Source organism: Xenopus tropicalis, chromosome 6 (genome assembly GCF_000004195.4).
Source record: "Xenopus tropicalis strain Nigerian chromosome 6, UCB_Xtro_10.0, whole genome shotgun sequence".
In the NCBI taxonomy this organism is placed as follows: Eukaryota; Metazoa; Chordata; class Amphibia; order Anura; family Pipidae; genus Xenopus; species Xenopus tropicalis.
The window spans coordinates 121,651,309-121,795,487 of record NC_030682.2 but is presented as its reverse complement, the minus strand read 5'-3'; the positions used below and the strand labels follow the sequence as shown (position 1 = coordinate 121,795,487).

The following is a 144,179-nucleotide window of genomic DNA, read 5'->3' as shown; positions in this document are numbered from 1 at the left end:
TCCCAAAGTTGCATCTGTTTTGGAAAATCATGCCCAAGTTACAGTGTATACTGTATTTAGACTGAAATAGTATCACTTCTGGCAAGCACCTTTTATAACACCATTAACACTCAATTGACCTGGAACAAGTCATTTATGACCATTGACACAAGCCAAAAGGGGAACCCTGGAATTACAACCACATCTGGGTCAGTGGAAAATTCAGGTTTCCCTAGGGTCTATGCATGCACTGTCATGCTTTCTCAAAGCATTCAGTATGGAAGAATTTGGCTCCCTGAATGCAATTGTTGTATTCATGGGGGGACACACTGGTCTCCCTCTACCCATCCCCTAAATTACACTCAAGTTAGGGAGCTAACCAGAATTTTTAACTGTTGTAAGGTACAAAGCACAGCAAGCTTGAAGGGCCATGCTTGTGCACCTCTTGCACTCTTGCATTTGGGGTGTCAGTAAATGACCCCTAATATTTGTTGTGTGAATCAAACATTGTTACAGAACCAGTGAGCAATTAAAGCTCCTCCAATCAGAAATGTATTTCTCCTGATGAAAATTCTGTTTTTACAATGAACTGATCACTGACACATAAACCATATGGAACTAAAGTGTATGCTTATGGGGCCAGTGTTTTTCAGCTGGTGTAGAAAAGCCCCCAAACTGCCCCTGTGGTTTCTTACTCACTTGAATTGAAAATGCCTGATAGCACCAGTACTGGTTCAGTTCAGCCCGAAAACAAGAGCCATCTGGATAGTATCAGGGGTATCTCTCATCAGCCTACAGTTTACATTACATCCTACTGCATATAAATTTACAGAAAGTAAAATCTGTCAAATAACATTTTATTGCACGAAAATAAAAACCTGACTAAGCTTATTATTTGTTTTTAAATGCAAATGCTAGTGTCAGTAGCCATATTTTACCTAGTTCATCTTATTTTTGGGTCCTACAAGCTCGACCCTACGAAAGCCCCACCATGAATAAGCCCTATGGTTGTGCAGATGTTTAATGAATACTGTGTTTAACCACCACATTAACATTAAAAAAATTCAAAGTGCACTCAGGTGAATCATATTCTCTTCTATATTAAAACACAGTGTCAGAACGGGGAAGGTCCGTTGACAGGATGGAACAAGCTTTTCTAGGAAGTATAATATAATACCAATAAAGACACCGTATAGAGTATATTTTTCTTTGCATTAAAAAATCAGTCACCACATTTCGCAAAGCAGCATAAGGCTTTTGATTAAGCAATGCAGGAAAAAAAAAAATCTGTGTTCCCATAGGAGGAAAGTACGGTGTGTTTTCAAGATGATATCTTATATGTTCTACTTCCAAAGTTTATTTAGCAATAGTTCCTGCTGCACTGGTGCAGAATACTGTATAAGTGATTCACTGAGCAAAAGCGTTTCTGTTACTTACTATATTTTTGGATATATGGGATAAGGTAGATAAAAATAATTCTTTATCTGTTATTGTATCAAATCTGTCTGTTATTATTATATCAAAAGTCAAGCTGCACTAATAACTTTTATTGGATTCATTTGTAAAACATCCTAACTTATGCGATTTAGAAGGCTTTGCACAAGGCCAGTGTTATGGGAGGGCAAGTAATGCAGAAAGGGCATTTGTCCTGGGGTCCCAAGAATCTCAATTCTCTATCCTCACTTACTCTCATGCTAATCAATATAGTGCCTTGGTTTGGTTGTACAGCTACAAAATCTGTAATCTGCCAGTTTCAGCAATGGCAGTGGAGAACATGAGCAATGGTTTCCACACTACTCATCCCTTGCCTATGTATTAGGAACTGTATTCTTTTATAAATGATGATAGTTGTAGCGAATTCCATGGCTAAATCTGATTTATTATTACTTGGGGGGGGGGGGGGGGTGATAGGCAGTTATTACATTGGTGGGGTCACGGTGCAAAGTTTCAAAAATTAGGTGTAACATGTATTCAGGGAAATAGGGAAGAGTAAAAGAGGGCTGCAGTACTTTCCAATTGTGAAATATTTTACACGCCTATGTTTTCATTTTCCAACAGTGATATAAAAGCCAAGTAGCATTTACCTCAAGGCAATTCTACTTGACCCCCAGTGTCCTGCCTGTTTCACTGCCCAATGCTGCTTGGTCCCCAGAAGGCACCACCACTTAGCCCACATGGCCTCCACCACACACTCCCCTGCCTGCTCCTTTCAGCTCACTCTTTCCCCCTATTGGTCACTCCCTTTCCTATTGAGCCCTACTAATTGCACTTCTGCCTCCCCCTAGTACCTGATTATGCTGCCTCAGAGCATAAAGGTGAATTTCATATATGTCCTAATTATGTAGAGTGATAATACAGATAATCTGCACAGCTCCCCGTGCTCCATAAACCCTGAATGCATTTGGTTGCATTTGGTTGCATTTGCTTCTCCTATTTAGAGGCAAATCTGATGATCTTGGGTCCTTTGTATCCTCATGCTTTGCCTGGTAGGGACTAACCCAGGCCCATAAACTCTGTTACAGGAACTGTATTGTGCTATATCAAAATATTTTTATTAATTGTATTTATGTAGCACGATATGGTAAATTAATCTCAAACTAGTCTGGTCAGAAAAATGTTGTGACCCTGCAGGCTGCAGTTTATTATTTTGTACACTTTTTAAAGAACATATAATAACTACCAGTGTAGCGTACATTCATTTAATCCTGAAGAACGTGATTTTGTATTTGAGTTGCTATGGATATGTTTCTACGTAAAGCAAAGTGCTGCCTTTATATATGTTTCACTAAGGCTTGTTTGCGTAATATGTCCAACATATGGTGCCCATCTGACATGTGTTTGCTGAAGCATCACCTACTAGCGTGATTGTGCTTCAGAAGCCGTAAATCTTTATTGACTTGTGTGGCATAAAGGTAGTGCCTTTTAGAATGAAGTGAATGAATGAAAGATGAATTTGTTCGTTAGACAGCAAATTGCCTAAAAAATATATAATTGTTTTCTGTGTCACAGCACTATAAGTTCAAATTCATCAATGGAAAATATCTGAAAAATGATTGTCTTGTTTGATATATTTATATATACATATAAACATTTGTTTATATATATATATACATTATATACAAATTATCACATATAAAAGTACTCAGCACAAAAGGGCCACCTCTTCAGACCTAAGGACCATAATTTTAACCTAAAGCATTAGAAATAGTGATGAGCAATTTTTTTCATCAGGCATGGATTCACAGCGAATTTCCGCATTTCGCCATTGGCGAATTATTTCGCGAAACTTCTGTGAAAATTTGCAGCGGAAAAATTTGGCGCGTGTCAATTTTTTGTTGCGCATCAAATTGGGCATGGTCGCGTCAAAAATTTGCCGCGGTCACGTCAAAAAACCCTGCGGGAGACAAAATATAGCCGCAGGCATAAAAAAAACCCGCAGGAGACAAAATATAGCCGCGGGCATAAAAAAAAAAGCAGCAGGTGACAAAACAGACGTGGGCGACCAAAAAAATTGCGCGACAAATGCGTTTCACGAATTTCATGGCAAAGCAAAACGGGACAGATTCGCTCATCACTAATTACAAGTAATTCTTCACCATGAGGACAAGAAGTATTCCCTGCATGCAGACAGTATTAGGCTAAAATGCCCCCTGAGGGGTTTCCTAATAACTGGTCTATTAAAAACACCATGCTTAAAGAACAATTAAAAAGTACAGCATCTCTATAGAAGTAATGATTCAGGCCCAAAAGTTGTTACATGAAATCTCTATTTTGGATTTTGTTGGAAGTGTCAGTGACACTGCACATGCTCAGTGAGCTCTGGGCAGCTGTTGAGAAAAGGTTGTGGTTGCCTTGGGCTTATACAGAAGCCCCCAAAATATGTACAACATATCTGCCCCACTTTTTTAGTTAAGCTCTAGTTCTCTTTTAAGGATTCCAAGAAGTCACTGAAATGCCCAAAACCCCAGTAGAATTGTTATATTCTCAAAATGAAATAATGATTAGTAAAGTGCATGGTACTGTATTATTATAGAGAACAATCAAATTGGCAAAAAATTAAAAATCACTCTGTGGGAAATTGGATAGCCCTGTTCCAGAGCTTTCTGGATAACTGGTTAAAAGATTAGGTCTCAAAACTTTATTATACAGTTGAAAATATTTCTATTCTGATAGTTATACTGAAGAGAAGACAACAACACTTATCCAATATTTATTTCCTTAAATATGTTGCACTTCATGGAATGATGTGTAGTGCTTTAAAGAGTTAAAATCTATATAGAGATAATGACCAACTTGAAACATGGAATGCTCATTTCTATGCAGGGTCAGTTTGAGTTATTGCTATACATTTCCACAACAAGGGTTAATTATCCACTAGACCCAGTTGTTTGCATGAATAGAAACGTAGACTGCAGAATGTTACAAACACAGTGTAGGAGTGAAATGCCCTGGATTAATTCCTGTATTGACCAGTATTAGCCTTGATATAATTAAAATAAAATGAGCTGGATCTCCCCACCAAAGCTAAACTAGTCAGGATATTCACTTATTTCTGGAACTTGAAGTTCTCTTGATAATGCTACCTAGCCAAGTGCCTCTGCTATACTATTTGTAACCTGAGAGAGAATATGTTTTTGTACATCTTATGACAATATCTAGTCAACTCTCAGGAGTACCTGGCAGCTTAGGGGCCTTGAGACCTTTCATGGACAACCAAAAGATTTTCACATGTTGAGTTAGATGGTTAAAATGTTGCTGGTGTTAGGATTGCTGCAAAGTCTTACCTACTTACCTTGTGAGTGTGGAACAAAGCTGGAGTTGGAGGACTGCTAGGTACACTTTACTAGACAACATTTTCAGGCAAATAAAGTACTGTGGGAATCTGGTATAGGTTTATAAAGAGGAATGGGGTTAGTACTTGTGGCTAAGGTATAAGGCATAAAAGGAAAGTCACAGAGAGGGATGTTTAAGGGCCCTGTACTTACCATTAGGCAAAGGGCAGAAATGTATGATCTGGTGCTCAGTGCAGAGACCAGCAGCCTCAGGAACACAAGTGCCAGTGCTCTGTGAGAGCTAAAGGGTGCCCCTTTGTTCCCTCTAACACTCTTGCACTTGCTTCCCCTGGGTATTATCCTTAGTGTAGTACTAGGCCTTCTTCCTTTTACCAGCCACAGCCCCATAAAATATAGTCCAAAGAGAAAGAAGCTCCATGAGCTCCTTCTCCATGTGCAGTAGATTAGTGAACAGGAATTACAATCACTACCCCTCGGCTTATGGGAGCACATCCCTCCCCCAGAGTATAGGTACACATCCTCCCAGAAATGAACGTCTTCACATCACCTATTCAAAAATATCACCCTAGAAGTTTCTACACCTAGAAGTTTCTACCTTTATTATCATTATTAGGTTTAATTGTATCTTCCATGCAAGCAAATGACACTAGGGGGAATAGCCAGTTTCCTTTCATATTTTGTTTCCTATTCTGTTTTTTACTTTTCTGTTTTATACTTGCCTCTTTGGGCCAGGATTAATTCCAGGAGAAAATGTTTCACCCAACATTTCTCCATAGAATTCAATGGTGTTTTCATTAGATAAATCAGGCATAAAGTTGTTTTCACTTTCTGGTATACTGTAAACTCCTGACTATTTCTGAATTGAAATGCATTTTGCTAAATGTTTTGCTGAAAAGTACAAAACTTGAGATTTTCATTGTAACATAGTAGCATACTTTAGTGTCGCTATATTCATCATATTTTAAGGATTGTGCTGAAGATACTTTAAAGTCACCAGGGTGCCGGGACCCTAAACTCAACAAATGCAAGAAATGTCAGAACCTGCCAAGCCACACTAATTCTGATGAGCTGCAAGGAACCTAAATATTGACAGTGTTCTTCTCTTTCTTGCCATTTTAACCTAGCTGGATTCTGCAATGTCTGCAACTCATTTAAACCTGGCATATTTCCACCACTAGTGATGTGGTAAATCATTTTTCCATTCATTAAATCTGAGAATAAAGATTGTCCCCTAACTCACATTTTAAAATGCAGGTTTGGCCCCACGGAACAATTGCATGTGGTTCTTAGTCAGCATTCCAAAAACGCAAAATGAAAATAAAAAGTCTTCTCAGTTACTTGAAATTTCGACGAGTATTGGAGAGAAGCCAGCGCTTGGACTTGCCCCCGGGAACGCCATTAAAGCTTACGGTACTTCAGGATTATTAATTGGTGGATGAACAGTGACTTTATCTACCTCACTCTGTAGGTATTTAGGCAGCACCAAGTTATCACATTACGTGCGGTGTTGTTACTGGGTTTGATGTTTTCATTCGTAATAACATTAAGCAATATAAATTAGAATAACTGTGGGCACATTAAATGCAGTTGAGGTAGATATTTTAACTTGTGGATCCCAATCATTTAAGAATAATGAGTGAATGCACATGTACTGTCTATAGGATGTATGATTACAAACCTACCGTGTTTTGCCAAATCTAATGTTGCTTTTTTTCAAAAGACATAATTATTAACTAGAAAGGGAAGTTTGAGAACAAACTCCATTTTGGGTTGCAAAATGTGAAGTCACTAAATGAAATCTGATCTGTTGTTGGCTCCGCTCACTTTTTCTAACCTTGGACCACAGTTATATAGTAAAAACCCCTGTGCAAAGTTTGGGGACCCTGGTTTTAATAGTGTCTGAATGGCAGCAATTTAAATTTCCCCACTGAAAGTCAACGAGTGACATCTGATTGGCGGTTGGTGGCTCCGCCCACTTTTTCTAACCTGGAACTGCAGTTACCCAGTAACTAACTGCAAAGTTTAGGGACTCTAGGATTAATAGTTAAATAATGGCAGCAGTTAAATTTAAACCAATAAAATTTAATGGATGAAAGCTGTTAGTGGCCCAGCCCACTTTTCCTATTTTTGAACTGCAGTCCCCCAGTGACCAACTTTGCAAAGTTTGGGGACTCAGGCATAAAAATTGTGGGACTGACAGCATTTTACACTTTACCGTTGAAAGTAAATAGGTGAAATGTGATTGGCTGTGATTGGCTGTTGGTGGCTCCACCCACTTCTTCTAACTTTGAACGGCAAATACCCAGTGACTAACTTTGGAAAGTTTAACAACCCTGGAATTAATACTTAAATTATGGCATCAGTTTAAATATAAACTAATTAAATTTAATGGGTGGAAATGGATTGGCTGTTGGTGTCTCTACCCACTTTTTCTAACCCTGAATACGTAGTCAGCCAGTGACTCTTTAAAACCTAAAAATGCAGTCCCCTAGTGACCCTGGTGTTAATACTGTGAGAAAGGAAAGCCCTGGAGATATAAGCACAGGGGCTGCATGACAAGGGATCCGAATAACCAGCAGCCAGATTACACTGGTTTATGTTTAGAGCTTGGCAGAACCAGGTGCAACTGTGATTAGGTGAGAAGGAATGAGTTAAGGCAGGAGAAGGCTGGCCTGGGGAGGGGCGGAGAAAGAGAGGGATGTGATGTCAGAAAAGCACTCACTTCCTTATCTTCTGAGCAGGTAGAAACATCCCACCCTCCCTCTTTTTGCATATTTTGCGAAATGTCAGGAGTTTCTCTTCTTTTGGTTTTCATATTATCTATTAATAACTGAATGTGGAATTTTACCTGTTATATTGTGCTTTCTGTATCTTTATATGGTATAAACTTGAGAGTCAGCTTCGTGTTTAATTCATGTTAACAACGATTTCTTGATCCAGGGAATGTTTCCGATCGCCCAGGGGGTCAGGAAGGAATTTTTTCCCTCTTGAGGCATAATTGGCACTAGCTTCAGGTTGGGTTTTTTGCCTTCCTCTTGATCAAAATAGTGGATATATGATAATATATTTTAAGTTTTATTTGTCACAGCAGCGGTAGGACCTTGCCAGAGTACTGCACAGGTCATTTTAGCAGAGGGAGAAAGGAGGTTCTCTCCAGTGACTGCACGGTGGATTGATAGATACAGACGCTACTACTGCTTGTGCTAGGTGACAGCCTGCTTGGATTTCCTATCATCGAGACACTGCAGATCCAGGACCGGCAGCAGGGCTGCTGAACTTCTCTCATGGTTGGTTGCAGCTCCTGCTGGTGGCAGAGTTTGGGGCCATCCTCTCTGTAGGGAGAGGCAGTCTAATACTCATTCAAGTCTTCAGCGAGGAACAGCAGAGCATAGTAGCAACCTCTTATGGAATTATGGCTTTAGAATATTGCCTTTGGTTAGGCTGGCAAGGTCCTATTTATTTGATAAAATGTGAATAAATGCTGTGGCCATTTTCTCCATCTCTGTCTCCTGGTGTTTCATTAAGATATGTAACAAGGGGGTTCAGTGGGGTGCCTCAAGGCGAAGGGTCAATTGAGGAGTCCCCTTGTCATGGCAACAGAATGAATTTCCCCATTAAAAGTCAATAGTTAAAATCTGATTGGCTGTTGGTGGCTCCCCCCACTCCTTCTAACTCTGAACCACAGTAACCTGGTGACTAACTCTGCAAAGTATTAATATTTAAAGAATGGCAGCAGTTTAAATTTAAACGTATGAAGTCTATTGGTAAAATCTGATTGGCTGTTATTGGCCCCGTCCACTTTTCTAGACTTGGAATGTATTCACCCAGTGACAAACTGTGCAAAGTTTGGGGACCCTGACATTAAACATGTGAGAATGGCAGCAGTTAAAATTTCCCCACTGAAAACAAGGAAAGAAATGTGATTTTTGGCGGCCCCATCCACTTTTTCTAACCTTAAATATGTAGTTACCCAGTGACTGACTGTGCAAAGTTTGGGAACTCTGGCATCAAACCAATAAAATTTAATAGCTGAAATCTGATTGGCTGTTGGTGGCTCCGTCCACTTTTTCAAAACTAAAACTGCAGTCCTCTAGTGACCAACTGTGAAAAGTTTGGGGACCCTGGTGTTAATTCTGTGAGAATGGCAGCAGGTTGGATTTCCTCATTGAAAGTCAATAGGTAAAATCTGATTGGCTGTTGGTGGCTCTGCCCACTTTTTCCAACCTTGAACTGCAGTTACCTGGTGCCTAACTCTGTAAAGTTTGGGGACCCCGGCGTTATTAACGTGAGACTGGCAGCAGGTTGAATTTCCGCCAAGTCAATAGGTAAAATCCCATTGGCTGTTCACAGCTCCACCCACTTTTGGGCATCCAACAATCATCATATTTTCATTCAGGCTGACCCCATGACTATGTGATTTAAGTTTGTGGAGTGCAGCCTCAAAGCTGTAAGAATGGCAACAGTTCAAAAGTCAATTGGTAAAATTTGATTGGCTGTTGTTGGCCCCTCCCACTTTGGGTCATCCAACAAATGTCGCTGTTTCATTTGGGGTGACCCCATAATTATGTTATTCAAGTTTGGGGAGTGTAGTTTCAAAGCTGTAAGTGTGGCAGCAGTTTGAAAATCTTCCCTGTCAAAGTCAGTGGAAAAATTGGGGTGTTCGGAGCGGTGCCACAAAAAGGCGGGGGGCGGGATCACTTAGAAAAGCACAAGCAACCTGCTCCGCTATAGGGCGAAGGAGTGTGGAGAGTTGGGGTGTTGTACCCCTAAAACTGTAGGAGAAGTAGCATTTAGAAAATGGGGGGCGCTAAGAATAATAAGAAGAAAAAACGGAAGAATTATCTGAAGTCGAAGAACAGTCTGTTGGGTTTTTAAACCCAACATAATTATATAAAGTGTGGTCATAGATTTTCCTCCATATTAATAGACACATAATTGTAATAGGTTAAGATGCTTAAATGTCATACATAGTTTCTGATGCTGAAAAAGTGGGGTTTTTTTCACACTTTGCACCCTGTAACACCATTAGCTCCCAAAGGTGCATCAGTGGCATAACAATGGAAGCCTGAGGAACGGGGGGATCCAGAATGCAAGGTCCCTTCCTCTATTGTTGCATATAAATCCCCCCTCCCCTCTGGCTCTCAGGCAGGAAAGCAGGTGGGGAGTGGGAATTAATAAGCAAGTGGGCAGGGCAACATGTGCAGGAGGGAATGGACTGGGTAGGGTTGGGTGCTGGGCCCCTCTGAAGTTTTTTTGTAGGGGGGCCCAGCATAGAGTCTACTGGTGCAGACCCTTGCAACCCATTTAGTGTTTATTTAAATTTTAATTGGAAAGGGAGCCTTCAATGAATACAGTGTTGCCTGCACTCGACAGAGGGTCCACATAGGCCTCTCCTTCCACTCCCCTAACTCTCCCCTAACGTGCGCATGATTCAAATACACTACTTAGTAAGGTCTAGGGCTGTCCTGCAGCTGCACTCTGCACCTTTTGCCTGATGTTTAATCTGGCGCGAGGTGCAGAGTGCAGCAAGACCCTGGATGCAAGTGTTTATTGGATGAGCACGAAGGGTGGAATTTTTACCTCTAAGGCTGATGCCACACGTGGCATTTTTACGCTGTGTATTTTCTCAGCCTAAAAACGTTCCACAAGCCATACAGCCCCTGACTATGGCGTTTTTCAGCCTAGTACTGGTGACATAGCAAATCCCGTTTCCATGGTGCTAATAGTGCGAAATAGTAAAAAACGCTGCATATTTCCGCTAGGTCTGGCAGCTGCCTTTGTGTATACATAGGAATAGCTTGCTGTGCTAATACTGGCGTATTTCGGCAAACGCTTGAAAAATCCGTGGTAAGGCGTTTTCTAGCCTATTTACGCATTGTGTGGTTTGCTTCGAGTCTTTTCAAGTTATTTCTATGGATGATGATATTGTGCGTTCTTCTCCGCCGAGAGAATTAGAAAATACGCAGCGTAAAAACGCCACGTGTGGCATCAGCCTTAGTGCTCTAGCAGCTGATCCAGGATTTTACTCTTGACTTGATTAGTTTTTTCTTGTCTTGATGTGTTTCTCTAACTATTAAAAATAAGAACAATGAGGGGAACATTAAAACCAAAGCTGATATTTCATAGGAAAAGCCTTTAAAATAGCAGTAAATAGCCATTTTTATACAATCAGGCCCTTAATTGTTACCATAAGCCAACTTTGCACCAAAGAAGTATCCAAATCAATTAAATTGGTTAAGCTAAAAACAAGCTGAATTTAATTCAGAGCCCATGGCATAGTCTGCATGGCAGAAGTGTACATTTGTCCGTTGTTCATTGTGACAGATTATGTTTTAAAAATTTCCAGTTTAAAAGGTTTCTTTTGCCTTTAACTTGTCTTATTGAGTATTCCTTTAATGCTATACTGTACATTCTCCTGACCTTGAAAGGAGAAGAAAATCCAGAGGCGGATTAAGAGAACCTTTGGACCTGGGCGTCTCTCCACCCCATGTGTTATGGTCACAAGTATTTTATGCAATACTATTTTGGTGGTGAAGGTATGTTAAATCACTGATGAAAATAGTAGTAATAAGCGTTAATTGAAGCAAATAAGCTAATTTTCCATGCTACTCATCAATTGTCCCATATGTGCTGCATGCTTCTACTGTCAATATTATGTTGAGCTGCCTCGTGTCTTTGTTCAACTGTTCCTGGATTTTACATTCTTTACAAAAATCGGTAACCACATCCTGTTTGTCTGTTAAAGGCCTTGCCCGGGAATACACCCTCTTCCATTGAATTGGTGTTTAACCCTTTCCCTTCTACTACCGGGCAATGTTTACTCATTACCCAATCTTCATTGTTTCCCAGTGGTTATATTGCTGTTTTCATTGTTTCCCTCTCCTCTAGAACAATTCCATCCAAGACTCTCCTTTTCTTTAATATTTAATATTGTCCCTCCATGTATAACACTTCTACTCACCAAAAGAAGAGTTTAAGTGTGTTTGTGTTCCCATTGAAGGACTGAAATAAAATTGCAAACATATTTTCTAGTTAGATAATGATGTTGTACCTGTCAAGCTACAATCAGCTGTACCTGATTGTAGTAAGGATAGTAGAGAGAACAAGAGATTCATAGATTTGTAGAGGGATATTACTTAGTCAAGCATATAGCATAATTTGCATCAAGTTTAAAGTGGTGGCTTTTGGTTTACTGATCTTTTCCAAGGAAAAAAAGATCCTCACTATCTATAATGTACTGTATTGTAGTGTACTATTGAAAAGTAATCATACCATTTCACAAGGGCCTTTTCTTCTGAGAAAACATCCCCAACCTTGGCTGTCTTTTCCTCATAGATAATTCTTCCATCCCAGTCTACATATCTGCACTCTCTCTAGCTTATTAATATCCTTCTTAAGGACTGGAGCCCAAACTGCACTGCAAACTCAAGGTCAGGAACCTATAAAAAAACAAAATTATGTTTTTATTCATTGAGTTAATTCCCTTTTTTTGTGCAAATCAGTATTTTATTTGCTTTAGTGGTGACTGAGTGACAATGCCTAGTTATACATCCTGTTATCAGAAAAATTCCCAAATCCTTCTCAGCTGAGGAGGCCCCAACATACTACCATTTATTGTATCACTTGCATTTATGTTATGTATTTATACCAAAGTGCATAACCTTGCAATTAACAACCATATGAACCTCATTTGCCAGCTTGCTGACCAGCTCAAGTCAATTGGCAGCATCCTGCATGAAACTTGTAGTTCTAGGCAATTTAGGATTTATTATAAGCAAAATAGAAACAGAACTTGCAATGCCCAAGCTGATTAATAAACAAGACTAAAGGGCCCTGTGGTATTCTAATAACGACACTAGTCCAATAAGAAAATTTTCCATTTTTTGTAATCTATTCTTCTCTGAATACAGATATTGTGTTCCAGGCAAATAGTTTTAATTGAATCAATAACCTTCTGCATGATACTTTATCAAATGCTTAAGCAAAGTCTAAGTAGATCACATCCTCTGCCACCCTAGAGTCTAGGTTTTTGCTCAACTCCTCACAGAAACCAATTACATTAGTCTGGCAAAAATTAGTATGCATAAAACCATGCTAGCACAAAATTATAGTATTCTCATTTGCAATGTATTCATGTATCATATCCCATATTACCCCTTCCAAAGTGTTGTTACCACAGATGTTATACTTAGGCCTATAGTTTCCAGGCTGAGAACAGGATCCCTTTTTGAATAGTGGCATTATGTTAGCAATTCACCAATATCTTGGCACCGTGCCAGACCTCAAGAAATCCTGAAAAATTAAGTAAAGTGGCTTAGTAATCACAGAGCTAAGCTCTTTTGGTACCCTGGGATGAATACCATCTGGTCCTGGGACTTTGTTTACCATTATATATTGTAGTCTCTTTTGTATCTCCTCCTGAGTTACTGTACGTATATATATAATTTCACATTTCGTGAAATTTTCCTAACAGGCTCTATGCATTTGCAAGCAGTAGAAGCTACTATTTTCTCCTCTGATGTTTACATAAATGGAGAGTAAAGGTGCCCATACACCTTCAGATCTGCTCGCTTGGTGATGTCACCACGGGTAGGCGATATCAGGAGAATCCAGTAGTGCCCATACACGGCCCTAGAATCGGCCTGTGTATGGGGACCTTAAGGGCTATAATTATTGTTAGACAGCTCTCTTTGTAACAGTGGGAACTTCTTTTTTTTTTTAAAGGTGCATTTTATTAATTTTCATACAAACAAAAACATAAAGTAACACATTTAATAATGCAATGAGGAAAACGTATTGGACTTTTCCAGGTCTATCTCATCTAACATTTGTTACCAAAATCAAAGGAATAGTTTTAACATTACAGAGTGAGAATGTGAGTCTGGCAGCAGTTCCAACATATTGGGTCCATCACCTTACTGAGTTAGATATTCAGGGTATGGCAGAAAAAGGTGGGAAGGCACTGGGGGACTTACTATGCAGCTAGGAGCGGGATCGTTCAGTTTCCCTCTAGGTCACACCAAGGGCCCCAAACTTTGTCAAATTTATCAGGTGCGCCTCTAGTCTCGTATGTAAGTTTATATAGAGGGGCTACTGCATTCACTAGATTCTTCCGGGCTGCAACGGTGGGCAGGGTAGAGCCCATCCAATGCATTGCGACTGTTTTTTTTGCATAGAACAGGAGTATTCTGTAGCGTATCCGGGAGTTATACTGTCTAGGACTCCTAGCAAGCAAGTTTCGGGAGCAGTCACAGTAGGGAAGGCTAAGTTATTCGATAAGTATTTAGTGACTGCTGACCAGAACTTAGCAATACGGGGACATGCCCAGATCATATGAAAAAAGTTAGCAGGGCTAGCTGCACATCTCGGGCACTTATCTGTTGGGGTACGGCCCATCTGGTGCAACCTTAATGGTGTGATATACAGGTGATGAACAGTGGGAACTTCTTAGCTTGTTTACTATGTGCTCCCCTCACATCTCCCCCTTGAGCCCTTTCTAATCCTGCTACCTGTCTACACTAGCTTAACTATAATGCTCTAACTCACTCACCCCTATTATATAGTTTAAACACTATTCCAGCCTCTAAGATATTCCTATCCCTAGCACAACAGACCCCCTGTAGCTATATGTAACATTGGGAGCAACATATAGCTCTTATCCCATATACCAACCAAACAGCAGGTAACACTGATTGGTCACCTATTTAAAAGCAAACATCTCATTGGTTGTTGTGATTACCACACCTGAAAAAACATTCTTTCTTTTGTTACATATGAGGGTCTGTTTAGCTCAAAATCCTGTAACTGGTGAAGAAAATCCATTTATGTTCATAGTGCACCTTTATACAATAAAAGATAACAAAAGCTGTCAACTCAACTCTATGAGCACAATATAGAATTTGTGTATCCTGCATACAAGTAGCTTGATGCAATAAACATGACTTGGGTCACCAGATCAAAGACAGCAAAGTTTAAAATCTTTAAACATTAGTTTAGTGTTACTTTAAATGCATGTGTGGTCTTTTCCATCTTGTAGCCTCAGGTTCATGTTGGTACAGTGCAATAATTCATCTGGTACACTTCCACACTAAGGGGCACATTTACTTACCCACGAACGGGCCGAATGTGTCCGATTGCGTTTTTTTCGTAATGATCGGTATTTGGCAATTTTTCAGAAAATTGTCGCGACTTTTTCGTTGGCATTCTGAATGGCATTCTGCAAAATTTGGTGATTTTTTCGTAGTGTTACGACTTTTTCGTAGCCTTCGCGCCGAGTACGAAAGATTCGGATTCATTCAAGCTTCAGTATGGTGACTTTTCTTGGGCCAGGTTGGAGCTGCAGGGTGCCATTGAGCCCTATGGGAGGCTTCCAAAATCATGCTAAGTCTGAAAGTTTCGGCCGCCACTTACGAGCGCTCAATACGAAAAAGTCGCGACAAGATACGAGCGCATCGTAATGGCTACGAAAAACTCGTTTTCGCGTTTTTTCGCGCAAATCGTATTGGTAACGAAAAAGTTGCGACAATTTCCGAAAAGTCGTAAAGGCGACGAAAAAATCGTAAAAAATACGAAAAAGTCGCAAAATGTTCGTTTCCCAATCGGAATTTTAGTAGATAAGAGTCTTGTGCTTAGTTTAATGTTGACTATTATGGAGCAATCAAAATCAACAATTTGGCCATTACATCTATCCTTTTAGAAGGAAATAAGCATCAGCAAACCAAATGTACATTATATACCTGTAACTGTGTGACCTAGTTATTTGACTGTCTGTTTTTTTTTTGTTTGTTTTTGACCCATTGTTTGCGTTCTTGTTGGCTAATGCTCATACTGTGTATAGAAACAGTCTGCGCATGGTTTGTGCTGCCATATTTAATCATAATTATCAAAAGAGTTTTGCTAGGTGCATAACTTGTATTATGCAAATAGAGGGTAGAAAAATATATAAATATGTAAAATTTTATGACATTTGTCAGAGTATATTGGAGGGACTGTCAAATGTTACAGCAAGAATTTCACTTGCCCAAAGCCCTCTGAAGACTGGAAGATTGCCATAGCTGACAGCGATAATTATTTTTATTCTTTGGGTGTAATACACTAAAAAGTGCAATGTAACAGTTATTGGTCAGCTGCTTGAAAGCAAATATCTGACTGACCAGCTAATTATTATTGCTTCAGTATCGTATTCCTCTGCTTACCTCAAGCCAATAAGCATCCTTGCTGTCCCTCCCAATAAAATGTACCCTGACAAATCCAAAGCTCTTAAATGGTCCATTCATTTTTTTAAGCAAAATAAATTATTTTCCTGACAATCAGATGTTATGCATTAGTTCATAGTATGGTAAAGATTTTCATGTTTGAATGGAAATTGTTATCCCTTCCAAAATTCACTCATCAGCTTTAAGAATATGCAATGGGGCTGAGTAGCTGCAGTTATAAAAATAAATTACCATGATGTTGATTAGACTGGAGCTACATTTGCTTCTGTTTAAAGCAGGTTAGTGAGTTTTTATAATTACAAGTATATTTCATTTGTTCCTTTACTGAAACATAAAGTAGACTACTACTAGGCTTCAAAGATCCTAAGTTAATTGTTCTCAACCTAGAGAATGAAGGCAAATAAGCTGGACTTCGACGGGTCTTTCTTTGGAAATAAATACTGAATATAATCTTAAATTTGAGTTCTACAGGGTATTGTACAGGCAGTGTATTCAGGTGGATAAAATATTTATCCAACTTTTTTTGACCTACTGTATGCAGGAATGGTCTTATAAGTGCAGCCAGTAGCCAATGACAGTAGAACAGTCCAACATTTACTTGAACCTCACTTATAAAATGCTCTCTGACACCTCCCTTCTTAAGGATTTTCAACCTTCCTTAAAAGAGAACTAAATTCTGAAAAAGAACATGGCTACAAAGTCTGTATTTTATATACTGAACCTTCTGTACCAGCTCAGAGGTTCAACAGTCCTATAACAGTAATGATCCGTGCTATTTTGGGTTTTGTTAGACCATCTTTTGAGTGTGTGTGGCACAGCGCATTCTCAGTGTGCTCTGGGCTTTTATTGAGAAGTCAAGCTTAGGGATTGTTGGAAAACAAATATTAGGAATGCATAATCAGGATTCAAAAGAGAGTGGATTGATCAATGCACATTCCCTGGTCCTGTTTCACTATTCATTAGTATCATGGGAGTGCATGTATTTACAAAAACTGGGGTATTTAGTTACAAAGATATGATCATAAAATTGACCATACCGTACCGTGTCAATGTAAACCCCATATGGTGGCCCTAAGTATTTACCTTTGGTCATTTTTTATAGGTTGGCACCTCCCTGCTTGGTTGCATTTCTTGGCATACGTGTCTATTGGTTTCAGTACGGGACTTCATTCTCCTCCTTAATTAGAAAGATTGCCAAGACCAAAACACTGGTTTCACAGGTTTATTCCTTCCCCCACTTGTGGCTTTTAATAGAAAGAGAGATTGGCCAGACCAAAAATACCAAATATTGTTTAAATTATTAATATACTAAAAACAGATTATTAATTTAAGAAACCATTGTTGTAAACTCATTTTCAGGTTTCAGTGTTTCAGATTGTCCCTGAGAAAGAGGGACAAAATGATCAAAATGACCAAATTTTTGGTGACACCCATTATGTGGCCACACCCCCAGATGTCCCATTTTTGCACACCGTCCCGTTGTCCCAGATATTTACCAAAATGTCCCATGGTGCCTTTAAGTGTCCTGCTTGTCTTCGCATTTTCTTGGCTTCCTTCGGGTTTTCTCTGCTCCTTCTGTCACCCCTGTCTTTGGATCTTCGTGGCTCCTTCCTGCGTGTTTGTCTTCTGGCTCCTTCAAACCCTTCGGGTCATCTTGGTTCTTTTCGTCAAGCTTGGTGAGTCCCTGACTGCAACAAAGCTGTTTATTAATTATTAATGAATAAATAATAAATGGTAATTATTAATAAAATGTTACAATGAGGGACTCACCAAGCTTGGTTATTTTAAAAATGTAGCAGTAAGTAGAGCTTGTTGAGTAGTAGTAAAGGCACAGCAGCACCAGCGTAACTTTTGTGACCCACAGCCTGAGCAGCACCAGCACCCACCATGTTCGTTCATATCTGAATTTGAATTTAAATGGCTTGCTATCATGTTAGAAAAACTTGAGATGCAAAGTAAGAACACACGTAATAAACTTTGGTATCCACTGGCCTTACAATAGATATTTTTAGAAATCATCAGTTATTTGGCACTTAGTAATAATGTGTACAGTATCTTGCATGTTTTTGTATTTGCTTTGTTATTAACACAGATTATTTTGGCAGGTTAGTGACTGATTTGTATCAACATTTTCATAGAGGCGGGCATTAATCTTTTCCCTATAGTTGGTAGCACCACAGTGATTTATTAATTACCTAATTTGGCACCTGTATATTATTAATGTGGAAATGTACAGGCCTGACCTGATGGCCTATTTGATTAACTAGTGATCCAATGATCCATCAGTGTAGTTTAATGGTGTAGCCAATGTACACTAATATTTAAACCATTTGTCTTACACCGAAACATAGAACATGTGTGGCTAGCATTACTAATACAGCTTCTTTCTGTTTAGACTGGCAGCTCAGTGTTTTTCCAGTTATCCCTCAGTATCATTGAAAATGCTAGTACTGTACTCATGAATGGGGGCTTGAGTACATAACTATTGCCATAGGGGCCAATTAATTATTTTGGAACCCTTGTGGCTACATTAGGCAGTCTGGATAAGATGAGGATATGTCTCTGGTCTTAGGGCTGCCATACACAGGCCAACAAGATATGCTATCTAACCTCTCCTGTAACATTGAACATCGGTTTGCCTTATCTTTAGTGATTTTAGCTTTTGAAACATCTGTTTTAGTTTTGTTTCACAAGTGAAAACTTTGAAATGACTGATTTGTGGGCAGCATACAGTAGGCCTTTTCCCAGTAATTATTGGTAGAATTAAGGGAAAATGTAAATAAATTTTCAAGTGAAACTCAGTGCCTCTTGTATAATGTATATAGACTTAATGATGATTAGCAACCCAAGGTGGGAAGAGAAAAACTTTTTCAGATAATGTATCTGAGATATAGATATAACAACATGGGCTCCAAAGACATGTTATAATGGTATCGTTATTTTTCTGTTTTCTGCATAATCTGGCTCCTAAACAGGAGTTATATATGGATTTAATAATGCCACCAGGAAAACACTGACATTTACTGAATTTTAAATTCTACCAAATATACAAATAGCATTTTGGCCATGAAAGTAGTGTCAGTGGAACCATAAATCCTCCCTTATTTTTATGTTTTGCCAGTTCTCCGCCAACACAGGTCCATTAATAATATTATAATAGAGGGGTTTGAACAATCAGATTTTGGCACATCTTAAAGTACTACAAAAACATATCAAGGACCATCCTCTCAAGTGCTGTTTTCTGTTGACATAAGAATCCCCTGGCTACAATGCAACCGCCCTGCTATTTTACGAAGGGCATTGCTTCCATTTTTTTTATATCAGAGAACAATACTTAGGGGCGTATTTATTATGCTGTGTTAAACAAATCAGCTGAAAAAACGGCGTGAAAAGCTGTGTAAAATAAACAGAGAACATCGCCTTCTGAACGCCAGATTGTACGCCATTATTTTACAGAAGTTCCACCAGAAGAAAAAACACAAACTGTAAAAAAATTACGCCGATTTTACGCCGTTTTTACGCGGCATAGTCTGGCGATGTGTGACGAATTTTCTCGCTGTTTTTTACACAGCATAATAAATATGCCCCTTAGTAAGTAGGGCATTTTTTAAGATACTGAGCTTCAATCTGCGTTCAGTAAGGCTGCACATTCCATAGTACTAGTATTTCAGCCTCTGTGAAGCTAAATGTGTAAATTAGCTATAAAAAAAAAGTTAAATTTGCCTTCTGTAAGATCCTTAGGTGTAGAAAAGAAGCCCAAATACATTTCAAGGCACTCTACTTTCAAAATTAGACACAAATTGAATTAGATATGTTTGTCATCTTTGTTTTATTCCACAAATTAATAAGCTCCTGGACTTCTGTGAAGGCCATATTTGTTGCAAAACAATGCACATTGTAGTAGCAACAAATACTACTTTAACTCACTTTTTCTGCCTTTTTATAAAGTTTTTTTTTTTTGGTTTCAGGGATTTGGTAAAAAAGTTGTCAATGCAGTTTATCCCATAAATTGTTCTTTAATCTCTGTTACAACAATAGCATTTCAACCAAGTTGCCAGCATTATAAATGAGTAGTGCAATATAAATGTATGTTCTACATGACTGAATGAAACTAAAATGTGTGTTTGTTTTGTTTTTGTTTTTTTAAACTAAATTAACCAGTATCCTAGAATATTAAAAGCAAATACAGAATGCAGTAATTATGTTTGTGGCATACTGGCAAACCAGCGCTGTTGCTCTATGCGCCTAGTGTTCAGTGTTTGAAGCTAATGTTCAGTGATTCTGGAAGGCATCCTAAATTATATATCTTCTCATCCAAACTGGATAATAAATAGACTCACTGGAATCATCCACTACATTTAAGAAAGCCTCTTTGTTGAAAGTTCAGAATGTGTACACTGTATATATATTGCATTTTCTAAATGGCAAACCAAATATCCAGTTATCAAAGGCATTTTTTATATATGATATATACAAGCAGTGTAAATGAAAGAAAGTTGTTTGTAATTAAACCATGGGGTTTGTCTTAAGGAACAGAAAAATAAGAATCGCATACATTCATTTGTCATTTTATAAAGCAAAAAGTATCATGTTTATAACATCTAGAAGGTTTAACTGTAACAATCATTCTAAAAAATAAATACATTTCTCCCACTGAAGCCTTAACATTATCAAAATAATTAATTCTGCTTTCCTGTCAGATCACTCTTTTGGTCACTGGATAAATAAGCTTTTTTGTAGACGTATAGTATAGTTTTTCCACCTGCTGAATTTTAATCAAACTTGGATATTTACTTTTGTTCACAATTTCAGTCTATACTCCTGGCTAATTTTCATTTTTCTTATTGTTTTTGGCTCAATATGAGGGCCTAGAGCTTTGCCAGACTGTATAATAGAAAATAAATTAAGGAATGTAAAAACTAATAATCATATTTTTTTTTCTTAAATGTTCTACTATTTTCTATTTTTAACAGGATTTCAATAGAAATTGAAGTAGCGATTGAGTTTGAGGTTCTAGTAAGGACCAGGATCAATAGTCCCATGGCATTTAAATATGAAACTTTTTACCCCTTTTAGCAATCAGATGGTCTGTCTAAAGTCTAAATGACACTTTTAAAATAAAGAAATGTGTATGGTAGTTAGTAGATTCAAAAGTCTAAGGGGCATATTTATAAAAATATATAAATTTACCCATAAAGTGTAAAATTAGACCTAAAAGCAAATAAATAAAGCTTTGGCATACATTCTGTATGTAAAGTTTCTGGGTGTGCTATTTATAATACCATGTATGCAATAATTATTCTGGAATTTTCACCAAAGAAAGTGATTTTGAGGACTTCCTCCTTCCATTACCATTGTCATTATTTACTACAACCACAGACTTTTCCCTAGCCCCTCTCAATAATATGTACACTAAGGGGCAGATTTACTAATCCACGAATTCGAATCCCGAATGGGAAAAATTCGGATTGGAAACGAAAATTTCTGAACATCGCAAATATCCCGAAAATGCTGTATTAGTCACCATAATATCGTATTGGCAATCCGAAAGTCACGAAATTTTCGTACCGAACCATTGTAAACAGCGGTAAAACCTTCCCGATTTTTTTGCGCAAGCGTAGGAAAAAGTCGTGTGGCGTAGGAAAAAGTCGGCAAAAATACACTTGGATCGTTCGAATGAACACTCCGAGCGTTTGTGCTTTTGTAAATATGCCCCTAAGAAGCATATTTATTATAGTGTGTAAACCAACATCACCAATTATGTTGCCCATAGCAACCAATAAGCAATTAGAGTTACCTACAAGTTAGAAAACAAAAGCAAAGATGGTTGCTATGGGCAACATCACCGGTGACGTTGGCTTACACACTATAATAAATATGCAGCAGATTCAATGACAAAATCTGTGGACAGACCATTCTGCCCTTCCATCCCCTACGTCCCTTTGCAACTATAACAAATAAGCCTGCCATGTTTTACATCAACAGCCCAATCTTCACCTGTACTTTATTGGCCCTGCCAGTTCATGCTCAGTGAGCAGTTTATCCTTTCCAAGTAATACAGTAGCCAATCAGGTCAGAACTGAGATTCAAAATAGGCCCTAGAATTTCAAATACATAGAGACCCAAACAGCACCCCACCAACCCAATAAATAGTGACTGTCTATGTGGCATCTTACACCAGCCCACAAATTGCCAGTCCAGGCCTGCAGCCAATAAATGAATTTCACTTCCACATTACACCCAGCAGTCCTATTCTGTGCAATAAATCACTAATCACTGTTTTACATCCATGTACAACACTTAGGGCCCTTTTACTAACAGTCTTTTTTTTTTTTGTTTTCACAAATTGTGGTTTTTAGCACTAAAAAGACTTTACAAAAATCGAATAATTTGCGTAAAAAAACCACAAAAAAACGACACCATCTAAAAGCTGTTGAAGTCATGTAGAAGTCAATGGGAGCTGTCCTAGGCAAATTGTAACTATGTTTATTTTATTTGTGGTTTTAGAAGCTTTCGGGGGTTTTTTCAATTCTGTTCCACATTTTAATTTGTTTGTGCTTTTTTCAATTCAGATCGTTTGTGCTTTTTCATTAACAAATGACTAGATATTTGTGGTTTTCTTGTGATTCCAAAAAACTCTAAAACCATGATCAGAATGTTGTTAAATCTGCCTCAGTAAGTAAAGGCAATACTTGCACCACAACTTGCACACCCACTGGGCAGCCTTATAACTCTGGTGAGGTACACACAAAGTGAAAGTCTTCAGGTTAATTTAATAAGCATTTGTGCAAAATAATTGCTTTGTCAGCAGTACTTTTTTTTCTGCTGGAGCCGTTGCATTCTTAGCATTCCTGGTTCATGGTTTAACCTTTGTCTTGGCTTGACTTCATCATCTTCATCCTTTATATAGGATTACTGCCGACCCTGACCTCGAACTGTCCAAAATTGTTTAAAGTTTCTGCTTCTGGTATGATTATGTAATTCACTTTGAGCCCAACCTCTAGTCCAACAAACAGACTTACAGTATTTTGCCTGTTGCTAGGCTTGACCACTGCCCATTTATATGGACCTTTCTCTGCTTGTCGCTTGTATCTCACCTGTTATTCATCCTCATTCAGTTCATTAAAGCATTGTACTTAATCAGTCCTATATGTGGGATTTCAATGTTCTCTAGTTGCAAGTTTCCCATAAGAGTATTCTAACATCCAAGAATTCAATGCTAGTGAAAATTCAAGGAAAATGTAAAGGTGTTATATAATCTGTGTATATATTCCCTAAATTATTTTAACCTAGTTAATGGCCTTTTCCAAACAAAGATGTATCCAGGAAAAATGGTTGTAATTAAATAAAACTTGCCCTGAAAGATTAGTTTATCTTCTAGTTGCATCTGGCATAAACAGGTTGGTATATTATAGTGTCATATTATCACCCATATTTTTTGGAAACAAAATTCTTCTTGAAACTTCAGTTCTCGCTGGGCACTTTATCCAAGGCTGTACATTAAAAGGTAGCTGCATTTGCATCAACAACAACTTAGTACACGTTGATCCAAGGAACTGGTCTGTTTGCCCTCTTGGATTTAGAAAGACTTTTTACCTTCACTCTCTTCTGCATAAATTAGCAGTTGAGCAGGTTTCATTTAGATAAAAAGGTTGAATTTGATGGACATGTGGGTTTATTTTCTACCTAAGTTACTATGTAAAAAAGTGAAAGTATAGAAATATTTAGCTGACAAACTAAAAAAACATTAGATTTAGGGGCTCATTTATCAAAGTACGATCCCTTCCGAATACAAAAAATCTTATTTTTTTTAAGTTTTCGTGCTGTGCGTATTTTTTGCGACTTTTTAATTTAATTGTGATACTTTTTCATTCTTTGCATCAAAAAGCGCAACAATTTGTGTGACAAAATCGTATTGACGTGCCGAGTACGAAAGTTTCGGATTTATTCAAGCTTCGGTATCGTGACTTTCCTTGGGCCAGGTTGGAGCTGCAGAGTGCCATTGAGCCTTATGGGAGACTTTCCTTGGGCCGGGTTGGAGCTGCAGAGTGCCATTGAGCCTTATGGGAGACTTTCCTTGGGCCAGGTGGAGGCTGCAGAGTGCCATTGAGCCCTATGGGAGACTTTCCTTGGGCCAGGTTGGAGCTGCAGAGTGCCATTGAGCCTTATGGGAGACTTTCCTTGGGCCGGTTGGAGCTGCAGAGTGCCATTGAGCCGAATGGGAGACTTTCCTTGGGCCGGGTGGAGCTGCAGAGTGCCATTGAGCCCTATGGGGAAACTTTCCTTGGGCCAGGTTGGAGCTGCAGAGTGCCATTGAGCCCTATGGGAAACTTTCCTTGGGCCAGGTTGGAGCTGCAGAGTGCCATTGAGCCCTATGGGAGACTTTCCTTGGGCCAGGTTGGAGCTGCAGAGTGCCATTGAGCCCTATGGGGAGACTTCCCTTGGGCCAGGTTGGAGCTGGCAGAGTGCCATTGAGCCCTATGGGAGGCCTTTCCTTGGCCGGGTTGGAGCTGCAGAGTGCATTGAGCCCTATGGGAGACTTTCCTTGGGCGCGGGTTTGGAGCTGCAGAGTGCCATTGAGCCCTATGGGAGAACTTTTCCTTGGGCCGGGTTGGAAGCTGCAAGAGTGCCATTGAAGCCCTATGCGGAGGACTTTCCATTGGGCCGGGTTGGAGCTGCAGAGTGCTTCATTGAGCCCTATGGGAGGACTTTCCTTGGGCGGCCGGGTTAGGAGGCTGCAGAGTGCCATGAGCCCTATTGGGAGACTTTCCTTGGGCCGGGTTGGAGCTGCAGGCAGTGCCTATTGAGCCCTATGGGAGGCTTTCCTTGGGCCAGCGTTGGAGGTGCAGAAGTGCCATTGAGCCCTATGGGAGACTTTCCTTGGGCCAGGTTGGAGCTGCATGAGTGCCATTGAGCCCTATGGGAGGCTTTCCTTGGCCGGGTTTGGACGCTTGCAGAGTGGCCATTGAGCCCTATGGGAGGCTTTCCTTGGGCCGGGTTGGAGCTGCAGAGTGCCATTGAGCCCTATGGGAGACTTTCCTTGGGCCGGGTTGGAGCTGCAGAGTGCCATTGAGCCCTATGGGAGACTTTCCTTGGGCCAGGTTGGAGCTGCAGAGTGCCACTGAGCCCTATGGGAGACTTTCCTTGGGCCGGGTTGGAGCTGCAGAGTGCCATTGAGCCCTATGGAAGGCTTACCTTGGGCCAGGTTGGAGCTGCAGAGTGCCATTGAGCCCTATGGGAGACTTTCCTTGGGCCGGGTTGGAGCTGCAGAGTGCCATTGAGCCCTATGGGAGACTTTTCTTGGGCCGGGTTGGAGCTGCAGAGTGCCATTGAGCCCTATGGGAGACTTTCCTTGGGCCGGGTTGGAGCTGCAGAGTGCCATTGAGCCCTATGGGAGACTTTCCTTGGGCCAGGTTGGAGATGCAGAGTGCCATTGAGCCCTATGGGAGACTTTCCTTGGGCCAGGTTGGAGCTGCAGAGTGCCATTGAGCCCTATGGGAGACTTTCCTTGGGCCAGGTTGGAGCTGCAGAGTGCCATTGAGCCCTATGGGAGGCATCCAAAAACATGCATAGAAGGATCAAAGTTAGAAAGGTTTTTCCGCCGTTAACAATCGTTCGGATACGAAAATTACGTGACTTTTGGATCGCCAATATGATATTATTGTGACTAATATGATTTTTTCGTAAGCATTTTTGTGTTATTTGCGATCATAAGAAATTATCATATCTAATCCGAATTTTACCCATTCCGGGATTAGAACTCTGAATTTGTACTTTGAACCAGCCCCTTAATGTTATCTAAACTAATCACCAAAATAATTTTTTTGGAGTAGTAAATAAAACAATCAGTCAACAATCTGGAAATGGGTGTACCAAAGTCATAATTTTTTTCACTCTGCACTTTACAGGTCTTCACCCCATTGGGCCTCACTTCCAGCTTAACATCTTGCCAGGTGACAATCAAGCCCAGTCTTTCTGTGTGAAATCCCAGAATTTTTAAATTCATTTCCTTAAAGGAGAAGGAAAGGTAAAAACTAAGTAAGCTTTATCAGAAAGGTCTATGTAAATACAGCCATAAGCACTCACAGAAACGCTGCACTGAGTACTGGGGCCAGAAACTACACAGCTCTCTCCCCACTCCTGCTCCCCCCTCCCATAAGAATTCATAAAACTCACTCCCCCCATTCTTAGGAATGTGTAATCTGAGCTATAACGGCTAGACTGCAAGCAGGAAGCTATGAAGACCAAGATAAAATGGCAGCTGCAATCTTAAACAAACAGAGAAAGCTTCTAGGGCTCTTTACTCAGGTATGGTAAAGTTTCCTGCTAAATAAATATAGTGTTCTAGGTGGCACTAATGTGGCAAATCTATTGGCAGTAAAATGCCAAAATGACTTCCTTTTCTTTTAAAGAACCAGTTTTTCCCTTTGTATTTGTCTATTGATATTAAAAGAGGAATGTTTTATAATTACCTTTTGGTAGGGCATAGCCTATCTAAACCTTTATGGCTGAATAAAAGTGTTATTGTCGAGGTTGGTAATAAAAAACGTGCTTTTAAAGCATTCAAGTTAGCTGGGACAGCGGAAACTTTCATCAGGTGCAAGGAAGCAAATAAAGCATGCAAAAAAGCTATCAAGCAAGCTAAAATAGAGATGGAAAGGGATATTGCTGCTAGGAGTAAAAAGAATCCTAAATTATTTTTTAATTATGTGAATAGTAAAAAAATGAAGCAAGAAGGGGTGGGAACTTTATTATCACGGGGGGGTAAGTTGGTTGATGAAATTTTGAACTCTTATTTTTCATCTGTCTATACATCTGAGGAGCCAGATAATGAAGGCTTCCCTTGTAATATGCCCAGTTCTAGTAATTTAGCTACAGGCGCGTGGGTCACTCGGGAGGGAATTCAAAAGAGACATGAACATGTAAAGATAAACAAAGGTCCAGGGCCGGATGGGATTCATCCCAGGGTATTAAATGAGCTGAGCGCTGTGATTGCCAAACCTCTTCACTTAATTTTTCAGGATTCATTGAGGTCTGGCATGGTGCCAAGAGACTGGCGGATTGCTAATGTGGTGCCGTTATTTAAAAAGGGATCCCGTTCTCAGCCTGAAAACTATAGGCCTGTTAGTCTGACATCAGTAGTAGGAAAACTTTTGGAAGGGGTAATAAGGGATAGGGTACTTGAATACATTGCAGTTCACAATACTATTAGTTTGTGCCAGCATGGTTTTATGCGTAACAGATCTTGCCAGACTAATTTAGTTGCCTTTTATGAGGAGGTGAGCAGGAACCTTGATGCTGGAATGGCAGTTGATGTCATCTACTTGGACTTTGCTAAAGCGTTTGATACAGTACCTCACAGAAGGTTAATGATCAAATTAAGGAATATTGGTTTAGAACATAATATTTGTAATTGGATAGAGAACTGGCTGAAGGATAGAGTACAAAGAGTGGTGGTAAATGGAACATTTTCTAATTGGACCAGTGTGGTTAGTGGAGTACCGCAGGGGTCAGTCCTTGGGCCTTTGCTTTTTAACTTGTTTATTAATGACCTGGAGGTGGGCATAGACAGTACTGTTTCTATTTTTGCTGATGACACTAAATTGTGCAAAACTATAAGTTCCATGCAGGATGCTGCCGCTTTGCAGAGCGATTTGACAAAATTAGATAACTGGGCAGCAAACTGGAAAATGAGGTTCAATGTTGATAAGTGCAAAGTTATGCACTTTGGTAGAAATAATATAAACGCGAACTATCTACTGAATGGTAGTGTGTTGGGGGTATCCTTAATGGAGAAGGATCTAGGGGTTTTTGTTGATAACAAGTTGTCTAATGCCAGGCAGTGTCATTCTGTGGCTACTAAAGCAAATAAAGTGCTGTCTTGTATAAAAAAGGGCATTGACTCAAGGGATGAGAACATAATTTTGCCCCTTTATAGGTCCCTGGTAAGGCCTCACCTTGAGTATGCAGTGCAGTTTTGGGCTCCAGTCCTTAAGAAGGATATTAATGAGCTGGAGAGAGTGCAGAGACGTGCAACTAAACTGGTTAAGGGGATGGAAGATTTAAACTATGAGGTGAGACTGTCGAGGTTGGGGTTGTTTTCTCTGGAAAAGAGGCGCTTGCGAGGGGACATGATTACTCTGTACAAGTACATTAGAGGGGATTATAGGCAGATGGGGGATGTTCTTTTTTCCCATAAAAACAATCAGCGCACCAGAGGTCACCCCTTTAGATTAGAGGAAAGGAGCTTCCATTTGAAGCAGCGTAGGTGGTTTTTCACGGTGAGGGCAGTGAGGTTGTGGAATGCCCTTCCTAGTGATGTGGTAATGGCAGATTCTTTTAATGCCTTTAAGAGGGGCCTGGATGAGTTCTTGATCAATCAGAATATCCAAGGCTATTGTGATACTAATATCTACAGTTAGTACTAGTGGTTGTATTTATAGTTTATGTATGTGAGTGTATAGATTGGTAGGTGTGGGTTAGGTGTGCTGGTTTTACTTGGATGGGTTGAACTTGATGGACACTGGTCTTTTTTCAACCCTATGTAACTATGTAACTATGTAAATATATTTATCATGCCGTTTGCAGATTCCTTTTACATTTTACTATTGGGTACTATTGTTTTTCGGATCTATCACTTCATTCTTTTCATTTCCTCTATTTTTCTTTTGTTATTGTGATAACCTACGTACAATTATCTATAAGGGGTCAATGTACAATCTCAGCTGGACCATGGCCAGTAGCCATATGGAATCTATCATCCTGAATGCTTGGGAAAAGGGGTTTTCAGATAACAATCTGATTGTTTTGGCATTATATCATGATCTTTTTTACCATGATATTATTAAAGGGAAAAAGCAGATCAGGAAAAAAATACAAACTGATTTAACGTGACAATGTGGGAAATGTCATAGCTGCACTTTGGAGTTATTGGCAAAGCAAGAGCAAAGCTGGTCACACATGGACAGATCTTGTTGAGAAGTTTTCTGATGTTGACCATATTGCCCAAACATCTAGGTACTGTATGTATGGCTGGTTGGGGTCTGTATTAATGGATAATTTTGTGATCCTGGTGGATCAAGGATTTTCAGTCTAGACAGCTCTGCAAATTCTCTTTATTTTCTGCTTTTCCAATTGTTTGTATGGACTACGCTATTTTCTTTCTCTCTTGTCTTTCTCATAACTTAAGGAATCAGTACATACTACAATCAAACATTTGATCCTGTTTCATTTGGCACAGTTGCTTTGTGAGCATATATATTTACCATATTGAGGAGGTGGTGGCACACCGCATAACATCACTGTTTCATTTTGTTGGTTTTTGGACTCTATTAATGCCTTGGATGATTTCTTAAACAAGCATAATAACAAAGGCCATTGTGATACCAAAACTCTAGTGAGTATAGGTTTTCGTATACATAGTTATATATGTGAGTGTATATAGTGTAGATCGGTATAAGTGTGTGTAAAGTTACACATGAAGAAATATATGAAAGGCTCAGCCTCTTAATCAGGTCTTTGCTGTATTTTCATAATTCACACACCAGGGAGTCCATGCATAATCTTGCACTACCGAAGACCGCTGCTATCACTAATACTAACCAGAATGGCCACCCTACTTCCACTTCTACTTCCGCTTTCCTTTATCCCCTTTTGTTTCTGTAACACTATTTTGGGCTATATTGGACCAAAACCAGGCTAGTAGTAGAGCAGGGGTTACATTGGACTCTCATACATCAGGATGGGCCTCCACTAAATGGGAGAAACTACTGGAGGATGTTGTTGAACTATACCTCCCACTGCCACAGTGTATTGTATTAGATTTAAATGCAGAAGTAAGAATAGATAATGGACTCCAGGAGCTCTTGCAAAACAAAGGAACAGTTTATTTGTCCAAGACCAAATTGTGAATACAGGGATATCAATACTCACTCAGATGAGGTAACAGGTATTCAATAGCACAAATAATGTTAAAGCAGATTCAGCAGATGAAGCATGGTGCCTTCCAGTTTATCCCTTCTCATAAAGAGGTATGGGCAGGGTAAGACAGCCAACAGAGTGGTAGGAGGCAGCTCACCGGTTAATCCCTTCTCTTGGTAGAGGTAAGGGCAGGGTTAATTGCTGGCCTATGTCCCTAGCACTTCTGTGTCCCTAAACTAAGGCAAGTAGGCCTGTTAGGAGTCTACTCCTTTACTCTCTCTCCTGGATTAAACTTTTCTTACTGTACCTCATTCACGGGGCACTGTCCCCGACTTTAATTTGGATGAAATTGCTACTGGGGCCTGTGTCTGCACCCAGGCTCAATGGAGTGGTGCATCAGGTAGCAGACCGGCAGCCAAAGAGGAAGTCACACCCTCCTGCCAGACACTTTATCAGTCTGCAGGGGGCGTGTACAACCAGGCTAAACCTATAAGGGATAGCTTTACAACTGTAACTGAAGTACAAGGGCTTCTGCCCAATAATGAGAAAGATGTGAATAGGTAGGGAATAAAGCCATAGGGAGCTTAACCCTATGGGTCCTTACATTTTAATCAACTTTATTGCTATACACTTCTGTAAGAAAGCCTTCTCCACAAGTTAACCTAGAGACTTAATTTTTCAGGATTCGTTGAGGTCTGGCATGGTGCCGAGAGACTGGCGGATTGCTAATGTGGTGCCGTTATTTAAAAAGGGATCCCGTTCTCAGCCTGAAAACTATAGGCCTGTTAGTCTGACATCAGTAGTAGGAAAACCTTTGGAAGGGGTAATAAGGGATAGGGTACTTGAATACATTGCAGCTCACAATACTATTAGTTTGTGCCAGCATGGTTTTATGCGTAACAGATCTTGCCAGACTAATTTAGTCGCCTTTTATGAGGAGGTGAGTAGGAAGCTCGATGCTGGAATGGCAGTTGATGTCATCTACTTGGACTTTGCTAAAGCATTTGATACAGTACCTCACAGAAGGTTAATGATCAAATTGAGGAATATTGGCCTAGAACGTAATATTTGTAATTGGATAGAGAACTGGCTGAAGGATAGATTACAAAGAGTGGTGGTAAATGGAACATTTTCTAATTGGACCAGTGTGGTTAGTGGAGTACCGCAGGGGTCAGTCCTTGGTCCTTTGCTTTTTAACTTGTTTATTAATGACCTGGAGGTGGGCATAGACAGTACTGTTTCTATTTTTGCTGATGACACTAAATTGTGCAAAACTATAAGTTCCATGCAGGATGCTGCCGCTTTGCAGAAAGATTTGACAAAATTGGAAAACTGGGCAGCAAACTGGAAAATGAGGTTCAATGTTGATAAGTGCAAAGTTATGCATTTTGGTAGAAATAATATAAACGCGAACTATCTACTGAATGGTAGTGTGTTGGGGGTATCCTTAATGGAGAAGGATCTAGGGGTTTTTGTTGATAACAAGTTGTCTAATTCCAGGCAGTGTCATTCTGTGGCTACTAAAGCAAATAAAGTGCTGTCTTGTATAAAAAAGGGCATTGACTCAAGGGATGAGAACATAATTTTGCCCCTTTATAGGTCCCTGGTAAGGCCTCACCTTGAGTATGCAGTGCAGTTTTGGGCTCCAGTGCTTAAGAAGGATATTAATGAGCTGGAGAGAGTGCTGAGACTGCAACTAAACTGGTTAAGGGGATGGAAGATTTAAACTATGAGGTGAGACTGTCGAGGTTGGGGTTGTTTTCTCTGGAAAAGAGGCGCTTGCGAGGGGACATGATTACTCTGTACAAGTACATTAGAGGGGATTATAGGCAGATGGGGGATGTTTTTTTTTCCCATAAAAACAATCAACGCACCAGAGGTCACCCCTATAGATTAGAGGAACAGAGCTTCCATTTGAAGCAGCGTAGGTGGTTTTTCACGGTGAGGGCAGTGAGGTTGTGGAATGCCCTTCCTAGTGATGGGGTAAAGGCAGATTCTGTTAATGCCTTTAAGAGGGGCCTGGATGAGTTCTTGAACAATCAGAATATCCAAGGCTATTGTGATACTAATATCTACAGTTAGTACTAGTGGTTGTATTTATAGTTTATGTATGTGAGTGTATAGATTGGTAGGTGGGGGTTAGGTGTGCTGGGTTTACTTGGATGGGTTGAACTTGATGGACACTGGTCTTTTTTCAACCCTATGTAACTATGTAACTATGTAGAGACTGTTGCCACCTACTGGGCAAACTAATTATAACTTAACTATTAACAGTGGCATAATTATATTTTACCTCCTTACATGTGTATGTGTATACTGTATATATATACTGAGGTTCATTTGGAGGAGTTGAACTTGAGGGACTTTGATATTTTTTCAACCCAACTTAAATATGTAACTGTAGCACACTCGTGAGTGTTGGCTATAACTATCTTTGAGCGTGTGTGCTATTTGAGCTGTGTTGGTTTGTGTAGGCCTCAACTTAGAAAACTCCCTACAAATCCCGGGACCTTGCTGCCCCTTGGGTGAGTGCTTATCCAGTTGCTGTTGATCTGCCTGGGGATGAATTGACCAGGAGACTTGAGATTGCTGATTAACCAAACAAACTTCTTTCTTTCAAATAGCGTTCAGTGGTATTATATGCAGATTCAGGTATCTCTACCCAATATTCAAACCAGCAGCTTCTCTTTCTCCAGATAATCTCCCCTCTTTGGGAATATGTTGTGACTTGAGCTAGCCACTGAATTTACCTGAACTACGGCCAGTAATGCTGGGAGGTGATAACCTCACTGATCTCCTCAGAGGGGCCTCAAGCTGCCCAACTAAATAAAACTATCTATCTTTTCACTCCTAGAGTGACTATAAAATGTCCCAGGAAGAAAGACCTCATGGTTTGAGAGTCATTCCATTTTTATACTGTAGAACACCACCACCAAGTGGTTACTGCTGAATTACAGAGGAAACTCTCTTTTAACCTGAAAAGAATAATTCTAGTACACACACAATTAGGACCACCCTTAGGTGTCCATATCCCACAAGGCAACCCACTGGTATGCCTGTCTAAAGGGGAACCCAGGCTAAGGGGCCCAAATCTTGGGGTCCCTACATAACTATGAAGATTAACCCCCACAGAATGGTCAACAGAAAACCAGATTGAATATACAGTATATGACTGTATTCAGTATAAATTGAGAATCTCTATTTTTGGTTTTTCTTTGTTCACACATTAGGACATTCCTTATAGCTGCAAACATACACAAGGCTATTGTATCAGATGCTGAAATCTGAAGAAGATTGTGACCTGTATATTCAAACCTTACCATTACCTTTATGAGTGTTTTTAAAACTTGCTTACATTGAATAATGTGTGGAATTTACAGCACAGTGGTCCGTACACTCGGTGTCTCTGGGCTTTGGTTAACAAATGCTCCATTGTAGAAAAAAAGCTTTGCAGCTTGAAACATGTGATTTTAATTATTGAACTGCGGAGCTGCCGACAAAATTACACACAAACCTAAGTGATGCAAAGAATGCCAGCCATTGTAGGTAACATTCCATAATACAAATGGTTTATATTAGCAAATAACATTTCTAGGACAATTCTACAGTAGAGTAAGCAATATTTTAAACAAGCTCGTCGTATTGTTTCAATATTTTTGATGTTTTATATACTATACGCACACATAATATAGGGAATAAATTGTGTGTAAGTGTCTGTAGGGGATAAAGATATTTTACAAGGACATATATATATATATATATATATATATATATATATATATATATAAATAAACCAACTTTACAGCAAATGTATTAAGTGTAGAGAACAAAATTGCACTAAAAGGGCAGAATTTTTTGTTCAAAGTCACCAAGTGTTGCATGGTGTCTGTGCCACCGGAGGCAAGTGTCAGCCTCGGCAGGTATGAGCCTGAATGGAACTTCACCCACTAAATGTGAGATAATTGGCTGTCCAGGTTTTGAAGCAGAGCAGTATATTACATGACAGGAGCATCGTTGGGACTTGCCCTGCCCCTTAGCAACCAATCCCCAAAAACACACGGACACCAGTCATGGGATGAAAAGGCCGCAGAACATTTATTATCAACTGAAGTTTTAATTAAAAATTTTTTTAAATCATAAATAACGAATGGCATATCATAAACATATCATAAACATGAATGTTTGTATAACAAACAATAAACTCTTGAACCACCATTTACCATAACAACCCAGCTGCCATTCTAGCCTGGAACCACCTACTCCCCAACAAAATTTACTTCCTGAAACTCTTTCTTACCCCTGAGGTGCCAGGCGTGCCAGCCACCAATTAACCTTGCAACTCCCTTCCTTACATAACCATTGCTTCCCAGACTCAACTACCCCGCTATCAAGACTCGGAAGTGGGAAAATTCTTAACTCACATTTTATACCCCTAATGATGCCTTGTCCCTGCGACTTCAAAAACCACCAATCTGCACAAAAATGGGGGTGGCTTCACAACTCCCACCACTATGTCGTGCCCCTGCTTCCCTACATTCTGCTATGGGTCATCGGGTTATTGTATATTAGTAGTGTTGAGAGAATCTGTCCCGCGAAAACTTCACGAAACATTTGCCATTTTTTTTTTTTTTGTCGCTCCCGTCTTTTTTTGTCTCAACTGTGCCCTTTTTTGACGTGACTGTGCCCAAGTTGACGCGACTAAATGTTTTTACACGTGGTGAATTCTTCTGCGGCAAATTTTCACAGAAGTTTTGCGAAACAATTCGCCAATGGTGAAATGCGGAAATTCACTGCAAATCCATGTCAGATGAAAAAATGTGCTCATCACTAGTTATTAGCAGTATAGTTATATTAGTTATTAGCAGTATATTACACAAACCCCACCAGATTAAAAAAGTCTGTATTGTGTATTTAAAGGAGCCAATTCCTTGTGCAAGTCAGAAGCCTTCAGGCTTAGTCTTTGATTCCTCTCCAATACATGCTGTGCTTCATAGGGGCTGTGAAGGGAAGAGAATGCAACTGTATAGATGCAGAGCGGGCAATCTTCTGTAACACTATTTTGGCAAAATAGGGACCAAAACCAGGCTAGTTGTAGCGCACAGGTTGCATGAGACTCTCATACATCAGGATGGGCATCCGCTAAGTTGGATAACTACTGGAGGGTTATCGTTGAACTATACCTCCCACTGCCACTGTGTAGTGTAATTGATAATAATTCAGATTAAAGGATAGATATATGCCAGGAGCTCTTGCAAACAAAGGAACTGTTTATTTGTCCAATACAAAGGTATCAATGGAGGGATATTAATACTCACTTATATGAGGTAAACAAGCATGCAGCAATGAAATTGATGTTAAAGCAGATTAACCACTAGAAGTATGGTGCCTTCCGGTTTATTCCTTCTCATCAAGAGGTTGGGCAGGGTAAGACAGCCAACAGAGGGACAGGAGGCAAGCTCACCGTTTTATCCCTTCTCATAAAGAAGTTGGGCAGGGTTAATTGCTGGCCCATGTCCCTGGCACTTCTGTGTCCCTAACCTAAGGCAAGTAAGCCTGTTAGGAGACTACTCCTTCTTCTGGATGGAGCAAATGAGCTGCTATTTCTATATAAGTTGACTTTGACTCACTTTCCTAGAAAGTGCTATGATGTTATTTAACCTGTTCTTACTTCCCTGATTCCCTGACTTTTTTTAGATGGTATGGCTTTCCTGGGGCCTGTTCCTGCTCCCAGGCTCAATGGAGAGGTGCATCAGGTAGCAGACCGGCAGCCAAAGAGGAAGTCACACCCTCCTGCCAGACACTTTATCAGTCTGCAGAGGGCGTGTACTACCTTATTAGCCAATAAAGTATAAGGCATAGTGCCAACTAAATACATGGGATTCTACCCAGTAACAATAATATCAAAGGATAGTAGGGGATTAAAGCCATAGGAGTGCTAAACCCTATGGGTCCCTACACTTCCATAACAGGCATTTGAGTACACATATGACCTCTTAGGTGGATGCTTGTTTTACCTGATTGGAGTTTTGTACCGACACTTGATTTGTGGAATTAACCGTGATCATGATTAGTGTATTTTAAATATCTTGTGCTAAGAATATATGACTAGCCTATGAGGTTGCTCATTGAGTGCCTGCTCTACATCTATATGATTGGATCTGCTCCCCTGGCTGAGGGCTCAGGTCGGTAGGTTTTTTATTTACTCGGGGACACTCCCTTTGTGTATTCTCTGCTGTGAAGGGAAGAAGCAGATACCTATATCACATCATCACTATCTATTATGGCCAATAGGGCCATTGTACTGTTTCATTTATTCAAACCTAATTAGCCTAATTGTGCAGTTCCAGCAAGCTCTGTGAAACAGATTTTTTTTTTTTTTTAATATCCATTACAGCGCCTATATCTAAATTACTGCCTATTTTATGCAAAAGCATTAGACCATGGCACCCAAATTGCTGTTATCAAAAAACAATGTCAACACATACTCAAATGGTTGCCAGTTCACATGTAATGCATGAGGGGTATATTGTACCACTGGTACACAGTGAATTAGCCTTTGAGTATGGCAAAAATCCAGGGACACTGTTGAAATGTGTTTCTATATAAGACACAGTTTACACAATCATCATCTTGTATTTGTTAATGTTTAGTTATTACAGTGATTATTATTATCATCAAGTGCTGTCAAGTCAGATTTGACTCCTGGCAACCATATGGATTTTATTTCTCTGGAATGTCCAAATGGAAGATTAATTAGTACCACAAATAACTGTTGCAAATACAGACGACTCGTGTATTATTGCCATATACTTTTGTTGTTCCAGTATCTGCAAATGGCTGTACCTTTCATTTGTTTCATTTTTTTTTATTTGGTAAACTGCCAGGCCCAGACTGGCAATCTGTGGATTCTGGCAAATGCCAGAGGGGCTGCTGTAAGATGCCATACATCACTTTTTATTGGGCCTGTGGGGGGGGGGGGGCTGCTAGGGCCTCTATGTACGTGAAGTGCCAGGGCCTATTTTGAATCTGAGTCCGGTTCCTAAAACCCACTTTTATTGCAATACTCTTTTCCATTGCTGCCCTTTTTTGCCAGGCAGGGGTCAGGCAGTGATGTCATAGGGCCGGAGAAAAGGCAGGGCAGTGACATCACTGGATAGGTGGTCGGCGATTGCCCGATTGTCGCATCAATCTCAGTGAGTCCTGCCTGGTTTTCCTAATTTGGAAAACCGGGCAGGTGGTTTTGACCCGGACAGCCCTTTCGAAAACAAGGCTGTTCAGGTGCTGCACTTATAAATTAGCACATTTTATTTGGGGCTATTTGAAGCAATCAAGGGTATACAACACTCACCCTTTAAAGAAGCCAAATCATAACTTCCAAACAATTCCCAGATCTGTCTCTCTTCTGCAACACTCTTTCTATGCATTAGGGGCTGATATAGCAACATTTAGGTTCAAATTTTTGCTGTGGTTCGACATTTTTTGCACTAAAACTCGTGAATTTGAATAAGGACTTCCAAAACTGAAATGTTTGATGTTTATTTGTGTTTGATATATTAAGTGCCAACATTTTTAAAAACTCAAATGCAAAGATTCAGCATCCAAAAGCTTGCAAATTCATGTACAAGTCAATGGGAGATGTCTACTGACTGCTTTAAGATTCCAATAAAATGTAATATTAGTCAACTGTCCACAGCCTGCCTTCAGCCTGCAACCTCTCAATCCCACAATTCCCTGCACATGTGATGTCGATAAAGAAAATGAACATCACAGTGCAATGCATTGTGGGTTATGTAGTTCCTGCATGCTGTCTGTAAGCTGTACAGAAGTTGTTACAATTTGTAACATCAGTGTTTTAGTCCCGTCTCGCCTGCCAGGATTTCAAATGATGCAGAAAGAGAAGAACTGTTTTGCAGCTGGATTTCAGCATATAAAAATGGTATTTATTCATACTTTTTGAAGGAACAGATTACAGTGACAGGTATATTATAAAAACAAAAACCTTTTTGCATTACAGCATAGTATAAGTAAAGATTCTCAACCAAAGATCATTGTAGTCTACATATGAAATGTCTTAATCAAACAAAATTATATTATATGCAAAAAAATAAGCTTGGGTACACACATTTTAGCAAGATTTAGCCAGTCGTTTTTACTGTAGGTGAGACTGATACAGAGGACAGACAGGCTGCACTCACATTTTTTCTGTTATTACAATTGATTTCAATTTGATTACAGTTTCAGCTCACAGAGTTGTAGCTGGATGCAGCATTCATAACTTGTGCTCCTCAGTTTACAAGTTCATTCTGTTTTTCTTGGCCTTAGGGAGAGTAGAAGCCGTTCTTCTTCCTTTAAAGACAGCCATCTGCTGTGCTGTGTGCTATATGCTTCCAAGCAGCTCTGCTCTCCCCATTCTATCACATACAGGAAACTTTAACATTTTTTATGTACAAAACAACTATTCTACCTTTCATTTTAGCAGAATTACTGAGACAATAAAAATGTTCTTTGTAGAGATTATTGCACGGCTTGAGCGGACATCGGTGAGATAAGGCTCCTGGGATCAGGCATTTATATTGCTTTGAAGATAATGCTTAAGCTGAGTCAATATTTTTATACCAAGATATATTTTTTTTTTTCACCCTACAGATGCAATTGCCCTGTGAGTTATTGTGACCAACCCCTGGAGTAATAACAGGTGGCAACATTTTCTTATATTCTGGTAGCATAAAACTATAGTAGATCAGGTGTTTTTTTTATTTTGTAAAAAGATTTGTAGCAGATTTAGAGATGCTCAATGAGATAATGAGACGGATGACAATATCAGTTGGATATGCTGAAACAAAGTCATACCCTACAAGAACAGTTGAAGGAGAACTAAACCCTAATAACAAATATATAGCTAAAGATACACCATTTATATACTGAACTTTCTGCATCAGTCTGTAGCATCTGTAATGATCCAGGTCTCAGAGTTGTCATGGAGCTCTCCATCTTGGATTTTGTTGGAAGCGTCAGTGGCACTGCATATGTTTAGTGTGATCTGGGCAGCTGTTGAGAAGCCAAGCTTAGAGGTTGTCACATATCAGCAAGGGTTACATGAGGTTATATCTGGCATATGAGCTGATGCTCCAGGGGTGATTGCTACATTCTGACTTTTATATTCTACAGTGGCTTGCAAAAAGTATTCGGCCCCCTTGAACTTTTCCACATTTTGTCACATTACAGCCACAAACATGAATCAATTTTATTGGAATTCCACGTGAAAGACCAATACAAAGTGGTGTACACGTGAGAAGTGGAATGAAAATCATACATGATTCCAAACATTTTTTTACAAATAAATAACTGCAAAGTGGGGTGTGCGTAATTATTCAGCCCCCTTTGGTCTGAGTGCAGTCAGTTGCCCATAGACATTGCCTGATGAGTGCTAATGACTAAATAGAGTGCACCTGTGTGTAATCTAATGTCAGTACAAATACAGCTGCTCTGTGACGGCCTCAGAGGTTGTCTAAGAGAATATTGGGAGCAACAACACCATGAAGTCCAAAGAACACACCAGACAGGTCAGGGATAAAGTTATTGAGAAATTTAAAGCAGGCTTAGGCTACAAAAAGATTTCCAAAGCCTTGAACATCCCACGGAGCACTGTTCCACCGATCATTCAGAAATGGAAGGGGTATGGCACAACTGTAAACCTACCAAGACAAGGCCGTCCACCTAAACTCACAGGCCAAACAAGGAGAGCGCTGATCAGAAATGCAGCCAAGAGGCCCATGGTGACTCTGGATGAGCTGCAGAGATCTACAGCTCAGGTGGGGGAATCTGTCCATAGGACAACTATTAGTCGTGCACTGCACAAAGTTGGCCTTTATGGAAGAGTGGCTAGAAGAAAGCCATTGTTAACAGAAAACCATAAGAAGTCCCGTTTGCAGTTTGCCACAAGCCATGTGGGGGACACAGCAAACATGTGGAAGAAGGTGCTCTGGTCAGATGAGACCAAAATGGAACTTTTTGGCCAAAATGCAAAACGTTATGTGTGGCGGAAAACTAACACTGCACATCACTCTGAACACACCATCCCCACTGTCACATATGGGGGGGCAGCATCATGCTCTGGGGGGGCTTCTCTTCAGCAGGGACAGGGAAGCTGGTCAGAGTTGATGGGAGGATGGATGGAGCCAAATACAGGGCAATCTTGGAAGAAAACCTCTTGGAGTCTGCAAAAGACATGAGACTGGGGCGGAGGTTCACCTTCCAGCAGGACAACGACCCTAAACATAAAGCCAGGGTAACAATGGAATGGTTTAAAACAAAACATATCCATGTGTTAGAATTGCCCAGTCAAAGTCCAGATCTAAATCCATTTGAGAATCTGTGGCAAGATCTGAAAACTGCTGTTCACAAACGCTGTCCATCTAATCTGACTGAGCTGGAGCTGTTTTGCAAAGAAGAATAGGCAAGGATTTCAGTCTGTAGATGTGCAAAGCTGGTAGAGACATACCCTAAAAGACTGGCAGCTGTAATTGCAGCAAAAGGTGCTTCTACAAAGTACAGTATATATACAATATAGTGTGAGTGGGTCCCTAAGCTCAGGTAAGTGACAGCATCACAGAGTATGTGCAGGGAATCAGCAGACAAGAAGATGGGGGGTTTCTGGGGTATCTTTGGGATTGTCTTAGGCTGTTAAAGAACCCCAAAAATAAAATGCAGTGCCTCTAGCTTATTTGTTTGTTTAGCTATAGTACTCCTGTAAACACAAACTCATACATACTCAGACAGACTGGTTGCTATGCTTTCCAGGTGCAAATTTGCCCAGTGTTTATAAATAAGCTCCTATGTATAGAAGGATATTTATTAGGGACCATTAGGACAACAATCAGAGGTATATGAAGTGGGGAACCACAATATGCCACAGCTCATCATGGCAATAATTATGCATTACAGTAAGGTTGTGTATTTGTATGAGCATGTAGTGTCTGTGTCTGTGCATGTATAGCTGTGTTTAATTACTGACACTGGTAATGGTAGTGAGTCTCAGTGCAGTGGCTACAGGTAAATATTTGTAGAAATGATTATGATTCAGTTTGCAACTTGATCCAAATCAGATTACATTAACAGTTAAAATGAACTCTGATCTAAACTAATGAGATCCGGCCTTCAAACTGGCACCTAAAATCAAACTGGTTTTTCTACCAACAGTAGGAATTTTATGCTGTCAAAATTAAGAAAGTTATTGAGAAACCCCATATTTGTCCTCCTTCTCTTGGGTTCAGTGCCATGTGACCCTATATAGGAATGACCAAATTGTACAATTTCTGACAGGCCGACTGGCCATATAACCTGAAAGCTGATTTCATGTGGCCAACTTTTCATACGTCTAGTGAATCTTGGTCATTATTTTTCACAATTAATGCTTAGTGTTTTCTTACAGGAAAAGCAATATATACTGTTTACCCAATTTAATATATGTGGTTTCTATATTCTATTGGACTGGACGGAGGGAGTTGATATAATATTCACTGTGACATTTGAAAGTGCATCTAGTCTGTTTTAAAAGCAACCACTAACACTTTCCTAAAAAAACACATACTAAAGCTAATCATCAATGGTTATTTTTTGCAATTTAGTGACATTAAGTATACTCATTAATGCTTAATAAGCGTAGTGCAGAAAACCTGCCAGTAGCTGAAAAATAACAAAAATTAGCCCTACTCAGGAGCCCAAAATATTGAGCTTGATATGGAAATACTCTGTTTTTCTAGAAAACACGAAGCTTGATGTGAAAAGGAGTATTCTTTCTAGAGCATCTAAGTAAAAGGGCAAATGAAATACAGATGCTTTGTTTATTCAGAAAATAATGAAAACAGAGGGGAAAAAGCAATTTGCACATTCATGACAAGGAAGAGGGGAACCAGGTACACAGAGAGCATGGATAGGAGCCATGACCTGGACTCATTACGTCAAAGCTTTTTTAATCCAAAGAGACCTTGAGAAAGGAAACTCTTTATGGATACAGAAGGAGGGCTGTGCAGTTCAGGCTTCCGTGTAACAGATATTCGCCACAAATATTTATATTTTGCATGGATGTAGCTGAGGTTATTGCTATGATAGTAATACTGATATGCTTAATAAATTTGTCCTACTGGATAGGACACACGTAGAATCACACTTTTTCTTTTTGTTTTCTATGCTAAATTCCAGCTTATATTGTCACTGTCAATATTAAATTCCAGTCCAGGGTTTTGGTTGTCTATTTGGAAATTATTCTGTTCAGGCACTACCAGGGTCGGACTGGGGGGTGAAGGGCCCACCGGGGCTCCCGCCCCAGGGACCCTGCAGGTGCCCGCACCACCCCCCACAGGGACCCCCTAACCCCCCTTGCAGGGCCCCCCACCCGACGTCCTTCCCCGAGCATGTAAATTTAACACATCAGGGGAGGAACAGTCGGGCAGGGGGAGCGCCGGCAAGGGTCGGGTCTGGGCTGCCAGGGCCCACTAGAGCTGAGGCCAACCGGGATTTTTCCCGGTGTCCCGGCGGCCCAGTCTGACCCTGAGCACTACTAGGGGTTGTGGGAGCACTCCAAAGCTTAGTAACATATATATGTGCAATGGAAATACTGAGCTGGCCAAGATAGCTACAAACATATAAAGGAGACGGGTTTGATCAATGCACATTCCTTGGTCCCCTGTTTCATAAGTAATTTAGGGGACTGATTATGAAAGTAAACCTAGCATGGGTTACCTCTGGTCATTTTTCATAGGTTGGCACCTGCCTGCTTGGTTGGGGGGATAAGTGTCTCCTGACCTGGGCACTGGTTTCAGTACTGGGCTTAATCATTTTCCGCCTTTAGAGATTTCCAAAACACTGCTTCCATAGGCTTATTTTTCCTCTGCCATTAGCTTTTATAGGAGAGACATTGCCAAGACCAAAACACTGGTTTCACAGGCTGATTTCTCCACCCACTTGTGGCTTTTAAGAGAAAGAGAGATTGACCAGACCACCATCTATTTTTTAGAGGCAAATGACCACCATTAAAGGGAAAAGAAAGTCAAAGTCACTTGGGGGTGCCAAAATGTTAGGCACCCCCAAGTGACTTTGACCGCCTGCCGGCGCTTCCTTCCTCTCGTTTCGCTGCGCGCGCATGCGCAGTAAAGAGAAAAGCCGAACTTAAACATTAAAGTCGGCTTTTCACTCTACTGCGCATGCGCCCACCGCTGGCATTCAGGAAGAGGAAGCCAGAACACGGAAGCGCTGCGCTCCAGGTGCCCCGGGCTGGTGCTGTTTTCTTGGGGGTGCCTAACATTTTGGCACCCCCAAGTGACTTTACCTTTCGTTTCCCTTTAAAGGGATTGGTGTGTGGTGCTACAACCACATGGAACTTTGGCTATTCTTCCGGCAACTCTCCTAAAGTAAAAAAATACACAAACACAGGGGTTGTGGGAGCACTCCAAAGCTAAGTAAAATATATAAATACAGTGGAAGTGCATGTACCTAATAATTGGCTGTTATAGGATCCATTTATACAAAGTTGTACTGTACCTTTAAAGAGGAAAGCTAAACAGAATGAAAACCCTTATACAGAGAAACAAGTAGTTTACAGTATGTGAATTCATTATGTCTATATATTCATACAAAACTGTGGCAATAAATGGACTGTCATTGTCAACGGATCAACCAGCCCACTGGCAGAGTGATATGGAAGAATAAATTCAAAATAAGCAAGTTATCACTATGGCAGGGTTTAGTTGCAGAAAGCTTTTTTGAGTGATGATGATTCTTTTCATTGATAGGATCATGTCAATACCATTTTAACTCAGTACTATGATGAGTTCAATATGGAAAAATGCATTGGATTCAGTAGTGTTTTTCAGTGCTTTTTTTGTGGGGGGTTTTTTTACATGTTCCCAAAACAAAATGCATTATTTTTCAAGTGAAACAAAACTCATGCCAAAATTCTAGCACATATTCACCAAGCAAAAAAGCTTGCTTATCCTTAATTAGCAATCAGTAAACTTCTAACCAAGCGATATTGTCAATTAACGTAGGTTTTTGAGCTGTTCTTGCTCATCCATCTATTTTGTGAACAAAAAAAGCATTTATTAGACCATAGTAGAAGTGCTTATATGGAATACTGGGAATAGTTTTAGGACTCTGAAATATATGGAGTGATTGTGGCCTTAAGGCAGAACATACAACCAAGCTGTGACAAGTGAAGAGACACAGGAAACCCTCTGTGTCACACCTTATAATGATTGCCGGTCTTTGCTTGTAGGGGTGCGGGGGGAATAAATGCATGCATTTGTATATTATTAGCAAGAATAGTAACTGAAGAGGTGATACTTCATGTGTAAAAATGTGGTTAGTTTTTTGGGGGGAGATTAAACAGGGAGAAGAAGAAAACACTGAATAGATATATTGTAGAACTATTAACTGTGTAGGAGAGTATTTTGGCTTAGCACAACTATTGCTTATTTTCATTGGCTCCCACTGTACCCTTGCAAGTTTGCCTACGATTGCCATGTAACATTAGATATTTACATCACTAAACACTAAATGATTGCCCAGAATATCAAGCCAAATTCTGGAAATATATTCCTATTTGTAACCTTAACTTTTTATACCTAATATAGTACATTTCATTGACACCCAGCTCTCCTAGGACTAAAGCAAATGGATTAAATCAGCTAAAGAGTAACATTAAATACTAATACACTAAATACTGTATTTATCATCATATTTTAGCTATGTTTTTATTTGTTCTTTTATTTGGCCAGTTATTTTACAGCAGTAGTAGATGGAAATCAAATATTAAACACTGTAATTTCAAACTCCATAGTGATATATTTACAAAATTTGCTGGAGTGGATAGATTAATTATTGGATTCTGGCATCAAATTAAACCAGTGTAGGTGTTTCTATAAATAATATATAATACTGAGTCAATTATTGTAATTTGTTTGTCATTGTGGTCAGTATTATCCTGTATAGAGAAATCTACAGAGCAATGTCTTGACAATTTGGTGTCAAAGATACAAATAAACGGATTAAATTAAGGTAAATTAACACATAATGAGTACCTTCAGCTCTTTTACAATGTGCTTTTGAGAAAAAGGGCTATAAAAATTGCCCATCTGACAACGCTAATGATTAGAGAGTTCTGTACTGTAAATGGCCAGGGGTGTCCAATGAGAATCTCTAGACTAGAGCATGTGTTAATTTGGAATACTTAGCAGGGCAGCTTTAATGAATGGCCAAAAAGGGCATTTGCCCATGGACCACAAGGACAGGGGAGCCATCACCAGACTTTTCATCTGGTTTAAACTTTTAACTGTAGTGTCCCCTTGAGATTGCAGACCTCATTTTAATCCACTGAGATGGCATTACAATACAGCATTTAAAAGAAATTCCGGATTTTCCCTTCTTTTTGTTTTGTTTTTTGTTTTATTTTGTAATTATGGTTCATTTGTTACCATGACTGTTGGTCAAGGGCGGTGCATACTTCTACTTTGATAAACACAGACCATTTCTATATTGCTTGCCTTATTATATTTAAGTTCATCTGCTTGAGAGTAGTACTACCACAAATGTATTGGTGCAGGGAGGCCACAAACAAGCTTTTTGCCTGGTGTCTTCTGGTTTCTTGAATTAGACCTGATACCTAGTGATATTTAGTGCTTCAACAGAAGAAAAGCAGAGACAATCTGCATTCAGCTATATAGTTGTTGCAGAACTGAAAGTCCAATAATTGCTGCAACAGTACAACTGATGTGAGGATATTGGAAATGTAGTTATCCCACAGGTTTCTTATTCCTGATATAAAAATCTAGACACTGTGAATTAATGTGTAGGTGTGTAGCACGGTGGATTTTCTATTGATTTTATGATTTACAATATATATACATCTACTTTGACATATGAATCAAATCTTAGGTTTGAGTCAAGTAAAAGCAGCAGATTTTGGGACAGCTATTGTCCAGTGTTCAAGGTACAATGTCTTTGTTTTTTTGTATATTGCTGGGTAAACAGTAAACACAGGTATTGTTACCCAGCAAATATCCTTGGAATAAACAAACAGACAGCATATAGACAATACACTTTATGTACAACTTATTTGAGCAACAAATAAGGCCTTCTACAAAGTCTAGTTAATAGATTTTGTTCATGACAAAAGTTTGTACACAAGTCAGCACTTGGTGTTGGGGGTTTTGCTAAGAACTCTAGTATAAAAAGGAGCCTCCACCATGGGTCAGTAGCTTCGCCTAGGACTCCTGAACGAGTGCCGGGACAATTGGATCATCGATTGGTTATCGGGAACCTGAAGGTCTTGCGCCAAAGGTTGTGGGGCTCCCCGATTGTGCTGAATTGGGCAGAACTGGCTATACTTGTAACTAATCATACTAAGATAAGTAAATCTATTTAATTCTATTATTACTTGTGTGTGTGTAAGTTATTGCTCACTAACAGTCTATCAGAAGGCTTAATCATTGATCCTGCATATTTATTAATATTTGTCATTAATGTCAATTAATACAAATTATTAATATTAATAAAGGTTCACCCCTTTATTACAAGGTGGGACTGAGTTCTTTACCTTTCATTTGGAAGCTATGATTATCGACTCTTCTATAAACGATAACTACTAAATAACTACTTTTCTTAATTCTGTAAAGTACAAGACTATAGCCCAATGGCAGACCAGGTAAGTAGACCTGATACATTGTCTATGGACTGTCCCTGCAAAGCTCTGCAACACTTGCTAAACCCTTTGAGTCCTGAACTTGGAGATAGTAAGAAAGACGTTATACTCCGTCTTTCACAAGGACGAGTCAAACAAGGACTGCAGTTAATATTTCTAGACATGGTGCCTGGTTTGAGATAGAATGCTGTGAAAAAGCAGATTACTTTCCTTTACTATATCAGGTAACAGACAGGGAGGTGGATACATATTTTGGTATCTCTTGATTCTAAATAATTTTAGAATTTTCTTTCTGTGATCTTGTACATTCTTCAAGCGGACAATATCATCAATGTTAGTTGGTTTATATAAATAAAAGCTCCTACGATAAAAAAAAAGAGGTTCAGGTTTAGGGCATGTCATTTTAGTACAAATACTTCACTCACATATTAAAGGAAGATTTTTTTTTCTTTTCGAATGAATACATTTGGTATGATTTACAACACTTACGTTTATTTTGACTGGTGCGAGAGTAAAAGGGGAGGGAAGCAATTTATTATATCCATCAATGTAATTGTCTAGCAAGGTATGCCTCAGAACAGAAACAAGTAGAGAAAAATAAAGCCTCTCTAATTGTAAAACATTCCTAATACATGGCTAACATTCTTGACAAAATCCGCGTGGCTAATTTACCGAATAAAATACCTGCAAATACTGTAAGTAGGTTGTGTTTCTCTGTCCAGAAAAGACCATATAGCACTCAAGTAGAGAAATATCAACTACACAGAACAGTCCAACTGACACAGGCATCTGGTTTGTAAAATTTGTACACTTGTTAAAAAAGTTTCTGACTGTCAGTACAATGTTCTTGACAGCCAGGAAAGTTTAAAAGAATATTGAGCTGCTGGGAATTATCCCTGGTTCAGTCTGACAAATCAGTGCCTGAGTCTCTCTACAGACCTCCCTTATCATTAAGGATCCAGCCAGGCACCAGTCACCTAACCAAACTCTGCTGCTTGTTACCCTGACTGGTACAATGTGGTTACTGACTGAGCCTTTTAACACTAATAACCAATCTGACTGGACTAGAACTCCAGAACTTGAACTCTAGCTTCTATATATGAATTATACAGCTTCTCTCTGTAACAAATTATATGGTAAAATAAAAGTGTCCCACAGACCATCTACAACCACACTCTGCTTCTTAAAGGCACCATCTGAAACTGGAATAAATACTACAACTTAAACCAGGGGTCCCCAACCTTTCTTACTCGTGAGCCACAGTCAAATGTAAAAAGACTTGGAGAACAACACAAGCACCATAAAAGTTCATGGAGGTGTCAGATTGGCTATTAGGTAGCCTTTTTGAATACAGGAGGCTTTATTTGGTAGTAAATCTTGTTTTTATTCAACCAAAACTTGCCATCAAGTCAGGAATTCAAAAATAACTACCTGGCTTGGGGGCACTGAGAGCAACATCCAAGGGGTTGGTGAGCAACATGTTGCCCCTGAGCCACTGGTTGGGGATCACTGACCATATCCCACCTCACTTAGGGGCACATTTACTTATTCACGAACGATCCGACTGTCCACTCAATCGGTCCAATCGTATGTTCTGCAACTTTTTCGACGCTTGCATGACTTTTTCAACACTTGCGCAACTTTTTCGTATTTTTTGCACAAAAAAATCGGATCGGTTTTGTCGCTGTTTACAATCGTACGGTGTGAAAATGTCTTGACTTTCGGATCACCAATACGATATTAACGTGACTAATACGATTTTTTTTTCGGTAGCATTTTCGGGATATTTGCGATCTTCAGAAATTTTCGTTTCCAATCTGAATTTTACCCATTCGGGATTCGAACTCGTGTTTTGATAAATCTGCCCCTTAGACTTTATTGCTGACCTGGCAAGCATTTAATTTGGCAAGTCTATAAAGTGTTACAATAATATGGGATTCATGGTTATGATTCTTAATCTTACTTATTCCTCTTTAACAGGTTCTTTTTTCTAAACATCTTTTTATGTTTTTCTTTCTTTCTCTTGGATAATATCTACCTGGAAAGGTATAACTGGAAAGTGATTTGAATTGCCTCTTTCTCCTTAGACAAACAGCACGGCCTTATTTTTCTTCATGTATTTTATTTCCCTTCAGCTGCTACTCTTTAAACTTCTGTTTTGCAGATCAGCCTATTGACACATCCAGAAAAGCAATTAAGCAATTCTATAATTGTTCCTATGTTTTCCATTGACATTTTTCTTCCATTTGAGTATTGTGTTTGATGTTATTAAATTTAGTTTTATTGCTTTTGCTATGTTATTTTTGAGTAAAACGAAGAATTTTTTTTGGCATCTGAGCTAAACTAAAGTTTTCAACATTTGCATGTTAAAATAAAGCCAGACTCAAGGAGAGTGGAAAAATATAGCAATTATAAAGTCAACCGTGGCACCACAAAATGATAGAGGTTTTAAAACAATGTTGTTTTAATGATCACATATTAATTAATTAGAGGCCCTAGCAAACATAGCTAATATTAAACTTAATAAACACTAATATGTCTACTTGTAAGACTTTACAATTACTCTTATTGTATTTTAGCCAGATGGAAAAATCTATGGTTAGTCTTACATAAGAGTTTGTTAATTGAAGCCCAGTGTTTGAAGTGGTACTCATATGTTAATGTCAACTAGTATTTTCCAAGATTATCTAATATGGCACATATATAGGCTGTTCAGAACTAACTGCTGATTGGTTGGGCAACTGCACTGATGAAATATAGCACCTATTTTAGTAAATGATTTCTAATATTTCCTTCTCTTCTTCTCTATTTCTCTCCTGCCCCAAGAAAATCAGGGTAACTACTAGAGTAATCCCCTAACCCATTAAATATAAATGTAGTTCAACTTCTGTCAGTATTTTCCTTCTTTTATGCCGCTCCTTGTTGGCTGAACTAGCTGGGAGAGAATAAGGATTCCATGGAATGGAGAGGAATACTCATTCCTTATGTAGAAAGTGTAATAGATAACAGGCCTTCTGACCTTTGCTACCAATGTGTACTTCTGTGCAATCACAGGCCCATTCTCTCAGGTCTTTCAGGGAGTTCTAGAAGTCTTGGTACAGTGTTATACTAATGTTTTTTTTTTTTAATTTTACAGGTATAGACTTCAGTTCAGGTCTCGGAACTGTGAGGGGCAGATTCATCGAAGTACGAGTTTGAATCCTGAAATGGGTAAAATTCGGATTCGATACGATAATTTCTGATGATCGGAAATGTCACGAAAATGCTTACAGTAATAGTCCCAGTAATATCGTACTGGTGATCCGAAAGTCACAAAATGTTCTTATCCGAACGATCGTAAAGGCGGGAAAACCTTTCTGACTTTGATCCTTCTGTGCATGTTTTTGGAAGTCTCCCATACGACTCAATGGCACTCTGCAGCTCCAACCCGGCCCAAGGAAAGTCTCCCATAGGGCTCAATGGCACTCTGCAGCTCCAACCTGGCCCAAGGAAAGTCTCCCATAGGGCTCAATGGCACTCTGCAGCTCCAACCTGGCCCAAGGAAAGTCTCCCATAGGGCTCAATGGCACTCTGCAGCTCCAACCCGGCCCAAGGAAAGTCTCCCATAGGGCTCAATGGCACTCTGCAGCTCCAACCCGGCCCAAGGAAAGTCTCCCATAGGGCTCAATGGCACTCTGCAGCTCCAACCTGGCCCAAGGAAAGTCTCCCATAGGGCTCAATGGCACTCTGCAGCTCCAACCTGGCCCAAGGAAAGTCTCCCATAGGGCTCAATGGCACTCTGCAGCTCCAAACCTGGCCCAAGGAAAGTCTCCCATAGGGCTCAATGGCACTCTGCAGCTCCAACCCGGCCCAAGAAAGTCTCCCATAGGGCTCAATGGCACTCTGCAGCTCCAACCTGGCCCAAGGAAAGTCTCCCATAGGGCTCAATGGCACTCTGCAGCTCCAACCCGGCCCAAGGAAAGTCTCCCATAGGGCTCAATGGCACTCTGCAGCTCTAACCCGGCCCAAGGAAAGTCTCCCATAGGGCTCAATGGCACTCTGCAGCTCCAACCCGGCCCAAGGAAAGTCTCCCATAGGCTCAATGGCACTCTGCGCTCCACCCGCCCAAGGAAAGTCTCCCATAGGGCTCAATGGCACTCTGCAGCTCCAACCGGCCAAGGAAAGTCTCCCATAGGGCTCAATGGCACTCTGCAGCTCCAACCCGGCCCAAGGAAAGTCTCCCATAGGGCTCAATGGCACTCTGCAGCCCAACCGGCCCAAGGAAAGTCTCCCATAGGGCTCAATGGCACTCTGCAGCTCCAACCGGGCCCAAGGAAAGTCTCCCATAGGGCTCAATGGCACTCTGCAGCTCCAACCGGCCAGGAAAGTCTCCCATAGGGCTCAATGGCACTCTGCAGCTCCAACCCGGCCCAAGGAAGTCTCCCATAGGGCTCAATGGCACTCTGCAGCTCCAACCCGGCCCAAGGAAAGTCTCCCATAGGGCTCAATGGCACTCTGCAGCTCAACCCGGCCCAAGGAAAGTCTCCCATAGGGCTCAATGGCCACTCTGCAGCTCCACCCGGCCCAAGGAAAGTCTCCCATAGGGCTCAATGGCACTCTGCAGCCTCCAACCTGGCCCAAGGAAAGTCTCCCATAGGGCTCAATGGCACTCTGCAGCTCCAACCTGGCCCAAGGAAAGTCTCCCATAGGGCTCAATGGCACTCTGCAGCTCCAACCCGGCCCAAGGAAAGTCTCCCATAGGGCTCAATGGCACTCTGCAGCTCCAACCCGGCCCAAGGAAAGTCTCCCATAGGGCTCAATGGCACTCTGCAGCTCCAACCCGGCCCAAGGAAAGTCTCCCATAGGGCTCAATGGCACTCTGCAGCTCCAACCTGGCCCAAGGAAAGTCTCCCATAGGGCTCAATGGCACTCTGCAGCTCCAACCTGGCCCAAGGAAAGTCTCCCATAGGGCTCAATGGCACTCTGCAGCTCCAACCCGGCCCAAGGAAAGTCTCCCATAGGGGCTCAATGGCACTCTGCAGCTCCAACCCGGCCCAAGGAAAGTCTCCCATAGGGCTCAATGGCACTCTGCAGCTCCAACCCGGCCCAAGGAAAGTCTCCCATAGGGCTCAATGGCACTCTGCAGCTCCAACCGGCCCAAGGAAAGTCTCCCATAGGGCTCAATGGCACTCTACAGCTCCAACCTGGCCCAAGGAAAGTCTCCCACAGGGCTCAATGGCACTCTGCAGCTCCAACCCGGCCCAAGGAAAGTCTCCCATAGGGCTCAATGGCACTCTACAGCTCCAACCCGGCCCAAGGAAAGTCTCCCATAGGGCTCAATGGCACTCTGCAGCTCCAACCTGGCCCAAGGAAAGTCTCCCACAGGGCTCAATGGCACTCTGCAGCTCCAACCTGGCCCAAGGAAAGTCTCCCATAGGGCTCAATGGCACTCTACAGCTCCAACCTGGCCCAAGGAAAGTCTCCCATAGGGCTCAATGGCACTCTACAGCTCCAACCTGGCCCAAGGAAAGTCTCCCACAGGGCTCAATGGCACTCTGCAGCTCCAACCCGGCCCAAGGAAAGTCTCCCATAGGACTCAATGGCACTCTGCAGCTCCAACCTGGCCCAAGGAAAGTCTCCCATAGGGCTCAATGGCACTCTGCAGCTCCAACCTGGCCCAAGGAAAATCACGATAACGAAGTTTTACTGAATGAAACTTTCGTACTCGTTGCGACAAATATGATTTTGTCACGTAAAATTGGTCACAAAGTACGAAAAAGTCACCCAAATTAACTAAAAAAAAACACAGAAAATACGCACAGTTCTATAAATTAGAAAAAATACAAATTTTTTGTATTCGGAAGCAATCGTACTTTGATAAATGTGCCCCTTTGTGTTATGTTTAGATGTTTCTTGATAGCTCTGAAGCCTTTTAAATGTTTCCATTAATTCATAGCTACATGTTCCTCCACATAGTAACACATGCATCTAGGAAGTTTAGACCACTTATCTGCATACAGAGCAAATGATACCACTATAGGTGGTCTGTAACATCCAGTGCCCACATTAGTAGTGTTGAAATGTGTTCACCTCCACTGAGCATACTAGGTTTAGTACTTACTTTCCCAAGCAAATACATAAGGAGGCATTATCTAAAGTGAGATTTTTTTCAGGTCTGACCTTTTGTTGCCGAAAACTTGAATTTGTTGCGGAAAAAAAATACGACTTTTCCACAATTTATTATGCGACAAACACTCAACAATTCCGAATGCTAAAGTACACCATCTAAAACCTGTCGAGATCATGTAGAAGTCAATGGCAGATGTCCCTTTTACTACTGGAGGATCTTCCTTTGCTTTGTGGTTCTATGGGTTTTTGACATTGGCTTTTCTGTGACAAGTCGGAAAAATCGTTGGTTTTTGTGGCTTTTCCACAGTTTTTTTGTTTGTGCCTTTTCAGTTCGGATTTGATAAATGACTACCATTCATAGAAATTAGTTTATTAGTGATTTCAAAAATAAACACCAACAAAAAAACGAGTTTTATTAATCCCCCCCCCCCCATAAACGTGAGATTTACAAACAGATAAATATAAGCTTGTCTTTCATTTATCCAAAAATATCAGTCCTGATTTTCCTTTCTCTAGTATTTGCTCCAGAACATCATTTACCACTAAATTTACAGAATTGAATCCTGCAATGGATCCTAAAGCTCTTGACGCATTCAGCCGATTATTTCTGTGAATCTGGGTGTATGTTTGGCACTTGTCCAATCAGGTCGACTCTTGTTTGTAGAGAAAATGCATTGATGGAAGATCTAAACCCAATCAAAACTAATCATCACATGTCTGAGAACTCCTCGGCATTTTGTAGGTTATTAAAGTATATCCATTGCAAATCTTTCTAATCAACCATCATTTTGCAATAGAAAAACCCTGTATTTTTATAGCTTATAATGGAGAAAAAAATGTTAAGCATCCAGTGCCTGTATGTTTCCAGCTCCTTTCATTAAGTTGTTTTGAATCCAAGTGGTTTGGTACAAGCCTGCAGGAAACTTTATCTATGGAGTGGGATGAGTTTTGGATATAGGTTGATTTCAAGGAAAAAGGAATTTTAAGTGAATACTTTGTTTGATGTAATTCAATGGATTAAACACAAATGTTTAATGAGTGTATACTTATTTAATTGGAGTAAGATGCTGGCACAGTCCCTGAATGTTCCAAATGAAATATGGTACAGCTGAAACGTATACTCCAACTCTGATTACTGAATTCTTAAGAAAGTTTAACTGGCTATAGTTGTATTAATGTTGGCACATACAGTTTTCTGACACAATTTTAAACAGATGGCTTGATGTATTTTTCTGTGGAAACCACACAATTAACATTAGAAAGAATTTCCAACGTGCGCTACGCTCAAGCGAATCACCGCCAAGTCTGTTTGCAAAGCAGGGGCTTCCATGCATCTGTTGCAATTTTTCTTTGCAACCTTTAGGTACTTTAGACTAATTAAAATGTCATAGCAGCCCCGCAGAGAGGAAATGTTTCATGTATACAGTTTCCAAAGCCGGTAAACTTATATTCAGCATCTACCAATTATGTTACGTGAAAAACTGCAGTAAAGTTGTAGCTGTTTGGAAAGAATAAACTTACATATATTTCTGTTTTTTTTCATTTTGTCTTTTTTCTGTAGTTAGGCTCATTGTTCATTAGTATGATGAAGCACACAATAGATTTACAAGACGGGAAGAAAAACATCTCTAAAATGACATATATGATAAATGTTCTTGATGTAAAAAAAAAAAAAAGACCCAATTTTATACACTTTCTTGAAATGATAGAAAGTCTTATCTATTGTAACTGGAAAGACTTACTTTTCAAGGAGTGTATTTCACAGATTTAATGCATTATCCATTCTGAATGGGACCTTGCTGCTACAAAAATGTATAACTTTTATTGAATTGTGAATTTAAGAGTTTTTTTTCTATTTGAATGAACTTGAAATTCAATCAAACTCGAATGTTTGTTATTTATTTAAAAATGTAAATATGAAAAAACTTGATCAAATGGAAAAAAAATCATTTTGAGTGGCTCATTATCATGGGGCTTCTCTGTGGATTGGTAATCAGCTTCTGCTCTGCTCATCAAAACTAGTAAATGACAGGAAGTGCCAAACTGAAACTGGTTTTATTTTCTTCTTAAGTGCCAAAAATGTAGATATTTCTTAATTAAAACTATAGATACAGCCCTAGTCATTCAGCTAATGTTGAAAAGGGGTAAACTGTAAAGCTTAGGGAACACACTTGGTAGGCACTGAAGCTGCAGTTCCTTATCAACTAAAATATCAAATTGTAAAGGTTTATAAAGTCAGCTACAGTATATATGGTCACTAATGATGAGCAGGCCAGCCCACAATCCATCTATTTATAGCCCCTACCCTGCTCCCTCAGTAATGTCATAGGAGGGACAGGTTTGGGTATATAAATAGACACAAAGCCATGGGCCGGTTCAGGTGCAGGTGGAAAAGGGCCGGGTTAGGGGTGATTGCGGGTCGACAAATAGTCAACCCGAACATCACTAATGCTCATTATACATTCAGGTGCTACAGAAAATTACAAGGGAGTTACAAAATCATTTTAAAACTTCCATTTTAGAAAAATAGTTACAAAAATAGAAAAAGTAACTATTTGTTGTGTAATATTTGAAATCAATGTGTTTTGTAAAGGGGAACTCCACTGTTAAGGATTTAAAACCAGGGAGGACTTTGAAGCAGGCACATACTTGTGACAAATTTGTTGATGCAGTTATGAGAGTCTACATGGTATAGTATTTCATTTGTTCTTTTAAGAAGACCCTAAAGTCTAAGGCATAAATACTTATTCTGCAAAGGACAGGATGAACAGGATACCCACTATGCAAACAGATTAATAATTGGAAGGGGAGGTGTTGTGGAAGAGTAATAATGTTCTGAGGGGCAAAAGGGGCATCTATGGCTGAGTACTGGATAGTGGCAAAAAATATCTTATAATCTTAGTGCTTAGATGGATATATGGGGTAGTAAAAAAAAAACTGGAGGTGACCACAAGCATGGGTGTTTTGGGTACCAAGAAGAAGACACCAAGACTCAATTTTGAAGATTTTAAGCTAGACATCTGCCCCTGTTCCCAGTAGACCCAGAACCCAACCATGTGTATCTGGTGCTCATCTTCAAAAACATTTCCCAGGTTCTTGCTAATTATACCCTCATCCAAGCATCTGTGAGTGCTCAAGGGAACACTACTCATTCTGAGCATTAACCAATAAGCCATGTGTTATGGCTAGTAGTCAAACATTTTACAACATTACAACATTTTAAAAAAGAATAACAAGGCAGCAGTACTTTATATCATAGTATCATTTATTACTTTATCTTTAAATGGACAAAAAACAGACAACACTATACGCCTAACTAATTACAAAACATTTTTTAGTATTCGGCAAAAAAAAAAAAAATATTCTGGAATATTGGTTATGGCAAAACATTTACAGAAACATACTCAACAACCAAGCAAGTTAGATTCAATTTGCAAAGTTCTACAAAAATACAAACATTGTTTGCAGACAGAAACCAAACACATTAAACCACCCTGCGGCAGAAGGGAAAAAAAAAATATATATATATAGTTCAATGCCACATTTCTTTATCTGGTGTGTGTTTAAGACTAAAAAACATATATGATTTGCACTCTATGATGCTTTACATTTCCTGGCCTGCAGGAATTTTAGCCAGGCTGTTATAAAAGTTAACCGTACTATAAGTGGCATCACTTACTAAAGACTAAAAAAAAAAACGGCTGCATAACTCTTTGGGTTACTTTCTGGTATATAAACAATATTTACACAGCTTAGATTCCTACTGCTCAGCAATTTATCAGAACAATTCTAATCTTCATATGAATTAGCAGCAATAAATGATACACTACATGTAGAAATATTTAAGACTGATTCCGTAGTTGAGAATAATAGACTGAGAATGTGTGTTATTCATCATGGTTATAAATGTAACCCCTCTGCAATCAATGCAAAAGAACGCCGGTTACTGGCGATACAGATCCATGGGGAGAAAAGATCTGAGCACCTCAAATTCATTTACATGAACGCTCTCTGCTAGTTTAAAGCAGCTTTATTCTTTAGAATAGCATGAATTGTATTATGTGGTACCTACAATACAATTAACAGCATTATATACATAATCCCTTGTCTCATACATATGGGCCTTCAGTGGTTTAGGCATTTAGACATTTTCCCTGTTAGAGTATTTCAAGTGGATAAGAAGTGCCTGGAATCACAGCTATTCCACCCGCAGCAGTTCTTGCCCTAAAAATTCCTGCAGAAGCCCCCCATTAATTTACCTTTGAGCTAAAAGGAGATGATTGTCTTGAAATTAGCTTTTATCATAACATAAACAAGTATTCTTTGTTCACAGCTGTGGTTTTTAACTTTTTAACTCCACCTCTTACCAGTGTGGACTTTACATGGTCCCATAAACTGAATGAGCTGCCAGAATATAACTAGGAGCCAATCTGAGCAGAAAGATAAAATAATAACTATAAAAACATAAAGAACTTAAAGACTGAAACTGTTTTTCTGGTTACCGGGTATAACTGATCTCAGCAACCAAATAGCGTTTTATATTTCAGGCAAGACAAGTCAATTAAAAACCACAAAAACAGAGAAACAAGACCAACTGCAGACTGTTTTAGAATATCCATGCTTGCATCATATGAAAGCTTAATTCTAGAATGATATTCCCATTCAAATATGTTTAATGCAATTAAGGAATATTTTGTAAAGGACAATTTGATAACATTTTGGTGTGGCCCAGAATTATTTCCTCTAAAGTGAAGTTAATAGTAAGTAATAGTTAATAATAAAGGTGTTATTATAGGTGTGTTATTATAGGTGACTATATCCAAATAAAGGTGCAACAATTGGGGAGCCTATGGTGCCTGCACCACTACTGCATCCTCTTTATTGAAAATATTGGGTTTATCCAATAACTTTATTGCATTTACTAGGACAATACAACACAATTATGTCCCGATATCATATCCCATGATGATGTAACTGAACAGTGTTAGCTCAGTTATTTATGTTTATGTTGTGCCCAAGGTCAGGGAATGGCAGGGGTAACTTTTCCTTGGGATGCCAGAAAGCACTAGAGATGCACCGAATCCACTATTCGTCCGAACCCCAATTCCTTCCATGCAAATAAGGGCATGGAAGCGTTAAAGAGAAGCGGGTTTAACATCTGTGTTTAGATAATTTTAAGGATTCGGATTCAGGTCGGCCAGGCACATGGATTCAGCCAAATCCAAATCCTGCTGAAAAAGGCTGAATCTTGGTCGAATCCTGAACCAAATCCTGGATTCAGTGCGCCCCTAGAAAGCAAACTAACTACCCTTTATCCAAGCTTTAAGGCTACATGGACACAGGTGACTGTTCATCTGTTCCATCACAATCATCACAATTAGCGCAATTTAGGAAGTAATTAAATTAAGAATCCTAGATATTTCCACCAATCTCTTTTCTCTAAAACTCCATAGAGATCCTTGATCTTTTTCTGAGAGCACTGGTGTAGCCAGATCATGCTACAAGAGTCAATGCTTTAGGCAAGCTTATTCCACCACTTTGTTTGGGCCAATAGCAATACATATATGTATTTATTTGGCTCAATAGCAGTGGCATATCTAAATGTAATTGGTACTTGAGCTAGACATATGGGTAAGCCTCAGGCTTTACATTTATTATACTGTATATGGTAACAGTCTCTACCATGATGCATACTTGTTCAACCACTGTATCCTATAGCAACTATAGCACCCATTCTGCAGCTAGCTGTTATTAGCATAGTGCAGAAACAATAAATACTGGTTGTTATGAGATACTGCAATGGATCGTATCTGCACCACATTGGCAAATGGGTGCTAGAGAGTGTTAAAGTGCTTGTAAAGTGTATTGAAAAGCAGTGTGGTATGTCTAAGACTAAAGTCACATTATACAAGTTTACTGTAAATAACTGTAAAATAAACAAAGAGCACCATGGTCAGTTATTCTGCAACAAGTGAAATGGCTGGTTCACAAAGAAGGAGCATAACGGAGCTCCATTCACAAAAAGCCTGAAGGGTGCACCATACTACAAGGCATGTGTGTTGGGAACTAACTATAAGGAAAGGCTGTTGCTCTGGCTTTGTAACTTATTCTTAACATGCATAGCTTGTTTATAGCTGATAATGAGGTGGGACATTGCACACTGTGCATTGCATGATGTACTTGCTCTAATAAATAATCCCACCTACTAACCAGATTGGGCTTTGCCACTATGTGTATGAATGCTATACAGGTTATTCCAATATAAAGCAACTGCTCATATATACAGTATATACAGTATATTTGTTGAAACTATTTGTGGATTGTGGATCTTTTCTCTAATGTAAACCACATATACTTACAATTAACTAAAATCTTCATAAAAAAAACAGTACATTTAGTTGGTTTTAATCACGTGATGTCATATGCAGGGTTTTGCTAGGGTACATTGTTTCCAGGTTTAAAATGCCATAGTTTACATGCACACCTTTATTAGCCACACAGTTCTTTACGTGAGCCTCTGTACACTGTGAATTAAGACGACTTTCTCTAAATGACTTTTTTAGACTTGTGTCTGGAACAACAAGCAGTCATTTATTAACCACTGTGCAAGGTGCAAAGTGCATATAAACAGGTGCACACCACTATGTTTTTTGCACTTCAGATACTTCCCCAAGGTAACACTCCCAGATGCAGATGACAGGGCTCCTAGATGAATACAGGACTACAAGGTTTTGGCAGCCCTCTATTCATGAAGGAAGCCATAAAGGTATCCCCTACCCTACACCTAACTTGTGTGTTATTGGGACGTGCAAGTTTAGGACACATGGTGCTACAGAGCCCTATCCTTTCTATCTACCTATTTAGGCCATAAGTACAGGGCTGTATTTTAACTACAGCATTATGCATTTTACCTTAAAGGTGCAAGGAGCAGGTTTTGCACAAATTTCCTGCAGCAAGTGTTCTGCAACTGAGCACTAAGAGATTTTGAGCCCTTTACTGCTCTAGCAAGTGTGGCAGGGACCACTATGGTCTTTACATTACATTATATTGACACCTATACAGTAAATTAATGAACCCCCTGCTAGAGAGCTATGCAAGATTACTGCACAAAGTTAGCTCCTGGAGCTCCTGTTCCTGGGACTGGTATTCTTAAACATCTATGCCAGGTTTAATGGTGTACTTAGCAAAGCTGCAAGAATGGGATGGAGAAAACTTTATTTCAGCATCACAGGGTACGTCAATACACACCGGGGCACAAAACACCATGGCATTGATTTCAATGGAAAAAGATTAATTACATAAGCGGCATAATGGGACATGGTGAGCCAAATGTCTAAAAGTTTGATCAATATTGTAGGTGCTTGATTATAGCAATACACGTGAACCTATTCCAGCTAATGTATTGATACTGTAAAAGTGCATTGTTGCAGAATACTGTTCAGGGATTCTAGATATCCCGACAAATGGAAAGTAGGGATGCAAATGCTCCTGCACTTTTTGCAAGATTCAGATTTGGCCACGTTTTCAGCAGAGCCAAATCACATGACTTAGACCATTTTTGTTCGCAATTTACAGCAAATTACGGTTCTGATTTGGTTTGGGATTTAGCTGAATCCAAAAACGATGGATTTGGTGCATCCCTAAATAAGAACGTTTTCCTGGAAATTCCAATTATCGTATTGCATCTACATAGCAGGAGTTCTTTACATTTCTAAAATGTTTATAAATAAGCATTATATTTTAGGGGTTTAACCTGTCCTTAAAGGTACAGCATTGCTCTTAGTTTAATATTGTTTGTGAATTTAAGTGTTTTGGGATAGACCAGACTGTCACATCAGTGCCTGCCTTCTGAATGGCTTAAGGACACAGCGCTAGGTAAATTAAAGGTCTATAATTAATAATAAGACATCACAGCCAAGTCTAAAAGACACTGAAATTCCCAAAATATAAAATATAAAACTATACATTATGCATTTAAACATAGATACAAATAAAAAAAGTAACACTAAATAAAGTACATGCTTTATAATACAGGCTGAATTAGCAAAACATAACTGACATGTTTTTTTCATTCCAAAATATGCTTTTTTTTAAATAAGGATTTAATTACTAGGATCTCCATTTCATGTTGCATTAGGACAGTATAGATCATTTTTCTGTACATTAACAATACATCTTTATACAAACAAGTACATAATGATTTGTCATCTTTCCAAGTGTTTATCTTTAGATGGCCTTCATATTACAGCAAATATTCTAAATGCCTTGCTTTCTATTGGGTTGTGCAAACTGGAAAAAAAGAACAGAAACACATATAATTGGATATTTGTAATTTAAATGAATCAACAGCAATCCTTCGTCATACCTTCCCACCCCGGCACATACACTGTTCAGCAGTACATGATAGAGTATTTATTCTGAAGGCAAATATGTGAGAAAGCATATTAATTAAGAAAGCAAGTCAAGTGTTTTAAATCAATAAGAGAAGAAAGAGCCTACAGAAAGAAAGGATTAGAATTGTTCGGCATTTGCTGTTTCTAATGGTGCAGGGGCTATAAAAATGCATGGATTACATAAAGCATTACCGACCTCAGTAGCAGAAAAAAATCAAAGAATGCTGTATACCTGCTAGGGGTCAGGGGCATAACTAGGGGGCACATTTACTAATCCACAAATCTGAATCCCGAATGGGAAAAAATTGGATTGGAAACAAAAATTTTGCGACTTTTTCGCCGCCGTCGCAATTTTTTCGTATTGAGCAATTCTAAACGGCGGAAAAACCGATCCGATTTTTTTCGTGACGGCGACAAAAAAGTCGTGGAAAATATACGATAAAGTCATAACGCGACGAAAAAATCACTGGACATATGAAAAAGTCGCAACGGCGACGAAAAAGTCGCAAAAATACCGATCATTACGAAAAACCGCTTTCGGTCCGTTCGTGGATTAGTAAATCTGCCCATAGGTGTTACTGGGCCCAAACCCAATTTAGGGCCCCAAAACATTTGTCAGTTGAACTATTCTACAATATATATTGAAATTGCTTATTAGTTAGGGCCTTACTGGGCCCTCTCCACCTCTGGGCCCCCTCCAGCCGCAGGGCCTGCTTCCTATGTAGTTATAACCCAGCTAGGATGATGGGAAAATGACAAGGACTGCATACAATATTCTTGGGATTAAAAGTCCATATGAGGCTACCAAATAGCCAATCACTGTCATTATTTGACACCCCCAAAGAGCTTTTTTCATGCTTGTGTGGCTCACCAACACTTTTTACATCTGAGTGTGTCTCACAAGGAAAAAAGTTTGGGGACCCCTCATTTAGGGGCTAATTTACAAACCATTAAGTTTCAGGTTCAGTCCATCATTTTCTAGATGTAAAAGTATACTAATATGCAGAGGAAGGAAGCTGATAGGAATAGCTTACTTCATGGGGCAGATTTAGCAGAATGTGAGTTTAGAGCTTAATACATAAAAACTCACGTTCTTGTCATTCCTATGGAATTTTCAGAAGTGTATTTATCAAATGGTGAGTTGTAACTTTCACCATTGATAAATATGCTTCTCCAAAACCCACAGGAATGAATAGAACATGGGTGAGTTTTTATGTATAAAGATCTAAAGTCACATTTTGATAAATCTGCCCTCATGTCTCATGTTTTTACACCAAAAGCACAGTATATGTGCCTAAAGAATGACTTCAACTGCTGAAGTCATACATGGTTAGCTAGGGTATCAATACTGTACCTTTCAGATGTTATTCCATTTTGAGTTGATGCAAAATAATGTTTCTTTCTGTCCATAGGCATTATATCCACATAGCCCCCTAGGTGATTGCGAAGTACCCCTGCATGAAGGGCAGCCTTGCAGATACTTGAAATCTAAAAAAATATATAGATTGCATTTGAAAAAGGAATTCAAATGTTCTAAAAGTGTGCTATGATTATATTAGACACTAACGGTATCACCTTTATACCACTTTTGTTATTTTTTATCTCAACAGGATTACCCTTTTAAATAGTTACAAATAATTCTTAAATCGTGTCTCATCCGAGGGACCAATACAGGGTGCCCCTGAAATAAATGATAAAATCAATAAAGAAAATCAAAATAAAGCCTTCTAAAAACTGACACAAAGGCAACAGCAATTCAAGCATATATAAAATTGTGGGTTTTTTCTCAGTGATATTAGGTCAACCACGATGTATCAGCTTAATCCAATAAGATAAACAGGTATAGCGTCTATTATCCAGAAAGCTCTGGACCTTGTGTTTTACAGATAAGGGATCTTTCGGTAATTTGGATTTCCATACCTTGTCTACTAAAAAATTGTTAAAACATTAAATAAACCCATAGGATTGGTTTGCCTCCAATAAGGATTATTTATATCTTAGTTGGGATCAAATACAGGGTACTGTTTTATTACTACAGCAATAAAGGAAATATGTTTTAAAATTTTAAATTATTTGTTTAAAATAGAGTCTATGGGAGATGGCCTTCCCATATTTCAGATTTTTTCTGGATAAGGGGTTCCCAGTTAATGGATCTCATACCTGTAATTAATCCATACTGGGGGCAAAACAATCCTATTGGGCTTATTTAATATTTAGCAATTTGCAATTCTTTCCCCAATCGTGTAAATTATAATAATATGCCCCTTTGTTTTGTGGAAACAATGTGACTGGTTACAAAAGTACTTAGATGCTCACATACATTAAACCCTTTCAGCACTGACACAGGGGTAGCATTAAAATAGCCAAGCCCATATGGAATTACCTACACGGCAGTGACTCCCATACCTATCCAATACAGTGCTAAGCTTCTGCTCGTGACATTAAAGGGGCCCATACACTTGTTAGATACTTTCTGTCTCCAGTTATACATTATACAAGAGCTGTTCACCTACCCCCTCCTTGGGCATTTTGACAGCTACACTTTGTATGGCAAGGTCATGTTTCTTAATACTGATATACTAACCATTTTATATGGTATTACAAGTGTTAAGCCTAACTAATACACTGGCTCTGAGCAGCCTTTTTAGCTCCGTGTCATGGGTCATGGAAGTTTTGATTCCTGGTCTGCAGTAAGGAACTTTGTAATAGGCCTCTACAGAGGATATGTGGTGTATGCATTTCCCTGAAGAGATTTCCGATCGGAGCGCGCATATCACATTTCACTGGACTGCACTTTGCTTTGGTGAAGCTGTTATTTTAACAAAACAGGTGCCACAGGCAACAATCTCTTTTAAACATGTCAGCAATGTGTTTAGGCCACTTGACTTGTTGACAGTTTAAGCAGCTATTTTAAACCCATACAATAATGCAGATTCAGCCTGTAGCACTTTAAACTGCTTTAAATAACGTTCCATGCTTCAGTCTGGCTACTCTTACTCACCAGGCCCCAGATTCTGAAAATGTATATTAGGTGCTTGATTAGATATAGAAACAAAAGTTTAATAAAAACATTTCAGCTGCAGAATTTAGCGTGTAGCAAAGCCAGGGGCGCAAGGGTGCACCTTTGTTCCAAATAAGTGCCCCAGCTCCATACAGAGCCCAAGATACAATATTTATAGGGTTATATAATAAAAGGCACTATGGTTGCCCAGAAGCAGCAACCAATCAGCAGGTAGCATTTACTGGTCACCTGTTTAAAAGCAAATATCTTATTAGTTGCCATGAGTTACTGCTCCTAAGGCAAACTTAATGCCTTTATTACATATGGTGGTTAATGTTCTCACTATACAAAGCACAATTTTTTGGACTTAGCTTTAAAAGCAAACAAGTAACCCTGCAGTATATGCCAGGTCCAGACCCAGGAAAACTTTTGAATTGGGTGAAGAGGGGGCTGAGGCTAGGTAGGGCTTAGTTTTAAAAATAAAAGTATCCATCTCTCTCACTCCTTTGGAAGAAAATTACTTCTTCAAGGACTCACAATCTCTATCCTGGTCCATATTTATATATATATAGGCATCCATTGCCCTGTGCCTAGGGCACAGCCCTGGCTGGAAAGTTTTTGTAGAAATCTGGCACCGGAGTTGGAGGAGTGAGAGGGTGTGCTGCGCATTGCTGTGTTGTGTGACATCACTCATGCAGAAGTGATGTCACACCTGACTGGAAGTGAGGGGCATATTTAGGTCCAGTGCCTAGGGTGGCACCATACCAAGACACAGCAATGTTTCTAACCTACTTTTTCAATATCAATCCATAGATATATCTCTCCCACTAATTTTTTAAACCTTTGGCTCTGCAGCTCTAGGGCATTATTACCTAGACCAAGAATCACTATTTTTATCAAATGCCAGGCTGGAGCACAAGAATGCATTGCAGATATTACAGTAGTGTCAGTTGTACCAATACAAGTTGCACAGATAATAAGATAACTGGCTTCTGGAAATAATACACTGGCTTTACCATACCACTCTAAAGGCAACCGATCAAAATCAGAGATTAGAATTTGAAAGGAGACAGTGCTTGATGACATCCGACACTATTCAAAGCATCTGTCTGTTCAAACCCTGGTATCTCTATGATCCTCTAATCTTAAACTGTGATGAACACTTTCACAATTAAAGTTTAGATCTGCCCTATATTGCCCTTTACTGGTATTTGTAACGTTACTCGCAGTGTTGTGTTAATGAACCGTAGACATATTGTACATATTTTCAAAATCATATCAAAATAAAACTTGACTACATAAGCCGATTACTGAGCAATCAGTGTAGAGTTTTGCCGCACAGCTGGATGAACAAATTGTGTTTATCTAATTAGTCTTTTGGTGTGCGGAATGATCAGTTTACACATGAAGTGAGAGAGGATTTGCAATTAACATTTAATGTTAGCCATAGATTTTAGCCTGAGCTAAGGGAATGCCATATAATCAGAATGCTGGGCAAGGACCCTTGGTTAAACTAGATATCATAGAATGTGGCTATAAAAAAATTTTGGACATTTTACTCTACGGCCAGCTGTAGTATCCTTCAGTTAAAGCTTTGGTGGGACAAAGTGCTTATATGAGACAAAGAATATATCCATATGTTTTGAAGGCCAAGGGCCTACAATCTCTTATAAAATATAAGAATTTGTAGAGTAGGGTGTGTTTCACAAAAGCTTTTATGCTGGAACTTTAAATATATAATAACAGTTGGGTACAAGAATGGCAGAACCGTCTTAAGAGGTATGTATATCTATGAAATATGTTCTTATTTTGTCACTCACTGACATCAAAGGGACAGATATTAGAATATATAGTAGTAGAATATAACTAAAGCAGGTATATATGCAAATGTTTTTTATTTTTTTTTCAAAAGAACCATTGCGTGCCAGCTCATTAACAGTCTTTACAATTCAGGAAAGGCAGCTACATCTGTAAAACATTCCATAACAAATGCAGGGCCAGTCTGTGCTTTTCACTGATTAGCCCAAAGCCTGTAGAGTCAGCTTAATGTACTTGCAAGTACGTATAAACATTTCATAGAGTATTACATGACTCTGCATTAGTGTACTGTTGTAAACCCCTTTTATTTGTCTGTACTTCACAGGCCATGGCATTTAAACATCCAGCTGCTTAATGGCTTCCCTCTATTCACATCTTAGCCTAATACCATAAAAAAGTTATGAAAACTGATCTACAAAAGGTAGCATTGTATAGCTATTAAAAGGGAATGTATATACACAGGTAGAGACCAATATACATTATACTGTATATGGGTAGGCATTGATTTCTTCTGCATCCCTTCCATGTCAGTACATATGGGCATTATTGCCCCACCCAGACAAGGTAGGACATATACTAAAGCCAATCAAAATTAATCATGTCCTATAAGACTTGGCTTTAGTATACTTCCTACCTCCTTGTTTGGGCAGAGCAATACTGGCCATATGTACTGACTATATATATATATATATATATATATATACAGGTATGGGATCCCTTATCCGGAAACCCATTATCCAGAAAGCTCCGAATTACAGAAAGCCTGTCTCCCTTAGACTCCATTATAATCAAATAACTGAGAATTTTAAAACTGATTTCCTTTTTCTCTGTAATAATAAAACAGTACCTTGTAATTGATCCCAACTAAGAAATAAATAATCCTTATTGGATGCAAAATAATCCTGTTAGGTTTAAATAATGTTTTATTGATTTTTTAGTAGACTTAAGGTATGGAGATCCAAATTACGGAAAGACCCCTTATCCGGAATACCCTTGGTCCCGAGCATTCTGGATAACGGATCCTATACCTGTATATATATATAAGTATATAAGTGTTCTGTGTTATATAAAAATAAGTGCTAACTTTGAAATAAAGATTTTTCAAAATATGATATTGTGTTTAATCACATTAGTGGAAGAGGTTAAAGTACCTTCTTATTTTTGTTTTTAATATTTCTTTTTGGTATCTCAATAAAGGGAGGATTGGCCTGAATGAAACACTGACACATTAGTAAGAACTGGCTAAATAAATGAGCAAAGCTTTCATTGCAAGCTGCATTGTGTATGGCTTCATGCTTTTCCTTTGCTGATATTCTACAAAGAGAGATTGGTTTTAGTGATGGGCGAAATATTTCGCCAGGCATGGATTCGCGGCGAATTTCCGCGTTTCGCCATTGGCGGATTGTTTCGCGAAATGCTGATGAAAAAATTCGCCGCGGAAAAATTCGCCGCACATCAAAAAATTGTCGCGGGCGTCAAAAAAGAATAGTCGCGGGTGTCAAAATAATAGCCGCAGGCGACGAAACAATAGCCGCGCGACAAAATAATAGCCACGCGACGAAACAATAGCTGCGCGACAAATTTTTCGGCGAAGCGAAACGGAACAGATTCGCTCATCACTAATTGGTTTTACTAAGTTGGATATCTATCTTTATTTATATGCATTAATTTTCGGCGAAGCGAAACGGAACAGATTCGCTCATCACTAATTGGTTTTACTAAGTTGGATATCTATCTTTATTTATATGCATTAATGCAGAAGAGAAAAAAGAGTGTTTCTTGTAGCCCATCAATATAAAGTCTTGGGTTCAGGGCCCCCACACCCCATCTAGCGAGCCCCTCTGTCAACTTTACCCCCCTCCCCAGAGTGCTCGTATAGCTATGTACGCTGGGGGGGAATAGCTATTAACGGGCCCGGGGAGTACCGGTCTGGGCCGGCAGAGCCCATCCGGTTTTCTCCCAGTGTCCTGGCCCAGTCCGACCCTGCTTGGGTAATGGCAGACATAATTCAACCATTATTTTTCATGTCATATGGCCCCAAATCACCTGCTGTCAATAATGTCAATGTTGGCATGATAACGGATAAGTGTTTTCTGCTGACATCATACTTTAAGGCAGTCGTACTTTTGTGCATCAATTCCCACATCTCTCTTGCTGCCAGTCTATGCTTTTTTCTAAATAGCCCAAAGCCTGTAGAGTCAGCCTGATGTACTTGCAAGTACTGTATGTATAAACATTTCATAGACTATTACAACATTAGTGCAATGTTGTAAACCCACATCTCTCTTACCGTAATCATGCTTCATTTTGCTTAAACAAAATCTATACTGGCCTATTAAAGAATCTTACCGAACTGATATATATATATCAGTAATATTGCCTTTTTACATCTTTTTCCTTATGCCACCATTTAGTGATGGTCTGTGTGCTACAGTGTTTGCAGGTATAGTTTTCCTTTAAAATGTATTGTTTAAATCTTACTATCCAGGCAAAATGCTTTACCCATACAATGGTCATGTCAAAAGAGCACTGAAATTATGTAAAAGACCATGAACTTTTTAAAATACCATGAACTGTCTCGCCAACTGTTTTCCAAATGATCTGGCAAGCCAACATGCAGTGTTATTAAAAAATATGTAATGAAAACTGTGGGATATAAAGGTCAACATGAAGCAACCTAAAGAGATTTCAGCCACAACTATTTCCAGTAAAGTTGTAGTTAAGGAACTGCTCATGTTGCTTTTCTATGTGAACTCACTACACTGTACCAGCCAAGGGATTTAGGAAAATGGAGTTTAAGGCATGATCCCCATTAGTAAGGGACTAGGGTAGCCTATATTCTAAGGTATCACTAATTATGTCTTACTGTATGTATGTGTGAACTTTATGTTTCATAGGCCAGTAGGACTGGGAAGCATCTGTGTCACTTCAGAGACAGCCCTGCTTGTTATTGCTGCTGTTTATTGCACCCAGGTTGTACAATATCAGACTGAAATGAATAGTATTTGTAACTAGATGGCCCAAAATGTTAAAAGAAAACTTACATCACAATAAATTCGTGTTCCAAACACCCTTGCATAATGGGGACTTGCTTGTTCACAGTTGCGTGGACAATAGACCCTAAAAAATAAAATACATTTTATTACACGATAGCCAGACAGAAACAAACTAAAATGAGTATATTAACTTGCAAAAAAGTCACAGTTTTATGTATTTTGAGACTGATCCTATAGGTGTTAATAGATGGGTTTTTTAAATGTTAATATTGTAATGATCTCATTGGCTAGTGTCTTGCCCTGCCAGGTATGTATAATATATGTATAGTACATGTCAGCTGCTGCTCCTCACACACTCTGAGGAGAGAAATTGGCAGTACAAAGTGTGATTTTTGGATGCAAAACACCACCGTCCCAGAATTCCAGCATAACTGCAGGGCATGTATACAATGCAAACTGCAGCACACACTATTCCCCTGTATATGCAGCACAATGCTGCCACTTCTGGTGCTTTAAATTGGGCTTTAATCATAGCATTTGTATTTAATGCACCACTTGCACTTACTATGGAAACCCTGGAATAACCACCATATCTATGCTATATCTATAGCTATGAGTTCCCTAGCAGCCTGGATAGGCGTATTGCCACTCTCCGCAAGTAGCCACAATTTGCTTTAAGTGCCTTTGATGAACAATGTATACTTAGGGGAAGATTTATCAAAATGTGAGTTTGGAGCTTAATACATAAAAACTTGCCCATGTTTAATTCATTCCTACGGGAAATACACTTCTAAAAATCTCATAGGAATATATAGAACATGGGTGAGTTTGTATGCAGCCCCTAATGAATACAGCACTGGTAAACTCAGCCACCACTGTATTAATCCAAGGTCCTTGAAAGCGTCCATGAAAAAGGTGATGAAAGCGAAGGTCCTCCAAACTGTCCAAGGCCTTGCAATTATTGTTTTTTAAAATGTGTCAATTATTTTTTGATATTCTAGCAGATATTTATTCTTCACAATATGTAATTGAGTGAGAGTTTTACTTGTCCATGGTGAGTCAAGCTGAAAAGACAGATCCTTTACTTGTTATCGCTTTCCAACTTACTGACAGAGATCCCATTAGGAGACATCTCTAGAGGTCACTTGCTGACAATTCTTCATTACCAGAGCACAATCCCTTCTAATATTTTGATAGGTTAAAAGGATTTGGGGTGGAGGAGAGGTGAATGGCAGCAATTACCTACAGCATAGGATAATTGCTTTTGGATGACTTTTCTGTGAATAGAAAACCGTCTAAATGAGCGTGTGTGTTTAGGTTAGGGAAGCTTTACACAGCGGCGTGCCATTTTTTTTTTTTTTTGCAGGGGGGAAAACAGAACATGCTGGCGTAATATATGGTTCAGATATTCCAACACAGCAGAAAGTGTAGCGCGTATCAAATTACTTAATTTGAAACTTCATTCTACAGTGAACCGTAAGTCAAAATACATAAAATAGCCACAGGGAAAATAACCTGCGCGTAGGAGGGGATTTGGGTAGACATATAATCATAACAAATAACACAGTTTCAGATTCCATCTGCTGTGGAATTTGGAGCGATTCCATCATACCACAAAGGCATTTCATGGATAATTTACACATTTTTGTGTAAAAGATAAAATCAGAAGGTTCCTTCTCTCACAGAACTTCAAATAAGCCTTGAATGAAAAATCAGCTTTATTTGCTGTATTCATTTGTACTAAATAACAAATGCATTCTTTAAAAGCTCATAGGAAAAGCCCTTTAGCGGTCGCAGTCTTTTGGCCTGAGCATCAGAGTTTTCCTCTCATCCCACCAGCTTGCCGAGGATGATGGGAGTTTTAAGTTACAACAGTTTAATAAATATATATGAATGATTAGGCTTGCATTTCTTTGATCCACTTCAAAAGAAAATAAAATGAGAATTTAAAATGCCAGTGACTTTTGGTCATGTTTAGGGAGCATAATACAAGGGTCCATGGATTTTCTTTTCCTAGAAGAACTAATAGAGGGACTTAAAGTTCACGATTATGGACTTTATTTTTTCTGAGCCCTGCAAGCTCTAATATCGTTGGTTGCACACGTTTTTCCTTCTTGTGCTGCCACGCAGCTTTTACTGCCTAGCAGTTGTTATTATATGTTATTGTTATAATGTTATTTGGTATCATCCATTCACCCCTGCTGTTTCTTGCTAGATAGTTGCTCCTGCCCTCCATTTTGTTGTTGTAACTGCCCTTTATGTTGAGTGTGTTATGAAGAGACTGCAGTGTATGTAAGCTGTGTATCTTCATTAGAAATTTACCTATGGAAAAGTCTCTATGTTATACCCTTGCTACCTTGAAGCATAAAGAAGCATTGGAAAACACCTCTGGAGTCTTTATTCATTGAGTAAGCTATCTGTCAAGGTGATCATTCAACCTGCTGCACTCATCCTCACAGACTGGGTCTACACAGGGCTTGTGGCAGGTACAACTGATGCTGAGACAGAACAGTAAATTTCTAGAAGTATCCATTGCATGGCTATACTCTGCAGCTTCACAACCGTGAGTAATCATTTGCCTGTGTGAAGAATAAACACCCTAAGACAGGAATCCATCTTCATACTGTGCACTGAGGCCTAGCACTGCCTGTGTGTAACTGCTACACTAACCAGAAGCATTGCACTGCACTAGGAGCCAGCTACCTGCTGAATATTCCCCACAGTATAACCTACTGCTGGTCTGTGCTGTTGCTCAGCCATAAGATTACTACCATAAAGTCACAAGGATTCATTATTGTCAAGCTGTTTGGACTATGAATTCAATATCTGCATTTAGTATAAGAACTATATTCTTACCTTACACAAGGTGATTTTGAACTGTGTTTTTCTTTGCCAAGAATCCAGTTTGAGCTAGCTTGCACCCCCAGCTCTAAGGCCCAGCCTGCTTACAAACAAAGTATCAATACCTACAGAGCTCAGCTTTGCCAGATTTCCAAGACACTAAACTGCAGCACTTGTCATGTCTGACAGAGATTCTACTGAGCCTGCATTTGCTCATGATAAAACAGACACCTTGCTTCATTCTGCACGTCCAGTTAGGGCCCCTCATCCATCCTTGAAAGCAAGGGAGGCTTATGAAGCAAATAAGGAAGAGACAGCTGATAATCTCATTGCATTATGGGAGAAAACTTTAAGTTGTATAACAGCTGCTAATGAATCTAGCAACAACACTGAGCAACTGAACGCCGCCCTCTCAAGGGTTAAGAAGGCATTTGAGAATTATAAAAGACTTTCTGAAAGGTACTCTCTCCTTTTGTCACGTTCCAACATGGAGGAAGCTTCACTAGAATTAAAAGACTTTACTTCTACTGAGCAGCAGAGGCATAGCACATATCTTGAAGCAAAGGTACAGATAGAGGGTAGATTAGCAGAGCTTCATGAAACTACATCCTGTATATCTGCTTCTTTCAGACACTCAGGAAAATCATCTAGATCTGCCCGCTCACATCATAAATCCTCTTCTAAGTCATTGCGGACCTGCTCTGTAAGGTCATCACTGAGCGACCAAATACTCAAAGCTCGCCAAAAGGCTGCAGTAGCCCAGGTTCAAGCCACCTGTTCTGAAAGAGAAGCAGCTTTCAAGGCAGAAGCTAAGCTCAAGGAAGCCGAAGCACAGGCAGAAGCTAAGCTCAAGGAAGCCAACGCACAGGCAGAAGCTAAGCTTAAGGAAGCCAAAGCTAAGCTTAAGGAAGCTGAAGCACAGGTAGAAGCAAAACGCATTCAAGCTAGAATACAAGCAGAAACAGAGGCCCATCTAGAAATCCTTCAGAAGAAAAGAGAAAAGGAAGTAGCCTTAGCGGAATTATTTGTCTTGGAACAAGCCCTATTGGAAGAAGAAGGAGCGTCTTGTCAATTTCTCTTGACCCAGAACCATAATGATATAGTGCCGCCTACGGTAGTAGATTCATCTCATAATCCTCAAGCAAGTCAGCATGCACCTTCAAACACAGACACTCCACTACTACCGCATGCCACAAAATCAAGTGTACCAACCTATCCAGCTCATGTGCCACCACAACCCCTTGTGAGTAGAGATTACAAGGGCACAGCAGAAGACTTCAGAGTGAACTCTATGCCTCCTGCAATACAGCTCTCTTCAATTTCAAATGCACAAGGACCTTCAGACGCCAGACCCTTGCCTGGACTGAACCCACCTGCAATACCTTTCCCTCCACCTATTTGCCAGCATCGGATACCAACCTTGATCCAAGATGGTGCACCATCAGTACTTCCTGTGGGTGTAAAAACCGAAAGCACCGACATTGCAGAGTTCAGCAAGTATATGATCCGGCGAGAGTTGATTGCTACCGGACTGTCTAGATTTGATGACCGCCCAGAGAACTATAGGAGTTGGAGATCTACATTTAAGACAGTAACCAAGAACTTGGATATTGAACCCCAAGCAGAACTTGACCTGCTAATAAAGTGGTTGGGGAGTCAATCTTCAGAACAAGTAAAGAGACTTAAATCTGTCTACATTCATAACTTCGAAGCAGGCCTCGATGCTGCCTGGGAACGTTTGGAACAAGACTATGGGAGCCCAGAAGTCATTGAATCTGCCTTATTCCAGAGACTAAAAGACTTTCCTAAGATCTCTGTTAAGGAAAATCATAAGCTTAGAGACTTAGGTGACCTTCTTCTTGAACTTGAAATTGCTAAGTCAGATCCTAGTTTGCCAGGTCTTAGCTATTTAGACACTGCTCAGGGCGTAAATCCTATTGTAGCAAAGCTGCCTAATTATCTCCAGGGGAAGTGGACTAGCGTAGGATCAAAGTATAAATATGAACACCATGTCTCTTTCCCACCCTTTTCTTACTTTGCAGAGTTTGTGAGGAAGATCGCAAGATCCATGAATGACCCAAGCTTCTTGTATCCAGATACAACCATCCTTCCTTCAACTACTTCAAAGGGTATTGCCACCAACAGTAAATTCAAGGACTTAAGACATCCTATTGCTGTGAGAAAGACTGCAATTGCATCCAATGTCTTGGCTACAGATACTAAACTACAAGATACCAAGGCAAGCAATCGTGATCAACAGTGTCCCATTCATGATGCACCACATTCTCTCTCCATATGTCGTGCATTCAGGGGCAAGCCTATCGAAGAACGCATGACATACCTCAAGGAGCATAATATCTGTTTCAAGTGTTGCACATCCTCTGATCATTTAGCTAGAGACTGTAAGAACGCCATCAGATGTTCCCTGTGTAACAGTGCCAGGCATGTGGACGCTCTTCATTCAGACTCATACAAAAGGAAACCTCCGCCTGGCAGCAACCCCAAGACTACATCAGATGATGGCGGGGAGAGAACTGAGCAAAATGCCAATGTTGTAACCACAAGATGTACAGAGGTGTGTGGAGAAGGGCTTCATAGCAAGTCTTGCAGCAAGATATGTCTCGTTAGGGTTTTCCCTGAAGGATGCCCACAAAATGCCATAAAAATGTATGCTATACTCGACGATCAGAGCAATCGCTCATTAGCCAGTACAGAATTCTTTGACTTATTCAAGATTCATGGAGAGACCTGGTCTTACACCTTGCAGACATGTGCAGGACAAGTCAGCACTTCTGGAAGAAGAGCCCATGGCTTCATAGTGGCATCAGAATATGAGAACATAGAGTTTCCTCTACCAACGCTAATCGAATGTGATCAGCTACCGAATAACAGAGAAGAGATCCCCACTCCTGAGGTTGCACGTCATCACCCTCATTTGAATTACATTGCTGATTACATTCCATCACTTAAAAAGGACGCGAAGATCATGATTCTTCTAGGGAGAGACATTCCCAGAGTTCATAAAATAAGAGAGTTATGTAATGGTCCAGACGATGCTCCTCATGCCCAGAAACTCGATCTTGGATGGGTGATAATAGGAGAAGCCTGTCTAGATCGAGCGTACAAGCACTTGGATGTAGCTTCCTACAAAACCAATGTAGAGGGATCAGAACGTACCTATCGGTCGATGAAATGTCCATTGCACTATCATGTGAAGGAAAGACTTGATTTCAAGTCTGAAGCTCCATGTCAAGCATTTCAAGGTATTGCCTGCAAGTTCACTTCTCACATGGACCTTGGTGAGTCAGTGTACCAGACTACTTGTGACGACAACAAGATTGCCCCTTCAGTCGAAGACAGGGAATTCATCAAGATTATGAATGAAGAGTTTGTCAAGGACAACTCCAACAGTTGGGTAGCTCCATTACCCTTCCGGTTACCAAGGCTTACTCTCCCTAACAATCGAGAACAAGCTTTAGCCAGATTTGCTGCACTTAAGAGAACCCTCCGCAGCAAGCCTGAGATGCAAGAGCACTTACTAGCATTCATGCAGAAGATTTTAGATAACCATCATGCTGAGCCAGCACCAGACCTTAAGGAAGGTGAAGAACGCTGGTACCTTCCATCCTTTGGAGTTTACCATCCTCGCAAAAAGTGGCAAACCCAGAAGCCCAACTTAAAGGAAGGGGACTTGGTTCTGTTAAAAGACCAGCAAACTCATCGGATCCAGTGGCCAGTTGGACTCATCACAAAGGCCATTTCCAGTGATGATGGGAAGGTCCGAAGTGTGGAAGTCAAGATCGTTAAGGATGGGGACTCAAAAACCTTCCTCAGACCAGTCACTGACTCTGTCTTAATTATGCCTGCTTCTAAAAGTTCTGATCTAGTCTAATCTCAGGGAGCCACTCAAACTCTCTAATATAGCTAGCTGATAGATTTGAGAAGGCTAGATAGCATTTTACTGCATGCAATGTTAATAGTATGTTAAAGGAAAATATTGTGTAGTGGTATCTCGCGATACCAGGCGGGGAGTGTGCTGCCACGCAGCTTTTACTGCCTAGCAGTTGTTATTATATGTTATTGTTATAATGTTATTTGGTATCATCCATTCACCCCTGCTGTTTCTTGCTAGATAGTTGCTCCTGCCCTCCATTTTGTTGTTGTAACTGCCCTTTATGTTGAGTGTGTTATGAAGAGACTGCAGTGTATGTAAGCTGTGTATCTTCATTAGAAATTTACCTATGGAAAAGTCTCTATGTTATACCCTTGCTACCTTGAAGCATAAAGAAGCATTGGAAAACACCTCTGGAGTCTTTATTCATTGAGTAAGCTATCTGTCAAGGTGATCATTCAACCTGCTGCACTCATCCTCACAGACTGGGTCTACACAGGGCTTGTGGCAGGTACAACTGATGCTGAGACAGAATACTTCTGCATAGACAGACTTACTGATACTTATGGAGTTTCCCTTGTTGCATTAAAGGGGGTTCACCATTGAGTTAAATTTTAATGTTATAGAATGTTCTATTCCTAAAAACCTTGCAATTGGTCTTCATATTTTTTTTATATAGTTTTCAAATTATTAGCCTTTATCTTCTAGATATTTTCAGCTTTTAAATGGGGGTCACTGATAGCTAAAAAATGTATTATTATTACTTATCTTTCTTTTCAGGTCCCCTCCTATTCCAGTTTCTCATTAAAACCACTGCCTAGTTGCTAAGGTAAGTCCCTAGCAACCAAATAGCTGCTGAAATTCCAAACTGGAGAGCTTCTAAACAAAAAGCTAACAAACTGAAAAGCTACGTATAATAATAAATGAAAACCAATTGCAAATTGTCTCCGGATATCAATGTCTACATCATACTAAAGATTAACTAAACGTTAAAGGTGAACAACCCCTTTGTACCACAGTATAGACAACATAATCATTGTAATGGACTTCCCTGTAAGTAGTCAGTAGTCAGACTGGATCATGGTTATGGCCTTTATTTTCCTGCAGGGCTTTCTGTGTGGTCTGACTAACCCATTATTATGTTCTCTGCAGGGACTACTGTAAGTCTGATAGCTTTTCTTTTTGCTAGTCTGCTTTACCATCTGGCATATTTGTTGTTTTGATTTTTTTCTGCAAGAACTACTGTATGGCCAGACTAGCTCATGGTTATGGATTTCCCTTTCCTGCAAGAGCTACTGTATAGTCATAATAAGTTATGCATATGGATTTTCCTTTCCTGAAAGCACTAATGGAGGGTCTGAGCTGCATATATTACAGGCTTTGCTTTCCTACTACTCCTCTAGTGTATGACTAAACTCATGGTTATGGACTTTCCTTTCCTGAAAGAACTACGCTAAAGTCAGAATAACTTGCGGTTTTTGACTTTCTTTTCTTATGAGAAGTATTTAAGGTCAGGCTAGTACATAATTATATGCTGATAAAGTTATGGTGAGAGGGAAGGGAATGTTAGAAACTCAGGGCATGCAGATGATAACGGCAAGCCATGCCTTGTGGAATGTGCAAGAAGAATTCCTGGTTAGAAATCATTATTTATCTGAAACATTCTGGTGATTGTATAATTAAGAACAGGATGAAACTAAGATTTGCACAGACTCTGTTCTGGCAGTATGTGTATGGTATTGTCAGCAATAACTGTGCTTTTGCCCAGCAGCTTAACTTGGAATCAAAAGTCCATGAAATGATGAAAAAGCAACACAGTTGGAAGTACATCTTGGCCCTTTTTCTGACATTTTCTAATTACTAATCTAGTACACAACACAGCAGCTCTCTGACCAAATGAAAAGTACCGTGAGCCAATGCATTTTTTAGAAAAGAGAAGGCCAGGCCCAAGGTCCCAAGTTAGCGATTAAAGTCATTGGTGGGTGTCTAACAAATAGGCAGTGAATATGGTCTTCTTTTGTTATAGAATGGGTCATTTTTCAATTGATCTTTGTTTTTTTAATTTCTTTATCATTTTTGAATTATTTGCCTTCTTCTTCTGCCTCTTTCCAGCTTTCAATAGGGATCACTGAAACCAGCAGCCAAAAACCTAGGGTAATTTGGACCACAGCAACCAGATAGCTGCTGAAATTCCAAACTGAAGAGCTGCTACATATAGGGTTAAATAATCCAAAAACAACAAATAATGAAAAGTGAAGACCAATTGCAAATTGTCTCAGAATATCATTCTCTAAATCATACTAAAATGTAACTTAAAGTTTAAGATGCATAACAAAGTCTGCTCCTTCAATAAATATGATTGGCTCCATCCACAGTTATTAACACTTGTTTTCTAAATCTAAACTGACTAAACACTGACTATGCCTTAATGAACCTACATCAGCGTATCATAGGCACATCTAGAATTTTGCCCTTTCCCATTTAGGACTTTCTATTTTTGTTAAAGATAAAGAAAAGGGAATTGTTTTACTGGTTCATAATCTGGATTAAAATAGGAGATGTGTTTATTACTGAAGTGACACATTTTGTTACAATATTTTATGTAAAGGGGTGCGCTGTAAGAATACTTGGGTGTAAGTCTCATCATAGTGATATAGAGTCCATCATCTCTCCTGTAATTATATTCTCTAGCCATTTTGCACTTATGCTTCAATGATTGTCATCTCTATTTTGTTCTTAAAGGAACACTGTCGTCATTTTTATGGTATACTTTTTATTTCTACACTGTTGACACAGCAAATAATTCACTCTACCATTTAAAATGTTATTCTTTAACCAACAAATGTATTTTTTCTAGCTGTAATATTGGTGAGTCGGTGCCATCTCAGTGCATTGTGCCTGAGTCTGAGCTTTCAGAAGGAGCCAGCGCTACACATTAGAACTGCTTTCAGGTAACCTATTGTTTCTCCTACTCCCATGTAATTGGAGGAGTCCCAAGCCGGACTTGGATTTCTTACTATTGAGTGCTATTCTGATACCTTCTGGGAGCTGCTATTTTGCTCCCTTCCCATTGTTCTGCTGATCGGCTGCTGGGGAGGGGGGTAGTGACTGAAGTTTATCAGAGCACAAGTCACATGGCTGTGGCACCCTGGGAAATGAAGAATATGTCTAGCCCCAAATTCAAAATAAAAAATCATTATATTGATAATATATTTAATAATTTCATATAAAAAAATCTGTTTGCATTTCTGAAAAATTGATTTTAATGCAGGTTCTGCTGGAGAAGCTCTATTAACTGATGTTTTTTTCAAAACATGAATGGTGCAATATTGATCTCTCTTTTGGGTTTATTCCCTTAGTTTGGGATTATTTAGATACATATTTCTGCCAAGTAATGTCTTAATGTTGCATACTTTGCTGATCTGTATAATAATAAATTATCTGTAAAATAAAATTTTTTTATGAAAGCTAGTAGAAAGATTAAAGGTAATAAGATGAGGTTTAGAGAGCTCCTTTTTTACAAGTACTTAACTCTAAGTAATAGGAACCTAAGCCAAGCCAATGCTCTAGCTTTCACTGACAGGCACTCTGCGTTCTGCCTTTGTACCAGGCACTATTTGCAGTTGATTCCCACACTTATGGATCTGATTCTTTAAACGCTTTGGCAGTATAATTCCATATAATCTACTACAGCTGAAAGACTTTGTAGCCATGATCTTAACCCCTTCATTCCTAGAAATGCACCCAATGCATGCCTGATTGGCAGAGAGGACTTCAATATAAGCAGGCCCAGATTTGTGGTAAGGCCACAAAGGCCCGGGCCTAGGAAGGCAGGAAGTGCACAGTTTAATATGATTAGACTGTGCACTTTGCAGAACATATACAGGTGTGCGACCTGTTATCCAGAATGCTTGGGACCCGGATAACAGTTCTTTCTGTAATTAGGATCTGCATGCCTTGAGTCTACCAAAAAAAAAAATCATTTAAGCGTTGACTGAACCCAGTAGGATTGTTTTGACACCGATATATATAATTGTAGCTTGGTAACCATCAAGCACAAGCTACAATTTTATTATTGCAGAGATAAAAGAAATTATTTTAAAAAAAATTGTATAGCTGCTTATACTGTGGGAGATGGGCTTCCCATAATTCTGAGCTTTCCGGATAACTTATTCCTGTACATGTAAATACATGTATCTGTAGGCCTTAGTCCTTACACACATATAATTCAGTGATCATTACCTCCTTAGTTATTTAGTTCATTTACATTGGCACACAGCTCATTATAAGGTTGTCTAAAACTCACTTGCCATCAGCCACACATTTTTTCTTGACATTCATGTACAGGTATGGGATCCCTTATCCGGAAACCCGTTATCTCGAAAGTTCCAAATTACGGAAAGGCCACACTCCATTATTAGTAAATAATTCTAATTTTTAAAAATGATTCCTTTTTCTCTGTAATAATAAAACAGTACCTGTACTTGATCCCAACTAAGATATAATTACCCCTTATTGGGGGCAGAACAGCCCTATTGGGTTTATTTAATGGTTAAATGATTCCCTTTTCTCTGTAATAATAAAACAGTACCTGTACTTGATCCCAACTAAGATATAATTACCCCTTATTGGGGGCAGAACAGCCCTATTGGGTTTATTTAATGGTTAAATGATTCCCTTTTCTCTGTAATAATAAAACAGTACCTTGTACTTGATCCCAACTAAGATATAATTACCCCTTATTGGGGGCAGAACAGCCCTATTGGGTTTATTTCATGGTTAAATGATTCCCTTTTCTCTGTAATAATAAAACAGTACCTGCACTTGATCCCAACTAAGATACAATTAATCCTTATTGGAGGCAAAACAAGCCTATTGGATTTATTCAATATTTAAATGATTTTTAGAAGTTACGGAATTACGGAAAGATCCCTTATCCAGAAAACCCCAGGTCCTGAGCATTCTGGATAACAGGTGCCATACCTGTACTATTCTTTTAGTATATTTATTTTAATAAACACAAAGCAGTTAGTGTAAATAGGGCCTTGAATAGGAAGGGGAACTCCACCCAAACACAACTTGAGCTTTTAGAAAAGTAAACATAATGTCAAGCAATTTTGCAATATATATGCATAAAAAAATATGCAGCCTTTTCATGATTCTTAATATAATAATATGGTTTAGAAAGGTTACCTTAACCAGGCCCCCTGTTCCCCTGCTGATCTGGCTACTTTGAGACTCAAATAAAATGTAACAGTAGTTGTCTGTCCCCAGCCTGCCTTCAGCCTGCATCCTCCCAATCCCACAATCCCCTGCACACGTGATGTCAATAAGGAAAGGAACATAGCACCACAATGCATTTTTGCAACCACTGTTACAATTTATAACATCAATGTTTTAGTCCCTCCTCTCCTGCCAGGATTTCAAATGATGCAGAAAGGAAAGAACTGTTTTGCAGTTGGATTTCAGCATATAAAATGGTATTTATTCATATTTTGTATGGGAAGGATTTCAGTGATAGGTATATTAGGGGTTTCTGTTTGTGTGGGGTTCTTCAACAAATTTTGAGTCTGAAGCCCAAGTTCCCCTTTAAATTATTTTTGTAATTTATAACATTTTTTGTCTGTTATACAAATTCAAAGTGAGCCAGTTTCCCACACTCTTTCCATTTATAAAGGAGCTAGAGGTTTTCATTTATTTTTGGCTATGTTAAGCCTTCTTTGAGAATGTGGCACTTGCTATCACTTGTCACCGTGCGCAGTCAGTGTGGCCAGCTATGTGGTTAGAGGATGGGTTGCTATAGTATTACCTGGCATTCTGGATCTGGGGGAAACAGTTTTATTCTATAATCAGTTTCTAGTAAATGCTATATATTATTCCAGTAGAGGAGAGAATGGCAATGGGGATGTGATAAAACACATAGGGGCAGATTGGCCGTATATTGCCAGCAAAAAATCAGGATCATTTGTTAATGTGTTTTGCTCCTGCCAGAACTTATGTAAAATAACGGCATAAAAATAGAAAAACTTTTCTAATTATTTTACGCAGCTTTTTACACCGTTTTATCGCCAAATTTCATTTTACACAGCATAATAAATAGGCCCCTATTCAGTTTTGCTGGAATGTGACATGGCCTCTTTGGCCCTTTATGTCCCCAGCAAAAAATATCAGATTGTCAGCATGTTATTACAGCAAAGGTTCTGTTACATTAGGACAAGATATAAGTAGATGGCTTGCTAAAGCAAATAGTGGAACCCACCTGGGACAGTGTGTGGTCGGGGGCTGGAAAGGGCACAGCTGTTCAACAGTTGTTTCACATGTCACAGCCTGAACTGCAACAGAAGGAAACAGTAAATAATCCCAAGTAAGTAATTTTACTACATAATGACATAAAAAATTCCCCCACTGAAAAGAGATCCCATAGAATATACTCACAAGAGACTTTGGAGATCACAAAGGAATTAGCAGATTGATATTTTCTGCAAAAATAAATGAAAATAAAGTACAAATATTGAACATTTTCATTTGTATGTATTGTGCTGCTGTTTGCATAAGACTTCATCATCTGGAATATCAGTCCCATGGAGTTTATAATATTAGAACTAGGGGCCAATTTCTTAACTCTCAAATTCAAGGTTTTTTCTTTATTTTGCACTTATTTACAATAAAATAACTTGATTGCCTTTTTTTAAAAAAAAAAAACTTTAATGATAAAATAGCTTAAATGTTGAAAATATGCTTGATTCAAATTGTAATCAACTTATCCCATAGTTTTATTTATAGGTGATGTCCAAAAATTGCTGAAATCTTTGAGCCTACTGCAATTTTCACATTTATATATTTTACTGGAGTCAGTACATTCTAATCTTAGATTTTGACTAGATTTTGTCTAATAGATCCTCTGAAATTTCACATTCTCCTTTTTTTGTTCTTTTGAAATTGATGTCCACAGATATATTTTAGGGGTATTCAGACACAATGATATATAAAAAATGTAGTACAGGTATGGGACCTGTTATCCAGAATGCCCGGGACCTGGGTTTTCCGGATAAGCATATGCAAAAGGGCTCCAAATGCACCGGACACAGCGGCTTGCTTAAAACTTGATTTTTATTACTCCATTTAAAAACAATACGCCTGACGCGTTTCGTGTAAATATACACTTAATCATAGGCAATATATGCCCTCAAAAAACACTTACAGGTATGGGATGCCTTATCCGGTGCATTTGGAGCCCTTTTGCATATGCATGATTTCGCCTTCCCCAGCTACAGGTTCGGGGCTCTGAGCACCTGAACCACTTCTGAACAACGGTGAGTTCTTTGGTATTTAGGATTTCACATTGTGAGAGCTGATATGATGGTGTTGGGAATTTGACCTAGATCAACTGTGAGACAGATCCGGGGTTTATACACCCGGATCTCTCTTTTGTATTTGGTACGTTTTATTTACTTGATTTCCTGACATTTGAGACATTTAGGTTAAATTAATTGAGCCATTTCTAAGTTTAGGTTACTACCATTTCTTAGTTTGTAGTTTTCCGGATAAGGGATCTTTCCATAATTTGGATCTCCATAACTTAAGTCTGCTAAAAATCATTTAAATATTAAATTAACCCGATAGGACTGTTTTGCCTCCGATAAGGGGTAATTATATCTTAGTTGGGATCAAGTACAATGTACTGTTTTATTAATACAGAGAAAAAATAAATCATTTTTAAAAATTGGAATTATTTGCTTAAAATGGAGTCTATTGGAGATGGCTTTTCCATAATTCAGGGTTTCCGTATAAGGCATCCCATACCTGTAAGTGTTTTTTGAGGGCATAATGTGCAAACTCTAGAGAGACAGAATTCACTCAGGTATTTGTAAGCATCTTGTAGATGGACCTACATACAGGCTGCCACCATGGCTTGCTCTACTCTTGCACTCTGGAGCAGAGGTGGGTCTAGGGTTGAGACCCCCCCCCTGGGGTAAGTGCCTGCTACAAGGTGCTCCCCGGTGTCCCTATCACCAGGTGAAGGTGGTGGGGACAGGAGAAAGCTGTTGTGCCCTAGGTACATACCTTTTTCGCCTACTCCTAGTTCCAGCCCTGGTCTGGAGTCTTTATACATTTCTTTTATTTGACACCCAAATATATAAGGTCAGTAAATCTGACAACAAACTATACATAAGCTTACCCTATGGATTGTACTCCATTTCTGTACGATTTTATGAAGTAATTTCTTCTTCCTTGCCGTGTGACATCTACCCAGCCTCCATCATTGTCTATAACCCCAGAATGTATTGCTGCTCTGCAGATACTTGATTGCTAAAACATACAAAAAAAGGCACAATGTCTTGGTCACTTGTAAAACATGACATATAATAACAACGACCTAACAAGCAATCTTAGAAGAATTTGTGCATCTACAGTGGTGTGAAAAACTATTTGCCCCCTTCCTGATTTCTTATTCTTTTGCATGTTTGTCACACAAAATGTTTCTGATCATCAAACACATTTAACTATTAGTCAAAGATAACACGAGTAAACACAAAATGCAGTTTTTAAATGAGGGTTTTTATTATTTAGGGAGAAAAAAAATCCAAACCTACATGGCCCTGTGTGAAAAAGTAATTGCCCCCTGAACCTAATAACTGGTTGGGCCACCCTTAGCAGCAATAACTTCAATCAAGCGTTTGCTATAACTTGCAACGAGTGTTTTACAGCGCTCTGGAGGAATTTTGGCCCACTCATCTTTGCAGAATTGTTGTAATTCAGCTTTATTTGAGGGTTTTCTAGCATGAACCGCCTTTTTAAGGTCATGCCACAACATCTCAATAGGATTCAGGTCAGGACTTTGACTAGGCCACTCCAAAGTCTTCATTTTGTTTTTCTTCAGCCATTCAGAGGTGGATTTGCTGGTGTGTTTTGGGTCATTGTCCTGCAGCAGCACCCAAGATCGCTTCAGCTTGAGTTGACGAACAGATGGCCGGACATTCTCCTTCAGGATTTTTTGGTAGACAGTAGAATTCATGGTTCCATCTATCACAGCAAGCCTTCCAGGTCCTGAAGCCGCAAAACAACCCCAGACCATCACACTACCACCACCATATTTTACTGTTGGTATGATGTTCTTTTTCTGAAATGCTGTGTTACTTTTACGCCAGATGTAACGGGACACGCACCTTCCAAAAAGTTCAACTTTTGTCTCGTCGGTCCACAAGGTATTTTCCCAAAAGTCTTGGCAATCATTGAGATGTTTTTTAGCAAAATTGAGACGAGCCATAATGTTCTTTTTGCTTAAAAGTGGTTTGCGCCTTGGAAATCTGCCATGCAGGCCATTTTTGCCCAGTCTCTTTCTTATGGTGGAGTCGTGAACACTGACCTTAATTGAGGCAAGTGAGGCCTGCAGTTCTTTAGATGTTGTCCTGGGGTCTTTTGTGGCCTCTCGGATGAGTTGTCTCTGCGCTCTTGGGGTAATTTTGGTCGGCCGGCCACTCCTGGGAAGGTTCACCACTGTTCCATGTTTTTGCCATTTGTGGATAATGGCTCTCATTGTGGTTCGCTGGAGTCCCAAAGCTTTAGAAATGGCTTTATAACCTTTACCAGACTGATAGATCTCAATTACTTTTGTTCTCATTTGTTCCTGAATTTCTTTGGATCTTGGCATGATGTCTAGCTTTTGAGGTGCTTTTGGTCTACTTCTCTGTGTCAGGTAGCTCCTATTTAAGTGATTTCTTGATTGAAACAGGTGTGGCAGTAATCAGGCCTGGGGGTGACTACAGAAATTGATATTGAAATTGAAAATTGAAATTGATAAACCACAGTTAAGTTATTTTTTAACAAGGGGGGCAATAACTTTTTCACACAGGGCCATGTAGATTTGGAGTTTTTTTTCTCCCTTAATAACGTAAACCTTCATTTTAAAACTGCATTTTGTGTTCAATTATGTTATCTTTGACTAATAGTTAACGGTTTTTGATGAGCAGAAACATTTAAGTGTGACAAACATGCAAAAGAATAAGAAATCAGGAAGGGGGCAAATAGTTTTTCACACCACTGTATATAGTTTTTACCGAGAGTATAACAAGAGTAATTCCAGGCTGTTGTTGGATTGAATATCAGTGAGGAGCAAGCAAGGAGCACAAACTATGATTTTTCAAAAATGTCAAAAACATATGATGATCCTTCCTCAGATCAGATAACCCATGTGACAGGAAAGTGGCACTTTAATCTACTTTTTAATATCCTGGTGCTAAGTGTAATCGGTCTGTCTCCTTCCTAACTAGCCGAAGCCAAGCTGCAATTTGACAGCAATGTCCAAAGGTTCTGAATCAGAGGCATAGCTCAGTGACAATGTTCCCTCTCAGCTGTGCGCTATATTTGGGTTAGGCATGGTGTATGTATGTGTAACGCTACTATATAATAATGGTTTAAGAATTTCAGTATTTCCATCAGGGATTTTTAACCTGCTGTCCTCCATCAGTTTTCACTCTGACAGTAGAAAGTCTCACCACCAGGCTTTCCTGTCAGACTTAGGGGCCCCTTTAACCCTTGAGAGCATGCTTTACACCCTAGAATAGTGATATAAACCCATTTGAACTGCAGCACCAAGGCAAAAAATATGCTCAGAACAAGCCCCATTCATTGAACTTATGGTGTCTACTACCAATGTTTAGTAGTTTATTTAGCAACATGCAAAGAATAATTCTACAAAAATATATATTGTTCTCGTCAGTCTTCATACGATTGGGATCTATGTTTAAGGCATGAAATGGGTGGTATCAACAATGTATTTCAGGGTTTTTCCCTAGCTGCTTGCGTGTTCTTATCTAGTGGTTTTCCGCATGATTTAGAGCTCTATCCTCTCCATTAAAATGTTCACTTTTATGTCATCCCCTATATGGGTTCATTTACGATAATGTCTAGTAACAGAACTAAAATGCACAGTACTAAACATGAAGCTATGCACATGAATAATGCGTATTAGGCCTTTATTTTATTAATTTTTTTTTGCTATAATGGCAATATATTAATCATAATAAGTCTACCTAAGTTGGTTTTATGTAGTTTTTAGATGTGTCTGGATTTAGGGAGTAAGAACATAAGAAAATACTGTCAAAGGTAGAAGTGTCTGCAGTAGACCTAAGACCTAAAATGTGGTTAAGAAAAATTGTTAATAACAGACATTGGAGTGATGCCAAAAAAAATATTAATAAATCTTCTGCAAGGCAACTAATGAAACAGTGGGGATGAACCTCTCTATAAAATGATCTAGCCATAGAGCGTGTATAAGAGACTGCCCGGCAGGCAGATACAGTGCATTCAGTGAGCGTCCCTGATGTGGCTTTGAAGTGGTTGCTGTCTCTTAGCCTTGAGACATAAGCTCCTTTAAACTGAACATGTTGAAGAACATAGTTACCCCTAATGCCTTCTCCCCTGCAGGAAGGAAGATACATGTTGACCAAAATGATAACATGACATATTTGATTTGAAATTCAGGCTGTTCTGCTTTTCTAGAAGCCACACATCTGTCTTTAAATATAAATGTAAACAAAAATACCAGGAGTATCCTGAAGACCAATTGTTAATTGCTCCACAGTTCAGACTCACTTAAAATAAGATCCATATGCATGGATGTTTGTACAAAAAGGCAGCTGGGGCCAGAAGTAGTATATAGTTACCATTTCATAATGTACGCTTCCAATAACTTTGGCATTGCTCTCCAAACAACCAGCGGAACACTCATATCTGTAATTAAAACATACATATAGGATATAAATATAATACAATAGAAAGAGGAAAGCCTTTTAGAATATATTTAGAGTGCTATGCCTAAAAGATGTCTGAAATCCTCATCTGACCCCGCAGTTTAATATGAGTTCTTCCCTGAAAAGATCTTCAACTTGCAGCTCAGCAGCTGTTGATGAACTGCAAATCAGAAGATACCTGAGAGACAGAGACCCCAATATGGTACTTTTGCTGAGTTTACTATAATCCAGTGACCCCCCAACCAGTGGTTTGTAAGCAACATGTTCCTCACTAACCCCCTTGGATGTTGCTCCCAGTGGCCTCAAAGTAGGTGCTCATTTTTGAATTTCTGGCTAGGAGGGAAGTTTTGGTTGCATAAAACCCAGTGTAAAGCCAAACAGAGTCTTCTGTAGGCTGCCAGTTCACATAGGGGCTATCATATAGCCAATTACAGCTTTTATTTGCACCCCCAGAAACTTTTTCTTATACTTGTGTTGCTCCCCAACACTTTTTCCATTTGAATGTGGCTCACTGGTATAAAAGGTTGGGGATCCCTGCTATAATCTATGTGTGCCCTCCCAGGCAGCACAGGGTATATTTCAAAACAGATTAGTCATAGTGGCACTGTGCTCTAGAAGAAAGTACCCCAGACTGCAGGAAGATACCTATGAGCTTGGGCCTCAAATAACATAGTGGCACCCCAGAAAAGAAAAAAATGCAGCTCGCTTGAATGGGACTATGACAAAATGGCATCAGTTCTAGGAAAATGTAAAATCAATGGGTGTAAAATCAGGGTTCTGCTGTAATTGTTATATGTTTTTTAGGTTTTGGCACCAAGTAGCTACTTATTAAGAGAGCAGCAACTACAAATAATAAACATTATGCACCTATGTCAAATGTTCCAGGTGTAAGGGTAATAGCACATATGGTGAATTATAGTGTTTATGTCCGGGGGGGGGCAAAACACTTCAGATCTTCCCCCATTCAAATTGCAAGGAAAAAAAGCTGCAATTGCACATTGTTGTATTGACACAGGCAGGCCCATGTGTTTTGAAGCAATAAACATCTGTCAATCGACAGGCGAAGGTGATCATGGAATTCTGCTCCCCTCCTACAGAGTGTTTAATCGATAGGGCGACAAACCACATGCCATGTATAACTAAAAGCACAAGCAGGTATAGGCAGTAAAAGTTGTGTTATAAGGCAACATACTTTTGGAGTTGCTCAGCAGTGTCGGACTGGCCCACCAAGATACCAGGAAAACTCCCGGTGGGCCCAGGGGTCAGTGGACCCTCCTGCTCCTAACCATTTGGCCTATTTCATGATCATTCCCTATTTCTCAATGGGAATAAAGAGGAGAAATAGATGGAAGAATAGATGCTAGCATGTAAATAAAAGAGACTTGGAGAATAAAGTGGTTGAGTAAGGAAAGGATTAAAAATAGGCTGGAGAGTCGGGCCATGGTCTAAGGTTTTCTGATGGGCCCCTGGGGTCCCAGTCCAACACTGGTGCTCAGATATTAGAAAATGATTAAAAATCACCTGTTACATGTTGTCCCTTTACACTGATCCCTCAAGCGCACCTCACATGACACAATTTGAGCTGTAATTTGAAAATAATAATAAAAATGTTACAAACAGAAATTCTTAAACAGATATTCTAAATTCTGACAATTACTCTCACAAGAACATCACTTTTGCACACTGAACAGCGCAGATGAAGCTAAATTATTTTTATATATGTTTGATGTTTTTAACATCCACTGCTAACATTTAGAAAGTTTCAACCCCACACTTGGAGCCATAATTGGGGGACATACATACTGTACTTTTTTTATTTTACAGCTTTTACGCAAGTATCACATAACAGGTGAGGTATATCTCTGGCGGGTAGGAGCTAAATACTAACTTCATTATTTATTTTACTAAAAGGGACATAAAGAATCATCCACTAATGAACTTTGGGTTTAGCCCACATGAACTGTATAGGTTCTAGGCTTACTGAATTTATACCACACATTTTTTGGATTCAGCTGAATGTATCCCATATTTATTGCATCCTAGGAGCCCTCTTAGGGGTTAACTATACCAACAGATTGTTTATATCATATTAGGTATTCTATTCAAGAATCCTTCTAAACTGGAATATATATATATCAGTAAATATTGCCCTTTTACATCCTTTTATACCCGACGTCCTCCCCCGTGCGCGTAAATTAAACCTGTCAGGGGAGGAGCAATCGGGCAAAGGGGGGCGCCGGCAAGGATCAGGTCTGGGCCGCCGGGGCCCACCAGGATTTTTCCCATTGTCCCGGCAAAAAAACGTATATTTTTAATAATATATTTTAAATAGAGCTGTTTTATAAAGTATATTTTTACAGAGCCCTACATAGTTGCGGTTATAGTTTTCATTTAAGTCTGGAGTTACAGGGGAGAGGCAATACTCATGGTCTAATTTATTATTCCCGACTCTATACCCTTGGCCTATATTGTATGTATATCTTTATTTATAAAGCGCTACTTATGTACGCAGCGCTGTACAGTAGAATACATTAATACAAACAGGGGGTTAATAAGATAATAATAGATAAATACAAAGTATAACAATAAATACAAGATACAGCTGCAATAAGTTAAGAGTCAAAGACACAAGAGGATGGAGGTCCCTGCCCCGTAGAGCTTACAATCTATATGAATTATTTCTGAACACCAAAAAGTCATTGCCCCCATTATGCTGATTTAGGGTTTTGCCTACCCTTCTTTGTAATTCTCGCTGTCTCACTTATTTTATATGTCCCATTACTTTGCTACATAGGGTTAGCCGTCTCTTCTGTACTTTCACTGAAAATAGTATTAGATTTCTCTCAATTGAGAAAATTCTAGACCAAAAGGTTCCAGGCAGGTTGCACGGAATCTTTTTATAAATCAGAAAATGAGCAGAATGTATACAAATCTAATATTATTAACAGTGAAACTTGCTCCTGTGCTTCTTTCCTTTAAATACTGGTTTCCCTTTTGGGCAATAAAACTGTTGCATATTAATGCTACCTACTGTTCACTTCTACTACTAGCACAAGGAAATTTGGATCTGCACTATTTATATAGCATTTAAATAGTTACTATGTGTGATATTCAAACACAATGTTTGACAGCTCTAAATCAAACAAATGACTAAAGCTCTTCCACTGCTGTTTCCAGTTTCAGTAGGGGGAACCTTCTAGTGTTTCCTTTCTTACAAAATGTCGCTGTCCATCTGTAATACCTCAAAATATACATTTCAAATCATATAAGATCAATGCCTGCATTTAGTCTGAAAGCCTCATTTTTAATAACCCTTTCAAAATGAGTGCAAGTGTTTACTTCAGTTTATTTAAAATGAAAACGTCTTACACATTTGTTCAGTGCTGATGACTTCATTGTTATCAAAACTCTCCACCCTGGTGGAAGACGTTGGGGAGTTGGTTCTAGCTCTGCTTTGGGATGTGGTATCCAGAACTTTTGAACTTTGCCCCTCAATTTCATTGGTCTCTTCTTCAGGTTCAGGAAGGGGATAATGCAAATCCGAACCATCTGTAAAATGAATACAAAATAACTGCACGTTTAAGGAGTTCACTGGCACCTTATATTAAGAATCAAGCAGAAAAAGTAGATTTGTCTTAAAAACTTACATATATGCATAGGCATAGAATGAAATCTGTCAGCTGTGCTTGTAATGTCTCTGCATTAGAGTTTATAGACTCAAGTGACCTTGTTTGATCTCTAGGAAAAGCCCAGCAGACCAGTAATAATCATCTTCCCTGCATGGCTGCCAACATCGTAACGCTCTGCCTAATTGCTAGTTGTGGTTGAAAAAAGAAGACTTTGGTTCACTGGAGACTGAGGTGAGACCACCAAACTATTTATTCAAGGGACATCAAGATGGCCATTAATCCTTGTGTCAGGAGACATGACTCCAGGGTTGAAGAGTGCTACAAGCATGTGTTATTCTGTATGAATACACAGAAGTACAAAATACACAGACCTTTCACAGCAATGGGTAAATAATCTCAGCTGAGTGCCAAGCTCTTGAGAAAAACAATGCCTCAAAAGCTATTTTTAAAGTATGTCTGTCGAAAAAAATGTATTGGAACAGTAAAAGTATTCATTTTGCATATGAATGGTTACCATGCACGTTTAACAGATACATTGTAAATGTTTGCTTAACTATTTGTTTGGTTGGTGCATCTACAACTACTTGGTCACATAGCTCATGAAAACCTATCATTTTTAAAAAGTTAAGTAAAGTTGCTTAAAGGTCAACTGAAGCACTCATTAAACATCTACACCCACAGTTACCTTCCTATATTCTCCAGCATGGCCCAAGTCTGCTGTCCTGGCATGTCCTAAGACCTTATGTCCCAAAAATATTCCACTGTAATAAAATTTACATGTATTATTTTTTAATATATTTAGTTTAGCTGAACTCAAACAGTTTGGGTGTCCTAGCTTATATATTAATGCAGTGATCTGCAACCAGTGGCTTTTGAGCAACATATTGCTCACCGGTTTCTTTGGTGTTGCTCCCAGTGGCCTCAAAGCAGGTGCTTATTTTTGAATTCCTGGCTTTTTGGCAAGTTTTGGTTGGATAGAAAGCAGCTGTACTGCCAAACAGAGCCTTCTGAAGGCTGCCAGTCCACATAGGGGCTTGCAAATCCCCAATCAGAGACCCTATTTGTTACATGTTTTATGCTTGTGTTGCTCTCCAACTTTTTTTACATTTGAATGTGGCTCACAGGTAAGGAAAGGTTGGGGATCCCTGTATTAGTGAATCTACTGACATGTGTTAAAGAAAAGAATTCAGTTTAATGTAATCTGTAATGACTTCTTACTAATACTACTTTTTTCTTTAAAGACAAAAGCAAAGGAACGAGTCTTGGTAGACTGTAAATATTCTCTGCAACAAAAACACAGATATTATCATGGTGGAATCATATTTAAAGGTAGAACAAACTTCATCCTATTTTTTTACATACTTTCAAAATCGTTAACGTTTCAGCCAGCATTCTAATAGTCCCCCACCTACTGATTTGAAAATGAGAAATAACAGCTCCCAATCATTCCCTGTAGCTGGCTAATGGTATCCTTATCATGGCTTATGGAGTTTAATGCCCATTCTTCTGCAAGCTCCAAAAATATTCAGTTGGGTGACCTTCTGCTTTCTTCTAGCAACTACTTCACAGATGATTTTGTAAAATGTTGGAATTATTTTGTATTTAAAAATATCTTAACATTTTCAGTTTAATTGAAGACTGCAATACACTATCATCTATGATTTGCTGATATTCCTCCTTCCACCCAAGCAATCATTTTTGTGTACTTTCAGCATAGTTGTATTCCATCATGGCGAGTATTGGTCTAACAAAGTAAAAAGCGTTGACACTCAGGATTTATTGCCTTAAGGGAATTGTTCACATCAAGTAGACTAATATTTTGAGACAATCTGTAATTAGTCTTCATTTCTATCATTTGTTATTTTTTGACTATGTGGTTGCTAGGGTCCAAGTTACCTTAGCAACCAGGGAGTGATTTGAATGAGAGGCTGATATATGAATAGGAGAGGCTTTGAATAGAAACATAAGTTATAGAATAACAATAAAATTACAATTTTATACAATTAAATTGTAGCTTCATAGAGAAATAGAAAATAGTTTCTGGCTGGAGGGGTCAGTGAGCCTCCTTTGAAAGAGTCAGAAGAAGAAGGCAAATAATTCAAAAACAGAAATAAATGATGAAGACCAATTGAAATGTTGAATAGCCCATTCTATAACATATTAAAAGTTAACTTAATTGGGAGTCACCATGGCAGTTTTGGTAACTAGACAGATTCTCATTGTTTTCTTAAAATGTATCCTGCAGGTTTGTGACCAAACTCGTTACTTTTTTTATTTCCCACCTTTAAAGAACTTTGTCTTAAAAGGTTGTTGGCTCAAGTTTTTCAAGTTTTTATTTGCATTTTTCCAATGATTTTTCCAATGTTTTTGAGATGAGTCTATTGAAGATTACCTATGATACATATTTCTTGAAGATAAGCTTCTCCAGTTACAGATAAACCACTTAACATTTCATTGCACTGTGGGTTGTGCTTTACACTTCTGACCCACTTTAGGCTCTTCTGCCAGACATTTCTCTTGCTCAGCCAGATCATGCTTTGACTTTAGTAGTTCTGGGCAATTTCCATTTCTGAAGATTGATTTTCACAGGAGGATTTGCTCTCTGTAAGCATTTAGAGATTTATATGGCCTTACTGTGTTTTGTGAGAGTGAATTATCTTCGATTTCAATCCGAAAATGGTTTATGGTTGTTGAAAGCAGAAGGAACGACAATCAACATCAATGTCAGAAACATCAACAGGGTCAAATTTCTTTGCCTCAAAGAAGGTCTAACTACTCCACCAACATTTTGGCTTTCCTTAAATCTTTTTTACACAGTAATGAAACTTGAATGCAGCCTAAGGGGCTGATTTACTTACCCACGAACGGGTCGAATGGAGTCCGATTGCGTTTTTTTCGTAATGATCGGTACTTTGCGATTTTTTCGTATGTTTTGCGATTTTTTCGGATTCTTTACGAATTTTTCGGATCCAATACGATTTTTGCGTAAAAACGCGAGTTTTCCTATCCATTACGAAAGTTGCGTAAAAAGTTGTGCATTTTGCGTAGCGTTAAAACTTACGCGAAAAGTTGCGCATTTTTCGTAGCGTTAAGTTTAACGCTACGAAATGCGCAACTTTCGCGTAAGTTTAACGCTACGCAAAATGCGCAACTTTTTACGCAACTTTCGTAATGGATACGAAAAACTCGCGTTTTTACGCAAAAATCGTATTGGTAACGAAAAATTCGTACAGAATCCGAAAAAATCGCAAAACATACGAAAAAGTCGCAAAATGTTCGTTTTCAAGTCGGAACTTTTCCAATTCGGGTCGGATTCGTGGGTTAGTAAATCAGCCCCTAAATGTTTGTGTATGCTTGGATATTTTTTTATATCTATTAAAATCCATAAATACAAAGATCACAACACCATCTAAAGGTGTCATAAATATCCAAATATATATATATATTCTACACAAAAAATAATATGATAAGAGACAAACTCTGTCATTATGTATAGACATATTTCTCTTTGCATTTCTCATAATGTAGGTACAGGTTTAGGACCCATTATCCAAAATGCTCCGGACCAAGGGTATTCCGGAAAAGGGATCTTCTGTCATTTGGATCCCCATACCTTAAGTCTACTAAAAAATCAATAAAACATTAATAAAACCCAACAGGATTGTTTTGCATCCAATAAGGATTATTTATATCTTAGTTGGGATCAAGTATAAGGTGCTGTTTTATTATTACAGAGAAAAAGGAAATCAGTTTTAAAATTCTGAATTATTTGATTAAAATGGAGTCTATGGGAGACAGGCTTCCCGTAATTTGGAGCTTTCTGGATAACAGGTTTCTGGATAAGGGATCCCATACCTGTACTTGTTTTCACTTTTGTTCCACCTTTTTTGTATTAATGTATGAAAATCTATAATGTTTGTATGTACAGTCTTACAATATACACAATTACACACAGGGAGGACAATTGTTATAATAAATTCAATAAATAAGTATAAATACACAGAGATTAAGTGCCATGTGGTATGAGACACAGTAGGAAGGAGGACACTGCCCCGTAGAGCTTACAATCGAAATGGTTGGGTAAAATACAGGCACAAATTATTAGCAAAAGTATTTTCAGAAGTGACCGGGCAGGATGTGAGACAGACCAGAGAGGAGGCCATGGCTAGAGAAAAGGAACCAGACCACCATGTTCTTTGTTTTTTGGTAGCTATAATAATGTAGACTTGTTATTAATCTGTATATGTAAATAATGTAAATATATTGTGTTTTGTTAACTAATCTTTTCATTGTAACAATCCATTGATTTGCTACTCAATATATTCATTTTACCAGAACCAGAACCCTAGTAAGAGGGGTAATTAATATTATTATTAATATGATATTATTATTATTATTATTATTATTATTATTATTATTATTAAATATAGTTCAAATCTTACACTACCCTTTGCTTAACAGGAGGCCATGCTAAAAAAATGACTTGGGGCTGAACAGGTTCCATCTTATGAGAGAACAGGAGGATCCCAGCAGCAGAGTTTAAGATTGCTTGCAGGGTAGAGTGGTGGGAGTCTAGGAGGCTGGTTAGTAGGAGATTACAGTAATCTAAACAGGAAAGGATAAGGGCATGGATTAGTGTTTTAGCTGTTGTGAAAGAAAGGGGTGTATCTTGGCAATATTGGCGAGAAGAAAGTGTCAGGTTTTGGCAGTGTTATTAATATGGTTAGAGACTGAGAAGGGACTTGTTAAACATAACCCCCAGGCAGAGTACTGAATTAACAGGACTAATGGTCATCAATAGTGATGGGGAAAAGAGGAGAAGGGCTAGGTTTTTAGGTTTATATATGTCAGTAGTGCCTACTACATATGTTTGTTTGTCTATTATATAAAACAATATTACAGTTTTATGATTGAAAGAAATATCCAAAGCAATACTATACCTTTATAGCAAAGATTGTCCTTGCAGCCTCCTCCATAGCTGGGTGGGCAAGCAGAACAAGGATGTCCATGTTTGTATGGAGCATGACCCCACCAATTTCCCCTAAAAAATCATAATCACTAAGTGAATATAATGAAATGATTTGTTGTACCAAGTGCCTCAGACACACAACATGTTTGAGTTAAGTACAAAGCTAAAATGACTTAATTTTACCACCAGTTGCCAAAAAAAGACCTACATTCTAATCTCAAGTCTAAAAGCAACATGCCAGCTCAAGCTATAGCAGTATATACAGTATGTATTTCTTAGAACAAGAAAAAAAGATTTCATTATTACAAATGAATATGAAATAATTACTTACTTTGGAGAGTAATTGCACACAAGATATATTGCTTTTGGCCAAATCTGTCCCCAGACATTCATGTTATGGCACAAGTTTATAGCACAGCCAATTCTGCTGCTTGTTGCCCATACCAGCTACATAAGGAAAAACAAATATATATAAGATTTTTGTATGTAATATCCTATATCATTCACTTTATTTATTTTTCCATCACGCTTTAGATCTAACACATAGATTGTCTGCATCTTTAATAGCATTTGTTTGTCTTTTTATTATTCATCTATCAGCAATTAAAATGTTTTTTTTTTCCAAAAACTTAAATTAATTTTATGTACATACCATACCTGTGTATAATGGGTGCAGACAGGACCAGAACACCTAAATGGGCAGTAGGGATCACATTCTTGTGGATAAGGAAATGTATAGTCTCTCACTTCATCATACCAAGCCTGGACATGATAAGTTGGTGGTCTATACCTTTAAAAATAAAAAAAATATGTTAAAATCTGAAAAAAGTATCTTCTTCCATCATAAGGGTTAAAATTATAACACATACCTTCCCCAATGGGCACCCAAATTCTGCCCAATGACTGGAAGTAAGTCAGCTGGCCCGTGTTCCCATAGACATGTTTCTGCCCAGGCTTCTGCAGACCTTTCAAGTTCCACATCCCATATCTAAAAAAAGTAAAATAAAGAAAAAACATAAATTATTTTAGTACAGGTATAGGACCCAATATCCAGAATGCTCAGGACCAAGGGTATTCCGGATAAAGGGGTCTTTCCATAATTTTAATCTCCATACCTTAAGTCTACTAAAAAATCAATAAAACATTAATTAAACCCAATAGGATTGTTTTGCATCCAATAAGGGGTAATAATATCTTAGTTGGGATCAATTACAGGGTACTGTTTTATTTGCCAGAGAATAATTTGATTAAAATGGAGTCTATGGGAGACAGGCTTTCCGTAATTCGGAGCTTTCTGGATAACGGGTTTCCGGATAAGGGATACCATACCTGTACTTTGTTTTTAATGATCGGGACAAGAATTATAAACCATACTGTGTTAGCATGTTTAATCCACAATTCATTGTAATGTTTATATATCTGTATAATACGTAAGAAATCATCTGCGGTGTCCCTAAGACAATTGCTTATGGTTGTTGTGATTAAAAATACATGACACAAATTATTAGGTTTCTTACATTAAAAGTTCAGCACTGTCCAGAACTGTGCATAACACCAAGTGATATAGGTAGAAAGTGTAAGAGATAGTTAGACAGATAGAATCAATATACTGTATCAATATTTAGTTAACAGAATACAGAATACTATTAATACACTTGACATCATATGATGGAAGTAACACCATTAACACACAAACTCAGGGGAAAAAACATGTGCCAATACTTGCAAATGACTTTCCAAAACTGGCACAAACCTGTATCCATACTGGAGCATCAAAATGAATAAAATGTATGCATGCACCTGTAATAACTCTGGAATTCTGGGAAAAATGCGGCGTTGACTGTAATAAACATGGCCATTTGCTCCAAAATTGACCACTTTGCCCATTGCTTTGTGTTTGTAAATGAGCCTTTTGTTGTACATTTTACTTCCCATGCACCATTGGATTCCTGTTACCTTATTTCACTTTACAGTGTCACCTTATAAAACTCCTTTCTTCTGTTGTTTTACAAATATTTTTAACTTAGGAAATTTCCCGCTTGGTGACTTTTCTCTCTCTCTATCTTCGTCCAGGAAGAGGTTTTATTTTCTCCTCTGTACTTATTTTGGCCCTTCTTTCTTACATTAGGCTTGCCACCTTGGCTTCCGAGGAACTTCTCTCACCTCTTCAGTCGAGTTACTTTGACTTAAAAAAAAGTATTTGTCGTTCTAAATTATAGGGACAGAAACAAGGCTTCTTGTTTTGTTGTGGAGCAACATACAGACAGTGTCTAACGTTATATTTTTGAGTATTTACTTCTGGAAGGAAAATTTCCTTTTGAGAAACAATATATGAATTCATGTATCTTGTATTTATATAAAAAGTAAACGTTGATATTAAAGTCCAAGCTGCTGGTTTAGCTTATACATGCTACATATGTGAAATAAAAAGTCTTATTCGTGTTTATTCTGTGCAGGGGCATAACAGTAGCGATCGTAGTATGCTGTGACCAATGAGGTCCTAAGATTTCCTTGTATGTTTAAAAGCAGGACTTCTTTCTAAAGGTCTGAGGAACCCTAAAAGTTTTTTGTGTCGGGTTCTAAGAAAATTCTGAGGTGACTTTCCTGAAGCAGCAATGTATTAACATAGCACACCAGTGTCACAGCCAGATTTCTAAGCCTCTGACCCACTCCTTTCCATCATTAAAAAAAAGTCTATAAAGTAAGCCAGAATAAAAATAAATATCTGGTGGAAAAACCCAGTATAATTTACCTTAAAAATGCTTCCAGATTTAATTTAGCCAGAACTAAACCCAGGTAAACAAAAATGCCACAAAAACTGCCTTTCTACCTTTTATCTAAGGTTTCCCCAAAGGGCCCTTCTGATGGCAGGGGCCCATACCAAATTTCTACCTAAAACTGAGAATAAAGAAGGGACTGGCACATGAAACAGCGTTAAAGTCTGTAATAAAATGTTCCTTCATACAAAAAATAAATTGTGCCTCATGTGCAGTCCAAGTACTTCAATACATGTATATACATTTTCTGTTTATTACACTTTTTAAGTGAAGTAAAACTCCTGTTGGATATGCAGGATTCCAAGAATGTCCCATTTATATAAATGCCTGCATATGAGGCATGAAATGCTTCCTTTGGAGATGAATGCACACACATGCAGGGAAGACAAATACACACTGTAAAGTCAAATTCTTTTATCATTCTTGATTTTACATTTTGCGCTTTAGAAAAAGGTTTCAGTATCCTCTTCCAGGCACTGCTGCGATTTACCCTCCTATGTTACTGCTAGAAAGCTCTGGCTCTTCTTGGATATCCACAGCAAATACCATGCCATAAATATGTCCCTGGTTCAGGAAACCTTTTGTCTGAAATAATCCTGTCAGCAGTCATCAATCACTTCATCTCCTCAAGTCTTGGGCCTTCTGACTTGCCTTTGCTGTCCATTCATTTTTCTCACTCTCAACTTCTAGCGCTATATATCTTTTTAAAGGTGTAGTACACATGTTGGAAAAGGAAATATAAGTAGTATAGCTCTCTGATGCCATTGCAATAAATATGTCATTCAAAAGTTATTGCCCTGATGGATTTAGGGTAGAGCAGGAAGCTTACAGTACAGTGCAGTACAGAGAAGCTAATTTGGGAAATGTAGAGAAAACTACAAACACCCTATGCTATGTAACAAATGTTGTACAATTTTAGCATTTACATAAAGGTTTCCTATCATTGCTAACCCCCATCCCTAGATGATGTGTTACTGAGAGATGAATGACAGCAGGTTGTACATTGTTTTCATACACCCCCTCAGATATAGTGCTAGGTAGTATGTAGTTGTCTTCCTTGACTACAATGTTTCAGCGATTGCAGACCTGCAATTCTCAGCGTCCTACAAGGGTCAATGTTTTGGATTGGGTCTGGGCCGGTGGGACACCAAGAAAAACCTGGTAGATCCCACTGGCCCAGACACTATCCGAAGCATTGATGCTTCCCTGTTGACCTTCTTTCCCCAGTTACGGCAAAGTTACATATAAGGTACACGCACTCGGGGGGAGGCATCATCGGTGGGGGGCCCCATGGGGGGGCTGGGCCCCACACACCCCAGTCTGACACTGCATCATACTCACTAGCTGGGTGGGTTGGGTGATGATGCAAGTTGCAGTTTGACAGCCAAAAGTTGCCTGTCCTTGATTCTGAGAAATGAACGTAATGCAGATATTTTCTAATGGCAGAGATGTCTCTACTACATAGGAATGTTCTACAGTCACTTTTACCTATGAATGATTTAAATGTTTATACTCTTGTCAGATTGAAAAGAGGCAGCTGAGAACAACGTACAGTTAAGCAAGAGTTCTTTTCTGCATATATTTCCTTTTTCATTAATCCAAAGTTCCCAATGACTGGTTCTTCTATAATGTAAAACAAAGATCAAGAAGCTTGAAAAAAAATAAAACGAACCATACTCTTCTTTGTGGAAGCTTAGTGCAGAAGAATATATCTGCTGGCATAGTTTTGTGATACATTATATGGCCAAAAGTTACAGGACACTTTATTTGGCTGAAAGTATCTGGACAGCCTTTCTAAAATTCCATCTCAGAGAGTTACAAACTCTCTGCAAGCAACATCAGAACAAGAACTATTCATTAGAAGTATGGGTTTCTTTATGGGTCAGCAGTCGCATTAAATCTAACATCACCATGTGCAATGCCATGTGTTAGGGGAGTGGGGCAAAGATCTATGCCTCTGGAGAGGTGGAAATGAATCCTCTAAAGTGATGGCTCATGTTTCACACCTGAAAGTCTAACAGACAAGTCCAGGCTTGGTGGGTACTCAGAGTCTCAATGTGTAAAGCCCACTACAAAGTTTGGTAGAGATGGAATAATGGTCTAACAAGCCCTCTCTTGTCACTTTAGCATGATAACACTGCCATGCACATACCAAGATGGGTATAGTTGGTTTAATGACCTAGGAGTTAAAGAATGTTACTGAGCCTTGACCTCAACCCAACTGAACACCTCAACATCTGTGGGATGAACTGATATGCCAAGTCCCTGCTAACCTGATCACCCAATACCAGTGCCCAACCTCACAAATAGTCTTGGTGAATGAAATATTCACACTGTGCAGAATATTGGCTGCATTTAATTACCGTTAGGGGTCAACCTTTTGCGCTTTGCTTGTCCTATAAATTATTGGAAATCCTATTTCTTTTAAATGAATGTAAATGCGACATAAACTCATGTCAGTGATGATGATGATGATGATGATGATAAGTAAAACAATTGCTTTCTAATTAAGTTGATTTTTTTTGTTTGCAGACAAGTAGAAAGAATGGAAGAGTGTTGTAGGTCCCCTCTGTGATGGCCGGGATAAAACAAAGGACTTAAAGAAAAAACCTTTTTTTTTTAGTGTTAATGTCCACAGGTGTCAGAGTCTCTTAAAGAACACATACATACACTTTATACTGTATATACTTTTCACATTTCATCTACTAATTCAGGAAGAATCTCCTATTAGCGATGAGCGAATCTGTCCTGTTTTGCCCAAAAATTAGCAAATCTTTTAAAAGATTAGCGAAACAGCAAAAATGTTGCCTGTCAAAAAAATTGTCAGGCGCTTCATTTTTTTGATGCGTGCACCAATTTTTTTTTGCTGCTGGTGACAATTTTTTTATCACACAGCGAATCAATGTCTGGCAAATAATTTCGCCCATCATTACTCCTGATCCATCTCTGCTCGTTTCTTTTGCTCAGTGCGACTCCTGATCTCCATGGTTCATAGATACGGCCAGCATACAGGCATACAGATGTGTAATTATGATTTCACCGGTATGTGTATGGCCAGCTTATATGAATCCAAGATTTTGTTGAAACAACAATGGTAATGGAACCCAGGCAGGTTCAGACTGATGGCAATTCCAGCCAGGGTTTCCTTGTGTGCCCATTTGTGCGCTTTGCACATTGCACTTGCCATTGTAAATGAGGCTTAAATTGCAAATATTTTGTTTAGTGGTGGCACATGGAAGAGTTAGGGGGAATTCCTCCTTGATATTTTGCACTGTTTATACAGAAAATTTTATCTGTGTAAATCTTTTTTCTTTGATGGTTTAAGAGAAATCATGGAAGCACAGAGCCAAGAGAGATTAAATGTGAGCAAGATATAGTAACATATAATTGTCTGCACATTGTGCAAATCAAGACAAATCATGTTGGTGCTTGATAAAGGATTTTAGAAATTCAGGAAAGCCTATTTCTCATCATATATATATATATTGTAATGTCCCCTGTGTTATAACAAAAAGCCTTTTCTGTCCAATTTCATCGCAGTGATGGCTTTTCATTGAAGAAGATTGCACTTTATACATCTGTACGCCCAGTAATGCCCGGCAGACGTGGCTCCAGTTTCAGCACAAGGACAAAGCTCTAAGATTACCAAGCCGGAGCTTTGACGCTTGAAAGCCTGATTGTTTTCGGAAGAACAACCTGTGCATGAATTACTGATTGAAAGGATCATTCTTCCTTTCCGCTACTTCAATGCGCTTCCTTTAAGCAAGGAAATCACAGGTTCCACAAAGTAAATGTTTGTTTTAACTGTCAGTGAAAACACAAATTATATTTAAAAAAGGGGATATAAACTATACTGATCAGTTATCACATCAGCAGGATGTAAACCAAATTGTTCAGCTAACACTGTACTTTCTTCTCTAACTTAGTCAAGTCACACAGGCCAAAGTCAGACCCCTATTCCCTGGGTTTTTTCCGTAGGAAGAATCATGTCCTTGAACTGAAGTTGGAAGCAGGGACCTCCTGATAATGATAATGATAACAGCCTTGTATTGTAGGCTTCACCTGTTTATTCACAAACAGGGTCAGGACTAGGGGTAGGCAGAAGAGGCACATGTCTAGGGGGGCACTAGGTACGTATCTCTTCAGTCTACCTACCCCTACTCCATGCCATTCTCCCCCCACCACAGCCTTACTGGTCCTTGTAAACAGGTGCGTAGTACCGGCTTGCGTGGGGCTAGTTCACAAGTATTTATTGAACCATAACCTAATAAAGAGAAACTACAGAAATAATTTCAAATTCTTTTCTATTGTGTTTGTCAAGCAAAATAAACTTCACTTACACTATATAAATTATAGAAATCTTGTTTCCTTCAGCCTTGGAAATACACAATCACAGCAAGCAGGCAGGCACCATTTTGTGGGCACTTGTTATTAAGGCAAATTCACCCCAAAATCTTGTGTTTGTTCCAGATGCCCATGTCCATGGCACTGATTACACAATTAGATGGTGAGGAGGGAGGGGGAAAGTGAGTGCCGAATGGAAAGTGAAAGTAATAGTCTGCCCCACCTCTTTGCAGCAAAGGCATAGATGCGGCGCAATATATGATTGACAGCTAGGATTTTTAAATGCCTTTATAATGGGTTTGGATGTGTTAATATAAAAATAAATTTGGGTTTAATTTGAAAAGGGCTTTTCTTATACAGCTTTTTATGTCTGGGTGACAGGTCCTCTTTAAGTTTGTAGTTCAGAGTAAAAGGTGCCTACACTAACAGGAACCACTCTGTATAGACATATTATTAGGGATTACTAAGGAGTGTGCACAGTATCTAGTCACTAGGGTCAGTGACCTTAAAACATAAAAAGTTATTAATTATATGTATATCTCTATCTTCTATGGCTTTGCTAACCTTCTCCCAAAACAGAGACCAACTACATTCTACACAGAGGTTCTCAATGCTTTTCAGAGTCAGTTCCAAGATCTTTAGAGAAATAAGTCATGACAACAACGATAATAGTGCAATGCAATCACTGGATCTCCAAGTGTAGTATACAGTGTTGGGCAGAGGTCATTTAAGTGCAGCAGTTGGGCGCTTTGTGCAAGGCATTCATCCAGACCTTATCTTTTGGCCTCAAAAAATAATCAGCAGAAGTGTTAGTATATCAATAGTATAGCATACTTACATAGTATTAAATTGGTGAGAACTCTAAGGAATTATATCAACAAATACAACAATATTAAGCAACATGTCGGTATGTGTAAATTCTTCACTGTATCTCCCACATACCAGTGATATTTATAAAGCTACATTAAGATGTACATAAACTAAGGGGAGTGGCATTGGGGCTACTCTAGTAAGGGCTGGCATGTCTAATCCAATTGTGTGATTCAGGAATACTTTTGGGAAAACTAATGCTTGAAAATGATGTATCTGATAAATACGGACAAGGTGGCATTCCCATGGCATCTGTTATCAATAACCATAATTGTCTTATGACACTTTGCACCTGGCAGTAGCCCATAGCAATCAAAGATTATCATTTTTTTGCCTAACAATGAAAGCAAACATTTAATCGATTGCCATCAGTTACTGCCAGGTACAGATTTGACAAGTTTTGATAAATGAGCTCTAGTGTTTCTTATTTTACTGCTTCACCATTTCTCAAACTCTGACAAGTTTCTCCATTCAGGGCTGGACCTACATTATGGGCAGTGGTCAATTATTTGAGTGGTACCACATTGCTAGACAACATCCAGGCAGCCAGCATCCCTTGTGTCCTCTGCCACTGCCCATATCTTATACATACACATACAGTTCCAATTATTAACAGGCAGAGATGAGGGGGGGGTCCTTTTTGCCAGATTTGCCTAGAGTTCTGTTACCCTAAGGGGACCATTTACAAATGTTCGTTTTTGGGTTTTTTTCCAATTCAAATTTTTTAGCACTAAAAGTTGAAGAAAAAAGTCTTGAATTTTTCAAGATTTACTATGCATCACAATGGCTAAAAAATCAGAATTCGACAATTTGCTAACTAAAACCTGCCCAGATCATGTAGAAGTCAGTGGCAGATGTGCCTTCCCTAGAGAACCCGTCTTTTGCTTCGAAATTTTGGAGGTTTCGGATTCTTGACACTGGTATTTTGTGCCACAGTTTGAAAAAGTACAGGTTTTGGTGCGACGATTTGAAAAATTTGGAGTTTCGTGAATTTTCTGCAACTTTTTCTTGCAGTTCAGACTTTTAAGTAAATCTCAGACATTTGTGGAAATGAGTATTTTCAAATTTTTAAAAATAAAAAGATGAGTAAATGTGCCCCCTAATCCCGATATTCCATTACTATGTGATGTGCAAACATCTATAGAAAAACAGACATCATGCCTATTTCACTTATATACAATTTCACTTATATAACCATTGGGGGGCATCATTGTTAACTAAGTTCTTTTAGTTCTACACACAAGTAAATGATTCTAATAGTGATGGGCAAAATAATTCGGCAGGCATGGATTCGCGGTGAATTTTCATGTTTTGCCATGGGCAGATTTTTTCGCACAATGGGGGACAAAATTTGCTGTGGAAAACTTTGACAAATAATTGTTGCACGTGTAAAAAAAAATTTGCCATTTCTGAATTTTTCGCAATTGTTTCTGCAAAGTGGGACAGATTCACTCATCATTAGATTCTAATAAAGCTTGCATGCTATTGGTTTAATAATCCTACCCAGTTATCCCTGTTCAGTTCAGTTGCAGTACAGCATATACTCTGCTTATGGTAGGGATGTAAAATTGTTGCGCACTAAGTGACAGCACTCTTTGTTGAATGAAGATTAATATACATATACGCCATATCAAACAAAGTCAGACAGCTGACAATTACGCCTGTGTAAACGAAGTTGCTAACATTCTTAGAAAAAAATTAGGCAGTATTTTGTTTCAGAACAAATTAAGGAAAATACCACCATAATATTTTCATTTCAATTTACTACCAGCGCAGGAGCAGTGCTAAATGTATGCAGTGTTACGAAAGCAAAAAGCTGAAAGCTATTTCAAATATTTTGCTGCTTTCACCTCTGTTCATTAATGTAGTAAATGTATTAAAAGGCAAAAAGGTTGCCCACATCTAGAAACCATAGCAACCAGACATTTGTTTTTAAATAGCTGACCAGTAAATGCTACCTCCTGATTGGTTGCTAAGGGCCCTGTAAATGGTTAAAAATAATAATTCTTTATACGATTATAGAAAGAAGTCAGAGAAGCCTCACTTATTATGATACTGTAAGGAACAATGTATTCAAAGAAGGGTATGTGCAGTGCATAATAAATGCTTCCGAGCTTAACCAATCATAATCAGTGATCACATCTCCGCAGACAAAATTTTCAAAGGAGGAACTTAATGAAAGCCTTATTGTTAATGCAGTAAAAATAAGCAAAACTGTTATCCCAGTACAGACAATGTTATATGGTGCATAAGTAGCTCAGCACTCATGGGTCCAAATGCAATTTAACACCCCACTGTATCTGGTACAAAGTGCTAGTTTCAACCACAATAGAAGATCCAGTGTCCACTAAACCTTAACATGTTTATTGGACCCCCAAGACCACTTCTTCAGAAGCAACAAACTACCCACAAATCTGTGCGACTTCATGTGGTCTTCACACAAGCTCCAAACACTCCATGCCACTATCTGGCGCATCCATGGAAAGAGCAGTGTTTGGGAGCACTAGTACTAATGCATCATTACACAGGGTCCAACAACTGACTTCTCTTATATGTTTACTCATGAGTTTGAAGTAGACATTGTATGTACTGTCTCTATTTTTGCTGTTGATACTACATTGTGCACAACTATAATTCCATGTAGGATGGAAGAACTTTGCAGAGTGATTTGACTAAATTGAAAAACTGGGCAGCAAAATGGAATATGAACTTCAGTCTTGATAAGTTCAAGGTTATACACTAAATGATAGTGTGTTGGGGGCCTCCTTAGCTGAGAAGAAACTGGGGATTTATGTGAATAACAATAGTTCCAGTCCATAAAAAGGATATTAATGAGCTAGAGAGAGTGCAGAGATGTGCAGCTGGCAAAAGGGATGGAATAATTAAACTATGCGAGGGGGACATGATTACTCTTTACAGGTACATTAAAGGACATTATAGACAGATAGGGGATGGTCTTTATTCCCATAAAAAAGATCAACCTCTTTATGGTGAGGGCAGTGAGATGCCCTGCTGGGTGATGTTGTGATGGCAGGTTTTATTAATGCCTTAAAGAGGGGTTTGGATGATTTCTTTAAAAAACATAATATAAAAGGCTATTGTGATCTTAACATCCATAGTTAGTATAGGTATTGGTATATATAGTTTATATAAGTGAGTGTAGGGTTCATTTGAAGGGGTTAAACTTGATTAGGCAACCCAGTCGGCCCGCCCCTGCATCTTCATTAATAAAAACATTAATAGCATAAGTTAAAGGTTCACAAATAGTAATACATAAACTACATACATAAGTGAATACATAGATGTTTCAAACAATTAGTGTATAATAAATCCATGATTGTTTTATTATATCTAAAGAAGAAGAAGTTCAATTAGAAGCTGCTAGATCAAGGTCTCTATTTTGTCCTTTAGGTTCCTTAGTATCTAATGTACAGTATGGATACAAAATGTCTCTCTTTGTCCAAGCCTTATAAATCTGTCACCTCCCCTATTGGTATGTGGAATGTGCTGAAATCCTAAAAAAACATAAACTTGAGCCTTCACTACTGTGATGCACTGACTTGCCATGTGTTTTTACTTTATGTCTAATATTTCTTGCAAGTTCCGACTGCTCCTTTAGTTCTTCCTATATTCTGTCACATGAGCAGAGGAAAGCACAAAATAGCTCTTTAGTTTTGCAACTGAAGAACAACTTGTGTATGATTCTTTTAGTGCCACTAGATAACAATACCTACATCTCCAGCTGTAACATACTATTACACGCAAACCTTGCAAATCCATTGGATTGCTCTCTTTTACCTTATATGCTGTATATTTCTTGGTGCTATATAGTTACCAGTCATTCATGACTTTTTATGATACATAAGGGGAGCATCAGATAAAAGTGGAGCCAAAACCTCATCAGCCTTTATCATATGCCAAGGTATTTGTAGCATTTTCCATACTAAACATAAAAGGAAGGTAATCTTGGTTAAAAAAGGGCACTCCCACCAGGGCCTTGTCTTTTTATTTTAATTAACAGGCGTGACTGGATCTCAAATTTTTAGTCTTCCACGATATACTGGAATTGGTTATAGCTATTTAATAGCAGAATGATGAACTGTCAATAAAATAAAGCAGATACGCAATGTGTGTGCATTATTTTCCATGGATTCCAAGATATTCCACTATAAAGAATAAACACACATACAGGGCCCAGTCCAGGTCTATGCTGCCTAGGTAGGAGGTCACTGACCCCATTTCAACATTTCAGTACAGTAGTAAACTGTGCACACCTGTATTTTTTCCTCTTTATGCATGTCTGTAATCCAATTGGCTGTTGACTAAAAATACTCTTTAAAGCACTCATCCCTTTGTTAGCATGGCCTTGCAACCATGTGACCCACTCCACCAGCCTAAGACAAGCTCCACCCATTTAGCATATGCAAAAAAAATCTGAAACTGAAGCGACCCAATATTCATACAGTAATGCTTCTATTGTTACAATGATTAGGTTGAACTTTTATTGGGAGAACTATTAGAAGGGTCTGAGGCACATACAGAGCCAGATAGTGAAGTGTGATGCAAGGTGAACAACCCCCTTAAGCTAATTACAGTTCCACCTTCCTTATACAATCTGTCCACAAGTAATATCAAACATTTGCGGGTATTAATAAACCATTCCTGTCAATGTGCAGTAAATCTTGGTATCTATATAAGCTTTCTTTTCCACAAATAATAATAACTAAATACTATAGATTATATGTCTATAAAGAATTTCATTCATTCAGGTCATGGTATATCTAGTATAAATAAATTTAAAGCTACTGGACTTGTTTGGTAATGATTACCAAACAAGTCCAGTTGCTTTAAATTTATTTATACTAGATATAGATTATATGATAACCTTTATTGAGAATACCAGTTCTATGTGTTAGCATTGATATAGGGCATTATTAACTCCAATGAATCATAATCCAAATGGAACTCACATAACACCAGATTTGATTTTTTTATACAAATTTCAGCAGATGTTTCAAGGGCCACCCCCCTTTTTCAAGTGCTCTAGTGGGAAGGGAGGTTGCCCCGAAACTTCTGCTGAGATTTAAATAAAAACCATTGCACATTTCTGTTTGTGCGAGTGCCATTTGGATTATGCTTCATTGGAGTTATACATCCTTGTATGAGCAAGACCACCAAATAAAGCACCATTTATGTGTATAGTTTTTCTGATTAGGGCGTTATTAACACTACCAATATTATCCCTCCGAATAATCACCACATCATCTATGTAGCGCCTATAAAATACTACAGGTATGTGGTTACTCCAATTATTATTCCAAACATTCCAGTTCTGTATAGTTTACTGCTTATTGCAGTCCCTGTTATTTGTAAATAAAATTGGTCACCAAAGACCAAGTATTTATGCTGTAAAATAAAGCTTTATTTTGGACTATAATATGATCTAAAATTAAATCTTTCGCTTCTTAAAAATGACAATGAGTCAAATGGTTTTTTAGATGTTTAAGGAAAATTTTAGTATTTAGGATCTACTTTCAGAAATGTGTATTATTAATAATGTTAAGTATTATTGCCCCCCAATCATTTTCCAGATTTACTAATAAAATCTGATTTATTGAGGAACACTATGCCCATCCCAATTATGCTATGATTTATTTTATTTTTACTTTAAGCTCCATACAATATTGGGATAAAGTAAAGATTCTGCCTCTTTTTTTTTTTAACCTATTCAGAATAAGGCAAAATGTAAGTACCCACCTTGATAAATTGTACCTGCGGAGTTGGGATCACTGATTAAGCTTGGTATCAAGTGTACTACTGTATTAGTATTTAGGATCTACAGGCTTAAAAGGATTCATTATACATTACATATATACATACTATTCTCCCAGTTTATTGCGCTGCATAGTATTGTACAGTACAGTGCCATATTGAGTTTTCTCTGCCTTCTCCTGCTTTTACTCTTAATCAGAATTTCTAGAGCTTTTTTTAAAATGGTTTACAGGATAATACAATACAATGTATGTGAGGTTTCTTTGCATCCTCACCTTATCCCTAATCAATTGAAGGTTTGGGAGTGTTGCAGCCTGAATTCTACAGGACAATCTTCTTGGTTCAGCACTGTGAAATGGTTTGAATAATCAAGCTTTATACTTTGGTTTTACAAGTTGTTTACATATAGGGGCACATTTACTAATCCACGAACATCCGAAAAGCGTCCGAATGCATTTTTTTCGTAATGATCGGTATTTTGCGTTTTTTTCGTAAATTGTCGCGACTTTTTCGTAGCCGCTACGGCTTTTTCGTAAATTGCCATTGAGCCCAATGGGAGACTTTCCTTGGGCCAGGTTGGAGCTGCAGAGTGCCATTGAGCCCTATGGGAGACTTTCCTTGGGCAAGGTTGGAGCTGCAGAGTGCCATTGAGCCCTATGGGAGACTTTCCTTGGGCCAGGTTGGAGCTGCAGAGTGCCATTGAGCCCTATGGGAGACTTTCCTTGGGCCAGGCTGGAGCTGCAGAGTGCCATTGAGCCCTATGGGAGACTTTCCTTGGGCTGGGTTGGAGCTGCAGAGTGCCATTGAGCCCAATGGGAGACTTTCCTTGGGCCGGGTTGGAGCTGCAGAGTGCCATTGAGCCCTATGGGAGACTTTCCTTGGGCCGGGTTGGAGCTGCAGAGTGCCATTGAGGCCCAATGGGAGACTTTCCTTGGGCCAGGTTGGAGCTGCAGAGTGCCATTGAGCCCAATGGGAGACTTTCCTTGGGCCAGGTTGGAGCTGCAGAGTGCCATTGAGCCCAATGGGAGACTTTCCTTGGGCCGGGTTGGAGCTGCAGAGTGCCATTGAGCCCTATGGGAGACTTTCCTTGGGCCAGGTTGGAGCTGCAGAGTGCCATTGAGCCCTATGGGAGACTTTCCTTGGGCAAGGTTGGAGCTGCAGAGTGCCATTGAGCCCTATGGGAGACTTTCCTTGGGCAAGGTTGGAGCTGCAGAGTGCCATTGAGCCCTATGGGAGACTTTCCTTGGGCCAGGTTGGAGCTGCAGAGTGCCATTGAGCCCTATGGGAGACTTTCCTTGGGCCGGGTTGGAGCTGCAGAGTGCCATTGAGCCCTATGGGAGACTTTCCTTGGGCCAGGTTGGAGCTGCAGAGTGCCATTGAGCCCTATGGGAGACTTTCCTTGGGCCAGGTTGGAGCTGCAGAGTGCCATTGAGCCCAATGGGAGACTTTCCTTGGGCCGGGTTGGAGCTGCAGAGTGCCATTGAGCCCTATGGGAGACTTTCCTTGGGCCGGGTTGGAGCTGCAGAGTGCTATTGAGCCCTATGGGAGACTTTCCTTGGGCCAGGTTGGAGCTGCAGAGTGCCATTGAGCCCTATGGGAGACTTTCCTTGGGCCGGGTTGGAGCTGCAGAGTGCCATTGAGCCCTATGGGAGACTTTCCTTGGGCCGGGTTGGAGCTGCAGAGTGCCATTGAGCCCTATGGGAGACTTTCCTTGGGCCAGGTTGGAGCTGCAGAGTGCCATTGAGCCCTATGGGAGACTTTCCTTGGGCCAGGTTGGAGCTGCAGAGTGCCATTGAGTCCTATGGAAGGCTTCCAAAATCATGCAAAGTCTGAAAGTTTTGCCCGCCATTTACGAGCGCTCAATACGAAAAAGTTGCGACAATATATGAGCAAATCGTAACGGCTACGAAATCGGATTCGTGGATTCGGATTCGTGGATTAGTAAATGTGCCCCATAGTCTCCCAAAAGACACACAAACCTCAAACTTTCCTATTGTCATAAGGTTCCTAAATTAGTGCAGGTATCGGATCCGTTATCCGGAAACCCATTATCCAGAAAGTTCCGAATTACAGAAAGGCCATCTCACATAGATCCCATTGTAATCAAATAATTCACATTTTTAAAAATTATTTCCTTTTTCTCTGTAATAATAAAACTGTACTTTGTACTTGATCCCTACTAAGATATAATTAATCATTATTGGAGCCTAAACAATCCTGTTGGGTTTAATTACTGTTTAAATAATTTTATTAGCTGACTTAAGGTAGGAGAAAGCCCCAGGTCCCGAGCATTCTGGATAATGGGTCCCATACCTGTATAACTTTTCCTAAATCTACCGCGGATATTATCTGGATATGACAGCAAAAATGTCAGACCCAAAGGTAGGCACAAATCAGTTTTTAACACATATTAAGCATCTGTGAAATGGTTTAAGATTTGAATAATAGCTTTAGACAAAAAAATACCCAACTACATTTCACCCACCATCTGCCCCACCAATAAAAAAATCTAAATAATGCCAATGTCAAAATATGAGTGAAAAGGTGAGATTTAAAATCTCCCTAATACTGTATTTATAGTACTGGGCATACTAAGTAAACTAGTTGGTTGCAGGGGATCAATATGCTACAGGGCTGCTCTGAAACTCTGGATATTTATACATTTCATTTTAAATATTGCCCTAGAGAGTGCCATGTCCCATCAGGCAATGTAGCATAATAACACATACTACACACATAAATCCTGTTGTTGCACTGCATGAAAATTGGAGCTTAAGGAATTTAGAATGGATGTACAGGTATGGGGCCCCTTATCCGGAAACCTGTTATCCAGAAAGTTCTGAATTACGGAAAGGCAACCTCTCATAGACTCCATTGTAATCAAATAATTAAATTTTTAAAAATGATTTCCTTTTTCTCAGTAATAATTAAACAGTACCTTGTTCTTGATCCCAACTAAGATATAATTAATCCTTATTGGAGCCAAAACAATCCTATTGGGTTTAATTACTGTTAATAATTTTTTTTAGTAGACTTAAGGTAGGAGATCTGAATTACAGAAAGACCCCTTATCCAGAAAACCCCAGGTCCCGAGCATTCTGGATAATGGGTTCCATACCTGTACTAAATACATTGGCTTTTACTGCTGCCTCTTAGTTATTGCATCATTGTTTCCTACTTCTATGAAATCAGTGGGCCCAGCATAAAAACTTGCTTAAATATGACAAATAGGGTATGATATCCTATCAAATATAAAGAGGCCAAAAGCAGCAAGCCTCTCCTTGAATTACTTTTAATAAAGGCATTTTAAGCGGAGCTGTTATAGTAACAAAGGAATAGCATTGCTGACATAGTGTTCTGGTATATCCATGTCTGTAAGATCTTTTAGTAAACTTAGGGGGGTATTACAGCTGGTACTTATTTTTGGAATATTCCATTATCTAAGACAAGCCACACCCAGGGAATGCAGAATAGTAGTAGTAGCAATAGTAGTATAGGGGACATACAGTACAGGTCACACTCCGGAAATTGCTCAGCGCTTTATTTGTGCAACTAATAAGATGTTTGCTTTTAAACAGGTGACCAGTAATTGCTACATGTTGTTTGGTTGCTATTAGTTACTGCACCTGGGCAAGCTTAGTGCCTTTTATTACATAACTCCATTAAGGGTCTAAGTAATGTTCCTGCAGCCCTTCCACCCCTTTAGACCAAAACAAGGTGGCATGCCTTGCCCTCTACACTTGGATAGAGCTTACCTTGGAATGTTTAAAACCTACTGGATAGGGACAGGTTTTCTGCTGTATATCAACACTGTAAACAATATTCCATCATGTGAAAGTTTTAAATCAACTGCATCAGTGGTAGAACTGCTGGTGGGGGGGGGGGGCAAATGGGGGTAACAATGCACATTGTTGTGATAGGTTGTACAAGAAAATTCTTCAGAATGACATTTATTGTGCAGAGGAGTTTAAATGAAGAATGATTCATTTCATGCTGAATTCAACCTATTCTTCATAACAAGAGTGGGAAGGAAAAAAAGGGACCATGGCACAAAGGCAGTACAGTATACAATAATCCAAATATCACTGCTACATCAGCTAATACATCAAGTGCATTTATCATCATGACATAAAGGTGTAACTTAATATTTCCACCAGTGCAAATAAATCTCACTACTAAACTAAGAAGGGGAATCTGTACCAAAAACTGTAGGTGCAAAATAAGTCAGAACACAAGGGTTGCATATGGCTCCTTACACCCTGCCTGGGCCTTCCCAGAAGGTGTATACTTTGCAACTGTTTCACACAGAAACACAAACACACGTATGTTGTGCATCTTGAAAGGAAGAAAATCATTCACACTTGTCTTCTGGGACACCCCTGGCACATATACAAATAATCCTTTACCCTTATAACTTTACTGGGGCTCTACACTGACACTAGTCACCATGATACTGAACAGGCAACACCTGCACTTAGATACAATTGTAACTATTAAGCTAAACAGGCGAATTTAGACTTGCATCTTATGGGACAATTTCTCCATCATTAGCAAAACTGTAATAACACATAAAACAAGACCCCCAAAAAACCCAGAAATTCATTCAAACTTTAAATTTTGTAAAATGGGAGTGGTATTTAGGAGGTGTGGTTGCAAAAAAATGGGTGAGGTCAAATAATTCACCGCACTATGCGCAGAATTCCTTTTTGTCCCTCTTTACATTTTTCAAATGTTGGAATGTATGACCTACAACACGTCACCCTACTACACATTCACACAGCCACCTACCTAGTTTAAACTCCTTAGGGGCCTTCACTGCCTTCTGGCTCTGGATAAACACTCACACCCGACTTACTGAGGTAGATCCAAGATAATGACTAAAGTGCTAACCTTAGCCTTTTTTATTTCATTGCCTGTACCAAGTGTAAGAACATAAATAAGAAGCTAAGTACAATAAACCACACTGTGAACTGAACCACTAGCGCTTGCTGTTGAGGTTAGTGCTGCAGTCTCACACTTCTCCCTTACAGTAAATATCGGTGATTAATGTCACTTTAAAACTAAGCACAACATGTATTTATTATTGCCAGGACTTTAATAGGGTTTTTATTTTATAGAAAAGTTACTATTGCAGTAATACTTTTCATGCACATCAGTCTCACGTTTTCCACTGATTTCTTATATTGAGTTAGGTGCAAGAGCCACATACCCCTTAGAAAATATTGATATAAATATTGTTCCACCAGCAGAAAGAATCTAAATAACATAAAGCAGCCATCCCAGCTCTGAACAGAGACTTTGTTCCTTCCCTTAGGGGCATATTTATTACAGTGTGTAAGGCAACATCGCAGGTGATGTTGTCCATAGCAACCAATCAGCAATTAGAATTGAACAGTCACCTTCAAGTTAGAAAACAAAACAAAGATCTGATTGGTTACTATGGACAATATCATCAGTGATATTAACTATAATAAATATGTCACTTACTCAAATGAGAGGTTGGTTTAGCATTCAGTAGATGGACCAAGGCCGGCTGAATGGATCCATGCACAGTCAATAGACGGAGGGGAGTTTCATAACTTCTGTGACATCATCGATACAGAAATCACATTTGAATGCAACGCTAAAGAGGAGGAGCTTGATACATCACTGGTATAATGAGTATGGCGGCAGTAAGAGTTACAGCTTACAGTTATAGCTCAGACAGACAAGTCATCTTGATGATAATGAGAATTTTCTGGAAAGATATTGCAATATTTAGCAGTGGTTACAATTATCTCTGCTTCCGAATGGCCAAAGCATCGCCTGCAGTAAGCACTTACATTCCTCTGCCGTATTCCTACACTTACTCCAGATTTCAGATCAATTATCAGTGGGCCAGACACAGGCATTGTTTGGTACCCACACTGTACTTTGCTGCATTAAAGAGTAAATCAGTCAAACATTCCTTTTTCCATAATGAAAGCAGTTTTAACTCAAGCAATATTCTAACACGCATTAATACAAATGTTCAAAAATTTGATTAGTAAATTAAGTTATTTTTGAATATGAATTCTAGAGAAAGCAGACTCAGTGGCATAGCTATAGTGGAAACAGACTCACAGGGGAAACAGGGGGGCTTGACCTGCAACACACATGAAATCATGGGGGGGGGCAAAGATATAATTTGTCTATCCCTTGCAGTTCCCTCCTCTGCTTGTCCTGACTATATGTACCATTGAAACAATGTGGCAGTAGCAAGCTGTCCTTTACCCATGACTCCAGTTCCCACAATGCCGAGCACACCTCTTCCATAGCCACAGCCACACAGCTTAGCGCAGTGTTCCCCAAGCAGTGGTTCATGAGCAGCATGTTGCTCCCCAACCCCTTGGATGTTGCTTCCAGTGGCCTCAAAGTAGGTGCTTATTTTTGAATTGCTGGTAAGGAGGCAAGTTTTGGTTGAATAAAAACCAAGTATAAAGCCAAACAGAACCTCCTGTAGGCTGCCAGTCAACACAGGGGTTATTAAGTAGCCAGTTATAGCTCTTATTGGCACCTCCAGGAACCATTTTCATGCTTGTGTTGCTCCCCAACACTTTTTCCACTTAAATGTGGCTCACAAGTATAAAAGGTTGGGGATCCCTGGCTTAGCTCATATCTCACCATTAACACCTGCAAGGTGTATCCCATGTTGGTCGGTGTGTCTGATAAAGGGTAAGTTTACTTAAACATCTATATATAATGTATAACAAAGATGATTAAGCATTTCCCATTCACATAGCAGTTACACAAGCTAATAAACTGTCTCCTTATAAAACTGACAATACCACAGTGTGTGTGAATGTGAGCAGGACCTTAGAGTGTAAGCTTCACTGGGGCAGGGAATGGTGACTGCAGAATATGATAGCAATGGAAAATGAAAGGATAACTAATAATATATTGCATCCTGCTCTGTGGAGCAAATAAAAGATGAATTTGGAAAAGTGGACTCTCTCTCCCACATTCTCCCCCCTTCATCCCCCTTCCTGCTGACTAAGTCAGCCCCCACCTCCCTCGTCTCCCTCTCTCTTTCTCTATCCATACAAAACAAAGCTCCAGCAAAGAAGGCTCTTAGCCCAGCACATATTGTGGCTCAGTCTCTGCACAGGGAGACAAACATTGAACTTGAAAGCCACAGGCAGAGTGTGATGAGAAAGGAGTAATGCAGAATTGTGAGTCTTGGGAAATAAGGGTGCTTCACTTACCATGAACTCCATATTGGAGGCTGGAGGATACACTTCGCCTCGCAGTTTATTGTGCAGATCCAGTATAAGTTTCATGTCACTCTCGGTTATGGCTCTCTTCCCCCTGTGCTTGGCAGTCCACCACTCACCATCTTCATCCATGTATTTTTCCAGGAGCCCTTCTAGCTGCGTGGCATTGGGAATAACCAGTGTAACGACTGACTGCGCTATGAATAGCAAGACAGTCGCTCTGAGCCAGTTCTGGGCTGCAACCTGCATTGTACTGGTTCTCTTTGGGGGTTAATGCCAACTGGCCACTTCCTTAGTCCCGGCTATGTTCTCTCTGCAAGGGAAGAAGTTGGGAGTTGAATGCACTGCTGTTACTGTAGGCAAGGAATGCAAGCAAGGAAAGGCACTGGCAGCTACAGGGCATGGGGCTAATCACAATTAACTTTTTTTTGGGGGGGTGGGGGGTGGGGGGGTGCAACTAACAGTGAAAGTCCTGAGATCCATACAGAAGGAGGGGGCTTATTCCAGTGCTGCTAATTTTGCCCTGGGCTTTCTATGGATAAAGATCAATGTAATGCAAAAGCACCAATCTGAAATGCATTCTCTAATACAGATCCCAGCACAGGGGGTGCAACAATAGGATGGGGCCACTGAATAGCGACTGTATGTAGGAGGTTTCATGCAGCAATAGGGAGAACATGCAAGTTACTTACTGCTGCTGTCAGGGAGAATGAGCCTGTGCTGCTAAGTCTGTTGCTAAGTACAGACAGCTGCCGGGTCCGCTTCTCCGCACTGGGCTACAAGCGGCGGCTGCAGGAGTGCCTGTCACTCAGTACCGGTGCGGAGCTCACTTTGTATCGGCGAAGCCTCGGAGGAGGAGCTTCATTAGTTCTCAGGCTTAAGAGTAAGAGGAGCTGCCAGGAGCTGCAGGGAGCTGGTTACCTTGGGCAAACGCAGCGATTAGCGCTGAGCATCGGCCGTGTGTGAGCCCAGCAGTCCCTGTGTTCCATGGCCAAGTGACAGTTACGCTCTATAGGGTGACAGTACAATACTGGCAGTTGTGTCAGTACAATAAGACGCTAGTAAACCTTTCCCGATCTCCAGTTCCTCCCCAAGGGCACGTCCCTCTCTAGCAGCTCTCACAGGCTGCTGCTCCTGGCTATTCCGAGGTGACAATCTGCTGCTCCCTAGCCATTGGTGTAGCCACAGAGTAGCCACCAGTGTAGCCACCAGAGTAGCCACCAGTGTAGCCACCAGAGTAGCCTGCCCCCTGCATTCCTTACAGCAGCCTTTCCCTTACTGTAGGGCAGCCCTCACTGCGCTTGCCTGTACCAGAGCCAGAGTGAGCCAGAGTCAGAGCTGGACTTACTGGGATGCACAAGAGATTGTTCATTCCAAGATCGCTGCTTTCTCAGAAGCCTGTGCCTGGGAGCCTTACCCCAGGTATTAGTGATGAGCCAAATTTTTCACCAGGCATGGATTTACAGTGAATTTCTGCATTTCACCATTGGCAGATTTCTTTGCGTTCCATTGGGCACAAAAATTCACAGCAGAAAATTCACAGCACGTGTGACAATTTACCTTGTTTCGCTCATTTTTCGCAGTTACGCAAAGCTCTTCAAAGTTTTGCAAATTTTTCAGCGTTGCGAAACGGGACAGATTTACTCATCACTACCAGGTACCACAGCATCAGATCAAGGACCCTAATGGGACAGTAAGACAAAAGGGGTCATTTATGTCTGCAAGTGCAGTGAGCAAAGTGGCAAAGTGCAGTTTTAAACACAGTTGCCATTTTTTCACCCAAATTCCAGCATTATTGCACCCCCAGGAGAAACTGAAAGCTTTTGTTGCAATAAGCAGTAAAGCAACTGCAATAATATTGGCACTTTGGGTGCAATTTTGCTGAAAGTTTTCCAAAACCAGTTGGTTATTTCCAGTTTTCAACACAAGAATAAGGTGTGAGGGCAGAGGTGGGGGCAGTTTCAGGGTTCCTCTGCATCAATAGGAGCAACTGCGCAGGAAGAACTGAGCTGCATTTGCACAATTATGTAGCATTGCAAAGGGCATAATTTGACATAAGTACCTTTAATCAATGGGGTTTTACTGACCAACTGACTGCAGGGAAATTTGTCAGTGTGCAACTGTGCAACTTATGTCCACTTAAATGACCCCAAAAGCCTTCAATCTTCAAAGTTTCACTTCAGAAAATCAAGGTTTTTACTAGAACCTAGCTAGGACTCAAGTTCCCATAATCCTTCAACGATCAAAGGTTAATTACACATGTTGCATTGTTTACATTGTAAAGGGTTACAGTATTATTTATTTTTACAGCTAATAAATATGATTCCTCATATGGAATTTCTAGTCTAGAAGTGAAAGGGCTGCAGACTGGCAACTTCTGTCTTACAATGGAAGACAATTAAAATAAATGTAAGGCATAATTATATTATGTGGCATATATATTCTGCCAACAAGGGTGTAAAAGTAGGTCTAGTATAAGTGATAAGTCTCCACTGTAGTCCTAACACTTGAGTCAGGGCCAGACCTTATACCTGTAAGTACTGTTACTCCTCTGACTCCTCCCCTAATTGCGCCAAAGTAAGTCCTAAGTGTGTGTGGGGGTGGTGAAGGGTCTGGCAGGGGGATGAGCGGGTGGAAGGGGCCCCTGAGAGGGTGTCGGGGCCTCTAGGGCAGAAGCTCAGTGGGTGAGACACCCAGCCCAACACTGACTTGAATTCACACTGTGCTTCCCAGTCATGGAACTCCCCCATTACATGGTAATTTGTGTATTTTTAAAGATTTCTTTAACTTGGAATATTAAAGCCAACAGGACAAATCCAGGTGGCAAAATCAGTGTCTGATGCACCATTCACCGTGCCAGTGTTTTATCCAGGCTTAAACCTACCTTTACAGAATGTTCCATTGGGCTACATATTCACATCAAATAAAAATTCAACTTTATAAATAGATCACATGCAAATCATGGCTTTAAAGTAGTGTATTTATTTGACCTTTCTTAAAGCAGGTGTTTTTACCTGTGCTTCTGCATGGCTGGCTTTTTGTACACACCACACGGAAGGACACACAACAGCGACCCAAGTCAGCGGGGCTGTATCTCATTGGGAGTGCATGTAAGCGCTGAACATGCCCCATAAATCATTTGGAGGGCAAGTAAAAACGCCCATGTGTAAGAGCCTTTACATGACTATAATGACTACATGACTATCAAAAGTAAAAAATTGTTGGTGAACTTTGTATAAAATACTTGCGAAAAAAAGCTTTAGCTCCTAGTTGTTGCTCTGTGCTGCAACCAAATACAATTGTAGAAATCCAAAAAGTAGGAAAAAAAGCTTCAGCAGGTTTGCTGCAAAACATTTATTATGGGTAGTGGTCTTGCAGCAAACCTGCTGACCTGCTGAAGCTTTTTTTCCTACTTTTTGGATGACTACATGACTATGTATGTGTGAGTACTGATGTTCAATGTGAGTGTGCAAGAAATCAAAAAGAAGAAATATCTAAGTATTCTAGAAAAATATGTGTAATATGTGGACATTCCAAGGGCAGTGGGACAGTGAGTCAGGCAGCTGGAAGGCATTTTGCAAAATCAGGAGGGCTCCCATGGGTGATCTGCAGCAAGGGGAGTGAGGACAGACACATCCAAATGACCCAAGTAGCTGCTGCTGTAACAGTCATGTTACGGGGCTTACAGTCCCCACCTCTGGTTGTTGATGAGGCACTTCCACTCTCTTTACATGAATTCAGTGCTTGTCGGAGCTGCTGGTGAAGTGCAAAGCGTGGAGTGCCCCAGATTTTTGCAGTTATTAAGCCACACTAAAAACGTAAAAGTTAAAGGGTCAAACATTTCAACTAATATTCAAGTTTCTTTTATAATTCTCTCCCCCAAAACAATGGCTTTACTTACTCATATCAGACCTTATAGCTGAGGATATCTAGAAGAGTTGCTCCAGATATGGAGTTTGTAAAAAAGCAGATCCTTCTGCACTTAGGGCAGCTTCAAACTCATCCATATCAACGACAGCAACCTCCGCAGCACTTTTTATGATGGATGAGGGGATTGAATTTGACTCAGCTCCAGCAGGGACCATTTGGCCAATATCCTACATGACCCTTACAGGTCTCCAAAAGTCAGCTAAGAAATGCAACCAAAGCTTGTTCACCAAATGTGCAAGTTGCAAGTTCTGCAAGGGACCATAATACTTGTCATTATGGAATTTATTAAGAACAAAAAGTCCTATCACTATTGTACACCATACTCCCATAGCCTGAAACAATCACACAGACCCGGCACCATAGGCTCAGCTTTATTCACTGGGGGTCATTTATTAACACTGGGAAAATTTGCCAATGGGCAGTAACCTATGACAACCAATCAAATTGTTGCATTCATTGTTCTACCGGAAGTTGGCTGAAAACAGACAATCACTAATTGGTTGCTATGGGTTACTGGCCATGGGCAAATTTGCCCAGTGTTGATAAATTAGCTCTGGTATTATCTCCAACAGCAGTATGCAATGTACACTTCTCCACTGCTGCATGGAGCCTCCTGTAAACAGATTGCCACAGCCACAGTTAAATAGCCGCAGCCAGTTGTTACAATTATTCCCAGTGCAGTACGATTAGAAAGCCTACTGGCAAGCATAGTGGGTAGAGATCCATAACTGTGAGTAACATAAATCTGCACCTGTGCGGTTAAGTGTATCTTCCAGCCTCTAAAACAGAATTTATGGTAAGAATTACTCTATTTTAAAACTCTTCTATTTTAACCAATTTCATTTCTCAAGTTCAACAATCTAAGCCATGTTATGTGCAGTTATTTGTATGGACAGAAAAGGCGGAGTGAGGTCTGAACTAATGAGTAGGTAGGAATATGAAAGAGGGAGAATGTGGAAGATAGAGTCCATGTCTCCATTCATATTATCCTTTATCCATAAGGAAGTATTCTGCCCTAGAGGGACACCACCCCTAGTGAAGTCACAGAGCAGGGATATCATTATCGCCTGTACTGTCTCATCTGCCGGAAGTATTTCCATTGTCTTGGAAATAAACCTGTTCTGTTTGAGTTTGTAAAGAACCTTCTGGCATGCTTTATTTTTATTTCTTGCACAACAGCCAAAGTGAGTTGTATTTCCACTACATCTCCCCTAGCAAAGGCCCATCCTTCTGTGTTAGAGTGCAATGTAACTAATGCTCTATTTCATCCTAGCTGGACAAAGTACTTTTTCTAGCCAAGATAGGGTTACACCTACTTTACTCTCTTCCTCTTCTACTTCCTCTGCTATCTCATTCTTTCTCTTGTTTATCAGTTTCTTCATGTTTTCCTGTTGGTGTTTTAGATTTTCACCTTATTCGTTCATATCCAAGTGCTTTCTCCTCTGGTGGAGGATCTGCTCCATATTACATTACCTTTAGTGAGTTGGCAAAGTTAGAAAGTTGGGCCCAAATGTTGCAAAGATATGTCTATTTGATGTATAAGATGCATGTAGTACTTTAGATTCCACTATGGATCCCTCTATATGGGAGTCACTGCCCTAAATGGTACCAGGTACTACATCTCCTTATATAGAATCTTGGGCCTTGGGTTAGTATTTAGGGCTGTGCAGACTTATCAGAAGAAGAACTTCCTCCATGGTTCTGCTGATGAAATATTCAAGTCTTCCTTCCCAATATTTGACAGAGCCCCATCATTATTGTGTAAAAGTTTCAATTTCAACTAAACCATGAGTAGACTGTATCCCACCCATCAATTGTTCCTGATGCCCTTTGTCTAGAGCAGAGGTTCACAACTTTTTTTTACCCATGAGCAACATTTAAAAGAGTTGGGCAGTAACACAAGCATGACAAATAATTCCTGGGGTGCCAAATATCAGTTGTGATTGTCTATTTTGGTAGTCCTAATGTGAACTGACAGCCTACAGGAGATTCTGTTTGGCAGTACACCTAGGGGCACATTTACTAACCCACGAACGGGCCGAATGCGTCCAATTGCGTTTTTTTCGTAATGATCTGTAATTTTGCGATTTTTTTTTCGTATTTTTTGCGATTTTTTCGGCGTCTTTACGATTTTTGCGTAAAAACGCGAGTTTTTCGTAGCTATTACAAAAGTTGCGCAAAGTCGCGATTTTTTCGTAGCGTTAAAACTTGCGCGAAACGTCGCGCCTTTTAAGTTTTAACGCTACGAAAAAGGCACGACTTTGCGCGCAAGTGTTAACGCTACTAAAAACTCGCGTTTTTTCACAAAAATCGTAAAGACGCCGAAAAAATCGCAAAAAATACGAAAAAGTCGCAAAAAATACGAAAAAGTCGCAAAATGTTCGTTTCCAAACTAAATTTTTCCAATTCGGATTCGAAATCGTGTCTTAGTAAATCAGCCCCCTAGTTTTTATGCAACCAGAATTGCCTCCAAGTCAGGAATTCAAAAATAAGCCGCTGCTTTGACGCCACGGGGAGCAACATCCAAGGGGTTTGAGAGCAACATGTTGCTCATGAACCACTGGTTTGCTAATTATATCATTCCTACAGGAAAAATCACATTTGTGCGTAGGTATTGGGTGTAGGGCAACTATTGAAACACAACTTGGTGACTTAAGTAGAAAACTGAGGAAAGTCAAGTTGTTACCTGTACAATTTGATTTATATCCAGGTGACCTGACATTTTAAATGATAATTTTTATTTGAAATATGACATTAGCAGTTTGCAAAACCTGTTTGCTTTATGCTCAAAGGACGCACAATGAAGTAGCAGAAGGGAAGAGAAATCCTTTCAGCCAGTAGTTCATCCACAGGTTGTTTTTCCCAAAACAATTAGGCTTTTAAAAGCTCCGTCTTGGTAATCTTAGAGCTTTGTCCTTGAGCTGAAACTGGAGCCACTTCTGCCGGGCATTACTGGGTTTACAGATGTATAAAGTGCAATCTCATCAATGAAAATCCATCAGGTTGATGAAATCGGACAGTAGAGCCTTGTTGTTCTACAACAGGGGGCATTATATATAAAGAGAAGTAGTCACTAATATATTGTTAAAATCCTTTACCAAACACAACCAGGCCTTTGTCTTGATTTTCCTAAAAGCAGACAAGTGGAGATTACTGTACATTTCTCACATTTTAATCTTGGCTCTGATTCTTATTAAACTTGCTTTAGCCCATCAAACCATAAAAAAGTTGGGATATATTGCATATAGCACACAATTAGAAATCCCCCTAACTTTTACATGCACTACTAACAATGTCATAAACAGAAGAACACTGTGGAACATTTGTATTTTACCCATATGTAAAGCATAAGAAATCCAACTCTTAAACTTAGAACTTTTACTACAGAGTGTGTTCATTCATTCCGTTATTTACATGTCACTAACAATAATTCAGTAGTCAGAACTGGAAGTACTATTGCATTTCAGACTTCATTCCCTGGAGACACAGGGTTTTAATTTCATTCTTGAACTCTATATTAAAAAAAATGTGAAGTGGTCAGTGAGATTTCTCTCGGATATTGTTCTTGGATGCAAATAAGTTTGTGTTTCTAGATATAAAATATAATAAAACATAATCATTTCAAAATCTTCAATGAATATGGTCATGCATCAATGAATAAATAATATAGATTACATTTCTTATGCATTTGTCATATTGTTCATTTTACATTGATGGATGGCATACTGCAATGAAGAACGGGAAATGGAGCTGCACGATATTGCACCCAGCTGCACAATCCAGAGACTGGGGTAAATTCCAATATCCTGTGTTCCACTGACTTTATAGGGGGTCATTTATTATTCCCCTTGCTGCAAGTGCTAGAGCGCATCCCTTCCCAAGCACTTGTGCCCAGGGAATACTGCTCTTTGCACCAAACATGCACAGAATGAGTGCTTTTCACAGCACCCCTGTTATGCTCATGAGCATATTCAGCAATAGCTGTAGCACAATTTTCTGTGCCACAACTCCTCCCCGCACAAGTAGATGATTGCTTTGGGGTCTATTAGCCAACACCTCTGGTGGGAAAAACAATTTTAGTGTGTCATGTGCCCTTTAAGCAACAAACACAACATGTATTCATTTATATTATGGTTATTTTATTTAATAGGGTTGTCACTTTATAAAAATATAACAATTAATTACTTATTAACATGCAACAACTACTGACCCACAGAAATGACAATTATAGTCCAGAAGCTGCGTAGAAAATGGAAATCTGTCGTCATTGAATTAGAGATACATTTTCCTCATCCAATTAAATCTGGCCCAAAGTGTTATTGGCAAACTAAGCAAAGCACTTACTGTTCCAGACCACATACAGTACCTGAATATACTGGTTTACAATATGGCGCCATATTGCTAAGGATTTTTTTTTTACATTGCTGCATATCGTTGGTTTCATTCAATGTTTCTGTTGACTATTTGTAAAAATTCATAACATTTCTGATACAGTAAATAAAAGATGAAGTATCTGTTGGAGAAGTAATGGAAGTGTCTAGCGTTGAAATCACTTATTCATGGTATTATTATCACGGCCATATTATTTCTGTGGGTATTTGTGAGACCTTCTTTATTTTCCTAAATAAGAAGATTCCATGAGGTCTGAGAAGGCAAGGTGATTTCATTGCTTTTTTATTTGAAGTGGATGGTGAATAGGGTGACTTGTCATGCATTGGAACAAAACAGTGGAAATGAGACGGAGCTATGAATAGCAACAGCTAAAATCTTTCTGCAATAGATAAAGGAACTCATAGGGGGTCATTTATCAACACTGGGCAAATTTACCCATGGGCAGTGATCTATGGCAACCAATCAAATTGTTGCATTCATTCTTCTACCTGCATTTGGCTGAAAAAAGGACAATCACTGATTGGTTGCTGTGGGTTACTGCCCATGGGCAAATTTGCCCAGTGTTGATAAATTTGCCCTTTAGATTTGATTTAAAATTTGAATATTAGCAGTCAAGAAGGGCCCTCTGCATAGGGATTTGTGTGTATTATGTGATACTCCTCCTACTGAGATTAGAAGTGCAAAATGCTGTTAGTCCCCGGTGCAATGCAATGTTGCCCACAGAGTAATAAAGGCTGTAGGACTAATTCAAGTTTTAAATCCTTTTAAAGAGAATGGTGACAATGGAATCCAATAAGTGACCAGCTCACCCAAAAAAACTCCCCCACTTTCTACTCATTCCTATGGGATTTTAAGAAACATTTTTACCAAAATTTTATTTTCTGCCACTTTGCATTAGTACAGGTGAACTGTAAATGCAGCCTTCTAATTGGCTGATAAGAATTGTTGCAAACTTTGCTCATTATGGGCCAGATTCAATATGATGAGAAAAGCTTAGCTCTAATTAAGTTGCAGATTGTCCCACAGAGCCAGATGTAACTTAGTGAGAAAAACTTATCTCACTTCTTCTTACATGAAAATTCTATTGACGTCTAAGAAAAAAAATGGAACTAAAATAGGAGTAAAGTCTTCTCCTTCTCAAAGTACTTCTTGGCCATAAGTTTTTTGTGATAAACTATAGAATATTGGTTTTTTTCCACTGAATTGCATCTGGCTTTGTAGGAAAACCTGGAACTAAATAGGAGATAAGCCTTTCTCATCAAATGGAATGTGGCCCTGTGGGGTATGGTGACATTTTTCACAAATCTGCACTAAAATTGTGTCCTGTGATGTGTTTCCCTGGGAATACAATGCAAGAAAAAACACACGGAAAAGTGCAAATTGTCCCCAATGCATTTGGTGAGAGAAAAATGTGAGAAAGAGAGCCTATGCATTTTGTGCAAGAAAAACCTTCCATTGGCTCCAATGCATTTGGCACAAGAAAAAATGTGGGGAAAAAACGCCCACCATGCAAAGTATCTGAGTTTTGTGATTTTTTTTGGCAAAGTGAAATGGGGCACTATTAGGAATGGTATTAAATGGGGAAAATGATCATGTCCATTACCCGCATGTATATGGTGCTCAGTGACCCTTTAGTGCAAATCTACAGATGGCTACTGATGTGATGCTAATCAAAGTCTCATAGTAGGACACATTAACCCTTTTTTGCTTTTCCAAATATAATGATCTTCAAAATAGTTAAGTTAGGGGGGTGTCGCAAAAACATAATGAATGGCCGACACCCTGTAGCATCCAGGGCTGGCCTATAAACTTTTTCATTTAAAATCAAAAATGAAAAAATGCAGGCAAACAGACAGACAGGGCTATAGTACAAGAATGCATAAAAGTAAATACAGGAAAAGAAAATCTACTCTGAATCGGCTTCTGTGGTATGTTTCCATATATACTTAGAAAGCTTCCAAACAGTTTATAGAACAGCCATATAGCTGCCATTTATCTGCAAAACTATGTAAAAGTTTAAGTTTGCCAGATGATATTACTCATTCGTTAAAAAAAAACACATAACTGAAATAACAAAAATACTGCGTTTCTGTAGTGGCCACCATGCAGCATAGTCAGTGTCTTTAAAGGGCTACTATATAATCATTCCTTTTTTCATTTTCATCCTTTTCACCTTCCCTTTGACTCCAGTGCACGTTGGTAGTGATGAGCGAATTTTTTCTGTTTCGCTTCACCAAAAAATTTGCGAATCTTTCAAAAGATCCGCGAAACGGCGAAAAATTAGCGAAACTGCAAAAATGCTGTGCGACAAAAAAAATTGTCGTCCATGACTATTCTTTTGTCGCCCGCAGCTATTATTTTGTTGCACGGCTATTGTTTCGTCGCCTGCGGCTATTATTCTGTCCCGCGGCTATTATTTAGTCGTCCACGGCTATTATTTTGTCGCGCAGCTATTCTTTTGACGCCCGCTACTATTCTTTTTAGACGCCGGTGACAATTTTTGGACGTGCGGCGAATTTTTCCGCGGCGAATTTCTTCATCCATTTCGCGAAACAATCCGCCAATGGTAAAATGCGGAAATTCGCCGCAAATCCATGCCTGGCGACAGTTTCACTCATCACAATTTGAGACTGTAAAATTCAATTTATATTTTTCCTCTAAATCCAATAATCAAAGCAAAGATACAAGGCTATACTACCCCAAGAGGAAGTTCTGAGGAAGGATTAAAGGAGACAAAAGCTTTACAAACGGAGACTGGTTTTCGTCTGGGGGGGTTAGTTCTCCTTTAATTGCACAGGATGTATAAAGGCATGTGATACAGGTTCTGTTTTGCGTCTCCTTCTTTCTGTTATTACCCAGAAAGAGTTAAAAATGTTTTATTTGCCCTCAGACTTTTAAGAACACAGCAGCTATTTTTCTTTTGGGGCCTGCATTTGTAAAAAACATTTTATAAATAAAGGAAATTGCATTGGGGAAGCTGATATGACCTCAATAGAAGATGTTTAATTTAGCAGTGAATGAATGAACAGAGTTTTTACGTTCAATGTGCTCTCTGGGTCACCCGATTTTGTTTGTGCACCTGTTTTTACTTTTAGGGCAGCCCATGAATTACCTCAATATGCTGCGGTTTGCAGTGATGTCATAACCAGACCACTTTCTAGTAAAACACAAAACTGAAGCCGCCAGTAACGCTCGAACCTTTGCCATGCAGGAATCATGTAGAAGAAATTATGAGCAACATTGACTAACAGGACACTGTGTTCAGAGGAAAAAGTGGCGCGATTGACTGTCTTTTTCCCATAATGCAGCATTGCACACACTACGAAATGCTACAAAATGCTGCATGCCGCAGTGTTAGAGATATTCGCCCCATCACGGTACAAGATGGAATGGATGCAAGATCTATATGTATGGCATTTTAACACAAGGCAGAATTTTGTGCCTTTTGCAACCAGTGCTGCATCCTCTTATTATAAATAATAAGTCCCCACTAGTCTTATACAAGCCTGGACTGGCAATCTGTGGCTTCTGGCAAATGCAAGAGGGGCTGCTGTAAGATGCCATAGACAGTCACTATTTATGGAGCCTGTGGGGGACTGTTTGGGCCTCTGTGAAATGCAAGGGCCTGATTTGAATCCCAGTCCGGACATGGTCTTATACCTTTATATATATATATAATGGTAGAAAACACGGGCCGCTCCAAACAGGACTTATCGTAAACAAAAAAATTTATTATAGCAAAATAACAGAGACTCTTCCCTTGCATTGCAGATGGTGGTCCTATGCAGAAAGGTAGGTACCTATTTACCTGTACAAGTATTTCTTGGAATTCTCATAGCAACGAAAAGCAATGTACAGAGGAAAGTAAGCAGTGTCGGACTGGGATGCCAGGGGCCCACCAGAAAACTTTAAACCATTGGCCCACTCGTCATCTTCAAGCTATTTTTCATCCACTTCTCACTCAACCTCTGTTTTCCTAGTTTTTAATCTTTACATACTATAATCCATTCTTCTTTATATTTAGTCGATTTGTTCCCATAGGAAATAACCATGAATTAGGCCATTTGGTTAGAAGCAGGAGGGCCCACTTACACCTGGGCCCACCGGGAGTTTTCCTGGTATCCATGTGGGCCAGTCCAACACTGAAAGTAAGAAAGGGGCAGATCAGGAACATAAGCCATATAGATCTGCTGTATATCACTTTCTTTCCTCTTTATCTTTAATTTACTTATATCTAATGGGGCCTAAATTCATAATTGTGTAATCTGGACATAGAGGTAAACTCAGTGGCAGTATAAATATGCTAAATATGCAAAAACACGATTGCTGGGAGGACAAGTTTGCCATTGGAGGGAGAGGGGGGGCAGGGTCACACCTTCTTGCCCTGTATTTATTAGGGAAGTGGGGATTTAAAACTGGGCGATGCCCTCAGGATTGGTTGAGCCATCCCGTCACAGCCATACATTGGTTGGCATTCCCCTGCTCAGGGTAGTTCAGTACCTACTTGGGCAGGGTATGGTTTCAAGCAAATCTTTCCTTGCTTTCACTTCCATCTTGGGCTGGTGCTTGCCTTTTCTGGGGTGTCTAGGGTACACACTGAGGGTAGAGAGTCTGGTTTAACACTGCTCTGGTCAAATAGCTTCATGTTTTTAAAAATGTTCAGGAACCAGAATAGCAGATAAAAGTTCAAAATATATAGATCTTTTTGCATTTGTTAGCTAGAAAAAATGATCCCGGAACAACAAGTTTATAGTGAAAGGGGCATCTGACATTACAGCATATATTTATTTTCTGCTGTTGGGTTTTAGAAGTCGGAGCTACAGAAATGGTGCCAACGAGCTGGTGGTGCCTGCATGACTAATAACACCACAGACAGGAAAACAAATAAATGTATATTTTAAACATAGATTGAATATAATTGTATATAGTTTATGTTGAAAATTAAAAGGAAGAATAGTCTGTTTGGAGAAATGTAACTTTGCATTCCCTAGAGGTTTAAAAAAAAAAACCCCAAAAAAACGGTCTGTGGAAATAATTTCTTTGAGAATAAGAAATTCCATGTGAAGTCTGCAGCGGTGTGAAAAGAACAGAAAGCAATTAGGTGCCTTTTTCCTTCACAGCTTATAGAGACAAAAACAATTTCAGTTCCACATCTGGAGCTGAAGTTACATCCAAACTGGATGGGACAGAGCGCCGCTCCAAGGGAATGGCCATTTAGTCCATGAATCAGCAGTTTCTCCAAACAAATCGACTGGGAACCTGGAAGCGGCTGCCACTGAAACAGGAGCTAGTAATAGTATATGAGTGTGAGTTAAAGTGATGCTGACACGTTCCAGGTGTTTACAGAAATGTGCCAGTATCACTTTAAAAAGTTTCCTGGCACTAATCTAACAGGACTAACCATCACTTGCCTGCGCTGAATGCTTACAAAAGGCTCTTGCAAGGGCTTCCCAATCATTTTGTTTCTGCTGTCACTTTAACCCCTTAAGGGTACTGATAACATGCAAAGATATGCTTTCCTTATGATAGTGGGAGCAATAGATAGCGTCTGGGGCACTTCTGGCCCTCCTGTTGATGCTGCCCTCCCACCCCTCCAGCACTTACCCACCCTGCCTTAGAACTAGAACTAGTGGGATTGCTGATGCAGAGGACATAATTGCACTCTCTGCACTTATGATACCTAGGTAAAAAATGTGAAAAAATTATAATTGAATTAAATATATTGTTGCATCCCTCTGAGTAAAACTTATGAGGCAAGTTTCCATAATCAATATAAGGACTTGAAAATATTATATATATGTGCGTTAAGCTACCAAAAAATGCACTTCCCCAAAACAAGGATTTCTCCATATATTGCAATATATTCAAGCTGGGCAACTATGTCAAAGTCATTTTTATCTGATTCATTAAACATTTCTGCAAACAGTTCCTTAATGAGGCTAATATGTCTTTTTGTCTGAATTCTGCATAGAACATCTGTATATTTGTGCGCAAAAAAGGCAGAGTAGGAAGAAAGGGACTAAACAGAGCAAATTTGAAAATGAAAATTCAATGTTTATATTTTGCCCTGTTTAGGGCAAGGAATAATTAAATTGGGAATCATATCTGGTTTTAAAAATAGGCAAAGAGTATGTTCAGCACACACCCTATTTATAAAACCAGTGTTGAAAAGGGGGGTATACTGTCTCTTTAAGGCAAACTACCGCTTAAACCATGTGAATTGTAAATTATGTTTAAAAAATGAATTCTTTTAGAAGAGAATGTTCTCCTGGGTATTGAAGAAACATACTTATATAGCATTATATACCAATGGGGTTATGTATTAAAAGGCACTAATTCTGCCCAGGAACAGTAAACATTATACATAAGTCCTACAATAGTCTGTTGCTTTACTAAATATTGTAATGCTTATAAATTTCTTGGACTTTACAAACTAATATGTAAATAGGATTAAATAAATTTTAATGAAGTATTTACTAAGACGGTGAGGCATTCACAGGTGTACCTTTGTTTTACCAGACAAAACTGTTGTCTCTTCTGATTGTTATGTCAATTTGATATCTGGTATTATTAACAACATGTTTTTTTATTGTTTTTCTCTCTTATTACATTTATTTTAATTACTGTGTATTACTGTGTAATTTTTGCTACTGGTTCAATTTCTCATGCACTTGAGCAGAAGCAATCTAATGCCAGTTATACACTAAATGGTGTGTGTTGGAGCCCTCTTTTATTGAGAACACTTCTGGGTTTTGTGGATAATAGACTGTGCAACTCTAGTCACTCAATGGCCAATAAGGTAAAAAAAATATGCTGCCTTGCATAAATAGGGCAATAATTTTGCCTCTTTATAGTTCCCTGTTAAGGCCTCACCTTGAGTATGGGGGGCAGTTTGGTCCTTAAGAAGGATATTTATGTGCTGGAGAGAGTGCAGAGACTGCAACTAAACTGGTAAAAAGGATGGAACAATTAAGATATGAGGAAATACTATCAAAGTTGGGGTTGTTTATTCTTGAGATAAGGTGCCTGTGGGAGGACATGATTACTCTTTACAAATAAATTAGAGCACATTAGAGGAAGATATAAAGAGACAGAGGGGGATCTATATTCACTCAGAAAGAAACAAAGCAGATACCACCCCTTTAAACTTGAGTAACTGAACTTTCAATTGAAGCAGCAAAGCTTGTTCATGGTGAGGGCAGTGAGGTTATGATGGCAGAATCTTTGAATGCATTTAGCAAAGGCTTGTGTGTGTTTGAATAGGTGTGACTATGTATGTGTATATCTATATCTGTGTATGTATATGTGCTGAGTGGTTGAACAAAATGCAATGTTGTTTTTTTTTTAACCCAAATTAAATAACATCTGCTGCACTATTTGCTAAACAATCTGCCATATACTTTTCTAACTGACCAGATACAGTTCATATTATAGGAAAAGCTTGTGCACACTGAGCAATGATGTTGTACCGCCCTCTCCTGTCAAAGGAGAAAAAGGTAAAAAAAATCTAAAAGTAATTAGGCACAGTCTGACCCACACTACTTTCACTCATTCATTAGTGTGTCTTATAATAGTAAAGTTGTATCCATTTCTATATATACTATACTGTATACAGTATATAATATACCTTACTATATATGTGTAAAGCCCTACCTGAAGCAACAAGATGAGCCAATGTGGTACAAGAACAAATAGTTTGTAAATTGGCTTGAGTTATCTGGCTTTGAGCCCAGTCATACTAATTGTATTATTATAATTATGAACACTTGTGCAAGATTCAGAACAGGAGGCAGAAGAGATTCACTGTTATCATGCACAGGTATAGGAAAGTGTGTGTGTTTGGACGCAAGTACCTTTATTGAATGGCGTCAATTTGCTCTACAGCTGCATCTATTTTAACGCAGCTGCAACTGTGGTTGCAGTTGGAAATGAGCTCTAATGGCTCTTACACATGGTCATTTGGCCCATCATTCCACTGTGGTGGATTTAGGGTTGAATTGGGCTGGTGGGCCACCAGAAAAAAACCCATTTGGCCCCGGCGAGCCAAGCTCATTCCACTGCCCAGGCCACCCCTCTGCCAGTCTGCTCCTCTGCCTCCAGGGCCCTTCTCCCAACATTCGCCCCACCCACTTACCTCCTTAAGTTTGCGACTTTGAGCCCACTCCCTTCCCCAAGCCACCCCCTCATCCCCAAACCCACTCCCCTGTCCAGGCCACCCCCTTCCCTCGATCAAAGCTGCATACAGTACCTATCCATAATTCATTCTTGCAATGCAAGTACTGACACACATGCATCCAAGTGCAGTGCTGGACTGGGATGCCAGGAGCCCACCAGAAAACCTCAAACCATGGGCCCACTCTCCAAACTATTTTTATTCCTCTTCTCGTTTAACTTCTTTGTTTAACTAGTCTATTTTCATTACATGCTATAATCTATTCTTCAGTCTCTTTGTTTCCAAGCAAAAAAAAGGGAATGACCATGAAATAATCTAAATGGTTAGAGGCAGAAGGGCCCACTGACACCTGGGCCCACCGAGTTTTCCTGGTATCCCAGTGGGCCAGTCCAACACTGTCCAAGTGCCAAACACAGGTGGAAGGCAACATTACCTATTTTGGAAACCTAATTGGCTTTTTTTTTACATAAATTTCCACTCTAAATCAGTTAAAGCCTAAATTGTAAGGAATCATTTATTTTTAAATTGATCCTAGATGATCAACACAAAATGTGTCTTTAATAAAGAAAAGGAAATTGACAATAAAACACAAATGTGCTATATCTTTAAATAAAACTACAAAGTTAGGTGGCAGTTAGGTGCGTCACTTGCCTGTGATACTTTTTTTTTTCCTTTCTTTATTAGAATCTAACTATAGCCAGAACCTGGTAGCAAACAGAATTACTTTTCATGTAATGAATTTAACTTGCGCTAGTTGGCTCGCAGCCTCACCACAACATCAGGCTGTTTGTTTAACTAGTCAGAGAGTCATATTGGGCAGTGAAATGGTATACCAATCACCACTTCAACCACAGTCCCACAGTGGCACAACCACAGTACTTGTATTCACAGAACTGTATTTGCTTTTTTGACTTGTCATGCGAGGAAAAATATTGGCCAAAACTTCTTTAGGAAAAAAAAAAAAGATGAACTGCAGTACAAGAGAGCGTCTTCAAAAGAGACTCTGGGATGAATATTAAAATGCTTCAATGTTTCTTGTATTGATATAGCCTTTTACCTGTCTGTGGAAAACTACTGTCCTTGTTGGGAAGTATAGAATAGGAATTTTTAGAACATTTAGGATCAGGCTCCCCTTTTTTCAGTCAGCATTTAATTTGGATCCCCAGTAACATCATGTTTCCTCCTATCTGGATCACAGAAATACAAACCTTTGTTCACCAATGTAAAACATAACACCAATAAACCCCCAGGAACAAGTTAAAAAAATAAGTGGAGAAAATATATATTTTCATAAAGAGGCCTAGAAATGACATCACAGATGCATATTCCATACTCCAGAAGGGGACAGTGCTTGACATCCCTGTTATATGTTCTGGGGCATTGTACATAGAGTAACCAGTTTGCCATAAGATATAATAGCAACTGAATTTTATTGTGACATTTACTCTGGGACATTCAGTAGCATCTTGTTAAAGGATGCAGGAAATTATAGGACAGTGGAGAGCAAAGGGGCAAGAGATGGCAGGAAAGATGGGTTATTTCAAAAGGAAGAAGCCAATAGAGACCTTGCTTGGTACATGCACTGCATTCGTTGTTCTGCTGTATGGCATAATGAATGTACGGCATAATGCTGGGTGGTAGACAAAGGAGGGCAGAAGGGATGTAGAAGAAGATTATGGATGAAAGAAGAAGGAGTGGATTGTAGAATGAGACAACACCAACAGGGATAGATAGTGCACAGTGAAGGAGAGGTGCAGACAAAATGGCAGCCGGTATGGCAAAAACAGGACAAGAATATTGTCAGTAATAGCAGCAGGACATGGTAGGTGGAATATGAAGGATGCCAGGCAAAATGAAGGTGAGCGGGAGAGCCATATACTGTAAGTAATTGGAAACACAAGGTGTAGGTTTGAAATGTAAAAAGCCATGTGATGCAAGTAGCAGTACAGCCTAAAAATCATGGATGTTGGTGTCTTTAGATCTTTTTATATGGTGCTAATTGAAAAGTTAAAAAAGCAATTCATTGCATTTTTCTGTTAATACCAAATCACTGACTATTTCCATCACTATAGTGAACTGTCAGCTATACCAGTGTAACGTGTCTGCTGATGGAACAGGCAGAATTCTGCTGTACAGAGTATTACATTCATAAGGCTGGGGGGCAGCATGTGAACTCCTTCCACTCCAATATACCAACCTATCACTTTAGTTTGGAAATCATAATAATGCCTTAGTGACCATTTTACCAGAGCAGAGGTGCTGAAAGAGAGAATTTTACTGTAAATGCCAGTACAGGTTTGGGATCCGTTATCCAAAAAGCCCATTATTCAGAAATATGGGAAGGCAATCTCCCACAGAGCCCATTTTAGTCAAACAATTTGCATTTTTAAAAATGATTTTCATTTTTGCTCTGTAACAAAAAAACAGTAACTTTTACTTGCTCCCAACTAAGATATAATTAATCCTTATTGGAGGCAAAAAATCCTATTGGGTCAGTTTAATGATTAAATGATGTTTTAGTAGATGTAAGTTATGAAGATCCGCATTATGAAAACCACGGTGTAAGTAGCTTCATATACTTATTGGAAGAGCACATTTCTTGTTAATGGATTACTTCCAATAAAGGCTTAAACTTTTTTGGAATTGAGTAAATTATCTCTAAATGCTTTAGACTGCAGAAGTCTTGTAGAACCAACAGGTGGCAGCAGGTGATAAGATTACAGGAACTGGTTATGGAAAGTTATTTTTCTGCATTAAGGGGGTGAATGTTCAATTTGGGAACATATTTATGTTATCTGTTAACATTTAAAATGCTTATATACACTTTCATGGAAAGATTAAATGTAGTGTTAAGGTTATGTATGTTAGGATCCCCAAAAAATTGCAATCCAAAGCAACAGGCAGGGCTGAGCACAGTACGTGGGGCTGGGGAATTTGAAAATGAGAGCTCTTGATTGCAATTTACATCAGATCACAGATAAATGGTCTCATTACTATAATGCATACAGGCTTGCAAACAAATATACGGCTGAGTTCAATGAATCATGCTGACATAATGATGATAAAGATTTATTTTATTGTATTATCTGTAATTTATATAGCACTGACATTTTGTACAACTGTACATCATTCATATCAGTCACTGCCCCAGTGGAGCTTACGCTGCTTTCCACTGCTTAACTTAAACCATTTTTGTTTCCTTACTTTTGTTCGGATGAGTTTCTGTCCCCCTTTAAAGGAAAACTATACCCCCATAATGAATACTTAACCAACAGTTTATATTATATTAGTAACATAGTAACATAGTAAGTTGGGTTGAAAAAAGACATACGTCCATCACGTCCAACCATAAGTTGGGTTGAAAAAAGACATACGTCCATCACATCACTGGAATATATATATCAGTAAATATTGCCCTTTTACATCCTTTCCCTTGAGCCGCCATTTAGTGCTGTCTGTGTGCTCCCTCAGAGATCAGCTGACAGGAAATAATGCAGCTTTAACTGTAACAGGAAGTACTGTGGGAGCAAAAGGCAGAACTCTGTCCATTCATTGGCTGATGGGGCCTAGCATGTATGTGCGCCTTGGTTTGTTTGTGTGCACTGTGAATCCTAAGATCCCAGGAGGCGGCCCTTAATTCTTAAAATGGCTATTTTCCATTTAGGATTACCCAATACTTTCATAAAAAATTATATTTTTATGAAAATGGTTTATTTAGATGAAGCAGTATTTTACATATGAACTTGTTTATGCAATATATTTTTATATCGGTACAGTTTTCATTCAATTACACAAGGCGCTTAATGAAAATACGGAAAAGGATGCAAAATTGAGCATTCATTGACATCATTCATGAAAGGTGGTTGCACCTATACAAGCTCCTTGTACTTGCGAGTACTTGTAAGAAGCACCTTAGCACCTGCACAGCCTTCTTGGATAAACAGGGAGCAAATGTGCTCACGGAGGCAAGGGAATTATGGGCGATTCTAGTGTAAATTCATTAATTAAACATTTAGGCTAATTGTAAACATATTAAAGTGGCCAAGAACCTGCTGTACTAGTAGTGCCTGGGGAAGCCTATTGGTTTTAAAGGCACCAGGCTCAGTTTTGGACACTTCTCTTATTCATTCATATTTAATACAACAGAACTGCATATGTCTTCAAGATTATGAAATAGACTGTATTTTTCCTTTAGTATAAATATCTCCTTTAGACTTTTAAAGGGTCAATATACACCTTTGTTAAATCAATAGGGTTTATACTGAGCATGCTTTTTGCCTGTTCTTTTACTCATGCAAAAAGCTATGAGAGTAATATAATAAAAAGCCTAAAGTTTGCCCTCATCTTGTAACCCATAGCAACTAGGCAGCTGACCAGTAATGCTACCTACTGACTTATTTCTATGGGTTACTAGCTTACTAGTAACAGTTTATTTTTTTTTCTTAATTTAACCCATTGGCAAAACATATGTTTGACACAAGCCCTTTTCATTTACTCTTGTTGAATAAGGGAGTCTACTGTACATCAGTTTTAACAGAGTTTTTATATAGATGATAAATATGAATGGTTAAATTAATAAAGTGTTTAACAGCATTCAGGGGCGCTGCTGCCATAAGGCGAGTTGAGATACTCACCTTAGGAACAGCACCCCATAAGTTACCAGGGGTGGCAAAAAAACCCAAATGTGCTGCCTGTACTAGCGATGAACCCGGGGGTGGGGGGGCTGGGAGCATGGCCCCACGCAGTGTTTAAACTATAATCGCCCCTGTGAAAATAGTCATTAGGAGTCACTGTAGTTACAATTTGAATTTTATCTTGGCTACATTTTTCTGGAATAAGAAAGACAGAGAAAGCAAAAAGAACCACATGTGCCAAAAGCTTTCAGATTTAACTAAGGAGTCAGAATGAAGGCAAAGTTACATAACAAATGAATGTAGCATGCAAATCCAAATACAGGTGCTGCCAAAAAAATCATTTTTGTCTGATGTTCTCGTCCCCCTTGCTTTTATTTAATCCAATTACCAATGATGTGCAGCATGCTAATCTAATCATCTGCCTCTATTGCGCAGATCCAAATCTATCCATGCTAATAGGCGCAAGCGTTTTATATCTTTTGAGAAGTCGCCATCGTAAAAGCCCACGTCCCTCGCAGACACGGCATATGTTATACATTAGCCATGGCTTTGTAACATGGAAAGCTAAACATCTTCCTGTTTAGGTCAAATGAGTTACACAGCTGTGAATAAGGCCAGAATGCCGGGATTGCTGGAATGCTCCGGAGTCGAGAGAGCTCTAATCAATGCAAAACTATAAACCTAGTGCTGTCTGCTGACTAACGCGCTTTCTGCATCGCTGGCATGAAATGTATTATTAACAATGGTTCTATATAAAACCTTATCAGGCACAACATTGGGTTTTACTAGATGCATTTAATGATCCTGCTATTTTCTGTGCTTTAAAAAACATAATACTTTGTTTAATGGTCAGCAGAACCTGCCAATTTCAACAAATGTAAAATAGATTTAAATCTATTACAATGTAAAGCCACAAAGAGCTCTATAATGTATTAGCACTAGGCCTGAGCCAGCTAGCTAAAACTAATTACAAATTCAGCGCAGCCAATGATAACATGCCTCTGCTTTGAGGACATTGGCTATTATATTTATGGAGCACAATCAGGCTATATGGTGATTCCTGGTATGCAAACTATTCTAATATCTGCACTCATTATATAGTCTCCAGTGTACTGTATTGGGGAAAAGAATTCCTTCAATGTGAGAAATATAGAAGGGTTTACGTGTGCTGTGAAATTTGTAGCTGGAAATGTTTAGAAATGCAAGTATCTTAAACTAGGGGCCTCATCTATTACGTGCTGCACGCATGTGCTAGAGACCTAAGGGGTCACAAAATCGTAGGGCAGACGTAAGTAACAGAGTGCCTTTCCCCTTGTGCCAGCCGACGCTCCATGACTTATGCACAAGTTAGGGTAATGGAAGGGGGTGGTAGAGAAAATGCCTATGTGCCTCCCCTTGCTCGTCCATCATGAATACAGCACAGCCAGGCACAGGCAGCACTGTATTCAAGTGTTAGCGCAGGTCCTTTTGCTCCATTCTGGGGGCATCTGTGCTTTTGTACCTTGCCACACTGTCAGTCTATGAACCCTTGGGATTTATATAGTGTATAGTTTTATTTGAAGCAATTTACACATGGTCACTAGGAAGTGCGTCTGAACGCAGGTCATTTGTTTTTTGCACTTTGCACCCTACCCCACTATTACTAAAAGTCCTATTTGGTTAATATGATTTTTGAAATGCAAGTAACTGTGTTTTAGGTAAACATGCATTTGCCATTGTGAAATGCTTTAAAATGCAGCATGTTGCATTGACAGGTGTGACTGTTCAAAGGCACAGATCTAGGTATAAAAAGTTGAATAGATTGGAATTGTACATATGGCAAAGGCCACCCACAAGTCTTAGGGGGTTATGTAATATCAGGACAATGTTTGGGACATGTCTTATTACCTATAGCAACCAATCGCAGGTAGCATTTGCTGGTCAACTGATTATTGGTTGCTATTGGTACTGCTCCTGGGCAAACATTGTGCTTTTTATCAAAGATCAGATATCAAAGTTTTCTTCATCACACCTCACTGCCTGTTTTGAGTTCCACTGTGCTGATATGGGGAAATGCCATGGTGATTCATATACAGTGCGCATTCAATTATCATTCATGGCCCTGGTGCTGTTGACAGTAAATGATCTCTCTCAGCCCAGAGCAGTCTTTAATATACAAATGGGATAAAGTTAATAGAAAAATATGTGCAATGCAAGTCATTTTTTCTTCCATCCATCAGAAAAAGATTGTGAGTACGCCAGTTAGCAGAGGATGTAATAAAACTTCATACTGAATGACATTAGGGCTTATTTACAAGTACGGCCATCATTTGTGGAAATTTAAAATGCTGCCATTCAGAAACTATTAAAACCAGGGTCCCCAAACTTTGCACAGTGTTTTTTACTATATAACTGTGGTCCAAGGTTAGAGAAAGTGGGCGGAGCCCATTCAGTGACTTTATGTTTTTCAACCCAACATGAAGTTTGTTCTCAAACTTCCCTTTCTAGTTAGAATTAGATATTCAAAATTCCAACATCTGAGAGTTTTGACCAGTAATCATGACTTCTCAAATACTTTATCTACTTCTGATTATATTTGGGGCCATGAGTTAATGCTACTCTGGAAGCTGCACACCTGATCTGTATGTACATTACATGATAAGAAGGTACAGGTTCAGCTGTTAAACACAGAGGGGCCCATTCTCAAATAAAAACTCTATAAATAAAATTTGATATACCATCCTGTTACTGGACTTGCACCTCTGTGTGTGTTTTGTTGGGTATGTAAGTATGTAATATACATGTGTATGCACATGTAATGTGTGTGTAGTTGGGCCTATGTGGGTCGCTCTAGGCAGAACACAGTCACATTCCTGATTAGGAATACACAGGGCAATGTGATGCCAGCCGGCCCGTACCTGAGTAAATCTGTTACTGACACAGTGTGGAGCTGCTGTAGATTCAGAAGCATAGAGCTGCCTGTTTCCTTATTCTAGATACAGTCTGACCTCTACATCCCCCCTGGCGTTCCTCTTCTATAGGCACCGGGCTGGGCAGCCTTCTCTTTCCATGGCACCTTATGGGCAGATCTGGCATAGCCCTGACGTCTCTATACACCATACATGAGCTTTATATAGTCCAAGGGGCAGCGGGGGATAATGCACACGTGCAGCCCCAGGGCTAGTAATTTGCAGATCTGCCAAGATGGTTCTGACACCAGGTAAGAGGGAGTGACCCGGCCCAGTAGATTTGTAACAGAAGGGAAGCTGGCAAGTGGGCATTAGTGGCACCCCCTGGCAGCTTCGGCTTTTGTTTTCCTTGAAATTAGGTTTAATAAACATATGGGGGCCACTGACTAGGGATTCTCTCAGCTTCTCACAAAGGCACAGCAGTGTAATAATATCAGTTTAAAGAAGAGTTTATCCAAGTAATAACCCCCAGCCGTAAATGGCCATATAACATCAGCAGTAACATTAAAGGGGTAGTGGCCTTTAAAATAAATTATGTTATAGAAGGGCGGAAAGGGTGGAAATGCAGTTCTCTGGGCTCAGCAATATTCTGGGCACACAATAAGCCCTAAATGGGGCTACCCTCATACTCATGTCAGGGAAACAATATGGCAACTTCCTTCCATATGTATAAATACAAATATACAGAGAAAGAATATTCCGTGTGCCTAATAATCAGTATCCTAATACTGTACTGTATATGGGAAATAATATGGCACCTCACATCCATGGGTATAAATAGAAATATACAGAGAAGGAATGTGTACACTAATCTGTACCCTTAATTCAGGTAAGGGATCATTTATCCAGTAACCCATGACCCAGAAAGCTCTGAATTACAGGAAGCAAACAATTCTACATTGGGTATGGTTTGGGGGCTGTTCCTGCTGGATTGTGCTTAGTACAGAGAAATAACCATGCAGCCATAATGGTATCGCTCTGTCAATGCATTGGGTATGGTTTGGGGGCTGTTTCGGCAGGATTGTGCTTAGTACAGAGAAAAAATCATTCAGCCATTATGATGGTATCTCTCTGTCCAGGCATTGGGTATGGTTTGGGGGTTGTTCATGCAGGATTGGGTATGGTTAGGGGGCTGTTCCTGCAGGATTGTGCTTAGTACAGAGAAATAACCATGCTGCCATTATGATGGTATCGCTCTGTCCAGGCATTGGGTATGGTTTAAGGGCTGTTCCTGCAGAATTGTGCTTAGTACAGAGAAATAACCATGCAGCCATTATGATGGTATCGCTCTGTCCAGGCATTGGGTATGGTTTAAGGGCTGTTTCTGCAGAATTGTGCTTAGTACAGAGAAATAACCATGCAGCCATTATGATGGTATCGCTCTGTCCGGGTATTGGGTATCATTTGGGGGCTGTTTCTGAAGGGTTGGTATCGTTTGGGGGCTGTTCCTGCAGGATTGGGTATGGTTTGGGGGCTGTTCCTGCAGTATTGTGCTTAGTACAGAGAAATAACCATGCAGCCATTATGATGGTATCACTCTGTCCAGGCAATCGGTATGGTATGGGGGCTGTTCCTGCAGGATTGTGCGTAGTACAGAGAAATAACCATGCAGCTATTATGATGATATCGCTCTGTCCAGTCATTGGGTATGGTTTGAGGGCTGTTTCCGCAGGATTGTACTTAGTACAGAGAAATAGCAATGCAGCCATTATGATGGTATCTCTCTGTCCAGACATTGGGTATGGTTTGTGGGCTGTTTCTGCAGGATTGTGCTTAGTACAGAAATAACCATGCAGCCATTATGATGGTATCTCTCTGTCCAGTCATTGGGTATGGTTTGGGGGCTGTTCATGCAGGATTGGGTATGGTTAGGGGGCTGTTCCTGCAGGATTGTACTTAGTACAGATAAATAACCATGCAGCCATTATGATGGTATTGCTTTGTCCAGGCATTGGGTATGGTTTAGGGGCTGTTTCTGCAGAATTGTGCTTAGTACAGAGAAATAACCATGCAGCCATTATGATGGTATCGCTCTGTCCGGGTATTGGTAGTATCGTTTGGGGGCTGTTCCTGCAGGATTGGGTATGGTTTGGGGGCTGTTCCTGCAGGATTGTGCTTAGTACAGAGAAATAACCATGCAGCCATTATGATGGTATCACTCTGTCCAGGCATTCGGTATGGTTTGGGGGCTGTTCCTGCTGGATTGTGCCTGGTACAGAGAAATAACCATGCAGCCATTATGATGGTATCGCTCTGTCCAGTCATTGGGTATGGTTTGAGGGCTGTTTCTGCAGGATTGTGCTTAGTACAGAGAAATAAATATGCAGCCATTATGATGGTAATTCTCTGGTCAGGAATTGGGTATTGTTTGGAGGCGGTTTCTGAAGGATTGTGTATGGTTTGGGGGCTGTTCCTGCAGGATTTTGCTTAGTACAGAGAAATAACCATGCAGCCATTATAATGGTATCTCTCTGTCAATGCATTGGGTATGGTTTGGGGGCTGTTTCTGCAGGATTGTGCTTAGTACAGAGAAAAAATAATTCAGCCATTATGATGGTATCTCTCTGTCCAGGCATTGGGTATGGTTTGGGGGCTGTTCATGCAGGATTGGGTATGGTTAGGGGGCTGTTCCTGCAGGATTGTGCTTAGTACAGAGAAATAACCATGCTGCCATTATGATGGTATCGCTCTGTCCAGGCATTGGGTATGGTTTAAGGGCTGTTTCTGCAGAATTGTGCTTAGTACAGAGAAATAACCATACAGCCATTATGATGGTATCGCTCTGTCCGGGTATTGGGTATCATTTGGGGGCTGTTTCTGAAAGGTTGGGTTTCGTTTGGGGACTGTTCCTGCAGGATTGGGTATGGTTTGGGGGCTGTTCCTGCAGTATTGTGCTTAGTAAAGAGAAATAACCATGCAGCCATTATGATGGTATCACTCTGTCAAGGCATTTGGTATGGTATTGGGGCTGTTCCTGCAGGATTGTGCGTAGTACAGATAAAAACCCATACAGCTATTATGATGGTATCACTCTGTCCAGTCATTGGGTATGGTTTGAGGGCTGTTTCTGCAGGATTGTGCTTAGTACAGAGAAATAACCATG

At 39.4% G+C, this 144,179-nt stretch overlaps 1 protein-coding gene across 1 annotated transcript; it reads right to left on the bottom strand.

Moving 5' to 3' along the window:
* Positions 1-55,956: 55,956 nt before the first annotated feature.
* On the bottom strand, positions 55,957-118,258 carry crispld1 (cysteine-rich secretory protein LCCL domain containing 1). Its single transcript, XM_002937077.5, has 15 exons — positions 117,692-118,258; positions 116,991-117,312; positions 96,874-96,992; positions 96,662-96,794; positions 96,336-96,451; positions 95,976-96,076; positions 90,776-90,955; positions 88,928-88,988; positions 87,320-87,386; positions 83,833-83,963; positions 82,089-82,132; positions 81,913-81,985; positions 68,969-69,044; positions 62,460-62,593; positions 55,957-61,001 (listed from the first exon to the last, which is right to left on the bottom strand). Exons 2-15 carry the CDS (start codon positions 117,246-117,248, stop codon positions 60,950-60,952), a joined length of 1,545 nt encoding a protein of 514 aa, XP_002937123.2. The 5' UTR covers positions 117,249-117,312; positions 117,692-118,258; the 3' UTR covers positions 55,957-60,949.
* Positions 118,259-144,179: the final 25,921 nt, after the last annotated feature.

Excerpts from the sequence above, each read along its gene's own strand:
- crispld1 (XM_002937077.5), bottom strand. The coding sequence starts at position 117,248 with ATGCAGGTTGCAGCCCAGAACTGGCTCAGAGCGACTGTCTTGCTATTC. Across the intron at positions 90,956-95,975 it reads GGACAATCTTTGCTATAAAG|ATGGTTCGGATTTGCATTAT; the intron begins GTATAGTATTGC and ends TTCATTTTACAG. Across the intron at positions 61,002-62,459 it reads AATGGAATAACATCTGAAAG|TTTGCACAACCCAATAGAAA; the intron begins GTACAGTATTGA and ends CTTTTTTTCCAG.